Here is a 144,179-nt window from a genome sequence, read left to right on the forward strand (position 1 = left end):
CAAGCCTTGCTTGTTGCTCCGTGATGGATTTGCTCATTGTTCCATCCCTGAGCCTTCCTGATAACACACAACAGTGACGGTAGCAGGGGACAAAGGAGGAGAGGCATAGCTCCCAATGTTCTGTTGTTTGGGAAATGGTGGCTTTATCTAGAAGATCAATTTCCTCCCCTTGAGAGGCTGTTGGAGAATCAGGACAGAGCAAGCCCTGAGTGAAATATGACCCTTGGCATCTGCGCAGCAGACAGTGGATGCAGCTGGATCTCTGCACCCCAGTGTGTGTGTGTGTATATCATGTTCAATTGGCGGTGCACTCTGATAAATGCTTTTGTTAACCAAGTTGTGAATAAATCTAATCTGGGCTCCAGCAGGCAGTCCTTCCCCCAACAGAACAGCTGTAATTTATTTGGGAGCCCAAATTAATGGCACTGATAATGGGATGGGGTTGCTTGAAGGTTTTGCAAAGCTTGGTTCGATGAGCTCTTGTCAAGTAATAAGAGCTGTCATCTGAAAATACCTTGAACATTTTAATCCTTTGCACTTCCAGGGAAGCAAACTTTCAGGGTCTTCTACCATATGCTGGACATGTTCTGCCTATGTGTTGTCAAAGGCTTTCATGGCCGGGATCACCGGGTTGTTGTATGTTTTCTGGGCTGTATGACCATGTTCCAGAAGTATTCTCTCCTGATGTTTCGCCCACATCTATGGCAGGCATACCTCACAACCTCTGAGGATGCCTGCCATAGATGTGGGCGAAACGTCAGGAGAGAATACTTCTGGAACATGGCAATACAGCCCGGAAAACATACCACAACCCCAAGTTCTGACTGATAGTGTCTTCCAGCTCTATCAATATCCTTTCCAGGCCTGGAAACTAAGGAAGGCTGGAGAGAAGGACTCAAGCTGCCCAATGTGAGGAAGTAAATAAGTGCTGCAAACACTCAAGGACTGCCATTCAAAGGAATGTGGGGCTCCTTTTTGTCGTCATTGCCCTCCAAACATGAATGCAATAGCAGAAACCTATAGGATGAGGAGATACAAAGCTGTTTGTTAATTCCGTATTCATGGTAATGATGTTACATCATGCCCTTTTCTAGCCTCTCTGGTGTGCCTTCAGGATCCTTTCAGAGAAAAGAAACATCTCTTCCTGTTGAGGAATGTGAGTTACTTTGTCTGGCTGCCAGGCCTGGCTCGAAGCGCAAATGGGAAAAGTTGGAGTTGGGTAGAGCAAATATTTTCTGGCTAATGGGATGCACAGTTTCCCCTTTAGGCAGCTCCATGGGAGAGCTCTGTGCTCCTCAGCCATTGGCCCCATTTGCAATTAGCCTTTCCATTCAGCCCCACTGGGTGACCTTGCTCTTGGCCTCTCATTCAGGAAAGAGAGGCTGCAACATGATATCAGCAGACTGAAAACCAGGTGCCACTCTTTCTAACCCAGCTTGCCTCCCCTAGAGAAGCTGAAATGTGGAATGAAAGGCAGACTGAGTTGTGCGGGTCTCTGGCTTGGGGTATAATCAATCTGCCCTCCAGCTGATCAGGCTAATCTCCATGGGCTCTTGTGTTTCTGTCCCCTCTCCAGAGGAGAAGCGGCGCCGGGAGAGGGAGGACCAGATGTACCGGGAGCGCTTGCGCACCCTCTTCCTCATTGCGGTCATTATGAGCCTGCTGAACTCCCTGAGCACTGGTGGGGGCAACATCTCCTGGAACGACTTTGTAAACGAGATGCTGGCTAAAGGGGAAGTGCAGCGGGTTCAAGTGGTGCCAGAAAGTGACATCGTGGAGATCTACTTGCATCCTGGAGCAGTGGTCTTTGGGCGGCCTGTGAGTTTCATCCGCCTTTCCACCAAGAATAAATAATGCACTAAAAGGACACATTCTTTAAAAGGAGAGAATTGCCTGTAGTTCAAGCATCAATATCAGATAAAAATTACCAGGATTGAAGTAATACTAAAAATAGCTTTACCTGAAGCTACAAAGTAAAGGAGACAATATTCTTGGAGAAAACGTTTTACAGGAACTATGGCCATAGCAAAGATCCTCTTGTGAATCCCAAATGGGTTTATGCCTGCCCATGATAGGACAGAAAGAAGATTTTCTCCCGCGGCATTTAAAATACATGCAAGATGACCAAGAGGCAGTTCTTCAGGTAGCATGGACCCAAGTCCCTTGAACTCACTGATATTTATAACATTCATTTCAAAGTAACAAATAATTTCCTTTTAGCCTTTCTCTTTCTTTCTGAAACACACAGACTCAGAAGGCATAGTGGTGCAAATGTGCTGCCTGTTGACGGTTTGACTCCCCTTTGACTCACAGAAAACACACTTTTGTTTGTGCTTCAAGTAACATGAGATCTCGACAAATTGAGACGATTGGGAAGCTTAAGGTGTTCCCAATTCCTAACCCATTTCTCATCCCACCTCTTGGAATTCCCCCTTCTCCATAACAACAATTCCCCGGTTTTTGCTATTTTGTGTGGTTTTTCTTCCTACCTATGGCTATACAATTGCCTCTCTTCCTTCCAGAGGCTTGCCTTGATGTACAGAATGCAGGTCGCCAACATTGACAAGTTTGAGGAGAAGCTGCGAGCGGCCGAAGACGAGCTGAACATTGACCTGAAAGACAGGATCCCCGTTTCCTACAAGCGCACTGGCTTCTTTGGGAAGTAAGATAATTTGAATAGTTTCTTCCTTTAGCATTCCTTTAGCCATCTTAGTACTAAAGACTGTCTGTCCCACAACTTAATGGTATAACTGCCTTAGGTACTGTAAGGCTTCTTGAAAATCTTGTTTTCTGTCCCCAAAAGGTAGTACAGATACCGTGGAGAGAATACATTGGAGCCTAAGCAAACCCCCACAGTATTATCTCTGGCTTTTGAAAATCACCTCTGTACTTTTCCCCCATTAAAACAAGAGCCAAGCAACCAGCTGCCACTGTACATGGGCGGACACTGACTCATAGTAGCCCCATGCTGAGCAGAAACCATTTTAATAATAAACTCCCAAATGTCACTGTAGAAGCAAGTGCTCCCATTAAACACCTCGACTTTGTTATGCAGAGCCCGGCATCCTTTTGTCAGAAAGATTCCGCAAATGCTAAAGCTTTTAATGCGAATGTAAGGTCAAAGTGGGGACTGAAGGGAAGATGAGAGGAGGGCAGAAAGCAGCGCTTAAGAGACGTGGAAATGCTGCCTTGAAACTTGCTTTGTGCTTTCTACTGAACAATAACAAGAGCCAGCTCCATTTCTCCATCCTGCCTTTCCACTACAGCAATATATTTGTTCCTTGGTTAAAGCTGGTGGCAAAACTAATATCCTATTGGTGGAAACTTGTCTTTCCTGACAAGAACAAGATTGGAAAGAGGCACATAAGCCATTCCAGTGGTGACTTGGGCGGGGGGGGGGGGGGCATTTCTTGGTTTCACAGCAAGCTTTGCTCCTTATTCCCTTGGCCATGTCCTGTTGAGATGCAGTAGCAGCAACGACAACACATATCTTCCACTGGCTGCACTTGTGCTCCACGGGAATGCTATTCCTGGAGTTAATGGGAGCTACACATTAGTGCAGAGTGTTGGGCTCCCTTCAGTGCTCAAAATGAGCCCCCTAGGCCAATAGCATGCTGTATCCTCAACCCCACCCCCATGACCTGTGATTTAAATATATTATGTGTGTGCATGCACTAAAGCAGGTTCTTTGAAGATGGCTGTGCTTGAGGGACGCTGCAAATGCGGAGACCAGCTGCAAAGTCCTGACCCTGTGTTGCCTTTTTTCTCTTTGCAGTGCCCTCTATGCCTTGGGGATGGCCGCCGTGGGCATCGGCATCTTGTGGTACATCTTTCGTCTGGCCGGGATGGCAGGAAGGGAAGGGGGCTTCAGCGCCTTTGTAAGTCGCATTTGCCACTTGTGGGGATGTTTTTTGGGTGGGCCCAACCTCTTCCTTGCCCAGCAGCCGATGAGAATGAAGCTGCTCCAGCCACAATCCCCCGTCTGGCTGCCTCTTCCTCCCAGTGGATGGATCTGTGCTGTATTTGGTCTGTTTGCGTGGGGCGGCAGGTCCTCCTCTTTTCCCCTCAGCCAGGCAGCTCCTCTCTCGCTGTTTTCAAGACTCTCTAATGACTTGCAGCTGGGAATGGCATTTCTTTCCTCTTTGTCTCGCCAGCAAATCTCACATCCCTCACTTGCTTTCAGCAAAATAATTTTTGGGGCTTTTAAGCACTGCCTAAGCTTTTGGGTTGTGCACTGGCCTTTATGCCTCTGGTCACATGCAGCTTCTCAGCGACAGCCAAACCCCTGCCGCTCAGTCAGCTGAGGAACGGAGGACAAGTGTGGCCTGTTTGGGAAGACCTAGGAGACAAGGAGGCCCCTCGAATGGGCTCCAGCATCAGCTGTGAAGGTGGCTCAATTGGCTTATTCTCATGCTCATGGCTTTTTGGAAGCTGCCTTCACAGCTTACCTGTCCTTTACTGACTTTTGTGCCAATGCGCATTCCAAGCATGTGGCCTGCTGTCAGTGTAGTTGGAAAGCCAACATTAGGGGCTCTTCTCAGTGAGGGATAATGAGTGGTTATGTGATAGCCATGGAGTTAAATGGTCGCTTTGTCTGTCACTGAGGTTGAAGTGTAGCTAGCAGGCAGTATAGAGGCCCCTTTTCTGCTCTGTCCCTCTTCACCCTCTTCATTGAACAAACCTTTTGGTGGGGCAGCTGTTAAGAAAGATTGGGATACTAGGCAACTCTGTACATGTAATTGTGCAACTGTTGGGCTGCAGCGCATGAACCATAGTCAGAGGCTACCCTCCAGCTCCTTACTCACTCATCAAACAGATAGAGACAGCGGCCAAGTCATTCAAGGCCCAGTTCTTGTTACCTAAAGCAGGGAGGAGAGCAGAGGTGTGAAGGAAAGGGGGACCATAGTCGAGCCTTGTCAGGTACTCTATGGACAAGGGCAGTATGACTCAACGTCTGAACCATCCTTCCTCCAATTCGAAAGAGGGCTTGGCCTTTTTTGACAGAACTTTTGTCACCCTGACAGAACCAGCTGAAAATGGCTCGCTTCACCATTGTAGATGGCAAATCTGGGAAAGGGATCAGTTTCAAGGATGTTGCGGGGATGCACGAGGCCAAACTGGAGGTCAAGGAATTTGTGGATTATTTGAAGGTAAGGACTGCACATTTAGGGGCTGAGAATCAGTTGGGTAACTGTTTAATCCCAGTGATGGATATTCGTCTCTTGCTTAGGGATGCTGCAGGACCTTTGGGTAGGTTTCCAAGCATTCAGTGAGCACTTGCGATGCTTGGTGTCCTGTATCTAAGAGAAGACAGAGAGAGCATGCTTTGTATTTTCATATAAGTGGGGAAGAGCATCAGTGGAAATTGTAATGGTGCAGAGTGAGTGGGCCAGTGGGTCTTGCTTAGTTACTGTGAGGCCTTTTTAAAAATGAAACACAGATTGATTTCTGATTCCAGAGCCCAGAACGCTACTTGCAGCTTGGAGCTAAAGTACCCAGAGGTGCCCTCTTGCTTGGACCACCGGGCTGTGGCAAGACGTTGTTGGCAAAGGCTGTGGCTACCGAGGCCCAAGTCCCGTTCCTGGCAATGGCCGGCTCTGAATTTGTGGAGGTGATTGGAGGTAAGTTCCGGGAAACAAAGTCCCCTTAAGCAGTGGGGTGAAGTGGCCTCTTCACTGCCTTCATCAGCAGCTGCTTGAGGGATCCTTTTCAGCTGTGTTGGAGGAGACATTACGCAATAGGGCGGTGGTACTTCACCACCTGCATTCACCTGACCTGAGGCACTTGACCAAAAGGAAGGCAGCATAAGCAGGATTTCTGGTATTCGCTCATGGAGAATCACAGTAGCTGTGTCAGGGCAAAATGATCTATGAGAAGATGTGTCCCGCCACAGTCTCTCCTAAATTGACCTGAAGTCTTAGGAACCCTGTCTTTTGCACTGGCAGAATGCAGCTCTGTCTACCTGACTCTGTTAGTTCTTAGTGGACTTTGAAGGCTCCTATATCAGGAAACCCTGGGAACCAGAGCCAAAGATACATCTTTATTTGAGAAATGAGTTTTCTCTGTCCCTTTGCTTTTCCTTAGGCCTTGGAGCTGCTCGGGTGCGAAGCCTCTTCAAAGAAGCCCGGGCTCGGGGTCCATGCATTGTCTACATTGACGAAATTGACGCCGTGGGGAAGAAGCGCTCCACCAACATGTCAGGCTTCTCCAACACTGAGGAGGAGCAGACCCTGAACCAGTTGCTGGTTGAAATGGACGGTCAGTTTCTCAGTACTGCAAGTGGCTCAGTACTGACTCTTCTTGGCCCTTTGCAAAGGCTTGGAGATCAAGAGAAGCAGCTCATTCCTTGGTTGTTTTCTTGCTGCTTTAATTGCAAATCTCCCCCTTTCCCCAAAATCCACTTGCCTGAGACGTGCTGCTTTGTGAGCCCTTTTATGCTGAGACTAGAAAGTGTTGCGGCGGCAGAAGAAACAGAGCGGGGACCACGGGATTAGAAGGGATCAGCGGCCTTGCGCTCCCAGGGCTGGCTCCCAACAGGGTCTCCATGGTGAACGCAAGGAGGCATGTGGTGCTCAGGGGTGGATCTGCTGGGGGTTGGGTCTATTTTTGGGAGCACGGCTTCTTCCCACAAGCAAAGCAGCTAATGCTCAGCGTGCGCTAATCTTGCCATAGGAGCCGCTTAGCTCATGTGACGAGCCCCCAGCTCTGCTTTTGCCTTGTTTGCCTGCCTCTCTGCAAAGCGCAGGAACAAAACTGACTCACAGTCGGGCCTCCTCCTCCTCTCAAGTTGGTCTGAGCAGCTTCCCAGGAAGAGGAAAAAGCAAGACCCTGTATGTGTGGGATCTAGAGAGCCCAGCAAGAAGTCATGTGTTGTTGTTGCTGTTATTATTATTATTCTCTGGTCATTTCTGGCCACTTAAAGGCACTTTTGTGGCCAGTCCTAGGAGATTTTGCAGCTTTGATCCTTTGGGGGCTGGGAAGAGTGTCCACTTCGACCCACCTGCCCTAAAAGATGTGAAGCCTCCAAGAACTAATTAAAAACTTTTCTGTTTAGACAGGCCATTAGTGAAGAAAACTAAGCTGGAGTGATAAAAAAACACCATGATGCTTACAGATTGGAACAAAGTGCAGTATGATCTGACATGATGCCACAAGGGTGTGAATGTATAATATTATTGTTTTGTTTATTTTGTGATGTTTTATACTTATTACTGATGTATTTGGATTGTTGTTTACATGATTTTAATATGTTGTAAGCTGATTTGGGTCCCATGAAGGAGAAAAGTGGGATATAAATATAATAATAATAATAATAAATAAGTCCAATGTGTCTCCATTGCAGGGATGGGGACCACGGATCACGTCATAGTGCTGGCCTCCACCAACCGGGCAGATATCTTGGACAATGCCCTCATGCGGCCCGGGAGGCTTGACCGCCACATATTTATCGACCTGCCCACTCTTCAGGTACGAACTTGGCCCACTTCTCCCTTAGTTGGATCCTTAACTTTGGGATGTTTCTGTTTGGGAATAGAGGGCCAAAGAAAAGAGGTTATCATATGTTTCCTCAGTCAGCCAGTGTTCGATCTATCCATCTATCTATCTATCTATCTATCTATCTATCTATCTATCTATCTATCTATCTATCTTTTGGAATGGCTGAGAAGTGCTTCCATCTTTGGCAGACCTCTTCCTCTGTGGACTTCCCAGTCTTCCTCTGGCTGCTCCAGGTTTTTGCTTAAAATACCTGAAATGCCTGATACGATCTGGCGGCGGCAGAAAAGGGAACGATGCAGCTGCCATGAAGGAGGAAGGCGAAGGAAATCCTGGCAGCTGAGCCCCTTGCTTTAATCAGGAACGCCTGAACCAGCCGCATGAGTCACTCGCTGGCCCACAGCCAAGCTGAGCTAACCCCCTCCCCGCAATATGCCTCTGTCTTCCTTCAAGCTGATGGAGGGGAGGGGGAGACCTCTGTGAGGCCATATTCCGGTGATATAAATGTTGAGGAATAAATCAGGATCAATAGGAAAGAAGGATAGCAGTAGAACTGGCCTTTGTGGGGGGAAAGAGCCAGTGACTTCTTGCAAGGCTCCTTTACACCTGCCCTGCATTTGAAAAAAGCTCTAGGTGTATTTGGAAGAAGAGTTAAGCAAAATAGGCTCTGCCCTCTGGCGGCTTTGTTGTTTTTACTTGCTGTCAAGTCAACTTTCATTTGTAGTGACCCAATGAATGAAAAACCTCCAGAATCCCTCCTGCTTCTCACCTGCCCTGCAGTCTCATGGCAACCATGGTGTCTTCCGTGATGCATTGGCCTTCCTCTCTTCCTGCTGCCTCCCACTTCGCCAAACATTATCACCTTTCCCAGTGAATCATGTCATCTCACATGTTCAAAATATAACTGCTTCGGTTTAGCCGCTGTGTTTCTAATGAGAGTTCATGCTTGGTTTGTTCTCAGACCTGTCATTTGTCTTTTCACCCTTCCAGGATATCCATAGTCCTCTCCTCTAGCACCGCACTTAAAATGCATTGATTTTCTTCCTACTCAGCTTTTACATGCATGATTGGAAATGGCCCGAGTAATTCTAACTCAGGTAGCTGCCAATACATCCTTACTGATATATCATACAATCATAGAACCTTATGGGCCATTGAGTCCCAATAGAGAATACAACCTGTCCATATCCTTCCTAAATTGAGATGACCAGAACTGAATGCACTACTCCGGATGAGGCTGCAACAGCACAGAATACAGGGAGAGCGTTACTTCTCTCCAATAGGGGTTTGAACCCTGGTCTCCCAATATACAGTTCCACTAATCTTGTTTTTCAGGAGAGGCGAGAGATCTTCGAGCAGCACCTGAAGGGCCTGAAACTCTCCCAGACTGGAAGCTTTTACTCCCAGCGCTTGGCCGAGCTCACGCCAGGATTCAGTGGTATGTGAGGGGGGTGATTGTTTCTCCTCGTGTGTCACGCAATGCAGTTTCTGCCGCCTCACGTTTTTGTTATGCGTGGCTTCACAGCTTCGGTCTAGTGGGACAGAGCTACATTCTGCCAACTGCCCTCACTCAGAGAAAGGAGAGCCCAAGCCACTCTGGGTTGTGGTTGTCCTGTGTTCAATGTGACATGCAAACAACAAAATCCCAAATCAGGGAGAGCTAATGGCACACCGTTTGTGCCACTCAGATTTCAGTGGTGTTGCTGAGGAGGGGCTATTTAGTGGCTGGAAATCATTGTGGTGATTTAGAGCAGAGCTTCTCACACCTTTCCACTTGGGACCCTTTTCGGCCCAAGAAATGTTTACGTGATCCCAGATACAGGTATAAAAATCAGATATTTACTGATAACAAATCAGCATTTCCAAGGCTTGCTGTACAGGCAAGTTTCCCTCTTTATGAAGTATAGCTGAAGCACTGCCTACAGAATCCACTGTAAATGCTGCACAACAAGATTCCTGTAAATGTCTAAAACAGCCACTTTTTCGGGACCCCAGCATTGAGCTAAGCCCTTTTGGGGTCAAGGCCCACAGTTTAAAAAACACTGATTTAGAGGAAGCTGTCTTTCAAATAACAGATCCATTCAGTCTTGGTTTGAATGAAGGGAAAGGACCAGTCCTGCCTGCTTTCTGAGCCCCCATGTCTGTCTGGAAGCACAGAACGGAGCTGCTGGGCCCCAGGCGCTGGGCTTCCTGTTTGTGCAAAGACCTGGAGGATCCCACACGCTCTTCCTTCCTTCCCTCCCTCCCTTCTTCCCTCCGTTGGGCCCCTCTTTGCCTCTTCCAGGGCTCCTTTGAGCAGCCTCCACACGCCACCCACGCACACAAATGCAAAACAGATGTGCCTTCTCCTCCCCACAAAAAAAAGTGTGTGGTTGTGGTCAAAGAGACCCATGGGCCAGGCCTCGTCCAGCCCAGGTGACCCTCGCCCTCCTGCTCAGCCAGAAAGCTCTGCCTGGTTAACCCATCCCTCTCCTTTGCAGAGGAATCCCGCACAAACAGCAACAAGAATAACATCCTGAGGCCGCCACATACCCTGCTTTATGCAGGAGGAGTCCTCTGTTTGAAGGACTATCCAGTCCGGATCTTGGATCTTGGGTCTGTAGTTTTAAAAAGAGCAAAGGAGACCCTGCTGTGTCTGGTATAAGGCATCTCAACAATACTGCTAGAAGGAATAGAAAGGGCTGCGCAAGTGTGGGCTTTATATAGGCCCCTTGTTTTTAAGTTGTAACTTCCTGGATGTCATTGTTGACTTCTGGAAGCCTCCTCAGAGTGCTAATTTTACTGGGTGTACGCACCTCTAATAGAAACCAGGAACAGGTTTTTGGAGGTTGCTGTTGTCTTCTTGCAACAACGAAATAACCGGAGCTTAAGACAGAACAAGGTAGAACTGATCCATTTGGGAGTCTATGCAGATTCATCCTAGATTCATGTATTTTGGGCATATAATTTCTTAAAGCAATGTCTGTGGATGACATGGTTTGCTTTCTCCTGGCCTAGTTGGTCTTACTTGCCAAAGTCACCTGGAATCACTGCCTCATCTAGAAGTCCCTCGTCCCCTGAGCACAGTTCAGTGTGCCATTGAGAGTGCTTTGTCTATGGTATACTGAAGTTGAGACTGTGTGCCTCCTGTTTTTCCATCCGTAGGAGCCGACATAGCCAACATCTGCAACGAAGCAGCCCTCCATGCTGCCAGGGAGGGTCATAAGTCCATCCATACATTCAATTTTGAGTACGCTGTGGAGAGAGTCATTGCAGGTGAGACTTATAGAATCAGAATCATAGAGTTGGAAGAGACCTCACGGGCCATCCAGTTGAACCCCCTGTAAGAAGCAGGAAAATCTCATTCACTTCTTTTCCTGGTGCATTGTTGGGTTTGCCTTCTTGCATCCTGACTGCATGGTGAGAGTTTTGTCATGGAAGGAAGCATTCAGTGGATAACCGTTGTGACCTACTAGAGCAAAGCGATTGGGGTTTGGTCTGTTTAGCTACAGAATGGATAACGATGAAATTCCATGTCCTGGCAATATTATCTGTTGTGGAATTCAATTCAATATCCCAATGGGAGCAGAGAGAGTCATATCTTATTTCCCTCCTGCTTTTTCCTAGGAACTGCCAAAAAGAGTAAAATCCTGTCACAGGAGGAACGGAGAGTCGTGGCGTTTCATGAGTCGGGTCATGCGCTAGTGGGCTGGCTCCTGGAGCACACTGAGGCCGTTATGAAGGTAAGCCACATGTTCTCTTTTTCAGAGAGAGAAAGCGGGATATGGAGGAGGAGGTGTCTGCTGCCTCTCCTGAGCCTGGCTCTGGCAACCTGATGCCATCAGTCCCTGCTCTCCTCTCTTTCCTGCCACAGGTTTCCATCGCCCCTCGCACCAACGCTGCCTTGGGCTTTGCCCAGATCCTGCCAAAGGACCAGTACCTCTTCACCAAGGACCAGCTGTTTGAGCGGATGTGCATGGCCCTGGGAGGGAGGGTTTCAGAAGCCATCACTTTCAACAAAGTCACAACAGGTGAAGGAGACCTTTGGGGAGGTGTCAGCTCCTTAAACCAGGGGAGGAGCATAATTGTTTCACCTCTGCAGCATCTTGGGTTCCTGCTTCCTTTTCGCTAGCATTGTCTCTTCTTAACTGTACAGCAAAGACTATAAGTCTATAAAGCAGGATGATGATGATGATGATAATAATAATAATTATTATTATATCATCCGAAAATACATCACACAGTCCTAAGCACTTGGGAAGTGTTCGACTTGTGATTTTGTAATACGAAATCCAGCATCTAGATATCATTTGCTGTGTCATACTATGTCTTTGTGTCAATAATAATAATAATATAGTCGTAGTAGTTAAAGGTAAAGGTTTCTTCTTGACATGACAAGTCTGATCATGTCCGACTCTGGGGGTTGGTGCTCATCTCCATTTCGAAGCCAAGAGAGCCAGCGTTGTCCATAGATGCCTCCAAGGTCATGTGGCCGGCATGACTGCATGGAGCGCTGTTACCATCCCGCCAGAGCCTATTGATCTACTTACATTTGCATGTTTTCAGACTGCTAGGTTGGCAGAAGCTGGGGCTAATGATGGGAGCTCATCCAGTTCCCCGAATTCGAACCACCAACCTTTCGGCCAGCAAGTTCACCACTGGGTAGTCGTAGTTGTAGAAATAATGTCTACAACTGCTACAGAGGAGAGAAGGCCTTGACACTTCAGGTTTTCCTTCCATTACACATCTCCTTCCTACTGCTTCTCACTTCAGGGGCCCAGGATGACCTTAGGAAGGTAACCAAGATCGCCTATTCGATGGTGAAACAATACGGGATGGTGCCCAACGTTGGGTACCTCTCCTTCCCGGATCCAGAAAGCACCCCAGGGATTGGACGGCGCCCCTTCAGCCACGGACTCCAGCAAATCATGGACCATGTAAGTCCCCATTTGGGCCTCAAAAACACCACGCTTCCTCCTTTCCTGGTTGCCAGGGTTCCTCTTTGTTAACCCTCTGTGTGGCTGTAATCGTTGACTCAAAACGCATCTGCCGTGGGGTCATCGCCCCTCAGAGCAGCCTTTGTTGAACCTTGTCAGCAAGAAGCCAAGGAGATTAGAGGAGGGGTTTTTGCAAGTGTCCAGGATTTGTGCAATTGAAAGGAGGCAAGCAGCCGGTCGGTCCCTGGAGCCCGGCTGGAGACCGTCCCATGACTTTCCTGTATATTTTTGTTGCTCATCTGCTGCTTGCATCTGCACTGTGTTTCTTGGCCGCTTTCTTCCTGACCTTAGATGTTTCCTGGCCCCAGAATTAAAGAAATCTGATGTGTTTGCTCCATGGAGCGATTCCACAGAAGAAACAACAACAACTGTTTTTATATCTTGCCTTTTCCCCTAAAGCCAGGACTCAAGGCAGCTTACAAGTTAAAACAAGGACAGTATAGGTAAAATATCCAAAAAGGCAACATTAGAATGAAAATAGGCTATTAACCACTCCAAAAACAGTTTTAATTTCGCTGACTTGAAGAAAACCTGCTCCTTGCCTTTCTAAGGCAAGTCAAAGCTAGGCCTGGTCACTTTCTAGCCATGTGCCCACCACAAAAAGGCAACTACAATAGAGTCTCACTTATCCAAGACTTGCTTATCCAACGTTCTGGATTATCCAAGGCATTTTTGTAGTCAATATTTTCAATATATCATATTTTGGTGCTAAATTTGTAAATACAGTAATTACAACATAACATTACTGCGTTTTGAACTACTTTTTCTGTCATATTTGTTGTATAACATGTTTTGGGTGCTTAATTTGTAAAATCATAACCTAATTTGATGTTTAATAGGCTTTTCCTTAATCCCTCCTTATTATCCAAGATATTCGCTTATCCAAGGTTCTGCCGGTCGATTTAGCTTGGATAAGTGAGACTCTACTGTACTTAGATTTAGTGCTATCTAGCCCTTTGGTAAATATAATCGAGGTATTTTTTTAAAAGCCACCTAACCTTGCCGTCTTTCACTATAGAGCTCTGAGGCTGAAACTTAGAATCTTCATTGGAATAAAAACAATAAACCAATCTTCAATGTCTATATGTTTCCCAAGGTGTTCTTTTGGCTTCTGTTTCCTTCGTAGGAAGCAAAGATTTTGGTGGCCCAAGCCTACAGACACACTGAAAAGCTTCTGCTGGACAACCGGGACAAACTCAGGATGGTGAGGCTTCTTTTCCCTTTAACATCAAGCAGCAGGAAAGTTAAGGTTAGAAGGAAGGGACTGAATGGATGGAGAGAGTCCAGAGTCACATCCATCTCCCTGCTAAGTTGATGAGGATCAAGGGCTGGCTGGAATGATTCTAGAAGTCATTTTGCTATAATTTCCTTTCTATAAGTTTACTGCTATTGTTGTGTATTACTTTGATTTTTTATGTGTTTGTATTATTTTGGGCATTGAATTATTGCCTCTTTTTCTGTGTTTAAACTGCCCCGAGTCCCTTCTGGGAGAGAGGGCAGTCCAGAAATAAAATTTTATTATTAATATTATATTATTTTAACTTAGGTCAATGTTGGGCTTGTCCCCATGTGAGCTGCCTGAGTCCCTTCAGGGAGATGGAGGCAGGATACAAAAATAAAATAAAATAATTATTATTATTATTATTATTGACACAACGACATAGTATGACACAGCAAACAAGATAGATATGCTGGATTTCGTATCACAAAATCACAAGTCGAACACTTCCCAAGTGTTTAGGACTGCGTGATTTATTATTATATTATTATTATTATTATTATTATTATTGTGTCAGGAGCGACTTGAGAACCTGCAAGTCGCTTCTGGTGTGAGAGAATTGGCCATCTGCAAGGATGTTGCCCAGGGGACGTCCTGATGTTTTTACTATCCTTGTGGGAGGCTTCTCCCCTGTCCCCGCATGGAGCTGGAGCTGATAGCGGAAGCTCATCCGTGCTCTCCTGGGGTTGGATTCGAACCTGGCAGTCTTCAGGTCAGCAACCCAACTTTTATTATTATTATTATTATTATTATTATTATTATTTATTTGAAACACAACAAGACTCCACAGCAGACACTCTGCTGGCTGTTGTCTTGGATCACACATTGGACACTTCTCAAGTGTCTAGGACTGTGTGATGTATCGGCAAATAATGTGTGCAGATCACAGTAAGGTGGCCTTCTGCAGCTGGCAGATGGTAATTTTGTCAGCACTGATTGTGTTCAAGTGCAGGCCAAGGTGTTTATTATTATTATTATTATTATTATTACTACTACTACTGCTGCTATTATTTTGTATTACTTTGATTTTTGGTGTGTTTGTATTATTTTGGCCATTGAATGTTTGCCCTTTTTTTTCTATGTGTAAACCGCCCTGCGTCCCTTCTGGGAGAGACGGTGGTCTAGAAATCAAGTTTTCTTATTATATTATTATTATTTTCTTTAGTTTCTGGCACCAAAGAGCACAGTGCATTGCATGGCATTTTCTTCTTTTAGCCTACAGAAGAAAAGGCTGCTTGGCCTCCTGTATCCCACTCCCCTCTTCCGTCCTCCTGACTTTGGCCTGTCGGACCCTCTTTTGCTTCTCCTCACCTTCTGCCCCCTTTTCCCCCCATCTAGCTGGCGGATGCCCTCCTGGAGAAGGAAGTCATCAACTACGAGGACATTGAGGCCTTAATCGGGCCTCCTCCACACGGTCCTAAGAAAATGATCAGCCCTCAGAGCTGGATCGAAGCAGAGAAGGATAAACAGGATGTGGGAGAGGAGGAGCCCCCCCAGCGGCCCCGGGGACAAGAGGAGGAGGAGGAGGAACCCAACCTCAGACTGGTTTGAAACTAGAAGGCAAGAAGAGCACTGCCTTCCTGGATGATGGCTGTCCTGTTCAGGTCTCCTCATCAGGCCTGGTCAAGATGCACATGAGTTATGGGTCCCTCCCTCTCTTTATGCGCCATTGTCATTTCTCTGGATTGGCAGATGAGGCTCCTGGGAGAGAGAGTGCATTGGCAGCCCTTGATCCATGGTGGGCCTTCCTTGGCTGCAGGCCTCTGCTTTGTGTTGCCGGCCACAATTTGGCTGATGTTTTTGTACCAGGGCTCCAGCCTTTCTTTCAATTTTAAGGAATAAAAACTCTGTGAAGCCTCAGAGGTCCTATCCGCTGTCTGACCACAACCCGGACAGTCCTGCTACCGTGTGGCTTCTGGCTCCGAGGCTTAACTAGGAGAGGGAAGAGAAACTGCTTCATTATAGAAGCCTTCAGACTGATCCTGCGTCTGGGGCTGAGAGGTGGGATCCACAATGAACAGCTCTGTTTGTGTATCTCGGAGAGAGAGAGAGAATCTGCTGCTACTACGTGCATTATCTTCCTCGATCCCTGCCCCCCTTTTAAGGAGGATTATTTCCAGGCGGATTACTGTCTGTATCCCTGAACGACCCTTGTCCAGATTCTCCTGCCAACATGCAATTTGTAATTCTCAGGGCTTCCTCTTCCAAAGCCCTCCCTTGCGCTGGGATTGTGATTGCGTGCGCTTCCTCACTCCCCACTCACGTTCCCTCCCTCCTCCTCCTCTGAACTCCCGACTGTTGTTCTGGAGAGGAGCCAGGCCTCTCCATGGCCCTCCTCAGCGGTCTGCGCCTACCACCTAGCGGCCTCTCAAGACGCCTACAAGCAAATTGTTGACTAAATACCGAATACCTAGATCAGTGGTTCCCAAACTTATTTGGCCTGGGACATGGCTTAGAGCGGTGAGTGTGGCTCCTGCTCAAGGAGGCGGGGCTGAGCCTCTCCCCTAGTCCAAGATGCAAGGCTGGGAGGGGGAGAGGGAGGTGGGTGGGGCCACAAATGGACGGTCAGGACCAAAATGGGTGGGGTTACGAGCTCTGAGGTAGGGCTGAGCTTCTATCCCTGTCCTGTGGCGCCTGCCAGGACAAGGGGTTGGGGCTAGAGGGGGCGGGGCCTCTATACCCCGCCCCCGTGTTCTAACAAGCGCCTCAGGGGAGGTATACAGAGGCTCTTGGGAGGAGGCCCCGCCCCTAGCCCCGCCCTTTAGTCCTAAAAGGCCTCTCAGGAGAGACATAGAGGCTCAGCCCTGTCTAGGACTCTTGGGAAGAGGCCCCGCCCCCACCCCAGCCCCGCCCTTTAGTCCTAAAAGGCCTCAGGAGAGGTATAGAGGCTCAGCCCTGTCTTGGGCTCTTGGAAAGAGGCCCCGCCCCCTTCCCTAACTCCGCCCTCTGTGTCCCAACAAGCACTTCGGGAGAGGTATAGATTCTCAGCCCTGTCTCGGGCTTTTGGGAAGAAGCCACGCCCACTCCTCTAGCTCCTCCCCATCTCCTAATAGGTGCCATCACCGCCCCCCTGGATCTCTGCAGCGCCCACCAGGGGGCGGTAGCGCCCACTTTGGGAATCACTGACCTAGATCCTGAATTATTGTGTGTGTAACTTCCAAGCCATCCCTATCCTCCCAGGCCTATTAGTACTGAGTCCGCTTTAACAAAGGAATGACAAATGCTTTGAATGTGGCCACATGGTTTGGGAGGAAATTCAGGATCATGGAAGTGATTGAATCGGTACAGGAAGCCAGTTTGATGGCATTAGCTTCCTTCCGTCTTAGATGGCTTGTTGTGAAGAAAATAAAGATCTAAAACATGCTGGTGGTCAATTCGAATTCTGTCCAAAGGGGTGTTTACTGGGATGCTCTACCTTGCTTCCATTGCTGTGCTCCTTGAAGCCCTTTCTGAGTTATGGGGACCTTATAGTGAACCTCTCACTAAGTTTCCTTGGCAAGATGTGTTCAGAGGAGACTGGCTATTGCCTTCGTCTATGGCTGAGATAGTGTGATTCTTCCATGGTTACTCGGTGGGTTTCTGTGGCTGAGATTTGACTGCTACAAAAAATTGTTTTTATTGTTTTATCGCTGTTATTGTATTTTTATGTCGGGCATGGCCCCATGTAAGCCACTCCGAGTCCCTCCGGGGAGATGGGGCGGGGTATAAAAATAAAGTTATTATTATTATTATTATTATTATTACAACTCCCACGCTACAAAGTCTAGATTACGACCATAAGGGTGATTGATGTACATGGCATTTAATGATATATGTACCCTATTCTTCTCAGAGTTTACCATGAAAACATAAACAACAGTTTACCATGAAAACATAAACAACAAAGCCAATGGTTTTTTTAAGGCAATGAAAGGCAAGTGTAACTGATACCATTAATAATCTTATCCTAGTGAGGAATTTATTCCTCATCGTACACATCTCCATCCTCTTCCCCAGCCTGTACAGTAGAGTCTCACTTATCCAACACTCGCTTATCCAACGTTCTGGATTATCCAAGTCATTTTTGTAGTCAATGTTTTCAATATATCGTGATATTTTGGTGCTAAATTCGTAAATACAGTAATTACAACATAACATTACTGCATATTGAACTACTTTTTCTGTCAAATTTGTTGTATAACATGATGTTTTGGTGCTTAATTTGTAAAATCATAACCTAATTTGATGTTTAATAGGCTTTTCCTTAATCTCTCGTTATTATCCAAGATATTCGCTTATCCAAGGTTCTGCCGGCCCGTTTAGCTTGGATAAGTGAGACTTACAGATAAGTATTTATAAAGCCAGAACTGCAGCACATTGCATTTGGGAAAACATTAACAACCAACACATCTTGAAATAATTTCACTTGTCATAATGCCAACAGCCTGAGCCCTATTGCAAATGTTTTGCTGCAAAATTCAAATTTAATAATGTACGAACATACTCTCTTGTTTCAGATGTTACGCTGCAGTGTCTTTAACCCTGTTAAGAGGAGTTCCTACCCCCCCCCCCCCCCGTTGTGCAACGGGTTAAACCCTTGTGCTGGCAAGACTGCTGGGCTAAAGGAGGTTCGAATCCAGGAAGCGGGGTGAGCTCCCGTCTGTCAGCTCCAGCTTCCCATACGGGAACATTAGAAAAGCCTCCCACAGGATGGTAAAACATCCAGGCATCTGCTGAACAAGGTCCTTGCAGACAGCCAATTCTCTCACACCAGAAGCGACTTGCAGTTTCTCAAGTCACTTCTGACATGGGAAAAAAAACCTCTTAAGGTTGCATGTATTTAGTCGGCCAGAATTCAGAAAAAGAAGAAGAAGAAGAATAAATAAGAATAATAAATAATAATAATAAACGATGAAGGAGGCAAACAATTGGGGGAGGTCGAAGGCTTTCATGGCCGGGATCACAGGGTTGTTGTATGTCTTTCGGGCTGTGTGGCCATGTTCCAGAAGAATTCTCTCCTGACGTTTCGCCCACATCTATGGCAGGCATCCTCACAACCTCTGAGGATGCCTGCCATAGATGTGGGCGAAACGTCAGGAGAGAATGCTTCTGGAACATGGCCACACAGCCCGAAAGACATACAACAACCCCAATTGGGGGAGGGTTTGGACCTATATATTCAGTCATCCCTATCCCTGTGGCCAATGGTAAGGGATGATGGGAGATACTATTGGGAGATTAAAACCTTTCCACTTGGACATCTTGACTTCCTGCCTTCACATGACAGGCCATGGGGATTGCTTGTTTATGTGATATCTTCGGGCAGAATTGTGGGAGTTGAATAAAAATAGAGGAAGCAGCAGCCTGCGGCTCCTTTAAAACCGCCGCCATCTTTGTTGATGGCAAGGCGTTGCTTTCCGTTGAGCAGCTGACGCCGCCAAAGGCATTGATTTGGAAACTTCCGGTTCTGGCTCACGTATGGCATTGCACATATCCCGGCATCCCTTGCGGCGCTTCTTTCTTTTTCCGGCCGGCCATTTTCCCTCCCGGGAGGTGAGTTATCGTGTCGCGGAGGGGGACGGGGCCTTATCTGCCGCCATCCTCCGCCTGTAACGGGGCGGATGGCTTTTCAGGCGAGCGGGGGGATTCTGGAGGGCCTCGCGGGTGCGGAGGAAGGCTTCTTTGGGGCGGGGAGGGCGAGGCCGAGCGGGAGGCGGCCCTGGAAATGAGCGGCCCCTCTGAGGCGCCGACAAGGCCTGGGCTGCTTTTGATTTGATTGATAGTTCTGTTCTGTAGGCTTTGGATGGAAGAAATCCATACAATATAATTATAGTGTTTTCTGGATGTCTGTATTTTATTCGTATCTTGGTTCAAAACCAAACAAGCCTTGCTTCATACAGCAGTAATTGTTGCAACCCTTAGCCACCTTTATTTAGGAGCAACTAGGCATGCCTCTACACTGTAGAATTAATACAGTTTGACATCACTTTTAACACCTCTTGACACATTGCTATGAAATCATGTGCTTTGTAGTGAATCTACACAAAGCATGGGCCAACTTAGACCCTCCAGGCCGTATCTATTTACAGTAGAGTCTCTCTTATCCAACATTCTGGATTATCCAACGCATTTTTGTAGTCAATGTTTTCAATACATCGTGATATTTTGTTGCTAAATTCATAAATACAGTAATTTCTACATAGCATTACTGTGCATTGAACTACTTTTTCTGTCAAATTTGTAGTTAAACATGATGTTTTGGTGCGTAATTTGTAAAATCATAACCTAATTTGATGTTTAATAGGCTTTTCCTTAATCTCTCCTTATTATCCAACATATTCACTTATCCAACGTTCTGCCGCCCCATTTACGTTGGATAAGCGAGACTCTACTGTATTATTTATTTATTTACAACATTTTTACCCCACCTTTCTCACCCGAGGGGACTCAAGGCAGCTTACAACAACTGGCAAAACTCAATGCCCAGAACCAATTCAATAAAAGTCAACAACACATTTAAATCAATTTACAATACATAATAAAAAACATCATACAAAGCTTAAAACATATAAATACTTAGGTCCATTCGTCCAGAAACCTTGCATATAAACCTTAGTTCAGACCATGTCGAATCATAGTGCTTACTCGTTAAAGTTGTTTTTACTCGTTTTAGGATGTTTTTAAGATGTTTTTAAATTGTTAGATTTTAGCCTGTTCTTGTAAGCCGCCCCGAGCCCTAGGGGAGTGGCGGCATATAAGTTTGAATAATAAATAAATGCTTGCGCACATAGCCATGTTATCTATACTGTACAATGAATGCAGCTTGGCTCCTTGCAAAACTACAGCTCCCAGGATTCCACAACTGGGAGCCATGCGGGCCAAACTGCATTAATATTTTTTAGGAAAGCATAACCTTTTAGAGATCATAACCTTTTAGAAAATGGTTTTCATAACCTTTCGGAGAATTGCCAAAACCCTGTTTGAGTAGAATCTTCTCAAGTGGTGGCGGGGTACAAATGAAGATTTATTATTATTACAACCAAATGTAATGATGCAAGGCAATTGGCTTCAGTTGTTAGACTGAAGAATCTGTTGTCTCTGATCTGTGAGGAAATAGAGATTATGCCGGTGCATACAATTAGTAGTTCTTCAGAGGTGTTTTTCAGTGCCCAAAATATATTTACTCTCCCATAAAACAACTTGTTTTATATTATGCACTCAAGAGACAAAATAAAGTAGACTTTGGGGAAAAAATTAACATTTGGTTTTCTCACAACGTTCATGTGTTCAGCAGAATTTTATACAACAGTTTCAGTGGTCTGTGCCCCAATTGTTCTTCCCAATTAGAAGAGACCTATAAAATTAGTGAGGACCTGGTTAGATGCAGAGTTGGCAGAGAAGTTGGTCTTAATTGGATTCAACTGTGTATTTAGTTAGTTCTCATGGTTGTGATCATGAGATTACCATTGAAAAACAAAATATGCTGCAGGATGTCCCATAAAAACAAAGGTTTTGCAGTTTAATAAACTTTTGTATTATGATAGAACCAATGAGGAAGTGACATTTATAGCCCAGGAACAAAAATCGTGTTACATAGTGTTATTGGTTGACAAAAGTAAAATTATGCACCTTTTAAATAAGCATCTTGCAATTTCAAAATCCTCATTATAGATAGCTAGGTAAGCAAGCATGTTAGAATTATTATTGTTGTTGTTGTTGTTATCCTGCTTTTATGTTGCTTGAAGTAGTATCGCACATAGGGAAGATTATAGAGTATTCTGTTTATTGAGGAGATCCCAGCGTAAATAGACAGTACTTCCACCTTATTCTGTTACTATATTATATTTGTTTTGGTACATGGCTATGCCCAGATTAGGTTCTTTATCTTGATAAAAATTGAATTTTTTTCCCATTAAGCTGACATGTTTTGTAGGCCTGAGAGAACAGATTTGAATCTCTGCCGCATAGCATCAAACATACAATTTATTCATTTTTAGAGAAATCAAGGCGTTTTTAATATGCCAGAAAGTGCTTTTGTATCTTTAACCAGCTCCTTGTAATTTCCAGGGACGTAAGCAGCCATGGCGCCCAGCCGAAATGGCATGATATTGAAGCCCCACTTCCACAAAGACTGGCAAAGACGGGTGGCCACTTGGTTTAACCAGCCGGCCAGGAAGATCCGCAGGTGAGGCCTTGTGCACAGGTTCTGTCTGGACAACATGAAAGGAGAACAAGGGTCAGGCTTTGCCATTGAGGGGTCCTTTGGGGACCTAGTTTGTGTGGATCTGTTCCAGCCAGATGATGAAAATTCTCCGGAATCTCTGTACTCCATTGATGATCCCTTGAACCCATATCTGCTGATGGCTGTGGTAATGGTTTAAATGGCTGCCAATGGGAGGGTAGTTAGTTTTTCATGCAAAGGGTAATGTCTTACACTGCCTTGTCTTGGCATGTTCTCTAAATCCAAGTAAGATTTTTGACATCCTCATCTTTCTCAACTCAGGAGGAAGGCACGGCAGGCAAAGGCCCGTCGGATCGCTCCCCGTCCAGTATCTGGACCAATCAGACCCATCGTGAGGTGCCCCACCGTCCGGTATCATACAAAAGTTCGGGCTGGTAGAGGATTCAGCTTGGAGGAATTGAGGGTAAGTCAAAAAACAGTAGGAAAAGTTTAAAAGCACAGGAAACAGTTGCCCACAGGAGGTGGGATGAGATATCCTGGTGCATGAAATAGCTTTGAAACTGAGGCTGAAGAATCGGATGTCCTTTCTGTAGTGGATGAATTGCTGTATAGTTTATTGGGTTTGTTAGAAAGCAAATCAGCTTCCTTAAATAGTAGGTATCTTGCTTTTGTTACACAGATGTGAAACTTTTGGATCTCAGAGTGTTTTGGCTTTCAGTGTCTAACCGGCCTTCCCAGGATAGGTCATGATAAGGGGTTGCAAAAGGTGGAGTCTTGAGCATCAGAAAAACTACAATTTCTTCCTCTTCAATGAACATTCCCGAGGAAGCTAGCGGTGTTCTCTTCTTGTTCCCATTTATGTAAGAATAATGTGTAGGCAGCAGAAAACCCAAATCTTCCACTTGATTCTGTTATTATATGGGTCTTTGGATGTGGGTGAACCACAGCTCTTTTTGTGTGTCTTGGAAAATATATACATGCAAATATACTTTGACTTTTTATTATATACATAAATGTAGATTTATTTTTCTCCCAATTTTGACTGTGATGCAAAATGATTCTCGTTGCTTATTGGACAGATATTGTATTAGACAAATATTGAACCTCCAGATGTTTTAGCCAAACCATTATTTAGCAGTCAATCTGTGTTTGTGTGTATCCCAAGGTGACGATCCACAAGGTTAAAAGAAGATAAAGTTGGTCTTAATTGTGGAGACAGAGTTTTAACGGCCATTTTACATGTATTCATTATATTTTAACCTGTTTTCAATCACACTGTAATATTTAATTGTTTTTTAACTTTTGTATTGCGCCTTTTAAACTTAACTAAAGTGTGGTATTGTGACTAAAGTCTTCACTTGAAGAAAAGTGGGGTATAAATAAAGTTAATAATTAGTTGTGCAAATGCGCTTCCATCCACCATTGAAATGTGGGCCTCAAGGATTAGAGTTGAGCCCAAGGGTTCACCCAAATCCACCCTGAGACTTCACGGGAGTCTATCCCCATCCAGGACACCATCGTGATACGTTTCTGTAGAGTCCCTGCAGTCAGATGATGACACTGTCTCTGGACTATCTGTAGTGTCCATGATGACCATGTCTTGAACCCTTTTCCAGCTGATGACTGCTGTGGCCGCAGAGGAGGGGTTGGGTGGCCTTGCGTGACAATTGCATGAGGCTTTGTAAAGTTTTCAACCCCTTCTCCGTAGATGGCAGGCATCAACAAGAAGTTTGCCCGGACGATCGGGATCGCAGTGGACCCCCGGCGTCGCAACAGGTCCACAGAGGCCCTGCAGGCCAATGTCCAGCGGCTGAAGGAGTACCGCTCCAAACTCATCCTGTTCCCCAGGAAGCCTTCTGCACCTAAGAAAGGAGACAGTCCAGTAAGTACTGAGGGAAATTAACAAACATTGAGGCCTCAGGCTGAGAAGAAGCAGCAGCTCTGCTGGGCTGAAGGAAGAGTGGGGTGATAAAACAGTGCTCAGAAGCACTGGACTCACGCATCTAATCTGATCTGTTCCTTTGAGTAAATTCTGGAAGATTGGCCCAACACTTCCATGCTAGGATTTATTTTTGTGCAAAGGTGGATTAAATGCTCCTTTACTCATCTAAATGGCTTTTTTCTTTATTTCCAACCCAGGCAGAAGAGCTCAAGATGGCCACCCAGCTCTCCGGACCAGTTATGCCCATCAAGAATGTAAGTAATCTTTTCCAAGGCTTTTCCCTGGCACTTAGTAAGGAGACCCTTCCTGATTATAGATGGAATGTCTTGATACCCTGCATAGTGAAATTCAAAACTGAGTCTCTAAGCTGTTTTGGGTCTCTCTTTTCAGAGGGAAAAAGCAGGATAATAATAACATAATAACAACAACCCTAATAATGATAAAAGTAATTGAGTTTATAGGTTATGACAGTTAACATAATACCATCCTGAATACATCCAGTCTTGTCTGATTTCAGAAGCTAAGTAGGGTTAGACATGGTTTGTTTGGAGGGAATATACTATAGATCTCCAGATTGGAATCAAGAAAAAGGCTGCTGCAAATCAGAGTTGGTAGTACAATAATAATAAATAATAATAAAACTTTATACCCCGCCACCATCTCCCCAAAGGGACTCGGGGCAGCTTACATGGGGTAGAGCCCAAACAACATAATTGGATAAAAACACCATACATGCAATTCACAATATAACAAGTTAAAAACAAAATACAATATAAAGCAGAGGTATTATAATAGTTAATAGTATCAGGTTATACAAGGTTTATGGGCTCCCAAGGACCTTACTCTATGCCCACTTTTATAGTTTTGTTCGTAAATGAAGTCCTTTTCTGACTTAAGTAAAGTTTGTGTTTAATTTACTTCATGGCTTTGCTGCCAGGGCTTTGTTTGTAAGGTTTAATCAGAGGCACTTCGTTGCTATTGCCTTTCTCTGAGGTTGGAGAGTGAGTTTCCCAATGTTATTTTAGTCCCAACACTCGGTGTATTGCACTAGCTGACTAGTGGAGCTAAAGTATGAGTGACCATGGGTCCCTTGCCTTTCCTTCCCAGGTCCACAAGAAAGAGAAGGCCCGGGTCATCACCGAGGAGGAGAAGAACTTCAAGGCCTTTGCCAGCCTGCGCATGGCCAGGGCCAACGCACGGCTCTTCGGCATCCGGGCCAAACGGGCCAAAGAAGCTGCTGAGCAGGAAGTGGAGAAGAAGAAATAAAAATAATAATAAACTGTTTGCTCGGGGCCTCTCAATAAAAGTGGATGGATCTGAAATTGCAACATGGTGCCGTCTTGTGTCTAAACATGGGAAAGGGAGACGTGAGCTGGGAACTGAACTGAGGAAGAGCAAAAAGATGTCAGTCCAGTTAGAGGTTTGAATGCCTTTCTATGGGTGGTGTTTGTATTTGAGTGAGTGGCAGCATTGGCTCAAAAGGCTCTAGTGTGAACAGGAATCTATCAGTAATTGAGAAGGAGCAGAGGTTTTCCAGTTCTAAGAAGCAAGCGGCGAGGTTGGGAACCACTATTCTATGACTTTTAAAGGTGTAACTTTATTGGGTTACATTTTTCTTTCTTGAGATCAGTTGTAGCTGCTGAACAGACACACTCGTACTAAAAGTGAGCTGTTTTTCCCCTGCAGCTTGGCTTTGGACAACAACTGCCAAGGAAAGTACAGTTTTGATTATAGGAATGTCTTGTCCAATTCTGTGATTATAGGAATTTCTTGTCCAATTCTGTGTTGTACTGCCTTTTCACCTTAGCTGCATCATAATAAATGATATTTGGCTTAACACATGCATGTGCAAACTGGCCTTCCAGGTGTTTTGGACTTCAGCTCCCACCTTATAGGAATTGGGGGAGCTGAAGACCAAAACACCCATAGAGCCAAAGTTTTGCTCTTAAAGCTGAGTCAGATTGTGAAATTGCCCAAAGCTGCACCTGTTCAGCCCTATAGATCTTAGCATCTCCAATTGTTGCAGTACCTCATCAGAATGACCCTGCAGGTGTTCACATACACTTACTGTGTGCCTTCAAGTCATTTCCAAACTTTGGCAACCCTAAGGCAGAACGCACCATGGGATGTTCTTGGCAGTTTTGGTTCAGAGTGCCTTCCTTTGAGGCTGAGAGTATGACTCCAAAGGTCATCCAGTGGATTTCCATTAAAGGGCCAAGACTTCCACCTTAGGCCCCTTCTACACTCATATAATCCAGATTTTCAAAGCAGATAATCTGGATTTTGTATGGCAATGTATAAGGGGCCTTAGTCTCCAAAAGCACCCAAATCTTAAAACCATAATACTGACTCACTAATACATTGCAAAATAATGTAATATTCAGTGCAGAGTCAAGTCATTCTCAGTTCAGAAGCATGATGGCATGCCAGACCTGCGTTTGAAAAACAAGTTTTGGTTTTCTGCGACAATATGAGGTTGTACTGATAATGGTCCTGTGGGTAGAAATTTTGTGGATTCCCAAATGAGGATGTTGTAGTTTGTGCCAGAATTGCCATTAAGAAAAGAAGAGGTCAATTGGGCCATGCATTTTCCTGTAATAGACTCATGACGAGGCAAAAGCAGGAGAAACTTCAACCTCCTGAGTTTCTCGGTCCCAACATTTCGGGATCTAATATACGGTTGGTTCCTTAAGTAAAATGGGAGAAACCTTTTGGGAAATGTACAGCCTGGTGAAAGTTTGTGCTTCTTTTACTACGTTAAATGATACAATGGGCCCTTGGGGTTTGCTGTGGTTTGCATCCACGATTCCTTATAGATCCCAAAATCCATGTCTCCTCGAGTCCTGTTGTATGCAAAATCAAAGCTGGCTGTTGTTTTTTTGGAAAATATTTTCAACTGGATAGTGGAATCTATGATGAAGAGAGCCAGCTGTAATAACTTAAGTGTGCTGAACCTCTCTCTCCCGAATCCAGTCCTTTCGAGAACGGAGTTGCAGAAAAAAGGATTTCCACACGATGGCAGCAATCCCTCAAGGTAAAACTTCCTGAAAGGAACAAAAGATAGTGGTGTGCATTTGTATGGAGTCGCTGTTCATTTTGTTTAGTTTCATTCATTTTGTATCGGTTTTGTATTTGTCCCTGTTTCCGAAAACGGGGCGCCTATATGAATAGAATTTTCGTCTTGCTTGCGAACCCCGTCTCTGTTTTTGGGCTAGAGGGGTGAAAATCGCCACACATGGAGGGCATTTTGACCTCTTTTAGCCCACCAACTTCCCCTGAGTACTATTGTTATTAATATTAATATTGTTACTAACGCCCATTGGTACACATCAGATGTCATGGGGAAGCAGACCTCTCTCAGACCCAGCTTAGGGTCCCAGAGTAGCTATTGTTATTAATATTATTAACACCCATTGGTACACATCAGATGACATGGGGAAGTACTCTCAGACTCAGCTTAGGGTCCCAGAGTAACTATTATTGTTAATATTATTACTATTAATATTAATATTAATGCCCCTTGGTACACATCAGATGTCATGGAGAAGCACTACTCTCTCAGAACCAGCTTGGGGTTCCAGAATAACTATTATTATTAATATTATTACTATTATTACTAATATTATTATTAACACCCCTTGGTATGCATCAGATGTCATGGGGAAGCAGACCTCTCTCAGACTCAGCTTAGGGTCCCTGTTATGATTGAGCCTCATGGCTCTGTTACTGGCAGACGTGGGCGTAAGACTCCTCGAGAGTCAGATACTCTCGAGGAGCGAGAAAGAAAGAGACTGCGAGATATCTTTGCAGCACCATCTGACGAAGAGTCTTTTGAGGGGTTTACGGAGAGAATGGAGGAGGGGCAGGTTAGCTCGGAGGAGGATGAGATGGATTGGACTCGGGTGAGGGAGGAATTGGGTGCCACTGGCAATGATGGGATGGAAGATGAATGGGGACCTTCAGGATTAGACCCATGGACAAGCTGGAGGGATGGGACGGGATCCACAGCTGGGGATGCTGTGGGGCGTAGTCAGAGGTGTTCCAGCTCTGATGAGGAAAGTGATGAGGAAACGCCCGGGTTAAGGAGGGCAGCTGATAGTGATGAGGATTTGTAACTGGCATAAAATGAGGCTTGGGAGCAATTGCAAATTGCGTTGGGCAAGGTAATCTGGACGAACGCTTGGGATCTGTGTGGGACGCTTTCCTGAAGACTGGTGTGTTTTCGTGTGCTGATACGTAAGTTGTTTTGGAATTTGGGGTCAGACGGCGGGAGGAATTGTGTGGGCTTTTGTTTGTGCAAACTTGTGCTTAATCTCATTAGCTTTGACCTTCCGTCGTCTTCTTGACGGACGCCATCTCCTGCTTTGGATTTCGGACTGAACTGACCACGGCTTGACTTTCCCCTACTCGGACTTGGTGAATCTGCAAACGTCTGCTTCTGGCTTGAACTACGGAAAGGAACTGGGTCTACTCTACTGCTTCAATCCTCGGCTGTTCTGTGTGTATTGGAAATCTTGCCTGCTGTGTGGAGGAGTGACTCAAGTTACTCAAAGCACAGTGCTGGCAGCAGAGAGGAATCTGCTGCCAATTAATTGCATTCTTTTGAACACTTTGTTCCCCGGCTTCTGTTTCGTTTATCCCCAGGCTGAAGCAAGCTGTTTTGTTTTTACCCGGATTAAACTCCGGTTTAATCCGGTTTATCTTTTGAACGTTTTTCCTTGCCCCTTTTTGCTTTTAAAGGCTAATACTGCCTGGCCCTTGTATTTTACGGGCATTTTGAGTTCTGTTATCCAATAAACTCTGTTATCTTTGATCTTGTGGCGTTCTGTCTTTGACAGTCCCAGAGTAACTACTGTTATTAATATTATTATTATTATTATTATTAACACCCATTGGTACACATCAGATGACATGGGGAAGTACTCCTCTCTCAGACTCAGCTTAGGGTCCCAGAGTAACTATTATTATTATTATTATTATTACTATTATTATTATTAACACCCCTTGGTATGCATCAGATGTCATGGGGAAGCACTCCTCTCTCAGACCCAGCTTAGGGTCCCAGAGTAACTATTGTTATTAATATTATTAACACCCATTAGTACACACCAGCTGTCATGGAGAAGTACTCCTCTCAGACTCAGCATAGGGTCCCAGAGTAACTATTACTATTATTATTATTATTATTATTATTATTATTATTATTATTATTATTAATACCCCTTGGTACGCATCAGATGACATGGGGAAGCAGATCTCTCTCAGACCCAGCTTAGGATCCCAGAGTAACTACTGTTATTAATATTAATATTATTATTAACACTCATTGGCACACATCAGATATCATGCAGAAGCAGCCCTCTGTCAGTACCTGCTTATTGTTATGTGACCTAAACTAAAGGAAAACGAAAGCAAGCACGATGACTGTGTGGCTTTCGTTTTCGTGTCGCCTCTCGTTTCCTACGAAAATGTCGTCATTTTGCGTCGACACGAAACAAATGCACGAAGGAAACATATCTCTGAGCACTAAATCAATGATTAGGGCAGGCACGGGTCAACTTTGGCCCTCCAGGCATTTTGGACTCCAACTCCCACCATTCCTAACAGCCTACCGGCTGTTAGGAATGGTGGGAGTTGAAGTCCAAAACGCCTGGAGGGCCAAAGTTGACCCGTGCCTGCCTTGATGTCTCTGCATCGCTGTCTCTTTCTGAAAACATCAAACCACCTTACAGATGGACCTTGGTGTCCATCTCTCTCTGGCCAATTTCAATTTCCTTTGGCAACCGGAACCGCTTTGGGAAGGCCTTTGGGAGGCCTGGTCTTCGTGGACGATGGATCATTGTGTCTGGTGGAGGAAACGGCAAAGGAGACACTGCGTTCCGGCGCCTTCGTTCTCCGGGAAACCAGCCAGGGCTACACACTGTTCTCATTACAGGGAGGAAATGCCGCCCTCCAAGATTCTCTCATTCTCTCGTTCTGGATGCTGGGCTTTCGGCCTCCAAAGCAGATGGCGAGGGACCATTGGATAGTATTGACAATTGGGTGAGAAAATAATCCTGGTAAGAAAACTATCCTTCTGAACACAGAGTCACAGAGTTGGAAGGCATCCCTGCGGAGAAGAGATGTTGGATGTTTATTTTATTATGTTATTATATCATAACCGCTACCACCAGTGTAAAGATGTTTATAATGCGGCCACCAGATGTAAAGGTGATTGTCCACGCTTGCCACCACTATGGGAAGATATAGCCACTAGCTACTTAGAGAGGGGACCTTTTAAATTTTGTTTTTCTTGTTTGTTTTTGATGGTAATATATATGACAGAAGCTGAGATGTTTGAAAGAACAATAGCACATTTATTCTGGCACAAAGCTTAATGGTTACAGTAACTTTCTCTTTAGAAGCACTTTGGTTAACAGTTGCAAGGCTAGAATGAGGTGCTTCAAACTTCTTAAAATGTCACTTCTTTCTTTACTGCTCTAAACTGCAGTCACCCTGTGAGTTACAATCACAGATTATCTGTTCCTCATCAGAAGACAGACTACCTTAAAATAACTCACCAAACTTATTTTAAATTGACTCAAAAATAAGCACTTGAGTCTCCCTGATCCCTTCAACTGAGGATCAGTCTTCCTTGTGCCTCATCAGGGCACAGACTAACTGCTTCTTTTTCTAACCTGCACCAAAAAGGCCGTTGGCTCCGCCCCCTTCTCCATGGCACCCAACTCATGAGTGCAGAGTAACTGAAATATTGACCCTTTTAAAACGCAATTAAACATGACATCTGTAAACTAAAAAAATCACACTCCCCAAAGGCCATCTAGTCGGGTCCCCTTTTGCAGTGTCTCCTCGAGGAGTCTGCAACCAAAAATATTTGCAACTAAACAGCAATATTCAGCCGCACTGACGAAACCCTGTGTATGCCATGCCTGCCTTCCCTTTGGCTCCCAGGCCCTTGTCGAAACGCTCATTTAATTAACCAAACGCCTGACTTTTGACTCCACGGATTAATTAGCGTGGCTCCGAGGCACCGCTCCACGGAGATGGAAGCCAATGAGGGTCTTTCTCCTCCTCTTCCATTGACCCCCTTGGCCTCCATTATCCCAGAAAGCAAGACTTGAAGCCAATTCTTGTAAAAACGACACTGCCGTTTTGCTTTCCAAGGATTTTTGGGCAGCACGAGACTGCAAATGTTGTGTGCGCCCGAGCAGCGACGTATCCGAAAGAGGTTGTTTTTCTGTGCACAAAATAAGGATGATAATAATCCTAATTGTACTACCTTTTTATTTATTTATTTACAACATTTATACCCCGCCCTTCTTACCCGAGGGGACTCAGGGCGGCTTACAAAAATTGGCAAAATTTAATGCCCAAAATGCAATCATAAAAACAAAACAATATAAACAAATCCATTAAAGGCATTGTTAAAACACATGATAAAAACCTTAAAATGTATACAGTAGAGTTTCACTTATCCAAGCTAAATGGGCCGGCAGAACGTTGGATAAGCGAATATGTTGGATAATAAGGAGAGATTAAGAAGAAGCCTATTAAACATCAAATTAGGTTATGATTTTACAAATGAAGCACCAAAACATCATGTTAGACAACAAATTTGACAGAAAAAGTAGTTCAATAGGCAGTAATGCTATGTAGTAATGACTGTATTTACGAATTTAGCACCAAAATATCACGATGTATTGAAATCATTCACTACAAAAATCAGTTGGATAATCCAGAATGTTGGATAAGCAAGTGTTGGATAAGTGAGACTCTACTGTATATAATTAATTCCATTCTTTTTCACATTTGGAGCTGACTATAGAGCAGGTATGGGCCAACTTGGGCCCTCCAGGTGTTTTGGACTCCAATTCCTACATAGGTTGGATGGCCATCTGTCAGGAGGGCTTTGATTGTGTCTTCCTGGGTGGCCTTTGGGGACCCCTTTCAACTCTAGGATTCTATGATGCCCCAGAGTCTGGCGGAGCCTCATTCCATAGAGATTTTCAAACATAGGCTGGATGTCCATCTGTCGGGAAGGCTTTAATTGTGTCTTCCTGGATGGTTGGACTAGACGTCCTTTGGGGGGTCTAGGATTTTGTGATGCCCCGGAGTCTGGTGGAGTCTACATCTGTAGAGAGTTTCCAACAGAGACTGGATGGCCATCTGTCAGGAGGGCTTTGATTGTGCCTTCCTGGGTGGGACTAGATGTCCTTTGGGGGGTCCCTTCCAACTCTAAGATGCCTCGGAGTCTGGCGCAGTCTCGTTCCGCAGAGATTTTCAAACCGAGGCTGGATGACCATCTGTTGGGAAGGCTTTGATTGTGTCTACCTGGATGTTTAGACTAGATGACCTTTTGGGGTCCCTTCTAACTAGCATTCTGTGCTGCCATAGAGTCTGATGGAGTCTATAGTATGTACAGATTTTCAAACAGAGGCTGGATGGCCATCTGTCAGGAGGGCTTTGATTGTATCTTCCTGGGCTGGGTGGTCTTTGGGGTCTCCCTTCCAACTCTAGGATTTTATGACATCCTAGAGTCTCATCGAATCTCCTTCCATAGAGATTTTCAAACAGAGACTGGATGGCCATCTGTCGGGAGGGTTTTGATTGTGTCTTCCTGGACGGTTGGACTAGATGACCTTTGCGAGTCCCTTCCAATTCTAGGATTCTATGATACCGCAGAGTCTTGTGATCTTGGGAACAACAACAGCCATCCCGCAGACTGACAACCATCATATTCCGCCTCTTCTTTTATTATTATGATTTCCCTTCTTTTTTAGAGAACGTTGCCTTTTTGTACACTCGATGCAAAGTGGAGGGGAATTAGTGAGGCGCCGTGAGTCACCCACTCGCTCGGCAGATAAATGATACTCAGCCATGAGCGGCTGGAATTTGTCAGCGGTGGGATCGGACTGTCAATTCGAAACGACGCTTCCAAAAATTAACAGAATTCGATGTCTTGTATATTTATTTTTTGGAAAAAAAAATTCAATCTGCCCACTGTTCTCGCTGCCAAAGTCAAAAGCGAGCATTTGGTGACACGGAGAGAGTTAACTCTTTGTCACCAAACAGGCCTTAGATCAGGAATGGGCAAACTTGGGCCCTCCAGGTGTTTTGGACTACAACTCCCACAACTCCTACCGGCTGTTAGGAATTGTGGGAGTTGTAGTCCAAAACACCTGGAGGGCCCAAGTTTGCCCATTCCTGATCTAAGGCCTGTTTTAGGTGCATATTATCATCATCATCATTATCATCATTACATTATTATTCAGTGATTACTATTAAATTACTATGGATTAGAATTATTTATTGCATTATAATTTATTATTTTGTTATATTATTACATTATTAATATTATTATTATGTTATTATTAGTAAAGCTAAAGGTTTTGGGGGTTGGTGGTAATCTCCATTTCTGAGCCAAAGAGCCGGCGTTTCCTTAGACACCTTCAAAGTCATGACTGCATGGAGCACCATTACCTTCCAGTCGAAGCAGTACCTATTGATCTACTCACATTTGCATGCTTTCGAACTGCTAGGTTGGCAGAAGCTGGGGCTAACAGCGGGAGCTCACCCCGCTCCCCGGATTCAAACTGCCAACCTTTCGGTCAGCAGGTCAGCGGTTTAACCCACTGCGCCACTGTGGGCTCCTTATTATTAAATCATTATCACTATTATTCTCATTATTTTATTTTATTATGTTACATAGTTATATGATTAAATCATCATCATTATTATTTTATTTTATTTTGTTATATAGTTATATTTTTAAAATCATTATTATTATTATTTAATTTGTTACATACCGTATATAAGCCGACCCGAATATAAGCCGAGGCACCTAATTTTACAAGAAAACTGGGAAAACATTGACTCCAGTATAAGCCGAGGGTGGGAAATGCAGCAGCTACTGGTCAAATTCAAAAATAAAAATAGATATTAATAAAATTGCATTATTAGAGGCATCAATAGGTTAAATGTTTTTGAATATTTATATAAAACTGTAATTTAAGATAATAAGACTTTAGTAAGATAAGACTGTCCAACTCTGAATACCTATATACTCAAGTATAAGCTGACCTGAATATAAGCCAACCAGGACCCTCACTCTAGTATAAGCCGAGGGGAGCTTTTTCAGTCCTAAAAAAAGGGCTGAAAAACTAGGCTTATACTTGAGGGAGGGAGGGAGAGAGAGAGAGAGAGAGAGAGAGAGAGAGAGATCAAAACCAACCTAAACACCTATTATTATTATTATTATTATTATTATTATTATTATTATTATTATTATTACAGTAGAATCTCACTTATCCAACACTCGCTTATCCAACGTTCTGGATTATCCAACGCATTTTTGTAGTCAATGTCTTCAATATATCATGATATTTTGGTGCGAAATTCGTAAATACAGTAATTACTACGTAGCATTACTGCGTATTGAACTACTTTTTCTGCCAGATTTGTTGTATAACATGATGTTTTGGTGCTTAATTTGTAAAATCATAACTTAATTTGATACTTAATAGGCTTCTCCTTAATCCCTTCTTATTATCCAACATATTTGCTTATCCAACGTTCTGCCGGCCCGTTTATGTTGGATAAGTGAGACTCTACTGTATTATTATTATTATTATTATTATTATTATTATTATTATTATTATTATTAAATTAATATTACATTGGGTTGCTGTGAATTTTCCAGGCTGTGTGGCCATGTTCCAGAAGGATTCTCTCCTTACGTTTCGCCCACATCTACGGCAGGCATCCTTAGAAAACAGAGGAATTCCAGACAGGAAACAATCAGGGCCAGCTGACACCTCTCAACAAAGGATTCCCCCAGGCAGGAAGTAGCCAGGACATGAAGCTTGCAAGGCCATTAATGCTAATCAAGGCGATTAATTACAACATTCACACCAGCCTCCAACAGACAAGAGTTCTTTCTCCCACCCTGGACCTTCCATAGATATATAAACCTCCCTTGCTTAGTTTGCTCACAATCTCTGAAGATGCCTGCCATAGATGCAGGCGAAACGTCAGGAGAGAATGCTTCTGGTACATGGCCAGACAGCCCGGAAAACTCACCGCAACTCAGTGATTCAGGCCATGAAAGCCTTTGACAAAACAGTTTGAAAGCATAGACACAACCAAGGCAACAGCAGCTGAAGCCTCTTCTCCAAAGTGCTGAGTTGTGTCCCGGCTTGAAAAATAAGCCTCCAGGAGGGCGGACAATCAATCCCGCATTGATTTCCTTTCTGCTAATTGCAGCCATTAGTTTCAATTAACCTGCCTGATAGCTCTCCGGGGACAAAAGGTTGCCGGGACCGCCTTGGTCTGTACGTACTAAAGGGAAACAGCCCCTGGCATTTGGAAGCCAGTGGTGGGCGCATAGTGCGCATAGTAGGTAGGCCTTTTTAGTGAAGGGTTTATTCACAGAGTATTGGGGGGCTGGACTAGGATGAAATAGTCCAAAATTAGGATTGTTGTTGTTGTGTGCCTTCAAGCCGTTTAGGAGAGAGGCCAGGTCAATGACCTTGGAGGGCCTTAGTTTGGGGACCCTGATCTAGACGATCTCAAGACCATAGGTAAGGAAAGAGACCTCCAAAGACCATCCAGATGTTCTCATAAGACCATAGGTAAGGAAAGGGACCCTCAAAGGCCATCTAGATGATCTCACCAGGCCATAGGTAAGCAAAGAGACCTCCAAAGACCATCTATATGGTCTCATAAGACCATAGATAAGGAAAGGGACCCTCAAAGACATCTAGATGGTTTCATAAGGCCACGAGAAGACCATAGATAAGGAAAGTGACCCTCAAATACCATCTAGATGATCTCATAAGGCCATCAGAAGACCATAGATAAGGAAAGGGACCCTCAAAGACCATCTAGATGATCTCATAAGACCATAATTAAGCACAGAGACCTCCAAAGACTATCTAGACAATCTCATAAAACCATAAGTAAGGAAAGGGACCGTCAAAGGCCATCTAGACTGTCTCCTAGGACCATAGGTAAGGAAAGTGACCTCCCAAAGCCATCTAGATGATCTCATAAGACCATAGGTAAGGAAAAGGACCCTCAAAGACAATCTAGATTGTCTCATAAGACCATAGGTAAGAAAAGGGACCCTCAAAGGCCATCTAGACTGTCTCCTAGGACCATAGGTAAGGAAAGTGACCTCCCAAAGCCATCTAGATGGTCTCATAAGGCCGTAGCTAAGCAAAGAGACCCTCAAAGACTATCTAGACGATCTCATAAGGCCATAAGTAAGCAAAGAGACCTCCAAAGACCGTCTAGACTTAAATCTAAAGTTTAGGACAGGGACCTTGGAGGGCCACACCTGGCCCACAGGCCTTACTTTGGGGGGCCCTGGTATGGAGGAAGAAGAGAGTGGGAGCAAAAGAGCTCTGCTTGTAAACAACACCATCCTTCTTCATTTCCTCTCTTGCTACATGTCTTTGAGTCATTGCCAACCCAAAGGCGAACAAAACTCTCACAGGGATCTCTGGGCCAAACATCCACAGGAAAGGGTTGTCATTGTTGACTTCCTTTGGGGCTGAGAGAGTGTGACTCACCCGAGGGCACATTACCATTAGGTATATGGATAACTAACCTCTATGCATGGCTGACTAAGGCAATTCAAGCTGACATTTGGGTCAGTTCAGGAGAAGTTTGCCGCAGACGTCCTTTGAGGCCGAGAGAGTGTGACTCACCCAAGGTATTCATTCCAAAGCTTGGCCTTGAACACTGAAAGCAAAAGCTAAGCAAGTGCAATTTGTTATGATATATTTTTTCCTGTTAGCAGTAGCCTTGACTCAAGCTGCTTTGAAATGATGTTTTATAACACAAAATAAATGCATATTTCCAAGGACTTCGGCATCGAAAGGAGTCAAGCGAGTTGAGGGTACAGTTGTAATGGATTTCACAACACAAACAAAGTTAAAAGCGTGGCATGATACTAGATTTCCTTTGACCAGAATCTGGCCACTTGGAGAGCCTCTGGTGTCGCTGTGAGAAGATCCTCCATTGTGAATGTGGCAGGGCTCAGACCACATTGTAGTCAGTGGTCTGTGGTTTGCTCTACTCCACACTTGCATGTTGTGGACTCCACTTTGTGGCCCCATTTCTTGCATTTCGTGGTGCCAGAGCGCAGTCTGTTCAGCGCCTTCCGGTCTTCTGTGTGCCCAGGAGGGAGTTTCTCATCCGGTCTCATCCACTGATTGAGTTTCCGAGTTTTATCCTGCCACTTTTGGACTCTTGCTTGCTGATATGTTATTGCAAGTGTCTCTGTAAATCTTAGGAAGCTATATGCTGTATAACAAAATCAACTAATAAACAAAACATACCATCAATTAAAAAAAAAACCTCATTAAACAGCAACATCAAACAATAATGAGACAATGTTATGTTCTTATATGTTTTTAGTAATTTCAATGGTTCTATTTTAAGTTATGTTAATTTGACCGACATACTATTTTATTTTATTTTTTGTATTTTTTAACTGTTACTTGCTGTAAACCGCCCTGAGTCCCTTCCGGGAGACGGGATGGGATACAAATAAAATTATTATTATTATTATTGACACAACGGCATAGTATGACACAGCAAACAAGATAGATATGCTGGATTATTATTGTTATTATTACCGTGTTTCCCCGAAAATAAGACAGTGCCTTATATTAATTTTTGCTCCCAAAGATGTGCTAGGTCTTATTTTCAGGGGATGTCTTATTTTTCCATGAAGAAGAATTTTCTTTTATTGTTGAACCAAAAAAAAATGGGCATTTATTATATACTGTACAGTAGACATCATCACAAACCAGCCTAACAAGACAAACTGTGAATCCTATCAAGAATTTCTTGTTACTACCATTATTTCCATGTACAAAAATTTATGGTACATATATTTACCAATCCTGCATGCTCTGGTGTTCTGTTCGTTGGGCATGCTTCCAAACACAAACTTTGCTAGGTCTTACTTTCAGGGGAGGCCTTATATTTAGCAATTCAGCAAAATCTCTACTAGGTCTTATTTTCTGGGGATGTCTTATTTTCGGGGAAACAGGGTATTATTATTATTATTATTATTATTATTATTATTATTATTATTATTATTATTTTCCTCAGGAAAAGGCAATGATTTACAGTATCATATTCTGCTGACAGGTCTATGAAGCAGCTCCTTTAATCTGCTTCCTTTCAAAACAAATCAATCAAGAGATAAAAGTGGGATAACAACAACAACAACAGTAATAATAATAAACAAGCCCTGAATGGATGGAGCAGGGAACTGTTTCTCGTATTTGATGTAGAGGATTGTCTTCTCATCCATTTCCATTGACTCTCCACATTTTGACCCTAAGAATTGTGCTACTAACCGGCTGATTTTCCACCAAAATGTAGCTTCATGGCAGGTTTGGACATGCAAGGAATCAATCGAACATGCAAAGATAGTTCCAGCCTGCATTGAAAGCCCTTGCAAATGCATGTCCCCTTCTTCCCTATGGAGATCTCACACCAATTCTTGGAAATGTACACTACCTAGGAGCGGAGTAGTGCAAACAGATCCCAAACTAAATCGTGGTGTACGTTCTCTTATTGCAATTATGTTATTGAACAAGCCTTGTTCTGCAAACAGCCAGGCGAAGAGCGAGAGAGTGACCCTCGTGGCCCTTTTGGTTTTGCAGGAAGGTTTTTCTCGGCTTGAGGCAGATGGTGCCGCAATGGAACCGATTCTGAAGAACGTGGGGTTCGGAGAGGAGGGGAGACTCCCGCCTTGGGCCGCATTGTGCATTGAGCATCAACACAGATGCGCAGAGATAAAAGGATGAGCCCAGGCCGAGCTGACTAATCGTGCAATTGGAAGGGAGAAAGTATTTGTGCCGAGACGCAAAGACACATACGCAGAGACAGAAATGTTCAAACTGGAAAGAGTTCAGGGATGATACGGTTTCATCAGAAGAGTTCAAGGATCAAGGAGAAGGGAGTTAGGAAAAGGCAATGATATCTCCATAGGAGGATGGTGCCAAGCTCATACAGCAGGATCAAAACAAAGCTTTCTTCTTGGTTCCTTCTGAAGATCCCAAACTATTGGTCTCCAGCCAAAACAAAATGCCTTTTGGAAAGAAAATCCACTCTTGACGTCTGGAAATACAAGACATAAAGTTGATGCAGATAGACTTGTGGGTTCAAATCCCCACTGCGTTGTGCCATGTTATCTTATGGATTTCTAGATTTTGGGATAGAACCCATCACTGCATTTACACTATGCAATTACAGTAGAGTCTCAGTTATCCAAGCTAAACGGGCCAGCAGAAGCTTGGATAAGCGAATATGTTGGATAATAAGGAGGGATTAAGGAAAAGTCTATTAAACATCAAATTAGGTTATGATTTTACAAATTAAGCACCAAAACATCATGCTTTACAACAAATTTGACATAAAAAGCAGTTCAATACACAGTAATGTCATGTTGTAATTACTGTATTTACGAATTTAGCACCAAAATATCACGATATATTGAAAACATTGACTACAAAATTGGCTTGGATAATCCAGAAACTTAGATAAGCGAGGCTTGGATAAGTGAGACTCTACTGTAATTCAGTTTGACACTGAAGGGACCATAAGCCAGAAAATAGTAAACTTTTGCCTACGTCTTATTTATTTTATTTACAGCATTTATAATAATAATACAGTAGAGTCTCGCTTATCCAATGTAAACGGGCCGGCAGAACGTTGGATAAGCGAATATGTTGGATAATAAGGAGAGATTAAGGAAAAGCCTATTAAACATCAAATTAGGTTATGATTTTACAAATTAAGCACCTAAACATCATGTTATACAACAAATTTGACAGAAAAAGTAGTTCAATACACACTAATGCTATGTAGTAATTACTGTATTTACAAATTTAGCACCAAAATATCATGATGTATAGAAAACATTGACTACAAATTGCATTGGATAATCCAGAATGTTGGATAAGTGAGTGTTGGATAAGTGAGACTCTACTGTAATAATAATAATAATAATAATAATAATAATAATAATAATAATAATAAAAACTTTATTTATACCCCGCCACCATCTCCCCGTGGGGACTCGGGGTGGCTCACAATGTTACAAACGTAACAGTGCAAATACATTAACAATACACACAGTTTAAAACACAAGAAGATGATAAAACAAGTTAAAACAAAGATTTAAACAACAGTAATAATATCAATAGTAATAATATCAAACAACCACCAATGCAATTCAGTCAATTCAGTTATATTCCGCCCTTCTCACCCCGAAGGGGACTCAGGGCGGATCACATTACACATATAGGCAAACATTCAATGCCTTTTAACATAGAACAAAGATAAGACAAACATGGCTCCGAGCGGGCCTCGAACTCATGACCTCCTGGTCAGAGTGATTCATTGCAGTGATTCATTGTAGCTTTGCCTCTGCATATGCCCCTCCCTTCTTGTGAGCTGGTGCCTTTCTCCAGAAAGTTCCAAGACCAAAAGTTAGCTTGAAATCAACAAGTGAGGTCACAGGTATCACTTATGCCAAGTGGGTGTGGAAGGTGAGGAAGACCCTCAGTCATTGGTCAATTTTAGATAAGTCAAAGGTATAAATTTGCTGCAACATGCTTTTGCGACAGCTATTTGCATGGTACAACCCTCTGGGGTATGTACGGCTGTCGTCTTCTCACAGCTGTGGGGAAAATAAACTTTGCTTTTTGCATCATTCACAAGACTGGGTTTTCTGCCTGATTTCCCTCCTGAGGCAAGACCCTTTGAAGGTAATTGTCTTACAACACCACTTTAATGGCCATGGCTCAATGCTATGGAATCATGGGGCTTGTAGTTTTGGTGCCAGGATCCCCGGTGGTGCAATGGGCTAAACCAGTGTGATCGAGGTGACCTCCCCTCCAGGACTTTGTAAAAGATAGTTCAAAAATCAAGACTTTATGTTCTATATTCCATATATTTATAGTAGAAGGTGATTGAGACTTTTTACTGGAGTTTACTGTGGATTATCCCTGCATTCTGAGGCAAGAGATAACAACTTCATGAATTGTAAAATCATGCTGCAAAAACTCCACTTCTATGAATTTCCATATTGGGTTCCCCAGATGTTATGAACTTCGTTCTTATCAGATATTTTCAATTGTTTATATCATTCATGATTCCCCTTTATGCAATGTAACCCACCTTTATGGATTCTCCCTTATTTCCTCGAAATCTACCTATCTGCCTATATGTATTTATACTCTTTGGGATCCCCGGAAAATATGTGTTTTTCCCAGCTGGGTTTATGTTCCAACTTTATTTTAATTTTCACTTTATCCCATATATTTGTCAAATCATCAAATCAAATGGGAAATATTATGACCCCAACGTGAACCTCGGCCCCATGACCCAGACCTCCCTTCCCAAAAAAACAAAAGGATGATCTGCCACCGTTTAATCCAATCTCATTCCGATCGCATGGACAATATAGGGTTTAGAGTCACCAAATTCCTAAAGGTGACTCGCCCCCAAGGCAAACATTGTCATATCCCAGGCCAGGACGCCGCTGGAAGGCACCCTGTGGGGCCCGTCAATGACGGCTCATCACCACCCATCACCACTTCCCGTCTGACACCCCAAGGCATATCTAAAATCTGTGAACGTGACAGGACCCCGGACACCCTTGATGGGTGCCATTAATTCCTTTAGAAATCGGCTGGGCCAGAATTAATCTGATATTTCCTGTCCGGTCACCTCATTGTTTCAACAGCTCCCGCCTCCTCCTCTCTGATTGGCCCGAGGGGGGACAAAAAACGGCTCCCCATTGGGCCAGCAGAGCAAGGCGGGAAACGAAAGCCCGCCTCGTTCAACCTCTCAGCCTATCCGCGATCAGATGGGCAGGGAAGCGGGGCGGGAAATTCAAGGGGCTGTCAGACCAAAACATTGTATAAATATGACTTTATTTGAAACATATGTTACGCTAGTAGATTGAATGATCGCTATTAGCGTCCTTTTCAGCTGAATTGCTCAATAAAAACTCCTTGGCGGATTTTCCTTCAACTTGGCGGACCTTCTTCATTTCAGGCTTCAGGTTGTATTGCGGCTTATATTCTCCTTTTGGCTTCGCCAAGGTCCGTTCCCTCAGGACCGGGTCGGGTCTCTCTTTAAGGGCCCGATCCCCCAAAGTGCGGTCGACAACACCAGGGGTCCCCAAACTAAGGCCCGGGGGCCGGATGCGGCCCTCCGAGGTCATTTACCTGGCCCCCGCCCTCAGTTTTATAATATAATATATTGTAAATACATATAATATTGATAATAATATTATAATGTAATACAATATAACACTAATAATAATACCATATAATAATATTAATTATATATTCTATATTACATATAATATTACTAATAATATTACGGCATAGTGGTATAGTTCAATATAGTAATATATAATGCTAATATTGTGCTATGCTAATAATATAATATATTGTATGTACATATAATTTGTAAGCCACTCTGAGTCCCCTTTGGGGTGAGAAGGGTGTGATACAAATGTAGTAAATAAATGCAGTAAATAAATAAATAATAAATTTTAGACTTAGGCTCACCCAAAGTCTGAAATGACTTGAAGGCACATAACAACAACAACAACAACAACCCTAATTAACTTGACTATCTCATTGGCCAGAAGCAGGACCACACTTCCCATTGAAATCCTGATAAATGTATGTTGGTTAAAATTGTTTTTATTTTAAAATATTGTATTGTTCTTTCATTGTTGTTGTTCTTGTTGTTGTTGTTGTTTTTGCATTACAAATAAGACATATGCAGTGTGCATCGGAATTTGTTTGTATTTTTTTTCAAATGATAATCCGGCCCCTCAACAGTCTGAAGGATTGTGGACTGGCCCTCGGCTTAAAAAGTTTGAGGACCCCTGGGCTAAACCCTTGTGTCAGCAGGACTGTTGACCAAACGGTCAGCGGTTTGAATCCAGGGAGCCGGGTGAGCTCCTATCCGTCAGCTCCAGCTGACAGCTCTGTTTCATAAATATCAAGTAGACAGAACACATCATAAAGAACAAAAATAACTTTCTGGCCTTGCATCGCACATTTTAGTGCAAATACTAAGACACAAATACAGTAGAGTCTCACTTATCCAACATAAACGGGCCAGCAGAATGTTGGATAAGCAAATATGTTGGATAATGAGGAATTAAGGAAAAGCCTATTAAACATCAAATTAGGTTATGATTTTACAAATTAAGCAGCAAAAATATCATGTTATACAACAAATTTGACAGAAAGAGTAGTTCAGTACGTAGTAATGCTATGTAGTAATTACTGTATTTACAAATTTAGCACCAAAATATCACAATGTATTGAAAACATTGACTACAAAAACATTGACCACTAAAAGGCAGACTGTGTTGGATAATCCAAAATGTTGGATAAGTGAGACTCTACTGTAGTGTTCAATTTATCAGGTATTGCAGAATGTCAAATGCAAAACATCCGGGAGTCCCCTGGATAATGTCCTTACAGACGGCCAATTCTCTCACACTAGAAGCGACTTGCAGTTTCTCAAGTTGCTCCTGACTCCGAAAAGCAAAAAGGTTTGGGTGCCTCACCAAACTGAAAATCCCACAATTACTTTGTTCCATTAGAGCTAAACCGATATCGAAGTGCATTAATTCCATGCATGCTGTAACATTGCCTTGTTTTCTTTGGAAATGTTATTTTCTCTACTTTGGGGCAATTGGGAAACTAAAGCTTCCTCTGTCCTTTTGAGAGGCTTGGCTTCACATTATACTTTTAAGACATACTGTATATACTCAAGTATAAGCCTAGATTTCAGTCCTTTTTTAGGACTGAAAAAAAACCTCCTCCGCTTATACTCGGGTGAGGGTCCTGGTGGGCTTATATTCAGGTCGGCTTATACTCAAGTATATGTGGTATATTTATTTATTTTTCTATTATTATTATTGGTATTGTTACATTTACTATTTTACTTTATTATTATTATTATTATTATTATTATTACATTTATTATTTTACTCTATGATTGTTGTTACTTTTACATTTATTTTACTCTATTTTTATTAATAATACATTTATTATTTTACTGCATTTATTATTATTATTATTATTATGACATGTATTATTTCACTCTATTATTATTAAAAGGATACATAAGCACATTTACATTGAAGAAGATGAAAATAATGATTTAATCAGAGTTGAACAGTCATATCTTAAATTACAGTTTGATGTAAAGATTCAAAAACATTGAAACTACTGAGGCCTCAATTAATGTAATTTTATTAGTATCTTGGCTTATACTGGAGTCAATGTTTTCCCAGTTTTTTTATGGTAAAATTAGGTGCCTCGGCTTATATTCGGGTCGGTTTATACTTGAGTATATACGGTAATTGCAATTTAAACTTAGAGGAGCCTCGGCTGCTGATAAACACCACTGGACAAACACTTCACTGGAGATTTGTGCTACTTTTTTGGAAGGTTTTCAAATGGAGTTTGGACTCCGTTTACATGTTGGAGTAGGTGGCCAATCCAGTGTTATGATGTTATAAGAGGCTCAGACATTTACAACCAAGGTTGCGGAGAGTCTCCATCCATCAGAGATACCTCGGTCTCACCAGCTTTGCCCAGCCAAGGATGAATGGAGGCAATAACGGAGGAAGAAGGCTAATGAAAAGCATCCATCTGCTCGCAGGAGCCCATGGGGTTGGCTTGAGAGCTAGAGCATTGCTGGCCATTGGTCAGTCTGGCTGGAGGCAGAATGTGGAGCAACTGGTCTGGTGCAAAAGTGGTGTTTACATCATTGAAAGCAGCAGTTGGGAGCGGAAGGCCCAGAGCTTGGTTCTCCCCAGTGCATCTCTTCACCCAGTTCAAGGTTCTGATTGGCTACCAGTATCAACTGGGATTGACCCATTGGCAAGATGGAGAGGAAGCAGGCGGTGAGAGTGCAATTGACCAATTTCTCCTTTCGAATTACCGAATTACCTATATACTCAACGATAAGCCGAGTTTTTCAGCCCTTATTTATGAGCTGAAAAAGCCTCTCCCGGCTTATAACGGGGTCAAGGTCAAGCTGGTGGAGCCTGGAGGCTGTTGCTTGCAATATATGATATACTTATCTCTCATCTTACCCTCCCTTATCAGTGTTTACTTTTCCAAAGCCTCCCTCACTCTTAACCAAGGGAATGTTTTGAAAAGGGAAAGAAGCCCTTGCAAGTCAGGAAGATATATATATATATATATATATATATATATATATATATATATATATATATACACACACACACACACATACACACACACACACACATACACACACACCCATTACTCTTATAAAAGCATTTTCCGCTGAAATATTTGTTAATCTCTGCTACAGATATATAGGCATTTCCCCCTGCAAGCCTTTGCAATCCCTATGTGCCTAAATATTTTTATCTATCTATCTATATACATTAATTTTATATATGACTTTCCCCCTCATATGTTTGCAAGTCTTTGCAAATCCTATAAACGTATAGATATCTAGAGATTTCCATGTACCTGTATATCTGTATCTATGTGTATACATTCTTTTATATATGAATTTTCGCCTCATATGTTTGCAAGTCTTTGCAAATCCTATAAACATATAGATATCTAGAGATTTCCATGTACCTGTATATCTGTATCTATGTGTATACATTATTTTATACATGAATTTTCGCCTCACGTGTTTGCAAGTCTTTGCAAATCCTATACAGATATAATTATCTATATAGAGAGAGATGTCTAGGTAGATAGATATGAATATATATATATATTGCAGGGGAAATGCACATACACACACATAGAGATTTCTAGATATAAACATAAATATATAGGGCTTGCAAATATTGCAGGGGAAATGCACACACACACACACACACACACATAGAGATTTCTAGATAGATATAAACACAAATCTATAGGGCTTGCAAATATTGCTGGAGGGAAATGCACATATATAGAGAGAGGATTTGCAAACGTTTCAGGGGAAACACATATGTGAAATTAGTATATATAATTATAGATCTATATCTAGCTCTGCATTGTTTATGTAGGCATTGAATGTTTGCCTGTTACTATGTTGGAAGCTGCATTTTCCACCCTTGGCTTATACTCGAGTCAATAAGTTTCCCCAGGTTTTTGTGGTATATTATATTCGGGTCGGTTTATACTTGAGTATATACGGTATATACTGCCTGTAATTTCTCGGCTCCCTGCTTTTTGCCAGGAGAGCGACCCATTGAGGAACCCCACAGTGCCAATGGGGCCTTTCCCACAAAGCCATGCCACCCTTAAGGGGCCACATTGCGCCTCGACGGAGAAGACACGAAGGCAGTACTGCTGTCCTATTTCTGCCAGCAGCTCGGAGGGGATTAGCTCCCACAGTGCCCTACATTAAACATGCTCATCCTGTACATTTGCATTGCAAAATACCTTGGAAAAAATGGCTAATTCCGTCCTTTTCACAGATCCAACAAATCGTTTTGTGCCCTTCTTGGAAACAGGGCGGATTATGAGACATGTCAGGAGATGTGTGTGTGTGCAAATGCAAGGTTGGCATTGCGCACAGAGATGCAGCAGGTGGCTACAGTGTACCGCTTCATTGGGAGGTTTGTGCCAAGTTCAATCCACTGCAGCAAAAATGGCCAAGATTCCAATGGCATTAGGAAAATATTATTATTATTGACACAAACACATAGTATGACGCAGCAAACGAGATCTATATGCTGGATTTAGTGTCACAAAATCACAAGTCAAACACTTCCCAATGTTTAGGACTGTGTGATGTATTTTCAGATGATGCAGCAGAAATATACAATGCCAGAAAACCACACTGTTGTTGTTGTTGTTGTTATTATTATTTGTATTTTTATCCCACTGCTCCTCACAGCTTGAGGAGAGGTACAACATAGTTTTTTTGTGTGTCAGGAGTGACTTGAGAAACTGCAAGTTGCTTCTGGTGAGAGAGAATTGGTCTGCAAGGACGTTGCCCATGAGACGCCTGAACGTTTGATGGTTTACCATCCTGTGGGAGGCTTCTTTCATGTCCCTGCATGGGGAGCTAGAGCTGATAGATGGGAGCTCACCCTGCATGCCAGATTCGACCTTTCGGTCAGCAGTTCATCCACCATAAGGGTTTAACCCATTGCGCCACTGGGAGCTCCACAACATAGTTAAAATATTTGTGTTAAAACAGGGCCATAAAAATAACAGAAATGTTGACATTTTGTGGACGACGCAAACCACTTTACCTGAAGCAGGATGTGTGCATTCTTACTGCAGAACTGTCAACATTAAACTGCCACCATCAGTAGTGCAAAAACAAGAGGTTACATCTGCTGGCATTCCTTGGTTCAAAGTTACTAACCAGCCGCTTGGGATGGCCAAAGGCTCAGACAGCATTTATAGTGGGGTGGGCCTTGCCAATGGTTGTTCAACTCATGCAGCCTTTGTGTCGAAGTGATGATCTACCTGGAAGCAACCAAACCACATTTTGCTTCTATCCTTTCTGGAGATGTCTGCTCTTTCAAGGCGAAGAAAGGGATGCTCTGTCAGAGGAGAGCTTGTAAAAGTGACTTTGGGAAAGCCTCAACTTCCTGAATGTCTAATCAGTGGGGCAGTGAGGAGGGGGGAAATGAAAGGGGGGACAGAAGAAACCAAATTGTGCTCCAGTTGCAAGTGCATTGTTTCCAAGCCATGCCCAAAAGCAAAGGGTTGATTTGGGGGTCTCCAAACAGTCTCTATTCCAAGCCTTATCACCCTAAAAGAAGTGGCAGAAGGGGGAGGCTGGGCCTCAACTTTGTCCCTAGATGTGAAGGGGGCAAAACTGGGGGGCCACTTGGAGTGGGTCAGAAGTAGCCACCTTCTTTTTCTCCAATTGCAAACTCTATTTCCAAGCCATGCATAAAATAATAAAAAGAAGAACTTTATTTTTGTATCCCGCCCCATCTCCTGAGGGGACTCGGCTTGCATGGGGACCAAGCCCAACAATATACAATAAAACAATATAAAATGCATTAAAATCACAACAAATTAATACATCAGTAACTATAAAACACAACATCACAAAATAAAAGAGTAGCCAATGGCCAAGGGCGACATAATGTGGGGAAGGAAGAGAAATTGGAGAGCTAATGAGTCGAGTTCTCTGCCAACTGCAAGCACCGTTTCCAAGCTGTGCGTAAAACCCGACGCTTTTAAAGGGACTGAAGTAAAGGGGAGGGGGTCTCCAGAAGTGGTCCTGCCCCCAGATTTCCTTCCTCCCCTGCTCCCTTAAAATGGGGCAGAGGAAAAACAGGGGGCAACTTTACCTATATGGCAGAAAGGGAGGAAATTGGGGAGCGGAATATACCGGCGGCTTCTCTCCACTTTTGTTTCCAAGCCGTGCGTAAAAGCAAGAGGGGCGGATTTGGGGGTCTCAAGGAGGAATATTGCTCCCCATTTCCCATCCCTTAAAGAGGGGAGAGCAGGGAAGACTGGGACTCATATGGGGAAAAGACAGGGGGGATTATTATTTTGGGGTGTAGGTCGCAGAACAAGCCTGCTCCTCTCCACTCCCAAGCGCCCTGTTTCCAAGCCGTGCGTAAAAGCAAAAGGGGCGGATTTGGGGGTCTCCAAGAGGGATTCTGCCCCCCATTTCCCTTCTCTTAAAGAGAGGCAGAGCAGGGAAGAGGGAGACTATGGGGAAGGGATAGGGGTAAAGTATTATTTTTGGGTGTATGTCGCAGAACAAGCCTCCTCCTCTCCAGTCCCAAGCGCCCTGTTTCTCAGCTGTGCGTAAAAGCAGAAGGGGCGGATTTGGGGGGCTCCAGGAGGGATTCTGTCCCACATTTCCCTTCCCTTAAAGAGGGGCAGAGCAGGGCAGGGGGAGACTAGGACCCATATGGGGAAAGAACAGGGGAAAATATTATTTTGGGGTGGAGGGCGCAGGACAAAACTGCTCCTCTCCACTCCCAAGCGCCTTGTTTCCAAGCCGTGCGTAAAAGCAGAAGGGTTGGATTTGGGGGTCTCCAGGAGGGATTTTGCCCATTTCCCATCCCTTAAAGAGGGGAAGAGTAAGGAAGGGGGAGACTGGGACCCAGATTCGCCTATATGGGGAAAGGATAGGGGTAAAGTATTATTTTGGGGGGGGGGGGGTGGAGGGCGACGGACAAGGCTGCTCCTCTCCACTCCCAAGCGCCTTGTTTCCAAGCCGTGCGTAAAAGCAGAAGGGGCTGGATTTGGGGGTCTCCAGGAGGAATATTGCTCCCCATTTCCCATCCCTTAAAGAGGGGAGAGCAGGGAAGACTGGGACCCATATGGGGAAAGGACAGAGGATTATTTTGGGGTGGAGGGCGCAGGACAAGGCTGGGGAAGGAAGAGAAATTGGAGAGCGAATGAGCCCAGTTCTCTGCCAAGTGCAAGCACCCTGTTTCCAAGCTGTGTGTAAAACCCGACGCGGAGGAAAAGGGACTGAATTAAAGGGGAGGGGTCCTGCCACCAGCCTTCTTACCTCCCCTCCTCCTTTAAAATGGGGCAGAGGAAAAACAGGGGGGCAACTTTACCTATGTGGCAGAAAGGGAGGAAATTGGGGAGCGGAATATGCCGGCTTCTTGTTTTTTTCACTTTTGTTTCCAAGCCGTGCGTAAAAGCAGAAAGGGCTGGGTTTGGGGGTCTCTAGAAGGAATTCTGGACCCAGGCCTCACTCGTTCCTTCTCTCCCCATTGAAAGGGGGCAGAGGAGCCCCTCCTCCCCCTCCCTTTGGGTCCTCCACGCACTTTCCGGGCTGGCACCGAAGCAGTTAAGCTCTGCGCCTCCGCCAAGTCTGGCTCTCTTTCCCTCTCCTCCTCGCCTTCCTTCCTTTGGCTTCTTCGGAAGCAGCAGCAGCAGAAGGAGAAGAGCGGCTCCGTCGGTCCCGGCTCGGGCGGCAGGGCAAGGGGGGCGGCATAGGTGAGTCTTGGGGGCAGCGAGCCGTGGAGGGGCGAGGAAATCCCTTGGCACCACACGGAGGAAGAGGTGCCTATCTATCCAGAAGAGGTGCCCTATAGGAACCCCATAGGAGGGAGGGAGTATCCTTCACCCTTAAAGCCACAGCCCTTGGGAACCAATGGGTTTAATTTGCACGTGGGAACCGAAGTTCTGCAGGTGAGGACCAGAGATGGAAAGCCAAGGAGGTTCACACTCCTAGGAAAGACTCCCCATTGATTCCAGAATGCCTCCTCTAACTTAAAGGCACCCAATCCTATTAGTCTTGGGTGCTCAGCAGGGTCAGCCCTGGTTAGGGCTCAGAGGGGAAGCCACCAAGGCCGTATTTCAAATGAACCTTATGTGCCAATCCATGTGGGGAAAGGAAGCCTTTGCCAGGCATGTTGCTTTCCTCTGCCAGTGGAGTGAGAAAACCTTCCTTTTTCAAGCTGCTTTCCTTGTCTCTTATGTTAAGTGTCTCCACATCCCAGATTCCCTCTCATCCTGGAAGCTAAGCAGGATCAGCCCCGGTTGGTACTTGGATGGGAGACGGCCAATTCATATCAGACGATATCTCTAGGGTAGGTAGGTAGGTAAAGGTTTTCTCCTGACGTTAAGTCCAGTCGTGACCGATTCTGGGGGTTGGTGCTCATCTCCATTTCTAAGCCGAAGAGCCGGCATTGTCCATAGACACCTCCAAGGTCATGTGGTCATTGGCACGACTCCATGAAGCGCCGTTACCTTTCCGCCGGAGCGGTACCTATTGATCTACTCACATTGGCATGTTTTCGAACTGCTAGGTTGGCAGGAGCTGGGGCTAACAGCGGGTGCTCATTCCGCTCCCGGGATTTGAACCTGGGACCTTTCGGTCCGCAGTCTCTAGGGTAGGAAATGACAAAGCCACTTGGCTCAGAAAACCCTCCAAAATCCTTGAGGTCACCAATTTTTTTTAATTTATCATGTCAGAAGCAAGAACATACTTTAATACCATTTATGTGTTCCTGCCAACCTAGCAGTTTTAAAACATGCAAATGTGAGTAGATAAATAGGTGCCGCTCCGGCGGGAAGGTAACGGCGCTCCATGCAGTCATGCCAGTGGCCACATGACCTTGGAGGTGTCTACGGACAATGCCGGCTCTTCAGCTTAGAAATGGAGATGAGCACCAACCCACAGAGTCGGACATGACTGGACTTAACGCCAGGGGAAAAACTTCACCTTTTATGTGTTTTAAATGCAATTTTTTATCCTTGTATTGTTGTTTTAATTGATTGGTTTTAACTGTTATAATACTCTTGTTTCATACTGTATTACTGTTTTATCTTTTATATATTGTGGTTTGTATTATGTTGCTTTTATTTTGTCCTTATGTTGTTTGGGCCTCTGCCCTATGTAAGCTGCCCCGAGTCCCTGCGGGGAGATGGTGGCGAGGTATAAATAAAGTTTTTATTATTATTATTATTATTATTATTATTATTATTATTATTTTGCTTCTGGTGTGAAGAGACCTTGATGAAGGCATGCCCAGATGTCTTACCATCCTGCTGAGAGGCTTCTCTCATGTCCCTGCAAGCTAGAGCTGACAGGTGGGAGCTCACATCATCTCGCGGATTCGAACCGGCAACCTTCAGGTCAGCAACCCAACCTTCAGGTCAGCAGTCCTGCCAGCACAAGAGTTTAACTCATTGCACCACTCTATTATCATATCCCAGGAACACATGGTGGTGCAATGGGTTAAACCCTTGTGCCAGCAGGACTGCTGACCTGAAGGTTTGGAGGTCAGCAACCCAACCTTCAGGCCAGCAGTTCAGCTGGCACAAGGGTTTAACCCATTGTGCCGCTCTATTATCATATCCCAGTAACCCACGGTGCTGCAATGGGTTAAACCCTTGTGCCTGCAGGACTGCTGACCTGAAAGTGTGGATGAGCTCCCCCTGTCAGCTCCAGCTCTGCATGCAGAGACATGAGAGACATGGTAAAAACATCAAAACATCTGGGCAAAGTCCCCTGGGCAACATCCTTGCAGACAACCGATTGTCACACACCAGAAGCAACTTGCAGTTTCTCAAGTCACTCCTGACACACACAAAATAATAATAATAATAACAATAATTTTATTTTTATACCCCTGAAAGGAATAACAAAAGCCTATGCAGAGGCTGTTTGAGTAGACCAGAGAGCCAGAAAATGTTACCCATGTCCTGATGATGCCAGTGATCGTTTCTATGCGTTTGCACCACTGTCTTTCTCCTGTGCCTGCAGGCATCCAGGTTTCTTTTTTTCGGTGTGTGCATTTTGTCATCTCTGTGATGCGTACAAATCGATGACGGGGAGCGTTTTGCCTCCCTGTGCCAGTGAGTGAGTCGCTGTCTCTTCGGGAGAGAGTCACCAAGGAGGTTCCGTGTGCGAGTGAACGACAGTTGCCAGGAACGCATGTGCCACCGCCTCCCCTTCGCTTCTTGAAGTGTTCTCGGGGAGAGAAAGAAAACAACGGTGGTTGGCACATTGTTCTGGACGGAGATGCGTCTGGACAAAAGATGTCCAGGAATGCGCGAGGATATGCTTACGACTTGCCATTGCTTATCAGTTTCCATCCCTAAATGCTTCTTTGGCATTGCTTTTGATGCTTCTCTTTCAGACATGGGCATAGTTGGGCCCTCTGAGTGTTTCTAAGCCGAAGAGCCGGCGTTGTCCATAGACACCTCCAAGGTCATGTGGTCGGCATGACTGTATTTTATTTATTTACAGTATTTATATTCCGCCCTTCTTTCTCACCCCGAAGGGGACTCAGGGTGGATCACATTACACATATAAGGCAAACATTCAGTGCCTTAACATAGAACAAAGACAAGACAAACACGGGGCTCCGAGCTGGCCTCGAACTCAGAGTGATTTGTTGCAGCTGGCTGCAGCTGGTTGCTCAACAGCCTGCACCACAGCCCGGCTCTATGGAATGCCGTTTCCTTCCCGCCGGAGTGGTACCTATTGATCCACTCACATTTGCATGTTTTTGAACTGCTAGGTTGGCAGAAGCTGGGGCTAACAGCGGGTGCTCACTCCGCTCCCCGGATTTGAACCTGCGACCTTTCGGTCTGCAAGTTCAGCAGCTCAGTGCTTTAACACACTGTGCCACCGGAGGCTCTGTAATTCCCAATTTAAAAAGTTTCAGGTTTGAATATGAATTATTTTTGTAAAAATTTGGTCATTTTTTTTATACACTTCGTACCGGAATTTTTTTTACCCTTTTGCACTCCCACCACATGTGGATGAAAGTGCCGAACTTCTTTCCACATTTCCAACACTTCTCATCCTTGAGTGAAGTTCTTCAATTTGTCCTCCATTCCAAGCTTGTGGGGTATTTTGATGTGTGAGGATGTAACACTCTCCATGGTTGTGACTCAGCTGGAACCTCAGATTGACTCTGATGGGGATTATGGGATTCAGGTTCAAAATCAGATTCAGTGTCCCTGTTATAGAAGATGAGGAACAGAGAGTTTTTCCCACAGCAGGGAATGATGTTGTTGATACTGAAAATTGCCAGGTGCAAATGGACTCAGAAAAGGAGGACAGTTCTCAGTCTGATAGCAAGCAGGCTGACGCTAACGAGCAGGCTGACCTTGATGAAACAGAATCTTTAGATCGAGCTAATCTTTAGATCAAGCTGGCCATTTGGAATTCAGGATTCGAAGGAGTGTGAAAATAGCAAACAAGAAGGTCAGAGGCCAAAGAAACGCCTTCATGCTTGGCAAAGGGTATTAAAGCAGTGTGTTTGGAGACAAACCTTTGTCAAAGCAACTTTCATTCAACCAAGAATCAAGCTCTCGTTTTCGTGGATTATCTTGCAGCCTTTGTGTTTATGTTCTTGGGACTTTGTCATGCTCTAATGGGACTTTGTTTATTCCTCGTGATTTCTGGATTTATTCTCTATGGCTTTATTTTGTAACAATCTTTTGCTTTTAAAGAACTTTTTATCTTCTATCTTCTAATAAACCCTTATTTATGGAATGCCTTGCCAGTTGAAATTCGAACTACCCGAGACCTACTTGCTTTTCGGAAAGCCTGTAAAACCTTTCTCTTCCGACAAGCCTTCGAAGGGTGAAAACTTGGGGCTGTGCCCGTTCTTATTGTTATCTAAAGCTACTGTATTGTTTGATCTATTTTGTAAACCGCTCCGAGCCAAATTGGGAGTAGCGGTATATAAGTCCAATAAATAAATAAACTACAAAAGACTCCAACCTGTGTGCAGTCTGGTGTATATAGCAAGGTGAAGCGACACTAACAGTCTCGGGCCCCTTCCTTTCCCCCTCAGCCGCTTAAGTGTACGGTTCTTTGTAAACATTAGGAAGAACTTCATAATGGAAAGAGCTGTTCAGTGATGAAGCAGACTTCCAAAGAGGGTTATGGATTCTCTTTCTTTGGCTATCTCTCTATCAGGAGTGAATATGGTTTCCATTGGGTGGGAGGCTTACTTGGTTGATGTTTGAGGGCCATCCTTGAGCAAAGTCCTTCAATTTGTTCTCCATTCCAAGCTTGTGGGGTATTTTGATGTATGAGGATCCAACGCTCTCCGTTGTTGTGACCCAGCTGGAACCTCAGAGTGACTCTGATGGGGATGATGGGATTCAGGTTCAAAATCAGGTTCAGAATGTCCCTGTTGTAGAAGATGAGGAACAGAGAGTTTTTCCCACAGCAGGGAATGATGTTGTTGATACTGAAACTAGCCAGGTGCAAATGGACTTGGAAAAGGAGGACAGTTCTCAGTCCGATAATGAGGCTCAGCAAACTAACGAGCAGGCTGACCTTGACGAAACAAGTTCCTTAGATCGAGCTGACCGTTTGGAATTCAGGGTTCAGAGGAGTGTGAGAATAGCAAACAAGAAGGAGGTCATAGGCCAGAGAAATGCTTTCATGCTTTGCAAAGGGTATTAAAGCAGTGTGTTTGGAGACTAACCTTTGTCAAAGCAACTTTTGTTTAACCAACAAGCAAGTTCTCATTTTCGTGTATTATCTTGCAGCCTTTGTGTTCATGTTCTTGGGACTTTGTCATGCTCTAATGGGACTTTGTTTATTCCTTGTGATTTCTTGGATTATTCTCTAAGGCTTTGTTTTGCAATGATCTTTTGGAACGTTACTTTTGCTTTTAAAGAACTTTTTATCTTCTATCTTCTAATAAACTACAAAAGACTTCAACCTGTGTACAGTTTGGTGTATATAGCAAGGTGAAGCTAACCTGAGGTGCGACATCCATTCACCCTGCCTGTGTTTCTTTCTCCTTCTCCACAGGACCCTCTCCATGGCGAGAAAGCCCTCATCCTTGTACCAAGAGTCCAGTTGATGCCCGGCTGCTGGATTTGGCATCCTTGGCTAGACCCGGCACCGTTCGGAACCTAGGCCTCCATCTCTTCCAGCCTGGAACCATCCGGAAAAGGATCTTCATTCCTTGGCGGAGAGATCCGCGGAGACATCTAAGAGATCGGGGAGACATCTGCACTCGGGATCGGTCTGTGCCAAAGAGGAGGAGGAGGACGACGACGACGACCACAGGCTGCTGCCTCGCTTTAATTTGCAAGGAGACAAGCGCCTCTTAATTAGCTCGCCTTGGCAGCTGTCCGGAGGAACCAAGGAAACAAGTGGCAGCTTAACAAGCGAAGGAAGGAGACGGCGGCGTCGCGGCTCTTCCTCTCCGATGCCAGTCGAGCCTCGGACGTCCCTCCAGTGACCGCTTCCGAGCCTTCCTTTGCGAAGCCTGACGAGGAGGATGACCGACATGTCGGACCCGGCCAACCTGGGGGTGGTCTCGGCCACCTGCGTCTCCAAAGTGGAGCTGAGGGTCAGCTGCAAGCACCTCCTGGACCGAGACACCCTCAACAAGTCGGACCCCTGCGTGGTGCTCCTCATGCAGTCCCAAGGGCAGTGGATGGAGGTAGGCGGTCAAGCGGGCATCTCGCTTGCCGGGAGGGGAGGATTGGGCTCGGTGTCGTGGTCAGGACTGGGAATCGGACAGGCGTGGGCCAACCTGGGTATTCTCTCCAAGTGTTTTGGACTCCGATTCCCACCATTCCTAACAATCCCAGGCTTAAGATGAAAGAATCCCTCTTTCTCTCTCCTGTGTGACTCAGTGTGAGCATCAGTCCTGCGGGTGTTTTGGACTCCAACTCTCACCATTCCTAACAGCCTCAGGCCCCTTCTTTTCCCCCCAGCCACTGCCTGAAGGGACAGAGAGTTTCAGACAGGAAACAATCAGGGCCAGCTATCACCTTCCAACCAAAGATGCTCCCAGGGAGGAAGCTGGCCCTGATTGTTTCATGTCTGGAATCTTGCCTGGATTTTGCTGAAATGAGGGCCAGATCACACCTCCCAACAAAGGATTGCCCAGGCAAGATACCGCCAGGCTTTGAAGCTGCAAGGCTATTCAATGCCAATCCTTTGTTGGGCTATGTTAGCTGGCCCTGATTGTTTCATACCTGGAATCATGCCTGGATTTTGCCAGAATGAGGGCCAGCTCACACCTCCCAACAAAAGATTCCCTCAGGCAAGAAGCTGCCAGGCTTTGAAGCTGCAAGGCTATCCAATGCTAATCTTTATTGGGAAGTGTTAACTGGCCCTGATTATTTCATGCCTGTAATCATGCTTGGATTTTGCTGGAATGAGGGCCAGCTCACACCTCCCGACAAAGGATTTCCTCAGGCAGGAAGCCGCCAGGCTTTGAATCTGCAAGGCCATTAAATGCTAATCAAGCTGGCCAATTGCAACATTAACACTTGCCTGAAACAGACAAGAGCTCTTTCTCCCAACTTGGACTTTCCACAGATATATAAACCCCACTTACCTCTCTTCCAACAGACCTCACAACCTCTCAGGATGCCTACCATAGGTGTGGGCCTGGCCCCAAAGGTGAGCAGGCCCAGACTAAAGCCGAGAGGAGGCGTGGGGTGCACACACATGCAAACACGCATGTGCGCGCACCCGGAAGCACCTCAACTGCGCCCCCTACAGAATGGTGCTACTGGAAAGTGCCTAATTCGCCTCGCGGTTGAACCGCCTCTGGTTCTGATTCTGACTCAAATCCACATCTGGGTTTCTGAAGATAAGCCTAAAGTTGGAGCTAAGAGCAGGAGCGGGTTGGACGGCCCCACTGACATGGGACTCATCCTCCAGCCGAGAAAGGCGCTAACCATTAGGCAGAGTGGGCGAGGCGGTTGCCTCAGGGAACAGATTGTGAATGTCAGGAAAAGCCAGCAACCTGTTAGTTGTTTACTGGGTTGTCAGTTGTGTTTTTAACCGCCAGGGATGGGGAAGAAAGGCGGGCGAGATTTCCTGTGTCACTTCCTTGGCTGTGGGTCGTATCGCCGCTTTGCCGACTCCGGGGATGCTCTTCTCTTTTAGGAAATCCTCCAAAGCCCGAAGCATTTCCTTTAAAATATAGTCGTAGGGAAGCGAGTATAATCCAAAGACCTTTGAAAATGGTGATTTTGTAGCGTTCAAATTGAGTTTGCAAGGAGGGAGAGCCGTGCAGGAGTCGATAAAGCATCATTTTCCGAGCTCGTGTTATAGTCGTATTAGGCACAAAGGACGCCTTCGTGCTTTTGAAACGGTCCTCTATTCTTCGCCGGAAAAAAAGTGTTTCAAAAACCAGCAGGTGGGAAATGATAGGAGAAAGAAAGGCTACGAGAGACTTAAAATCATGCTGCTTGATGCAATGGAGAGGAATACTGAAGATTCAGGTGGTGAATCCGCTCCCGGTTCTAGTCCGAACTTTAAAGGTCCAACATGCGGCCACAACCTTAACTCTGCCATAGGGATGTTCAATGAGATCCATTTTAATGGTGAAATTTCAGCACCAAGGATGGCTACTTTGACATGCAATGCTGTGCTGCTGTGAGTTTTCCAGAAGCATGTTCCAGAAGCATTCTCTCCTGACGTTTCACCCACATCTATGGCAGGCATCCCCAGAGGTTGTGAGGTCTGTTGGAAACTAGGCAAGTGGGCTTTATATACCTGTGGAATGATGTCCAGGGTGGGAGAAAGGACTTGCACCTGCCAACCATTGTTGGCAGGTGTTAGCTGGCCCTGATTGTTTCATGCCTGGAATCATGCCTGGATTTTACTGGAATGAGAGCCAGCTCACACCTCCCGACAAAGGATTTCCCCAGGCAGGAAGCTGCCAGGCTTTGAAGCTACAAGGCTATTCAATGCCAATCCTTTGCTGGGAGATGTTAGCTGGCCCTGATTGTTTCATGTCTGAAATTCCTCTGTTTTTAGTGTTATACTATATTTGCTGTCCTGATTTTAGAGTTTTTAAAATACAAGAAACAAATAGGGCCAGCTAACACCTCCCAACAAAAGATTTTCACCGCTGCCCTGCCTTTGGGGACAGGTTCATACGTGGATTTGTCTGAGTCGGCGGCTAATGTCTGTTTCCTCCTTTTGCCCGAAGTCAGATTGCTGAGTAACTGTCACCCCATTAAAGAAATCTCAGCCAATTAATCATATGTTGGAGTTAATTAATCAATTAGCCTAGCAATTCCAAACTGCATACATTTGCCTTTGGGTTTGTATTTTTTAACGAAACCATATATCTCCAGCAAACTGGAGACTGATGTGAGCTATTGTGCTCCAACCAGAGCTTGGAAAAGTTACTTTTTTTGACACACAATCCCCTCCACAGGAGCCAATATCAAGATCCTTTCTTCCTCCCTCCTTTTTTCCTTCTCTCCTTCGTTCCTTCCTTCCTTCCTTCCTTCCTTCCTTCCTTCCTTCCTTCCTTCCTTCCTTCCTTCCTTCCTTCCTGGCTAATCCTTTGTTAGGAGGTGTTAGCTGGCCCTGATTGTTTCCTGTCTGGAATTCCCTATTTTTTAGTGTTTTTCTTTATTTACTGTCCTGATTTTAGAGTTTTTTAAATACTGGGAGCCAAATTGTGTTCATTTTCATGGTTTCTGCCTTTCTATTGATATTGTCCACATGACTGTGGATTTCAATGGCTTGTTGAGAGTTGTTAGCTGGCCCTGATTCCAGCTAAATCCAGGCATGTTTCCAGGCATGAAACAATCAGGGCCAGCTAACACAGCCAGGCTTTGAAGCCATTCAATGCTAACCAAAGTGACGAATTTCACTGTCCACACTTGCCTCCAACAGACAAGAGTCCTTTCTCCCACCCTGGACATTATTCCATAGATATATCAACCCCACTTGCCTAGTTTACAACAGACCTCACAACTTCTGAAGATGCCTGCCATTGATGTGGGTGAAACATCAGAAGAGAATGCTTCTGAAACATGGCTGTACAGCCTGGAACACTCACAGCATCCCAGTGATTCCAGACATGAAAGCCTTCGACAACATATTAAACCTCACTTGTTTAGTTTCCAACAGAGCTGACAACCTCTGAGGATGCCTGCCATGGATGTGGGCAAAACGCCAGAAGAGAATGCTTCTGGAACATGGACAGACAGCCTGAAACACTCACAGCAACCCAGTGATTCCGGCCATGAAAACCTTCGACAACATATTAAACCTCACTTGCTTAGTTTCCAACTGAGCTGACAACCTCTGAGGATGCCTGCCATAGATGTGGGCGAAACGTCAGGAGAGAATGCTTCTAGAACATGGCTGTACATCCTGGAACACTCACAGCAACCCAGTGATTCCAGACATGAAAGTCTTTGACAACATTTTAAACCTCACTTGCCTCGTTTCCAACAGAGCTGACAACCTCTGAGGATACCTGCCATGGATGTGGGCGAAACGTCAGGAGAGAATGCTTCTGGAAAATGGCCGTACAGCCCGGAAAACTCACAGCAACCCTTTGAGTCTTTGCATTCACCACTTTAATTGTCCTAGCCCAGTGTGGTGGAGTTATAATCCTGCAAGGCCTTTGCTCTTGTCCATAAAAGTGCCTGGTGCCTTTGCAAGCTGCAGAACTAGACATCCCACAGGCAGCTAAAGTGATGTCAAACGGCATCAGATCTGCAGTGTAGACGCATTCCTAAGCCACTGATGACGATAATTATTCTGGGAACGGCATCAAATCTGCAGTGTAGATATACATTCCCAAGCCATTGATTCTGGGAGTTGGAATTTGGAAGGGAAAAAGAGGTCTGTTTCCTAAGCCGGATGAATCTTGATCTTGCATGAAATGGGAGGCAGAGTTGTGTTTTTTGTGTGCGTGCAGCCACCGCCGAGTGATCCAGAAAGCTCTCACAATCCTCATTCATCATGCAAATTGCAAAGGGAGACGGCATTAGAGGGAAGAATGCTATCACCCCGAAACACACACCCAAGGCTCAAAAGCCTTCCGGTCCCCAAGGCCGGGAGAGGAAGCTTTTGTCCCCAGGCTTTTCCTCTGTCTCCACCGTCCATTGGAACCATTAGCCTGCGTATTCTTCTCTTGCTTGAACACTCTCACCTTAAAACGTGTTCTTTAACTATCACTATTCACTTTTCCAAATAATCACCCGACAATTGGATACATTTCAGCCAACGATGAAAAAGTTTTCTGAAACCGTCACAGAAGACGTCAACACTCTGTTTCCGCAACCGACGTCTCGCATCATACACAGATCTTCCGATAGCCAAGCAAAGCAATAATGTGATCAACATGTTTTTGTGAAATGACTATTATGCTTGGAATTTCTCTCTGAGTGATATGACGATCGTCCTGAATCAATTTGTCAACCTTTTGCTTGTGAAACTTGGTGGTTGCTGTCACAGGACGTCCAACTCTTTGTTGGTCACACAAGTCAGATGTTCCCACCTCAACATCTTTAAACTTACTCGCCCAATGATGCACAGGACCCACATCAACACAACCTCCATAAACAGCTTGCATTCTCAAGCTTCTACTTCTAATGTCACGAATTCAGTGCACATTGTTTAAGTCGCATTGACCGACTGTCTGTGCAGGGTTCCATACTTTGCACTTTAACAACACAACCGTTCAATGCTAAGGCTTCCCTGTCTGCGCAGGGTTCCATGCTTCGCACTTTAACAACACAACCGTTCAATGCTAAGGCTTCCCCGTCTGCGCAGGGTTCCATGCTTCGCACTTTAACAACACAACCGTTCAATGCTAAGGCTTCCCCGTCTGCGCAGGGTTCCATACTTGGCACTTTAACAACACAACCGTTCAATGCTAAGGCTTCCCCGTCTGCGCAGGGTTCCATGCTTCGCACTTTAACAACTCAACCGTTCAATGCTAAGGCTTCCCTGTCTGCGCAGGGTTCCATGCTTCGCACTTTAACAACACAACCGTTCAATGCTAAGGCTTCCCCGTCTGCGCAGGGTTCCATGCTTCGCACTTTAACAACACAACCGTTCAATGCTAAGGCTTCTCCGTCTGCGCAGAGTTCCATACTTCGCCCTTTAACAACTCAACCGTTCAATGCTAAGGCTTCCCCGTCCATACTTCGCACTTTAACAACACAACCGTTCAATGCTAAGGCTTCCCCGTCTGTGCAGGGTTCCATACTTCACCCTTTAACAACACAACCGTTCAATGCTAAGGCTTCCCCGTCTGTGCAGGGTTCCATACTTCACCCTTTAACAACACAACCGTTCAATGCTAAGGCTTCCCCGTCTGTGCAGGGTTTTATACTTCGCACTTTAACAACACAGCCGTTCAATGCTAAGGCTTCTCCGTCTGCGCAGAGTTCCATACTTCGCCCTTTAACAACTCAACCGTTCAATGCTAAGGCTTCCCCGTCTGCGCAGGGTTCCATACTTGGCACTTTAACAACTCAACCGTTCAATGCTAAGGCTTCCCCGTCTGCGCAGGGTTCCATACTTGGCACTTTAACAACTCAACCGTTCAATGCTAAGGCTTCTCCGTCTGCGCAGAGTTCCATACTTCGCCCTTTAACAACTCAACCGTTCAATGCTAAGGCTTCCCCGTCTGCGCAGGGTTCCACACTTCACCCTTTAACAACACAAACGTTCAATGCTAAGGCTTCCCCGTCTGCGCAGGGTTTTATACTTCGCATTTTAACAACACAACCGTTCAATGCTAAGGCTTCCCCGTCTGCGCAGGGTTCCATACTTCACCCTTTAACAACACAACCGTCCAATGCTAAGGCTTCCCCATCTGCCCAAGTTGGGTCATGCCTGGTCTAGATGCATCCCAAGTCACTGTCTCTATCCAATTGAGTTTTGTGGTTCTGATCAATCATTTTTGGAGTATTTCGTCCTCAAATCTGCTTCTCCGACAGGCCTTTTGTTCGTTCGGGATCCTGCTCCGTTAACAACATGGTCAGCAATTAAAGGCAGCTTTTTCAGGACCGAGCTTTCCAAGATCAAAGCAGAAGGACCGGCTTGTGCCAATTACATTTATCCAGAAAGGACCAAGTGGGTGGGCTTTGGTTTCGCTCAAGGCTTGGGAAAAATTTTTGCTCCCCATTATATATAACCATACTTTTATTTATTTTTGATAGCTCTACTTTCCCTATAGCTCTGGGCTTATTTCACTCTGTCTGCAAAATATTTTCTCCCCACCATCCTTTTAATTCTGCATCATCCCAGTCTGGGGAAGAGATCAAGACGAGGCAAAAAATAAAATAAAATATGACATTTTAGACGTCCTAATAGCGGTATTGTATAATCCCGGAGCAGACGGGTTGAATTCTTCTCTCTTTCTTTCATCTCACGGCACCTGTTCTGCAAACATAAACATAAACATCCTATATCTAAAAAATACGGATCCCAGGCTTTGAACCGGATTATATGAGTCTCCACTGCCACATAATCTGGGATAAGGAGATCGGATCCCGGGACATAAGTATGATCTGCTTTGAACTGAATTATATGAGTAGAAATATAATAGAAAGATAGAAATAGCCAAGTAGACCTCCTCCAGTTGGTTTTTGGACTACATCTCCCATCATCCCCCACCAGTGACTCTTCTACTGTGACTGATGGGATTGACAGTCCATCAAGATCCATTATTTGTAAACCAAAGGTAGAAATAGCCAAGTAGCCCTCCAGTTGCTGTTTGGACTACAGCTCCCATCATTCCTCACTACTGGCTTTGCTGCTGGGACCTGTAGTCCAATAAAATCCACATTTTGTAAGCCAAAGGTATAAATACCCAATTAGCCCTCCAGTTTTTGGACTACATCTCCCATCATGCCCCATTTGTGGCCATTCTACTGTGGCCACTAGTGGGGGATGATGGGAGCTGTGGTCCAAACACCAACGGGAGGACTACTTGAATATTTCTACCTTTGGCTCACAAGGTGTGGATCTTATTGGACTACAGGTCCCAGCAGCAATGCCGGTAGTGAGGAATGATGGGAGATGTAGTCCAAACACCAAGTGGATGGCTCCTTGGCTATTTCTACCTTTGGTTTACAAGTAATGGATCTTGATGGAGTGTCAATCCCATCAACCACTGTAGAATAGTCACTAGTTGGGGATAATGGGAGATGTAGTCCAAAAACTAACTAGAGAACTACTTGTATATTTCCACCTTTTGTTTACAAGTAATGGATCTTGATGGACTGTCAATCCCATCAGCCGCAGTAGTGTGGGATGATGGGTGATGTAGTTCAAACACCAACTGAAGGGCTACTTGTATATTTTTACCTTTGGTTAACAAATAATGGATCTTGGTGGACTGTCAATCCCATCAGCCACAGTAGTGTGGGATGATGGGTGATGTAGTTCAAACACCAACACTTGTATATTTTTACCTTTGGTTAACAAGTAATGGATCTTGGTGGACTGTCAAGCCCATCAGCCACAGTAGTGTGGGATGATGGGTGATGTAGTTCAAACACCAACTGAAGGGCTACTTGTATATTTTTACCTTTGGTTAACAAGTAATGGATCTTGGTGGACTGTCGATCCCATCAGCCACAATAGAATAGCAACTGATGGAGAATGATGGGAGATGTAGTTATCAAACCAACTGGAGGTCTACTTGTATATTTCTATCAGTGGATCTTACTGGACTGCAAGTCCTAGCAGCAAAGCCAGTAGTGAGGAATGATGGGAGCTGTAGTCCAAAATCAAACCGTGGACTATTTGTATGTTTCCACCTTTGGTTTATAAGCGGTGGATCTACTGTGGCTGATGGGATCTATAGTCCATCAAGATCAATTACTTGTTGGACTATAGATCCTAGCAACCCCACCAGTTAATAATGATGGGAGCTGTAGTCCAAAACTTAGCAGCGGATATTTCCAATATTTCCACCTTTGGTTTGCAAGCCTTGTCTCCTGGTGTCTGCCTTTTCCAAGGCGATCAGACCTGACAGTTATTGCATCTAATTAATAAATCCCTGCTCATTAAGAAGGAAGCGGGGATTTTGGTGATTTTTCATGAGATAAAGGAGCTTTAGGGGATCGCTGACATGTATGTCTGTGCGAGAGAAAGAAAGAGAAAAAGAAAGAAAAGAAAGAAAGAAAGAAAGTGCATGCATTTCTCCAGCTGGGCTCATTGAAACGCAAATGGCACTGAGATTTCGGCAGAAAAGCAAAGGCAGCACAATCAATATGGAAAGCAAAACTATCCGCCTGGGGTGCATCCAGACTGCGGAATTAATGCAGTTTGGCACCACTTTTAAATCCCACAGCTCAATGCTACGGAGTCCTGGGAGCTGCAGTTTGCCAGAGAAGGCTGTTGGAGTTAATGTGGTATCAAACTGCAATAACTCAGCAGTGCAGATACACGCCACAACAAGCAACTTCGTGTCAAGACTCCAGAGGCCAAGACTATGGTAGTGTTTTCCTATGATGCTTCATAATAAAACACTATACCGTATCTACTCAAGTATAAGTCGACCCGAATATAAGCCGAGGCACCTAATTTTGCCACAAAAAACTGGGGAAACGTATTGACTCGAGTATAAGCCGAGGGTGGAAAATGCAGCAGCTACGGGTCAATTTCAAAATGAAAATAGATCCCAATGAAATTATTTTGAGGCATCAGTAGGTTAAAAGTATTTCAATATTTACTGTATTTCAAAGAACAGTAAACTAACTCTGTAAGTGGAAAAGTAGGGTCAACAAAAACAATATGGTATTAACAATAACATAATAATAATCACACAGTCCTAGACACTTGGGAAGTGTTCGACTTGTGATTTTGTGATACGAAATCTAGCATATCTATCTTGTTTGCTGTGTCATAATAAAATAATAATAATAATAATAATAATGTAACAGGCAAACATTCAATGCCTACATAAACAATGCAGAGCTAGACATAGATCTATAATTTCACATATGTAAAACGTTTGCAAATCCTCTCTTTCTATATATGCGCATTTCTCTCCTGCAATATTTGCAAGCCCTATATATTTATGTTTATATCTATCTAGAAATCTCTATTTGTGTATGTGTGCGTGCATTTCCTCTGCAATATTTGTAAGCCATACATATCTATATTCATATATATCAATCTAGACATCTTTCTCTATATACAGTAATTCTTTAGACTTGACCTCTATATTCCTGGCCATTAACCCAACATAGTCTTGGCCTCTGTAGTCTTGATCATTGACCTGACATGAAGCTAATTCTATAGCCTTGACCTTCCATTGAGTGGCCAATGGAAGAGAAGCCAACATCAACCCAACATGAAGCTAATTCTGTAGTCTTCACTTCTATAGTCTTGACCATCAACCTAGCATGAAGCTAATTCTTTAGACTTGACTTCTATAGTCCTGGCCATCAACCCAACATAGTCTTGGCCTCTGCAGTCTTGATCATCAACCTGAAATGAAGCTAATTCCCAGTGACTTTCCATTGGGTGGCCAATGGAAGAGAAGCCAACATCAACCCAATTCTGTAGTCTTCACTTCTATAGTCTTGACCATCAACCTAACATGAAGCTAATTCTTTAGACTTGATCTCTATAGTCCTGACCATCAACCCAACATAGTCTTGGCCTCATTGACCTGACATGAAGCTAATTCTGTAGCCTTGACCTTCCATTGAGTGGCCAATGGAAGAGAAGCCAACATCAACCCAACAAGAAGCTAATTCTGTAGTCTTGACTTCTATAGTCTTGACCATCAACCCAACATGAAGATGATTCTTTCTATTGGGTGGCCAATGGAAAGGAAGCCAACATCAACCTGACATGAAGCTAATTCTGTAGTCTTCACTTCTATAGTCTTGACCATCAACCTAACATGAAGCTAATTCTTGACCTCTATAGTCCTGACCATCAACCCAACATAGTCTTGGCCTCTGTAGTCTTGACCATTGACCTGACATGAAGCTAATTCTATAGCCTTGACTTTCCATTGAGTGGCCAATGGAAGAGAAGTCAACATCAACCCAACATGAAGCTCATTCTGTAGTCTTGACTTCTATAGTCATGACCATCAACCCAACATGAAGTTACCTCCTTCCATTAGCCCTACATGAAGCTAATTTTATAATCTTGACCTCTATAGTCTTGACCATCAACCCAACATAGTCTTGGCCTCTGTAGTCTTGACCATCAACCTGACATGGGCCAATTCTACAGACTTGACCTTCTGTTGGGTGGCCAATGGAAAGGAAGCCAACATCAACCCTACATGAAGCTAATTCTATAGTCTTGACCATCAACCCAGCAAGAAACTAATTCTATAGTCTTGACCATCAACCTGAGAGTAAGTTAATTCTTGATAGGCCTGACCATCAACCCGATATGAAGCTAATTTTTAGTCTTGACCTTCCACTGAGTGGCCAATGGAAAGGAAGCCAACACCAACCTGATGTTGATGTTTGTAGTCCAAAACACCTGGAGGACAGAACATCAACCTGAAGTCCAACCAACCTTTGGTCCTCCACATGTTTTGGACTCCCTTCCCCAGAAGTCTTAGCCAGTATGCAGAGGGATTTTGGGAGTTGTAGTACAAAAACACCCAGAGGATTGTCAAGGTTCTCCCTCTTCTTCTCACAGGTGGACCGGTCGGAGGTCATCAGAAGCAACCTGAACCCGGTCTTCGCCAAGGTCTTCATGGTGGACTATTACTTCGAGGAGGTGCAGAAACTACGCTTTGAGGTTTATGACATCCACGGCCACGGAGGGATCGGGACCCACGACGATGACTTCCTGGGCGGGATGGAGTGCACTGTGGGGCAGGTAAGGAATGGGAACATGTCCCTTTGGACAACAACTCCCAGCATCCCCAATGACTGCCATATCTTGGCTGTTGAAGTTTCTAAGAAGCCACATCTCCTTCCAAGGTTAGGGAACTGTGGGCCACAAAGCCATGTTCTGAAGCCCTAGGTCTATTGAATATGTGAACAGATGCTAGGAGTTGTAGTCCAACAATATGCATGCTTCAATGTTGCAGATCCTGGGAGTTCTAGTCTCCAAAAAGCTGTGTATCAACTGGTCAGGATGAATAGATTTTAAGGGAACTTCATACCCAAAAGGCATGTTTCCAAGCTCTGATTCAATCAGATATGCAGATAGAGGGATGCTGGGAGTTGTAGTCCATAACTAGCGTGCTTCAATGCTGCAGATCCTGGGAGTTGTAGTCTCCAAAAGCCATATTTTTCAAAGCTATATGTCTACGGGCTATAGGTTTCAGGGTACTTAATGCCCAAAAGCTCTAGGTTAGGCATGGGCAAACTTAGACCCTCCAAGTATGTGCCCAGACCTCAGTGGAGGTGGATGCATGTACGTGTTTGGACTTCAATGTTAGCAGTATGTGCCCAGACCTCAGTGGAGGTGGATGCATGTACGTGTTTGGACTTCAATGTTAGCAGTATGTGCCCAGACCTCAGTGGAGGTGGATGCATGTACGGGTTAGGACTTCAATGTTAGCAGTATGTGCCCAGACCTCAGTGGAGGTGGATACATGTACGTGTTTGGACTTCAATGTTAGCAGTATGTGCCCAGACCTCAGTGGAGGTGGATGCATGTACGGGTTAGGACTTCAATGTTAGCAGTATGTGCCCAGACCTCAGTGGAGGTGGATACATGTACGTGTTTGGACTTCAATGTTAGCAGTATGTGCCCAGACCTCAGTGGAGGTGCATGCATGTACGGGTTTGGACTTCAATGTTAGCAGTATGTGCCCAGACCTCAGTGGAGGTGGATGCATGTACGGGTTAGGACTTCAATGTTAGCAGTATGTGCCCAGACCTCAGTGGAGGTGGATACATGTACGTGTTTGGACTTCAATGTTAGCAGTATGTGCCCAGACCTCAGTGGAGGTGCATGCATGTACGGGTTTGGACTTCAATGTTAGCAGTATGTGCCCAGACCTCAGTGGAGGTGGATACATGTATGTGTTTGGACTTCAATGTTAGTACTATGTGTCCAGACCTCAGTGGAGGTGGATGCATGTATGTGTTTGGACTTCAATGTTAGTAGTATGTGCCCAGACCTCAGTGGAGGTGAATGAATGCATGTGTTTGGACTTCAATGTTAGCACTATGTGCCCAGACCTCAGTGGAGGTGGATACATGTATGTGTTTGGATTTCAATGTTAGCAGTATGTGCCCAGACCTCAGTGGAGGTGGATTCTTGTATGCCTTTGAACTTCAATGTTAGCAGTATGTGTCCAGATCTCAGTGGAGGTGGATGCATGTATGTGTTTGGATTTCAATGTTAGCAGTATGTGCCCAGACCTCAGTGGAGGTGAATGAATGCATGTGTTTGGACTTCAATGTTAGCGGTATGTGCCCAGACTTCAGTGGAGGTGGATTCTTGTATGCGTTTGGACTTCAATGTTAGCAGTATGTGCCCAGACCTCAGTGGAGGTGGATTCTTGTATGCATTTGAACTTCAATGTTAGCAGTATGTGTCCAGATCTCAGTGGAGGTGGATGCATGTATGTGTTTGGATTTCAATGTTAGCAGTATGTGTCCAGATCTCAGTGGAGGTGGATGCATGTATGTGTTTGGATTTCAATGTTAGCAGTATGTGCCCAGACCTCAGTGGAGGTGGATACATGTATGTGTTTGGACTTCAATGGTGGGAGTTGAAGTCCAAAAAACTTGGAGGGTCGAAGTCTGCCCATGCCTGCTCTAAGTCTACCCAAACTACCCAAAATGCCATTTCTGGCATTCTCAAAAAAAGCCAGCACTCCAAACTTTATAAGCTTGGTTACCTTGAGGATTCTGGGATTGGCAGTCCCAAAAGGTCTAAGTGACCTAGAAACCCTCTCTTTTTTCTTCGGAGGGGAAACCGAGGAAGGCAAATCAAGGCAGCTCTGCGAGGAGCAATTTGGGAGCCATTAGGAAGGCGGCTGTTCCCTGCCAAGCCTTCTGCGGCTTCGTGCTCCTCCGCAGCAATTTCCCTCCCAATCGTTGCACGATGATGCTCCTTGCTCTCTCTTCCGGTGGGCAAGTAATTGCCCAGTGATTGCCAGCCTCCCGCGGAGACGCTTTCGAATGCGGAAAAATACGGATAAGCCGCATCTCCCAGGAAGGAATAGCTGCTGAATCCGACATGTCATCACGTCCCTTTTTTTGTTGTTGTTGAATAGAGATATCTGGTGACTCTTTCGTGACTCTAATGCTGGTTACATTTTGGACGACAAATTCCAGAAACCCGCAATTTTCACATTGTGATTGTGAGAGAAAAGCAGGACACAAACCATTGTCACCATCATCACTGCTCACACCCAGGCAACTGTCAATCATGAGTTTACATTTCTATTGCTACTACAGTAGAGTCTCACTTATCCAAGCTAAACAGGCCGGCAGAAGCTTGGATAAGCTAATATATTGGATAATAAGGAGGGATTAAGGAAACGCCTATTAAACGTCAAATTACATTATGCTTTTACAAATTAAGCACCAAAAAATCTATATATATAAAAGAGTGATGGCATCACGGCGACCCACAAAACAACAAAACTACAGGCCCCCCAACCTCGAAATTTGACAACACAATCCATCATCCACGCCTCTAGGTTGATACAACAAAAAGAAAAGAAAAATAAAGTCCTAATTACAGGGAGAGGAATAATTGCTTTTATCCAATTGCTGCCAGTTAGAAGGCTAAGCTCCTCCAACTTGGTCTCCTAGCAACCCAATAAAAAAAATAAAAAACACTAAAAATTAATACAATAAAATACTATAATAACAGAAAATAATTAAAAATAATACAAGAAAATAATAAAATATAATAAATAAAAATATAACTTACAATAAAATTAATTAAAAAAAATGCAAATAACGTCAAATAAAAATTACACAACAATTTTTAACCAATACCACCACCACTTTGCCACAGCAACGCGTGGCCGGGCACAGCTAGTCATGTTATACAACAAATTTGACAGAAAAAGTCGTTCAATATGCAGTAATGCTACGTAGTAATTACTGTATTTACGAATTTAGCACCAAAATATCACGATGTATTGAAAACATTGACTGCTAAAATGAGTTGGATAATCCAGAACCTTGGATAAGCGAGTGTTGGATAAGTGAGACTCTACTGTATATGTCAATTCTGTATCTGTGTTTGTAGCAAAATGTTTATATTTTTGTGTTATTATCTATATCATTTATAGTATATCTTGTATGTTAATATGTTTTGACTTTGTTGTATTGTTGTTATTATTATTATTATTATTATTATTATTATTATTATTATTATTATTAGCGACATTTATATACCGCCCTTCACAACCCCGTATTGTACTATACGACTCTATTGCAATATTATTAGTAATATTATTATATATACATACAATATATTATATTATTAGTACAGCACAATATAAGCACAATATACTGTAACTACTGTAGTATTATTGTTGTTATTATGGCAGAAAAAGCGGAATGGATTCTAGTCGAGAAAGGCAGAGCTTTAGGAAAAGTTTGGCTTTTCAAGCCATTTTGAGTCTCCTTGTGGAGAGAATAAGCAGGGTATAAACAAAAACAACAACAACAACAGGCTTTTGGACTACAACTCTCTCTCTCTCACACACACACAGACACCGATTTCCTTGGCAGCCCAATCCATACCAAAAACAGTGGAAGCCAATGTCCACTTCGGCTTTTGTTCAAGACTCAGAAGGAGCTCTCCAAGGTGGAATTTCAGCACCCTGGAAAGCTCCTTTCAAATGCTTGATGTAAGACAGCCTTCAATGTCTTCTCCTTCTTTGCCTCGTAGATTGTGGCCCAGAAGCGGGTGAGCAAACCTCTGTGCCTGAAGTACGGAAAGTACGCTGGAAAGTCCACCATCACCGTAAGTATGTTGGCCCTTCCCCTTCCCAGAAGTGGCCACGGACAGAGACCATCCTGGTGGTCCCTGACCCTCTCCTCTGCTCCAAACAGGTCACCTCGGAAGAGATTTCCGGAGACAACGGCTTCGTGGAGCTCTTCCTCCGGGCCAAGAAGCTGGATGACAAGGTAGCCCTGGGACAAGCACAGTGGGGCAAGGGTCAAAGGTGGCGCTGGTGCCCATGGGAGTTGGGTGGCCAGTGGAAAGGAATCTAACACTAACCCTACATGGAGTTACTTCTATAGTCTTGGCCTCTATAGTCTTGACCATTGTGGAGATGTCAGGCAGAGGGGAATTTATTTCTTCTTTCTTCTTTTATTCTTTCTTATTCTTATTCACATTAGATGGTAGCGTTACTTAGTTTTGAATATAGGTGACAGAGACTTGGATATTGAAGAACAAAAACAAGTTTATTTCAGGCACAGAGCTTAGTGGTTACAGTAACTTCTTTATAGGCACTTTGATAATGGTTGCAAAGATATTAACTGATCACTTTGGATCCAACTGGGATTGCTTCCCCTTACTACTCAGACTCTACAAATAAACCTAAACAAGTCACCTAACTTGCTTAATTTGACACCACTAGAGATCTGAGTTTCCCTGGTTTCCCTAACCTGGAACCAGTGTCTTCCCTGTGACTAAAATCACAGACTAAACTGTTTTTTAAAACATTCCCTCCTTTTCTTCCAAACGGCGGTTGGCTCTGCCCTCGTTGCTATGGTAACCTGCCTCAGAATGCTGAGCTGGTTACCATCCCCCACACACTGATAACTAATACTTACCCTTTTAAACATAGTTAAACATGACTTTTAAAACGAAATTAAACATGACATCTATAAATCAAAATAAAAACACACTTCTTTACAACCATCAACCCGACATGAGCCTAATTCTGTAGTTTTGACTTCTGTAGTCTTGAATACTGTAGTCTTGGCCTCTATAGTCTTGACCATCAATCTGACATGGGCAAATCATATAGTCTTGACCTTTTATTGGGTGGCCAATGGGAAGGAAGTCAATGTCAACCCAACCATGAAGCAAATTCTATAGTCTTGACCTTTTATTGGGTGGCCAATGGGAAGGAAGTCAATGTCAACCCAACCATGAAGCAAATCCTATAGTCTTGACCTTTTATTGGGTGGCCAATGGGAAGGAAGTCAATGTCAACCCAACCATGAAGCAAATCCTATAGTCTTGACCTTTTATTGGTTGGCCAATGGGAAGGAAGTCAATGTCAACCCAACCATCAAGCAAATTCTATAGGCTTGACCATCAACCCAACATAGTTTTAGCCTCTATAGTCTTGGCCTCTATAGTCTTAACCATCAACCCGACATGAGGCTAATTCCTTCCGTTGGGTGGCCAATAGAAAGGATGTCAACATCAACCCTACATGAAGCAAATTCTATAGTCTTGACTTCTATAGTCTTGACCTTCTATTGAGTGGTCAATGGAAAGGAAGCCAACATCAACCTGATATGAGGCAATTTTTTTTAGTCTTGACTTCTATAGTCTTGATCATCAACCCAACATAGTTTTGGCCTCCATAGTCTTGGCATCTATAGCCTTGGTCTCTATAGTCTTGACCATCGACCCAACATAAAGCTAATTCCTTCCGTTGGGTGGGCAATGGAAACGAAGTCAGCATCAACCCTCCATGAAGCTAATTCTATAGTCTTGACCATCAACCAGACATGAAGCTAATTCTTCAGTCTTGACCTCTATAGTCTTGACCATCAACCCGACATAATCTTGGCCTCTGTAGTCTTGACCTCTATAGTCTTGACCATCCACCTGACTTAGGCTAATCCTATAGTCTTGACCTTCCGTTGGGTGGCTAATGAAAAGGAAGCCAACATCAACCCGACATGAAGCTAATTGTATAGTCTTGACGATCAACTCAGCAAAAAACTAATTCCATAGTCTTGACCATCAAACTGACGTGAAGCTAATTCTTTATAGGGGTGACCATCAACCCGACATGAAGCTCATTTTTAGTCTTGACCTCTATAGTCTTGACCATCAACCTGACATGGGCTAATTCTCTAGTCTTGGCCTTCCATTGGGTCAGCAATGGAAAGGAAGCCAACATCAACAGTACATGAAGCTAATTATATAGTCTTGACTTCCATAGTCTTGACCATCAACTCAATATGAAAATAATTTGTTAGTCTTGACCTCTATAGTCTTGACCATCAACCTGACATGGGCTAATTCTCTAGTCTTGGCCTTCCATTGGGTCGGCAATGGAAAGGAAGCCAACATCAACAGTACATGAAGCTAATTATATAGTCTTGACTTCCATAGTCTTGACCATCAACTCAATATGAAAATAATTTGTTAGTCTTGACCTCTATAGTCTTGACCATCAACCTGACATGGGCTAATTCTCTAGTCTTGGCCTTCCATTGGGTCAGCAATGGAAAGGAAGCCAACATCAACAGTACATGAAGCTAATTATATAGTCTTGACTTCCATAGTCTTGACCATCAACTCAATATGAAAATAATTTGTTAGTCTTGACCTCTATAGTCTTGACCATCAACCTGACATGGGCTAATTCTCTAGTCTTGGCCTTCCATTGGGTCGGCAATGGAAAGGAAGCCAACATCAACAGTACATGAAGCTAATTATATAGTCTTGACTTCCATAGTCTTGACCATCAACTCAATATGAAAATAATTTGTTAGTCTTGACCTCTATAGTCTTGACCATCAACCCAACATGAAGCTAAGTCTATAGTCTTGACCTCTATCCTACTACTTCTAAAGTTTCGACCTCTCATTTCTCCCTTCTGTCCCCCAATAGCCCATCCCAGGCAGCCCCTGATTGCCCAAAAATGGTTGCCATGTTTGTATGTGTTCTGGGTTCGAGTCTGAACTTTTAAGGAGCCTTGCCCAAGGAATATCCATGGCTCTCTATTCAAGTCTGGGAATGGTGTTCAACACCTTGGATAGAGCTTTCAAGTTCAAGACCTGAACCCAGATCGGATAACCACCACATTGTCATGGGGACAAGAAGTTTCAACCTTACGTTTTGATCTCTCCCAACTCTGTGATTCCCCACAGGATCTCTTCAGCAAGTCAGATCCCTTTCTAGAGATCTACCGGATCAACGACGATGGGAGCGAGCAGCTGGTCCACCGCACGGAGGTGAGCGTCTCTCCAAATGGTTCAAAAAAGAGGACGAATTCTCCAATCCCAGTGGGAAAAGTAAAATAAGGAAAGAGCATTACTGCAAATCCTTGCTGGTTATGGCAAGTTCCTAGTCCTCATGGTGGCTCTGATTAAGGCTTCCACGTGGGACACCATCTTTTTCTATATAGGATCCAAATATACATCCCATATAGAGAAAGAATTGGCTGTCTACAGAGACGTTGCCCAGGGGACTCCCGGATGTGTTACCATCCTGCTGGGAGGCTTCTCTTATGTCCTTGAAAGCTAGAGCTGACAGGTGGGAGCTCACCCCATCTCAAGGATTTGAACAAGCAACCTTTACATCAAACTTCGAGTCAGCAGTCCAGCCGGCACAAGGGTTTAACCCATTGCACCACTCTATTATCATATCCCAGTAACCCACGGTGGTGCAATGGGTTGAGCCCTTGTGCCGGCAGGACTGCTGACCTGAAGGTTTGGAGGTCAGCAACCCAACCTTCAGGCCAGCAGTGCCACTGTGTTTCCTCGAGGAAAGGTAATAAAGGAGAAAGAAATGAAAGGGATATATATATATATACATATAGACCCGAAAAGGCTGCAATTGGAAGCCAATTTGAATAGATTCGGGAGCCGCAATGCGAAGAGGAGGAAAGCAAGCAAAGTTATTATGAAAAACGATTGTGCCGCTTCTCCTGGAAGAGTCTGGCTCCTCGTTGTTGTTGTTTTTTTAATACCTAGGAACACTTTGAGACCGTTAGCAATAAGGGAAAGAGCACAAAGCAGCCATGCGCAAATAGAAATATAATAAAAACAGCAACAGGTAGGTTAAGAAAGCAATCAACTGGGGGGAAACACAGAGATTTCTTTCATAATGGGAAATGCTCTGTCTCTGGAGAAAGAAACAGAAAAAGAAAGAAAGAAAGAAAGAAAGAAAGAAAGAAAGAAAGAAAGAAAGAAAGAAAAAGGAAAGGAAAGGAAAGGAAAAGAAAAGAAAAGAAAAGAAAAGAAAAGAAAAGAAAAGAAAAGAAAAGAAAAGAAAAGAAAAGAAAAGAAAAGAAAAGAAAAGAAAGAACTCTGTTGTGGCCAGACACTCAAATGATGATGATGATGATGGTGGTGGTGGTGGTGGTGGTGGTGATACAATGTGTTGTCGAAGGCTTTCATGGCCAGAATCAGTGGGTTGCTATGAGTTTTCCAGGCTGTCTGGCTATGTTCCAGAAGCATTCTCTCCTGACGTTTCGCCCACATCTATGGCAGGCATCCTCAGAGGTTGTGAGGTCTGTTGGAAACTAGGCAAGTGGGGTTTATATCCCTGTGGAATGATGTCCAAAGGTGCCATTGACCAGCTAGATTAGCGTTGAATAGCCTTGCAGCTTCAAAGCCTGGCTGCTTCCTGCCTGTGGAATCCTTTGTTAGGAGGTGTTACCTGGCCCTGATTGTTAGTGTTGTTCTTTATTTACTGTCCTGATTTTAGAGGGTTTTTTTTTTTAAAAAAATACTGGTTGTCAGATTTGGTTCATTTTCAATTGGCCACCTTGATTAGCATTGAGTAGCCTTGCCGCTTCAAAGCCTGGCTGCTTCCTGCCTGGGAGAATCCTCTGTTGGGAGGTGTTACAACACTCAGAAAAGAGCGGAATTGCAGACAGAAAACAATCAGGGCCAGCTAACACCTCCCAACAAAGGATTTGTTTATAACCCGCTCTATCTCCCCAAAGGGACTAAAGACCTTCTAAAATAATAATAATAATAATAATAATAATAATAATAATAATAATAATTTATATTACATGTAATATTACTAATAATATTGCAATGTAGTAATATCTAGTGCTTATATTGTGCTATGGTAATAATATAATATATTATATTATATGTCCAGGATGGGAGAAAGAATTCTTGTCCATTGGAGGCATGGGTGAATGTTGCCATTGGCCACCTTGATTAGCGTTGAATAGCCTTGCTGCTTCAAAGCCTGACTGATTCCTGCCTGGGGAAATCCTCTGTTGGTCGATGAATCAACCTGGATACAGCATATTTGAGAACACCTAAATGCTGGACCACCCTAACAACCACCATGTCAGACAACACAGAGAAGCCACTGAAATCCATAAAAAGCAAGTGGACAGGGTCAACAGAAAGGAGGAAAGCATGAAAAAGAACACAATCTGGGTACCAGCATTTTTTAAAAAAACCCTCTAAAATCAGGACAGTAAATAAAAAGGAACACTTAGAAGACAGGAATTCCAGACAAGAAACAATCAGGGCCAGCTAACACCGCCCAACAAAGGATTCCCCCAGGAAGGAAGCAGCCAGGCATTGAAGCTGCAAGGCCATTCAATACTAATCAAGGTGAACAATGGCAACATTGTTCACAGTCAAAATCACTGGCTTGCTGTGAGTTTTCCAGGCTGTCTGGCCATTTGCCAGAAGCATTCTCTCCTAACGTTTTGCCTGCATTTATGGCAGGCAGAAGTCTAGGAGGGGATCTTTTGATGGGACATGTTAGCTGGCCCTGATCTCAGTTAAATCCAGTCATGATTCCAGGCATGAAATATTCAGGGCCAGCTAACACCACCCAACAAAGGATTCCCCCAGGCAGGAAGCAGCCAGGCATTGAAGCTGCAAGGCCATTCGATACTAATCAAGGTGAATAATGGCAACATTCACATTTGCCTTAAACAGGCAAGAGTTCTTTCTCCCACGGACAATAGACCTCACAACCTCTGAGGATGCCTGCCATAGATGTGGGTGAAACGTCAGGAGAGAATGCTTCTGGAACATGGCCAGACAGCCCGGAAAATTCACAGAAACCCAGTGATTCCAGCCATGAAAGCCTTCGACAACACATTGTATCATCACCACCACCATCGTCATCATCGATGACGATTAATACATTTTATTTCTTACCTGCCCCTCCTCAAGTCAGGGTAAAATATCATTATTAAAATGCATCACATAAAACCATTAAAGTGCATCTATTAAAAGACACAGACATAAGGTTTTGGAAAAACATTAGAATCATCCAATCCAGTAAAATGCCAATATAAATTCATAGCGTTAAACTGACTGGGTTGATATGACTTTGCTGCCGGTCGGTGGGAGAATAAACGACCTGGCAGTTAAAGCGGTACCAAACTGCATCAATTCTGCAGAGTAGACGCACCCAAAATATCTTTTCCCCTCTTTTCCCTGCCTGTTTTTTTTACAGTTTGTCAAGAACAACCTGAGCCCAGTTTGGGAGCCCTTCAAGGTTTCTCTGAACTCCCTTTGCAGCTGCGAAGAGAAGCGGAAGCTGAGGGTAAGGATGTGGATTTGTGAATTCACTCTGGATTTTAGTCCGAACTTTAGAAGGCACTGAATATTTTAAAGGTGCAATAAATTAGATAGATCACATTGTGGGGGTTTGACTGGATGACCTTTAGGGTCCCTTTCAACTCCATGGTTCTATGGCAGTGATGGCCAACCTATGACACGCGTGCCAGCACTGACACGGCTAGCCATTTTTGCTGACACGCAGATTGATTGGATGACTAATGTCTTTTGTGGCCAAATTTGGTGTGATTTGGTCCAGTGGTTTTGTTGTTTACTCCATGGGAATTATGCACATTACATTTATATATATATATACATACACATCATTCTATTATTATTTTCTTACCCTGTTTCCCCTAAAATAAGACATCACCAAAAAATAAGACCTAGTAGAGGTTTTGCTGAATTGCTAAATATAAGGCCTCCCCCGAAAGTAAGACCTAGCAAAGTTTTTGTTTGGAAGCATGCCCGGCGCCCACCAAACAAAACACCATAGCATGCAGGATTGGTAAATGTACATACCAGTTGTATATGGAAATAATGGTAGTAACAAGAAATTCTTGACAGAAGTCACAGTTTGTCTGGTTTGGTTATGTTGGTTTGTGATGACAATTACTATAGAATAAATGTTCATTTTTTTTATTCAACAATAAATGTGAATTCTTCTTCATGGAAAAATAAGACATCCCCTGAAAATAAGACCTAGCACATCTTTGGGAGTAAAAAATAATATAAGACACTGTCTTATTTTCGGGGAAACACGGTATTATTTTAGTATATTATTATATTATTACTATTATATTATTATTATATTATTCATTATGATTACATTGAAACTACAACCGAAAGAAATCAGCGTGGAAACTGCAAGAGGTACCATAGATTGTTGTACATGGAAATAATGGTAGTAAATAGTTTTTGATTTATTAAATACAGTTATATATGACAATTATATATTTTTGTTATTTAAACTATATATATTGTGAAATTATAGGTCAGATTGCAGGGCTGGACTAGATGACCCTTTGGATCCCTTCCATCTCCATGGTTCCCTTGGGTTCCATATTCTGGTGGCCTTAAATCTCTTTGTGAATCTGCTCTGAATTTTAGTCTGAAATTTGGTAGGCGTTTTCAAGACATTGGCTTTATTTGGCGTCCTTATAGTGCCATAAATAGTATCCGTCAGATTGCAGGGTTAGATTATATGATCCTTGGGGGGGTCTCTTCCAGTTCTATGAATCTATGGTCTTTTAAAGCTCTTGAAGTGTGACATATAAATCCCTTCTTGTCCTGGACTAAAACTCCCAAACGTTCTGGACGGAGGGATTTGGGGAGTTGTAGTCCACCGCAAAATCCTTTCTTCTCGCTTCTCTCCGCATTGCAGTGCATTGTCTTCGACTACGATTCTCGCGGCAAACATGACTTCATCGGAGAGTTTTACACCACTTTTGAGGAGATGCAGAAAGCCATGGGGGGAAACAAGGTGGGTGCCTTCTTCATATTGCAATCTCTACATTTGCATAGCCCGGCCAAGGAAACCCATCCTCTCAGCCTCAGAGGAAAGCAATGGCAAATCTCACTCTCAAGGAACCGTACTAAGATAACTCCAAGACAGGATCACCATATCTCACTCCAGGTCTGTCCTATCTTCAGGAATTTGGGTTTGATGTTTAACCAGATGGAAATGGCCTCCTACCCAAGTATTAGCCAGCTTTGGTCCTGCTTTAGTCTCATAAGACCATCGGTAAGGAAAGAGACCCTCAAAGGCCATCTAGATTATCTCATAAGGCCATCCCAAGACCATAGATAAGGAAAGGGACCTCAAAGACCATCCAGATGGTTTCATAAGGCCATCAGAAGACCATAGGTAAGGAAAGGGACCTCAAAGACTATCTAGATGGTTTCATAAGACCATTGGTAAGGAAAGGGACCTCAAAGACTATCTAGATGGTCTCATAAGGCTGTAGCTAAGTAAAGAGACCTTCAAAGACCATCTAGATGATCTCATCAGGCCATCAGAAGACCATAGATAAGGAAAGCGACCCTCAAAGGTCATCTAGATGGTTTCATAAGACCATAGGTAAGGAAAGGGGTCCCCAAAAGCCATCAAGACAATCTCATAAAACCATAGGTAAGGAAAATGACCCACAAAAGCCATCTAGATGGTCTCATAAGGCTGTAGCTAAGTAAAGAGACCTTCAAAGACCATCTAGATGATCTCATAAGACCATAGGTAAGCGAAGAGACCTCCAAAGACCAAGTAGACTTAGGTCAACCCTAAGTCTAAAGTTTAGGACAGGGGCCAGGTCAATGACCTTGGAGGGCCACATCCGGCCCATGGGTCTTAGCTTGGGGACCCCTGGGTTAGGCCTTTGGTGGGGCCCTTCAACCCTTTAAGACCAATGTAAAAGATGGAGATCCACCAAAAATAAAAGCAACGGGGAAGAAACACTTGCTCGTCTTGGCATTCGTCCATTTCTCCTCTCCCTTTTTCTCCAACCAACAGATCCAATGGGACTGTATAAACCCAAAGTACAAGATCAAGAAGCGGAACTACAAGAACTCAGGCGTGGTCATCCTCCTGGACCTCAAGGTGAGACTTCAGAAGTCCAAGGAGGGCAACATCCGTGATGCCATCTTAGTAGGCTGGTCATCTTTTCAAGAAGGTTAGAAAGGAGTCCAGCCAGACCACTGACTTACTGTTTCTTTGGAAGATCCACAGGGTCTACTCCTTCCTGGATTACATCATGGGCGGATGCCAGATCCACTTCACGGTGAGTCTTGCTCCACCGACAAAGTGTCCCCGTTTCAGACCCATTTCATGGAGAGTAGCTCAACCAAGACTCGGATCTATCTCCAGATGCATTTCTGGATCCATTTCATAGAGATCAGCCCCACCAACTAAATGACCCTGTTTCAGATCCATCTTCAGGTCCATTTCATGGAGAATTCTTTACTCAACAATCTAGACCCACTTCAGATCCATTTCCAGGTCTATTTCATGGAGAGTAGCTCAAGCAACAAAATAGACCGATTTCAGATCCGTTTCTAGATTTGGTTCATGTAGAGTAGCTCAACCAATAAAATATACCCAATTTAGACCCATTTCTAGATTATTTCATGAAGAGCCAACAAAATATCTGATCCATTTCTAGATTCATTTCATGTAGAGTAGGTCAACCAACAAAATAGACCCATTTCTGATCCATTTCTAGATTCATTTCATGTAGAGTAGGTCAACCAATAAAACAGACCCATTTGAAGCCCATTCCCAGATCTATTTCTAGATCAATTTCATGGAGAATAGCTCAACCAACAAAATAGACCAGTTTGAGACCATTTCCAGATCCATTTCATGAAGAGTGGCTCAACCAACAAAATAGAACCCATTTGAGATCCATTTCTAGATCTATTTAATGGAGAGTAGGTCAACCAACAAAACAGACCCATTTCAGACTCGTTTCCAGATCAATTTCTAGATCTATCTCATGGAGAGTAGCTCAACCAACAAAATAGACCCATTTCTGATCCATTTCTAGATTAATTTCATGTAGAGTAGCTCAACCAACCAATTTCAGATCAATTTCGGACCCATTTCCAGATCCATTTCATGCAGAGTAGCTCAAGCAACAAAATAGACCCATTTCCAATCCATTTCCAGGTCCATTTTTAGACCAATTTGAAGAAGATTAGCCCAACCAACAAAACAAACCCATTTCAGACCCATTTCCAGGTCTACTTCATGGAAAGTAGCTCAAGCAACATAATGGTCCCATATCAAACCAGATCCATTTCATGGAGAATAACGCAAGCAACAAAACAGACCCATTTCAGATTAATTTCTAGATCCATTTCCAAGTCCATTTCATGGCCATATCAAACCTATTTCCAGATCCATTTCATGGAGAATAGCGCAAGCAACAAAACAGACCCATTTCAGATCCATTTCCAAGTCCATTTCATGGAAAGTAGCTCAAGGAACATAATAGCCCCATATTGGAGAGTAGCTCACCCAACAAAATAGACCCTTTCCAGATCCATCTCCAGATGCATTTCATGGAGAGTCCCTTTCCCGACCCAACGACCCATTTCAGGCCCATTTTGGACCCCACGTCCTGGCCTGAGCCTCCCCTTTCCATGGGTCATTTGTCCTCCACTTTGGGGAGGATGCGCTCCAAGCAAGAGGGAAGGACCAACCAAGCTCAGCCCCCTCTTTCCTGTCACTGCAGTTTTGCACAGAGAGAGAGAGAAAGAGATATTTTTCTCTCCAAATCGCCTTCGAAAACAACCAGCACCCGGTTCTTGCATTTGGAAAGAGCGCGGCTCCTTCCGGGAGTGAGTCAGATCCCAAGGAACATTTGAAGGAACAGATTGCGGCAATGCAAACTGGGAACGGCCCCAGGAATTATTTGAGAGATGCCATATTTTGGGGAAGGAAGGGGAGGGAAGGAAGGGGGGAGACAGGCCTGTTGCTGAGTTTAAGGGGAGGGTGAAATCAAATCCTTGCTTAGCCATGGGCAAACTTGGACCAGTCACACTCTCTCAGCCTCGGAAAATCCCGTAAAAGCGTCAACACGGAGTTAGGAGTAGAAGACAGTTGAGGCTTCAGTCTGTCTGAGTGCAGAAGCCAGTGTTAGGAGTTAGAAGACAGTTGAGGCTTGAGTCTGTTAGAGTTCAGATGCCAGTGTTAGAAGCTGGAAGACCGTTGAGGCTTGAATCTGTTAGAGTGTAGTAGCCAGTGTTAGGAGATAGATGACAGTTGAGGCTTGAGTCTGTTTGAGTGCAGAAGCCAGTGTTAGGAGTTAGAAGACAGTTGAGGTTTGAGTCTCTTTGAGTGCAGAAGCCAGTGTTAGGTGTTAGAAGTCAGTTGAGGCTTGAGTCTGTTTGAGTGCAGAGGCCAGTGTTAGAAGCTGGAAGACAGTTGAGGCTTGAATCTTTTTGAGTGTAGCAGCCAGTGTTAGGAGATAGAAGCCAGTTGAGGCTTGAGTTTGTTTGAGTGCAGAAGCCAGTGTTAGGAGCTGGAAGACAGTCGAGGCTTGAGTCTGTTTGAGTGCAGAAGCCAGTGTTAGGAGATAGAAAACAGTTGAGGCTTGAGTCTGTTTGAGTGCAGACGCCAGTGTTAGGAGATAGGAGACAGTTGAGGCTTGAGTCTGTTTGAGTGCAGAAGCCAGTGTTAGGAGTTAGAAGACAGTTGAGGCTTGAGTTTGTTTGGGTGCAGAAGCCAGTGTTAGGAGCTAGAAGACAGTTGAGGCTTGTGTCTGAGTGCAGAAGCCAGTGTTAGGAGTTAGAAGACAGTTGAGGCTTGAGTCTGTTTGAGTGCAGAAGTCAGTGTTAGGAGCTGGAAGACAGTTGAGGCTTGAGTCTGTTTGAGTGTAGAACCAGTCCTTCTTTGAGGGAGGAATCTCAGGGCAAAAGTGCTGCCTTGAAAAGTCACTATGGTATCTAATTGCCCCACATTGACCTCATTAGGTGGCAATCGACTTCACGGCGTCCAACGGAGACCCCCGAAACAGCTGCTCCCTCCACTACATCAACCCTTACCAGCCCAACGAGTACCTCAAGGCCTTGGTGGCCGTCGGGGAGATTTGCCAGGATTACGACAGGTGAGACCGGGTGGATCGTGGCCCTCCACCTTGCCTCTGGAGGAGACCTCTGCCACCTCTTGTCCATTATTTCTGGGCTTTGGATCAGGGATTTCAGGGGTGGGTTCCCTTTGCTAAGATCAGGACCACTTTCTTGGGTAACTCCTGAGACCTCAAATCCTCTTTTTATGCAGCGACAAGAAGTTCTCTGCCTTAGGCTTCGGAGCCAGGATCCCCCCCAACTATGAGGTAAGTCAAAGACAAGAGGTGGGTGACCCGGTTGGAAGGGACTTGCAAATCTACAAATCCCAGGAGCCCCATAGTGCTATAAAAGAGTACACTATGATGCCATATTTGCGGGGAAATATGGTCCCAGACTTGCCATGGATACAAGAAACTTATTATTTTCAATGGGAGGTATTGATAAGGTATAATTTGTATACAAGGCCCTAAAGTGAATATGGGAAATAATAATAATAATAATAATAATAATAATAATAATAATAATAATAATAATAATAATAATAATAATAATAAACCAGTGCAGTGGTCCCGGTGGTGATCGGCTCACTGGGTGCCGTGCCAAAAGATCTCAGCCGGCATTTGGAAACAATAGACATTGACAAAATCACGATCTGCCAACTGCAAAAGGCCACCCTACTGGGATCTGCACGCATCATCCAAAAATACATCACACAGTCCTAGACACTTGGGAAGTGTTCGACTTGTGATTTTGTGATACGAAATCCAGCATATATCTATCTTGTTTGCTGTGTCATAATAAAATAATAATAATAATAATAATAATAATAATAATAATGATAATAATAATACAAAATCCAGCATATATATCTCGTTTGCTGTGTCATACTGTGTCTTTGTGTCAATAATAATAATAATAATAATTGCACCACTGTTATCTCTTGATTGAGACACAACGTGGCTTCACAACATTTGGTGGATAAGTGAAACCTCCTATATACACGTTGCAGATATGGGAGCCTTTAGGAGTGTAATTGGAATCTATCTATACTGTAGAATTAATGCAGATTTGCACTCCTTTCACTGCCATGGCTCCATGCGATGGAATCCTGGGAGTTGTAGTTTTTCAAGATCCTTCACCTTCTCTAGCAAAGTATGCAAACTTCAGCTTCTTGGATTCCATAACATGAAGCCGCAGCCGTTAAAGTGGAGTCGAACTGCGTAATTTGGCAATGTAGACACACCTCTTCTGAATCTCAGAGTGTTGCAGGAAATTGTTCAGGTTTCCCCGCCTGCCTGTCTCTGTATCTCATCTCTATTTTCCTTGCAAAATGGCATAAACAATCATGACAACTTGACAACTTGGAAGGCTCCGGAATAGAATAGCAGAGCCCTCTCTCTCCACTTTGACGTCTTTGCCGGGTTTTTTCCCCCTCGGATCAGAGGACCCCCCGTTGCTTCCTCAAATTGGCTCACATTTCTCTGGATATCTGGGCAGGCAGCTGAAGGAAATGACAAGATGAGCAAGACAGGAGTGTTAATCCAGGTTTTGGCTTCCATCATGAGCCTTCGAGACATTTCCTACCTACAAAGACCCTATCTACTAAGCATGGGATGGGACCAAGCTAAGGTCCACATCAGACAACAGATCCTGGACACAGAGCGACAATCTGATTTAGCTTGCTCTCCAGTCTTTAACATTAGTGCAGACAACAGATACAACATCGCTCCCATGGCTTATTTAACAAACCTGGAGGTGCCTAATCATCGTAAAGCCTGGCCATATTGAAACAATCGAGCACGTGCTCCTCCAGAGTATGTTTTATAGAGATATTAGAATCAATTTCATTGATTCCTTGGCTTTTAAAACATCCAGGCCGCACTGAAAGATACTACGCCTCTCTGCTGCTCTCAGACTCCTGTTCTGCAATAACCTATAGTGTCGCCAGGTTCTGTGCGGCAGCAATTGCCATCAGACGGACGATAACTGAACCCACAGGGCCTGTAGCCAGTAGACATGTCCAAAAAATTGTTTTGAATCGTATATCGGAATTATTTCAGATTGTTCTCGCTTTTTGATACGCATTCCGAGACATTGTCTCACAGCGCAACCAGCAATGTAATTCGAACCATTGTTGGCCCATTCTCTAATTGTTTCTTAATGTTTCATTAATTTTCCTCCCCAATTTTTTTAAATATATATTTAAAAATATTTTAATTTTTTTTTGTTTCTGCAACCTATCTTGAATTGCAGCTTAGCGCAGCCTAACATGGCTGCCGCTCCCCGGCCAATCAGAAGCTTCCATGATGGATGCAAAGATGGGGGCTAACGTCCTCTGCGTCCACATGGAAGATTGCCATACAAGCCCAGTGTGTAGCGATTGCGCATGCGCGTCTGCCATTTTAGAAACATTTAGAATCATTATGAATTTTCGGAAATATCCGAAATTTTGGGGTGAAAAAATCAGAAATGCTTTCTATATCGAAGCGCCAGCGCCCCCTACTTTAGAAACGAGAATTGAAACATTTTTTTCATCGATCAGACATGCCTAGTAGCCAGAGCAATCTGTTATAACTGAAATACTGCAAATGCTCCCTCTATCCCCCTCCAGAGCCTCTTAGTGGACCGATATTTACTATTAGCGGACCCTGCTAATAATCTGCTTTTAATTTGTTTTTATTATAGCATGCTTTTAACTTGTTCTTTTGTCTGACTTTTATGGGAACTGTGATTCCCCTTTTCGGGCACCTGTGCCCATTTCCATATATTCTGGTCATAGACCGCAATAAATTGCTGAACTGAACCTACAAAGACCCTAAAACGAGATTTTTCTCTTCCAAGAGATTTGGCAATGCTTGAAGTGAGAGTCTGAGACTCTCCCGAGATTGCAATGACCAAATGGGAATTCAAACCCAAGTCTCCAGAGCTGTAGTCCAGGGCTCAAACCATTGAATATATGGAACTTTCATAAGTGTGGACATCACCAATTACCATTGGATGTATATGGATCTCTTCCCCGAAGCTGTAGCCCAGAAAGTTACTTTTTAATATGTCAATTACTTCTGTGACTTGCAACGGTGTTGCAAAAAATAATGTATCCTCATTGCAGTGTTGAAAAAAAGATTCATACTTATTGCAATGCTTCAAAAGTAACTTGTTACACTATTCGTTTTTTGTATCCACCGAGAAGAAGAAACTAAGACTAGAATTCACTCCAAAGATGAATGAGAAAGCTCAAACATTAATTGAACAAAAAAAAGAAGAAGATATTTTGCACATTTTCCATTTGTTTCCACACATTTCGTGTTGCACCTCAGCGCTGGTTCACCTTGCTCTTAACACACACTCCACCACAGCAGACTTGAGTTTTTTTTTTCAGTTTATTGATAAAAGATAGCAAAGTCGTAATAAAAAGCAGTAAAGAAAGCAATAATCCAAATGCAAAGGCAATCTGCAGAATAAAGTTCAAAGTCTCTGTAGAATATAGTTCAAAGTTTCTAATATAGCAAATCAGTCCTGAAAAACAAGGCAGCATGAACTCCAAAATACAATCCAAAACACAGGATCTAGGCATGAACAAAAGTAAGAATCCTTTTCCATGAGCAGAGACAAGGCAGGAACTAAGCTTCCCAAAATCAACGTTGCTTCGTCTGAAATCTTTCCCTGTTTCTCCCTCTTTAACCATGCTTACAGGCTAAGAAAGCATTCCTCTGACCTTGAGTTCCCACATATTTACCAGTTATTCTCAGAGAATGCCTGGAACGATGAACCTTGTATCTCTAGCTAAGGAAGACTCCTCTGACTCACTGCCCGAGCCACCTGGGATTTGTTGATGTTCTGAATCCTGTGAAAGGTCACCCTTATCACTGACTTCTGCTTCCCTGCTAGCCTGCAGCCTTTCTGACAATTCAGAGCCTTCAACATTTCCTTGGTCAACTTGCATAAACCCAAATCCCCCTTCATCGTCAGACTGAACCACAACATTTGGGGACTTTTGTGTGAAAATTGCATGAAGGGTTTTGTTTTGTCTTGCAAAATAGAATCGGATCTAAGGCTGCAAAATGGCTTGCGTTTGCTTTCCTTCAGTGAAACAACAGGACTTCCATTCTAGTCCATTCTGTTTCTTTCCTTCCTTTCCTTTTCCTTCCTTCCTTCCTTCCTTCCTTCCTCTTCTGCAATGCACCGTTCTTTTCATTCCTGCTCCAAAATTCAAAACCACACAGAGGCTGATCGTCATTTCAACACAATGAGGCGCTTTTTATATCCAAGGACAAGGGCCCTTGTGAACATTTCTTAGAAGGCATTCTCTCAAACACCTCTGAAAATGCCCTTTGCTAGAACCTTGGAAGAATAAATATTCAGCACATGAATAACACATTGCTATTCCCACAGTGCCATCATGTTGTGCCATTATTATTATTTGGCAACCCTATCATAGAAATGGGAACTATTGTGCCTGTGGTATCTCTGCATTGCTCATAATTCATTCGTGCCAACCTCTTGGTCACGTTTTGTTGTCTTTTCTGCTCAGGTCTCCCATGATTTTGCCATTAATTTCAACCCAGACGACGATGAGTGTGAAGGTAAGGAAGGGGTCAACGGAAAGATGACAGGTAGAAGACAGTTGAGGCTTGAGTCTGTTAGTGCAGAAGCCAATGTTAGGAGATAGAAGTCAGTTGAGGCTTGAGTCTGTTAGTGCACAGAAGCCAGTGTTAGGAGATAGAAAACAGTTGAGGCTTGAGTCTGTTTGATTGCAGAAGCCAGTGTTAGGGAAATAGAGGACAGTTGGGGCTTGAGTCTGTTAGAGTGCAGAAGCCAGTGTTAGGAGATAGAAAACAGTTGAGGCTTGAGTCTGTTTGATGGCAGAAGCCAGTGTTAAGAGTTAGAAGTCAGTTGAGGCTTGAGTCTGTTAGAGCACAGAAGCCAGTGTTAGGGAGATAGAAGACAGTTGAGGCTTGAGTCTGTTAGAGCGCAGAAGCCAGTGTTAGGAGATATAAAACAGTTGAGGCTTGAGTCTGTTTGATTGCAGAAGCCAGTGTTAAAAGTTAGAAGTCAGTTGAGGCTTGAGTCTGTTAGAGCACAGAAGCCAGTGTTAGGAGATAGAAGACAGTTGAGGCTTGAGTCTGTTAGTGCAGAAGCCAGTGTTAGGAGATAGAAGACAGTTGGGGCTTGAGTCTGTTAGAGCACAGAAGCCAGTGTTAGGGAGATAGAAGACAGTTGAGGCTTGAGTCTGTTAGTGCAGAAGCCAGTGTTAAGAGTTAGAAGACAGTTGGGGCTTGAGTCTGTTAGAGCACAGAAGCCAGTGTTAGGAGATAGAAGACAGTTGAGGCTTGAGTCTGTTAGTGCAGAAGCCAGTGTTAGAAGATAGAAGACAGTTGGGGCTTGAGTCTGTTAGAGCACAGAAGCCAGTGTTAGGGAGATAGAAGACAGTTGAGGCTTGAGTCTGTTAGTGCAGAAGCCAGTGTTAAGAGTTAGAAGACAGTTGGGGCTTGAGTCTGTTAGAGCACAGAAGCCAGTGTTAGGAGATATATGACAGCTGAGGCTTGAGTCTGTTTTAGTGAAGAAGCCAGTGTTAGCAGTTTTTCACGTAGATGAAATGCGGAGGCATTTTTATTTAACACATTCCCCTTCCTCTCTCCTCCTTAGGCATCCAAGGCGTGGTGGAGTCGTACCAGAACTGCTTGCCCAAGATCCAGCTCTACGGCCCCACCAACGTGGCCCCCATCATCTCCAAAGTGGCCCAAGTGGCTGCCGAGGAGGAGAAGACCAAGGAGGCCTCGGTGAGTTGGAGTCCAAAACACCTGGAGGGCCGAAGTTCGCTCATGCCTGTTTTAAATGCATCTCCACTGTAGAATAAATGGGAAATGTAGCATTTCAAGACCGCCCGCCCCCCCTCGTGCCCCTTGCCAATTTGGGCATGTAAGGACGCATTAGCGGCTGTCACTAATTGATAGCTCAGCAGCAAAGCTTTCAGGCAGCTAACAAGCAAAGTGCTGACACGGTCCCCGAAGGAGGAGAGAAAGCCCGGGATTGTCCCTCATTGCGTCCCTGAGTCCTTGGCTGATGTAAATAATGGAGGAGAACCTCGAAAGGCTCCCGTAGCCCATCTGGGGAGTTTCAGCATCTGCGGAGGGAGCTTCTACACTGTAGTTTTAATGCAGTTTGATCCCACTTTAACTACTATGGGATCCCAGGAGCTGTAGTTTAATGAGGCACCAGCACTCTTTCCAGGGAGAGAAGGTGAAAGACTTTGCAAAACAACAACTTGCGTGATTCCATAGCAGCAAAGTCCTGGGATTCTGGGATATGGAGTCCAAAATATTCAGGACCAATGATGGAGATCCTGGCCAATGTTCAGGGATTGTGATACATGGAGTCTAAAACAGTCAGAACCAATTGTGAGGATCCTGGCCAATGTTCAGGGATAATGGGATATGGAGTCCAAAATTGTTCAGGGATAATGGGATATGGAGTCCAAAATATTCAGAGGGTCAATGTTCAGGGATAATGGGATATGGAGTCTAAAATATTCAGAGGGTCAATGTTCAGGGATAATGGGATATGGAGTCCAAAACATTCAGAGGGTCAATGTTCAGGGATAATGGCATATGGAGTCCAAAATATTCAGATGTGATGATGAGGATCTTGGTCAGTGTTCAGGGATTATGGGATATGGAGTCAAAACATTCAGATGCGATGATGAGGATCTTGGTCAGTGTTCAGGGATTATGGGATATGGAGTCAAAACATTCAGAGGGTCAATGTTCCGGGATTATGGGATATGCAGTCCAAAATATTCAGGACCAGCTATGGAGATCCTGGCCAATGTTCGGACATTATGGGATATGCAGTCCAAAATATTCAGGACCAACTATGGAGATCCTGGCCAATGTTCAGACATTATGGGATATGAAGTCCAAAACATTCAGACCAATGATGGGGATCCTGTTCGATGCTGGGGGTCAATGTTCAGGGATTATATGATATGGAGTCCAAAACATTCAGAGTGTCAATGTTCTGGAATAATGGGATATGAAGTCCAAAATATTCAGGACAAACAATGGAGATCATGGCCAATGTCCAGGGATTGTGGAATATGTAGTCCTAAATATTCCAAACCAACGATGGAGATCCTGCCCAATGTTCAGGGATTATGTGATATGGAGTCCAAAACATTCAGAGGGTCAATGTTCAGGAATAATGGGATATGAAGTCCAAAATATTCAGAACCAACGATGGAGATCCTGCCCAATGTTCAGGGATTCTGGGATATGGAGTCCGGACATCTCCCTTTCTGTCTTTCTTGCAGCAATATTTCATCCTGCTGATCCTGACGGACGGCGTGGTGACCGACATGGCCGACACGCGAGAGGCCATCGTCCGGGCCTCCTACTTGCCCATGTCCATCATCATCGTCGGGGTGGGCAACGCCGACTTCACCGACATGCAGATCCTGGACGGGGACGATGGGGTCTTGCGGTCCCCCAAAGGCGAGCCCGTCCTGCGCGACATCGTGCAGTTCGTCCCGTTCCGCGATTTCAAAAATGTAAGTCGTGCAGAAACACACCAATATGAACCACTCTATGCTATGGAACCATGGGAGTTATAGTTTTACTAGGTTTCAAACTTTCTCTGCCAAAGTGCATCTACACTGTGGGACGAATGAAGTTCAACACCACTTTGACTATCATGGCTCAATGCGACGGGATCCTGGGAGTTATAGTTTTGCAAGTACGTTTGCCTTTTTCTTCCCAAGGATGCAAACTACAACTCCCATGATTCCATAGCAGTAAAAAGTGATACTAAACTGCCAAGGCTCCATGCTATGGAACCATGGGAGTTATAGTTTTTCAAGATTTCAAAGCCTTTCTACATCTACACTATGGAACAAATGAAGTTTGACACCACTTTGATTACAGTGACTCAATGCAATGAGATCCTGGGAATTATAGTTTTGCAAGTACTGTATATACTCGAGTATAAGCCCTTTTTTTAGGACTGAAAAAGCCCCCGTTGGCTTATACTCAGGTGAGGATCCTGGTTGGCTTATATTTGGGTCAGCTTATACTCGGGAATATATGGTACATTTATTTTTTTCTCTATTATTATTGGTATTGTTACATTTATTATTTTTCTCTATTATTATTACATTTATTATTGTACTCTATTATTGTTGCTACTATTACATTTATTTTACTCTATTTTTATAATCATTATTAATACCTTTATTATTTCACTCTGATCTTATTATTATTATTACATTTATTGTTTTACTCTATTCATTATTACATGTATTATTTCCCTGTATTTATTTTATTATGACACAGCAAACAAGATAGATATGCTGGATTTCATATCACAAAATCACAAGTCAAACACTTCCCAATTGTCTAGGACTGTGTGATGTATTTTATTATTATTATTATTATTATTATTATTATTATTATTATTATTATTATTATTTTATTACATGTATTATTTTACTCTATTATTATTATTATTATTATTATTATTATTATTATTATTATTAAAAGCATACATAAGCACATTTACATTGAAGAAGATGAGAATAATGATTTGATCAGAGTTGGACAGTCTTATCTTAAATTTGAGCTTGATGTAAATATTCAAAAACATTTAACCTACTGATGCCTCAATTAATGTAATTTTTGGTATCTATTTTTATTTTTGAAATTTACCACTCTCGGCTTATACTTTTATTTATTTTTTATTTTATTTTTATTTTTTATTTTTTAATCTATATATATAAAAGAGTAATGGCATCACGGCGACCCACAAAACAACAAAACTACAGGCCCCCCAACCTCAAAATTTGACAACACAACCCATCATCCACGCCTCTAGGTTGATACAACAAAAAGAAAAGAAAAATAAAGTCCTAATTAGAGAGAGAGGAATAATTGCTTTTATCCAATTGCTGCCAGTTAGAAGGCTAAGCTCCTCCAACTTGGTCTCCTAGCAACCCCCCTCAAAAAAAAACACTAAAAAATTAATACAATAAAATACTATAATAACAGAAAATAACTAAAAATAATACAAGAAAATAATAAAATATAATAAATAAAAATATAACTTACAATAAAATTAATTAAAAAATGCAAATAACGTCAAATAAAAATTACACAACAATTTTTAACCAATACCACCACCATTTTGCCACAGCAATGCATGGCCGGGGCACAGCTAGTTATGTTATATAGTAGTAAATACAGCGAAAGCGAGGAAAACAATTGTGTAGGGATAATACTTGAGTCAATGATTTCCCAGTTTTTTTGTGGTAAAATTAGATGCCTCGGCTTATATTCGGGTCGGCTTATACTCGAGTATTTACGGTACATTTGCCTTTTCTTCCCAATGATGCAAGCTACAACTCCCATGATTCCAACGCAGTAAAAAAGTGGTACCAAACTGCATTAACTCTACAGTGTAGATGCACCTAACATCCAAACCACTGTGCCAAGCTGGCTCCCAATTTCCAAAACAGTTTATTTTTTTTTTTGAACTTTTATTTAATCAATGCTGGGTAACTTTGTGGGATTTTCAATGCCGTGGGGATTATAAATCCCATGCAGAATCCATGGGTGTCCTTTGGGGTCATAAATCCCATGCAAAATCCAGTGAGGTTCAAGGCAAGAAACCAACTTTGCTCTTGCCTTGCACGCTTTCAGGCAGGCGCATAGGCGCACCGCACTGCACACCGGAGAAGAAAACCCATTGCTGGGTATTTCTGGCAGCCAAGGCGGCCATTGATGAGGCTTAATTGGCTTTGACTGTCAGTAATGTTGGCCTCCGGAGACAAGCTGTCGAGACTCAGTTAACCCTTCGGATCTGAGCATCAGGAGGAGCACAAAAGGCCGGGCGGGAGGAGAAGAAGAACGAGAAAATCCGAGGCAAGAAAAAGAAAAAAAGGACAAAGACATCTCCTTGCTCTGGTGGCATTCTTGGCGATTTTTCAAAAACGAAGACTCAAAGGGATGTTGTTGTTTTTTTTTTGTTTAGTTTGGGAGCAGAGCTTTATTTTGGCCTGACTTATTATCTACTTATGATGATGATAACAACAACAACAACTTGCCCTTGGATAACTCCTTTGTTGTCTTGTCTAACATCCTTTAACAGACACCATTAAGCATATCAAGCCAGGGGATGCTGGGAGTTGTTGTCACTTAAACCACCACTTCTCCAAGCCTTAACCATGCCTGACTCTGTTTCGCTTCCAAGAAGAGATGGGATCTGGTGCCTTGAAGTTATTTACATCTCTACTTATGATAAATATAATGATAATATAATAATAATAATAACAACAACAACAACAACTTGCCCTTGGATAGCTCCTTTGTTGTCTTGACACTATTAAGCATACCAAGCTTCTTCTTCTTCTTCTTCTTCTTATTATTATTATTATTATTATTATTATTATTATTATTATTATTTTATTATGACACAGCAAACAAGATATATACGCTGAATTTCATATCACAAAATCACAAGTCAAACACTCCTCAAGTGTTTAGAATAACAACAACAACAACAACAACAACAACACGCTTGTCCTTGCTGTTGCATTTCTCCCTTTTGTGAGCTTCATTATTATTATTATTATTATTATTATTATTATTATTATTATTATTATTATTATTATTATGGGGATGCTGGGAGTGGTTGTCACTAAAAACCAGCACTTCTCCAAACCTTCACCATAAATATAATAATAATAACAACAACAACTACTACTACTACTTCTACTACTACTACTACTACTTACCCTTGGATAGCTCCTTTGTTGTCTTGACACCATTAAGCATACCAAGCCAGGGGATGCTGGGTGTTGTTGTCACTAAAAACCAGCACTTCTCCAAGCCTTCACCATAAATATAATAATAATAATAATAACAACTACTACTACTACTACTACTTCTACTACTACTACTACTTACCCTTGGATAGCTCCTTTTTTGTCTTGACACCATTAAGCATACCAAGCCAGGGGATGCTGGGTGTTGTTGTCACTAAAAACCAGCACTTCTCCAAGCCTTCACCATAAATATAATAATAATAATAATAACAACAACAACTACTACTACTACTTCTACTACTACTACTACTACTTACCCTTGGATAGCTCCTTTTTTGTCTTGACACCATTAAACATACCAAGCCAGGGGATGCTGGGAGTTGTTGTCACTAAACACCGACACTTATCCATCCTTCACCATAAATATAAATATAATAATAATAATAACTACTACTACTACTACTTGCCCTTGGATAGCTCCTTTGTTGTCTTGACACCATTAAGCATACCAAGCCAGGGGATGCTGGGAGTTGTTGTCACTAAACACCAACACTTCTCCAAGCCTTCACCATAAATATAATAATAATAATAATAACAACAACAACAACTACTACTACTACTACTTCTACTACTACTACTACTACTACTACTACTACTACTACTTACCCTTGGTAGCTCCTTTGTTGTCTTGACACCATTAAGCATACCAAGCCAGGGGATGCTGGGAGTTGTTGTCACTAAAAACTACCCCTTAACCACGTCTCACCCTGCTTTGCTTCCAAAGTGAGATGGGACCCGGTGCCTTGTTATTTACATCTCTCGTTGCTCTTGGATCACTCCTTTGTGGTCATGACTCCTGTCCCTTAGAGCCCCCCGAAACCATCAGGGGATGTTGGGAGTTCTTCTCCAAGGGTCAAGACCCAAACTGACACCCTTTTCTTCTGCTTTCTTTGCCTTCCAGGCCTCTCCGACGGCGCTGGCCAAATGCGTCCTGGCCGAGGTGCCCAAGCAAGTGGTGGAGTATTACAGCTACAAGGCCTTGCCGCCCCGCAGCCAGAAAGGAGGGGGCAGCACCCCGGATTCCACCCTGAACTCGCCCCAGTGACCAGGGTCCAGCCCGGTTTGGGACCCTCCGCCACCGCCGTGTTGTCTGTCTTCCCGTCATCCGCCAAGTCATGATCCCCAGAGGGAAAGAGAGCGCCAGATGCTGCCGGACACGCAAGACGATGGAGCAATGAGTGCCAGAATCCCCAGAGGAAACCAGGAGCAAGGGGTTGGCAGCTCTTAGTGGACCTCAAGACCTTTCGGAAGTGCCACACATCCAAACACACACCGCACCTGCAACTAGTGTCAAGCTGGGAGGTGTATTTACAGCCCAAATGGGTGCATTGGCTCCCTTGGTCTGGAAGACAGGGATCGCAGGTAAAGAGAAGGAGGAGAACATCGAGCCATGCTTATTCTCATGTACACGCATATTGATGTGGTATTTAGCCAGACACACAAACACACATAGCAGCCACAAATGGGACTACCTGCCCTGCACTTTGCCATTTATTTACTTGTACTGCCCAAGCTACGGGTTGGACTAGATGGCCCTTAGGTGTCCCATTCATCCATCTACATACATAGCAGTCACAAATGGGACTACTTTCCCTGCACTTTGCCATTTATTTACTTGATCTGCGTAAGATGCAGGTAGGACTAGATGGCCCTTAGGTGTCCCATTCATCCATCTACATACATAGCAGTCACAAATGGGACTACTTTCCCTGCACTTTGCCATTTATTTACTTGTACTGCCCAAGCTACGGGTTGGACTAGATGGCCCTTAGGTGTCCCATTCATCCATCTACATACATAGCAGTCACAAATGGGACTACTTTCCCTGTACTTTGCCATTTATTTACTTGATCTGCGTAAGATGCAGGTAGGACTAGATGGCCCTTAGGTGTCCCATTCATCCATCTACATACATAGCAGTCACAAATGGGACTATTTTCCCTGTACTTTGCCATTTATTTACTTGATCTGCGTAAGATGCAGGTAGGACTAGATGGCCCTTAGGTGTCCCATTCATCCATCTACATACATAGCAGTCACAAATGGGACTACTTTCCCTGTACTTTGCCATTTATTTACTTGATCTGCGTAAGATGCAGGTAGGACTAGATGGCCCTTAGGTGTCCCATTCATCCATCTACACACATAGCAGTCACAAATGGGACTACTTTCCCTGTACTTTGCCATTTATTTACTTGATCTGCGTAAGATGCAGGTAGGACTAGATGGCCCTTAGGTGTCCCATTCATCCATCTACATACATAGCAGTCACAAATGGGACTACTTTCCCTGTACTTTGCCATTTATTTACTTGATCTGCGTAAGATGCAGGTAGGACTAGATGGCCCTTAGGTGTCCCATTCATCCATCTACATACATAGCAGTCACAAATGGGACTACTTTCCCTGTACTTTGCCATTTATTTACTTGATCTGCGTAAGATGCAGGTAGGACTAGATGGCCCTTAGGTGTCCCATTCATCCATCTACACACATAGCAGTCACAAATGGGACTACTTTCCCTGCACTTTGCCATTTATTTACTTGTACTGCCCAAGCTGCGGGTTGGACTAGATGACCCTTAGGTGTCCCATTCCTCTATCATAGCAGCCACAAATGGGACTACTTTCCCTGCACTTTGGCATTTATTTACTTGTACTGTGGCTCCTGCCCAAGCTGTGGGTGGGACTGGATGACCCTTAGGTGTCCCATTCATCTATCTATATGCATAACAGTCACAAATGGGACTACTTTCCCTGTACTTTGGCATTTATTTACTTGTACTGTGGCTCCTGCCCAAGCTGCGGGTTGGACAAGATGGCCTTTGGGGGACCCATTCATCCATCTACATACAAACACACATAGCAGCCACAAATGGGACTACTTTCCCTGCACTTTACCATTTATTTACTTGTACTGCCCAAGCTTTGGTTGGACCGGATGACCCTTAGGTGTCCCATTCATCCATCTATACACAAACACACATAGCAGCCACACATGGAACCACTTTTCCTGCAGTTTGACCTTTATTTACTTGTACTGCCCAAGCTGCGGGTTGGACTGGATGACCCTTAGGTGTCCCATTCATCCATCTATACACAAACACACATAGCAGTCACAAATGGGACTACTTTCCCTGCACTTTGCCATTTACTTACTTGTACTGCCCAAGCTGCGGGCAGTATGGCCATGTTCCAGAAGTATTCTCTCCTGACGTTTCACCCACATCTATGGCAGGCATCCTCAGAGGTTGTGAGATCTGTTGGAAACTGGGCAACCACTGAGGATGCCTGCCATATATGTGGGCGAAACGTCAGGAGAGAATACTTCTGGAACATGGCCATACTGCCCGGAAAACACACAACAACCCTGTGATCCTGGCCATGAATGCCTTCGACAACACAATTTACCAGTTACTTTATTTATATCCCCAAAACTATAAATATATTTCTACAACTCTTATGATGTGGATGGAGGGAAACATGGAGGTGATGAGCACACAAACATGTACATATACTATGCTACACACAAACCCAGCTCCATGATTTGCGCAACAATTCGTAGTGGGTTCTGTCCGGAGGGGGAGTTTTCTTGGAATTGGCTCTCAGGACTTCTCTGTGGCTGTGTAAACTCTCCAATCACTCCTTCTTCCAATGGAGAGAAATGTCCTCCTTCTCATACTAGAATCACCCCATGGATTGACCTGGGGAGCCGTGGCATCGCCTGCACACGAGGAATGGGTGCTAGGTCCGGACAGTGAGCTTGGAGGGTCCCGGTTTCATTGCTGCCACTCTCCCCTCCTCGTCCAGCTCCGGCCTTCTCTTCAACGTGGTCCACGGTCGTCTTTCGGTGTCGTCGTCCGCCTTCGGTTTGCATGACCAACCTCTTGTTCTTGATGTACGAAAGTGGGAGACGCCCAATAAAAGGAGATGTTCTGTTTCCACGGGCTCTGGGCCTTTTTGATCGGAAAGGGTTCAACTCAGAGCCGGCAGGGTTTGGGTTGGCACTATCTGAATATACAAGGGTTGAACGAAAATTAATGCCTCCACCTTCATTACTTGGGTCTGGATGGGAATAATTTAATAAATCAACTCAAAAATCAGAACAGTAAATAAGAAGCAACACTCTGAAAACAGAGAAGTTCCAGACATGGGAACCAAGGGCAGCTAATGACTCTGAACAAAGGTTGCCCCCAGGCAGGAAAAGCCAGGAGACGAAGCTTTTCAATGCTTAATAATAATAATAATAATAATAATAATAATAATAATAATAGTCTTCAAAGACTCTGGCAGAAACCAGTGCAGGTGGTCCCAGTGGTGATAGGCACACTGGGTGCCTTGCCAAAAGGTCTCAGCCGGCATTTGGAAACAATAGACATTGACAAAATTATGATCTGCCAACTGCAAAAGGCCACCCTACTGGGATCTGCACGCATCATCCGAAAATACATCACACAGTCCTAGACACTTGGGAAGTGTTCGACTTGTGATTTTGTGAAACGAAATCCAGCATGTCTATCTTGTTTGCTGTGTCATAATAAAATAATAATAATAATAATAATAATAATAATAATAATAATAATAATAATAATAATAATAATAATAATAATGACAGTTGCATTGATGAAAAACAACAGGAAAAACTCAGCCGCTACCAGGACCTCAAGATTGAACTTCAGAGACTCTGGCAGAAACCAGTGCAGGTGGTCCCGGTGGTGATTGGCACATTGGGTGCCGTGCCAAAAGATCTCAGCCGGCATTTGGAAACAACAAACATTGACAAAATTACTATCTGCCAACTGCAAACGGCCACCCTACTGGGATCTGCACACATCATCCGAAAATACATCACACAGTCCTAGACACTTGGGAAGTGTTCGACTTGTGATTTTGTGATACGAAATCCAGCATATCTATCTCGTTTGCTGTGTCATAAAATAATAATAATTCATTTATATACTGCTCCATCTTCTCAAAAGGACTCAGGGCAGTTTCCAGCACATAAATATTTTCACTTTCATTATGTGTATAGATTCTAGTTGCATCAACTTTTGCTATCTATGCTCCTGATGCCCGTGTGTATTATTCCGCAATGCCTTTGGTTGCACAACTGCTGCCATGGTTTAGGTCTCCAAAGTTGTGGTTGGACGCCTAACTAAACCTCGCTTTGCCGTTTCCATCAAAATCCTGCTTCTAGAATATGTGACGCCATGGGTTTGCGCATTCAATGGCGCTTCGGACCAGCATTGGTGCCAATTAAACATCAAAAGCCAAAACTTGGTAAAAGGGGAAAGAATGTGCGAAAGAAATCCCGCCGGCAACCCATGGGCAGCCGCCTTCTGATCTCCCTTTTGCGCCGTTCACCAAAGCAGACAAAAGAGCCGTTTGCGATGGATGAGGCGCTTTGAAAGAGCCTGAAACGCCACTCAGAAGAGGGTCTTGCTTTCAAAAAAATGTTTCAAACGCTATGTAGAAATTTGCAAAAGTTGGCCCACACATTCATCTCACCAGAGATGCCACCAGAACATGTGCAAGAAGGATCAGCACATTGCCATCCCAAAAGAGACCCATCCCATGCCCATTCCAGGAAGGTCATCCAATCCAACCCCTTTCTTCTAGGCAGGAGGATACTATTCGAACCCTCCTGAGAGATGCCCATCTGTTCTCTGCTTAGTCAGCGTTGGAATGTGATTGACCATGGATCTGGGAGCTGTAGTTCGCCCTTATCCAAACAGCACTAAACTCAACTGACAACAGATCTGGACCAGACTTGGCACACAGACCCAACATGGCCAACTGTGCATACAGGCAGGGTTTGGGGATGATTTCCCTTGGATCTGGGAGTTGTAGTTCACTCTTATCCAGAGAGCACTAAACCCAACTGACGATGGATCTGAACCAAACTTGGCTCACAGACCTAATATGGCCAACTGTGAATACAGGTGAGGCTGGGGGTGATTGATCTTATTGCTGGGAGATGTAGTTCACCCTTATCCAGAGAGCACTAAACTCAACTAAAGACGGATCTGGACCAAACTAGGCACACAGACCTAACATGGCCAACTGTGAATACAGGCAGGGTTTGGAGGTGATTGCCCTTGGCATATGGGAATTGTAGTTCACTCTTATCCAGAGAGTACTCAACCCAACCGACGATGGATCTGAACCAAACTTGGCTCACAGACCTAATATGGCCAACTGTGCATACAAGCAGAGTTGGGGGAGATTGCCCTTAGCATATGGGAGTTGTACTTAATCCTTATCCAGAGAGCACTAAACCCAACCAACAATGGATCTGGACCAAACATGGCCAATTGTGCATACAGGCAGGTTTTGGAGTGATTGCCCTTGGTACATGGGAATTGTAGTTTACCCTTATCCAGAGAGTACTGAACGCAGCCAATGTCGGATCTGGACCAAATTTGGCTCACAGACCCAACAGACATGGCCAACTGTGCATACAGGTGAGGCTTGGGGGTGATTGACCTTAGAGCTGGGAGTTGTAGTTCACACTTATCCAGAGAGCAGTAAACCTAACTGATGACGGATCTGGACCAAACTTGGAACACAGACCCAACATGGCCAACTGTGAATACAGGCAGGGTTTGGGAGTGATTGCCCTTGGCATATGGGAGTTGTAGTTCACCCTTATCAAAAGAGTACTCAACCCAACCGACGATGGATCTGAACCAAACTTGGCTCACAGACCCAACATGGCCAACCTTCATACAGGCGGGGTTTGGGGATAATTTCCCTTGGATCTGGGAGTTGTAGTTCACTCTTATCCAGAGAGTACTCAACTCAACCGACGATGGATCTGAACCAAACTTGGCTCACAGACCCAACATGGCCAACCTTCATACAGGCGGGGTTTGGGGATAATTTCCCTTGGATCTGGGAGTTGTAGTTCACTCTTATCCAGAGAGTACTCAACTCAACCGACGATGGATCTGAACCAAACTTGGCTCACAGACCTAATATGGCCAACTGTGCATACAAGCAGAGTTGGGGGAGATTGCCCTTGGCATATGGGAGTTGTAGTTCACCCTTATCCAGAGAGCACTAAACTCAACTAATGACGGATCTGGACCAAACTAGGCACACAGACCTAACATGGCCAACTTTGAATACAGGCAGGGTTTGGAGGTGATTGCCCTTGGCATATGGAATTTGTAGTTCACTCTTATCCAGAGAGTACTCAACCCAACCGACGATGGATCTGGACCAAACTTGGCACACAGACCCAACATGGCCAACTGTGAATACAGGCAGGGTTTGGAGGTGATTGCCCTTGGCATATGAGAGTTCTAGTTTACCCTTATCCAGAGAGCGCTAAACCCAACCAACGACAGATCTGAACCAAACTTGGCTCACAGACCCAACATGGCCAACTGTGAATACAGGCAGGGTTTGGGGATGATTTCCCTTGGATCTGGGAGTTGTAGTTCACCCTTATCCAGAGAGCATTGAACCCAACCGACAATGGATCTGAACCAAACTTGGCTCACAGATCCAACATGGCCAACTGTGAATACGGGCAGGGTATGGGGTGATTACCCTTGGATCTGGGAGTTGTAGTTCACCCTTATCCAGAGAGCACTAAACCCAACCAACAACAGATCTGAACCAAACTTGGCTCACAGACCCAACATGGCCAACTGTGACTACAGGCAGGGTTTGGGGGTGATTGCCCTTGGCATATGGGAATTGTAGTTTAACCCTTATCCATCCAGAGAGTACTGAACGCAGCCGATGTCAGACTGTGTATAATGGTGGCGTTTGGGGTGATCGCCCTTGGACCTGGGAGTTATAGTTCACCCTTATCCACAAAACACAAAACACAACCGATGATGGATCTTGACCAAACTTGGCACACAGACCCAACATGCCCAACTGTGCATATAGGCAGGGTTTGGGGGTGATTGGCCCACGATTTTGGAAATTGTAGTCCACTTACATCTTTATGCATTTTCTAATGAAAACATTCATTAAAAAAATAACAGGAAAGAGTGGCTTTTTTCTAGGAAATAGAGCTACGAATTACCAAATTGATATTACCTAACACCGCAAAACAAACAAATAACCCAGGCTAGTAATAACATAATGTTCACCCCGTGCTTTGCTTTTGCAACCCTGAACTGAATGCACCACAATGATAGCTTTGGTCAAGACACATAAACATGCCTAAGATAATGATAGGGTTTCGGAAAGGTGATTCATGCCTATGATAAAGCCATTAAAGCAGCGGAGAGCGTTTCTGCTGTCAGAGGTCCTTAGCTAGTGGTAGATAAAATGCAAAGTGAAGGGCGATATCCATATGGAGATGTGTCTCTTAATGGCAAGGCGTTTTGCAAGGTGCAAGCCATGCCCATCGGTGTGGGTGTTCATTCTGCGGAGACCTTCCCCGGGCATCAAAGAATGCCTTTTGATTTGCCCTGATTGCTTCGTTCCTTCCTATTATCCATCTCCTTTGATAAAGTTCTCCGGTGAATATTTCCGCCCATTACGGTCTAATCCAATCACCGTTCCAGCCTGATTAAAAGGCCACTCGCGCCATGGCCCTTGTGCCAAATCAGGGGCGCATTAATGCTCCAAAGAGAGGCATCATCAAGGCCTTTGGTGCCTCATCATAACAAAATATCTCCTGGAAAATACAGAGGTTTCTGTCTGCAAAAGAGAAGGTTTTGTGCCGTATCTGTTTGGATAGTTTCTTTTAGGACTCATTACATTCGGCACATTGTGCTCCAGGGCAACACGCAGAGCAAGAAGAAGAACAGAGCATAGTGTTATTGAAGGCTTACATGTCCAGAATCACTGGGTTGCTATGAGTCTGAATGTCCATGTTCCAGAAGCATTCTCTCCTGACGTTTCGCCCACATCTATGGCAGGCATCCTCAGAGGTTGTGAGGTCTGTTGGAAACTAGGAAAGTCGGGTTTATATATTTGAGGAAAGTCCAGGGTGGGAGAAAGAATTCTTGTCTGGGTTGTTGTGCATATTTTGGACTGTCTGGCCATGTCCCAGAAGCATTCTCTCCTGACGTTTCGCCCACATCTACGGCAGGCATCCTCCGAGGTTGTGAGGTCTGTTGGAAACTAGGCAAGTGGGTTTTATATATTTGTGCAAAGTCCAGGATGGGAGAAAGAACTCTTGTCTGGATTGTTGTGCATATTCCGGGCTGTCTGGCCATGTTCCAGAAGCATTCTCTCCTGACGTTTCGCCCACATCTATGGCAGGCATCCTCAGAGGTTGTGAGGTATGGAGAAACTAAGCAAGGAAGTTTTATATATTTGTGGAAAGTCCAGGGTGGGAGAAAGAATTCTTGTCTGGGTTGTTGTGCATATTTCGGGCTTATGGCCATGTTCCAGAAGCATTCTCTCCTGACGTTTCGCCCACATCTATGGCAGGCATCTTCAGAGGTTGTGAGGTCTGTTGGAAACTATGCAAGTGGGGTTTATATATCTGTGGAATGATGTCCAGGGAGAAAGGACTATTGTCTGCCTGAGGCAGTTGTGAATGTTGCCATTGGCCACCTTGATTATCATTGAATGGCCTTGCAGCTTCAAAGCCTGGTTGCTTCCTGCCTGGGGGAATCCTTTGTTGGGAGGTGTTACAAGACTCAGTTTGCATAGTTTCCAACAGATCTCACTACCTCTGAGGATGCCTGCCACAGATGTGGGTGAAACGTCAGGAGAGAATGCTTCTGGAACATGGCCAGACAGCCCAGAAAACACACAACGACCCAACAATTGGACAGTTTGACCAATGATGGGCAACCTTTTGCGCTTGGTGTGTCAAAATTCACCAAAAAACTTAGCATGACTTGGGTGGTGTGTCACTTTGAGAAAAAAAAAAAACATAATTTCACAATATATATAGTTTAAACAACAAAAATATATAATTGTAATATATAACTGTATTTAATAAATCAAAAACTATTTACTACCATTATTTCCATGTACAACAATCTATGGCACCTCCTGCAATTTCCACGCTGATTTCTCTCTATTGTAGTTTCAATATAGTCATGAATATAATAATAATATAATAGTAATAATATAATAATATACTACAACAATAATAGAATAATAATAGAATGATTATCTATATGTATAAATGAGTGATGGCATCACGGCGACCCACAAAACAACAAAACTACAGGCCCCCCAACCTCGAAATTTGACAACACAACCCATCATCCACGCCACTAGGTTGATACAACAAAAAGAAAAGAAAAATAAAGTCCTAATTAGAGGGAGAGCAATAATTGTTTTTTATCCAATTGCTGCCAGTTTAGAGGGCTAATCTCTGCCCACTCAGTCTCCTAGCAACCAACTCAGCCAAGGGACAGCCAGGGTTCAGTTAGGGGACAGGCAGATTTAGGCCTCACTTAGGCTTCTTCCACAGATTATCTAAACATTTACCCTTTACCTTAACTACCACCAATACCTCAATACTTTATTTCCCATACCACCATACTTTGCCACAGCAATGCGTGGCCGGGCACAGCTAATATATATATATATATATATATATATATATATATATATATATATATATATATATATTGTGCATAATTCCCATGGAGTAAACAAGAAAACCACTGGACCAAATCACACCAAATTTGGCCACAAAAGACATAGTCATCCAATCAATCTGCATGCGGCAGCGTGTCAGCAAAAATGGCTAGGCGTGTCAGTGCTGACACGCGTGTCATAGGTTGGCCATCACTGGTTTAGACTCAAGTCCAATACTGATATCGTTCCGTCTTTTATGCATCATCTCAATATCCCATTTATTTATTTATTTATTTATTTATTTCATTTATATACCGCTTTTCTCACCCCTGGGGGACTCAAAGCGGTTCACATCAAATAAATGGCAAAAATTCAATGCCTCACATACGATTAAAAACAGTATTATCACACATCTAAAACAAAAACATAGGACTATAAATTAAACCATTAAAACTATAAACCATCGAACATAAACATATTACGCAATATTTACATAAAGTTCATGATGAAGGTTTGGGAATTAGGTATTTTCAATATGCTAACAGCAGGTTATCTTTGCCACCTGAGTCAGAAGTGTTTCAATAATATTTGGGAACATTTTTGCTTTTTTGGGAAATATTTGCTTTTCATCTAAACTGATCAATATTTTCTTTCTATATTATATCTTATCTTTGTTCTCAATGTGTATAGAAGAAAGTCTTTGGTATTCGCACCGAAGGAGGCAGGATTCGACCCCTTCCGCCCACAACCCAAAAAAGATAGGTTTTCGCTCCAAAGCCGCTGCTCCATTCAACGGCGGCGGCAGAGACAAAATGATGATTATTTCTGACTGTCGGGATAATTGCTCAAATTGCTCTGACAATAAATGGGGCTTGAAGGGAGAGGCATTGGTGCTGACAGCAACAAGGCTGGATAGAGAAGCACCTGCGGAGCCAAAGAGATAAGGATGCGCATGGATGCATGAGCCCATGCATGCTATTGCACATCTTTTGGATCGTAGTTGCAGATGGGGACACATCGGAGCGGGAGAGCAAACACTGCAAAGGACAGGGTCAGGATCCAGAATGACTTCAGCAGATGAAAAATTGGGAACGAAACTCAAAAAAGGGAGAAATGCAACAGCATCCAGTTGTTATTATTATTATTGTTGACACAAAGACACAATAAGACGCAGCAAACAAGATACCGTATATACTCGAGTATAAGCCGACCTGAATCTAATCCTTTATCCACCCAGCGTTCTTGTTGTAGTTCTTATTATTTTTTCTTTCCAGAACTTTGTTGTTGCAGTTTTCTCTGGCTTTATGGTTACTGTGTCTGTTGTTTTGTTCAGACTCTGGTAGAACCATCTTTGGTCTGATTGAAACAGTTGATTTTGTCTGTACTGGATGATTCTGGCTTCATACCTTTCAATTTTTCTGGCTGTTGCTGTAATTTGTTCTTTCATGATTTCCAAAGCTTCTTCCAATGCTATAATTCTATTTGCTCAAAGTCCAGACTCTACAATTGCTGGAAGTGGGTCAGACTAGATGACCTTTTGGGCCCCTTCCAATTCTATCATTCTGTTTGCTCGAAGTCTTGACTCTACAATAGCTGGCAATGGGTCTGACTAGATCTATTTTTTCATTTTATATACTCAAGAGTCCTGACTCTGCAATCAATAGCAATGGGTCAGACTAGATGTCCTTTGGGGACTCCTTCCAGTGCTATAATCCTATTTGCTCAAAGTCCTGACTCTACAATTTATGGCAGTAGGTTTGACTAGATGACCTTTTGGGCCCCTTCCAATGCTATAATTCTATTTGCTCAAAGTCCCGACTCTACAATTGCTGGAAGTGGGTCAGACTAGATGACCTTTTGGGTCCATCCCTATTCTATAATCCTATTTGCTCAAAGTCCCAACTCTACAAATGCTGGACGTGGGTCTGACTAGATGACCTTTGGGGATCCCTTTTGTAATTCTATTTGAGCAAAGTCCTGACTCTAATCGCTAGAAGTGGGACCGACTAGATGATCTTTTGGGCCCCTTCCAATTCTATAATTCTATTTTCTCAAAGTTTGTACTCTACAATTGCTGGTAATGTGTCTGACTAGATGACCTTTGGGGACCCCTTCCAATTATATAATTTTATTTCCCCAAAGTCCTGACTACAATTTCTGGCAGTGGGTCAGATTAGATGACCTTTTAGGCCCATTCTTATTTTTTAATTTTATATACTCAAATTCCTGGCTCTGCTCTCACTGGCAGTGGGTCAGACTAGATGCCCTTTGGGGACCCTTTCCATTTTTGCAACTCTATTTTCTCAAAGTCCCAAGCCTACAATAACTGGCAACGGGTCAGACTAGACAGCCTTTGGGTCTCCCTTCCAGCTCGACAATTCTATTCATCCTGCATCATATCCAGCCTGCTCTCCACTCACAAATACAGACACTCATGTTCCCATCTGTTGCTCCATGCAAACCTATCCGCCCCGCTCTCCATCTAGTTCCTAAAGTTAGGAACAGTCTGTTGCCGAAAGACTCCCATCATCATCATTGTAACCATCATCATCATCATCATCATCATCATCATCATCATCTTTGCTGTCCCTTTTGCTTCCTTTCCATGCAGACGCTCACAAGCGCACTCTCCAGCCCCGCCTGGATCAATCTGGTGCAGATTTCTTATTTATAGCTCCTGATTCATCTCCGTATAAAGAGGGATAATAGACGTCACCATAGTAACTCCTGGGCCTGATGAGTTTCACGTCCCTCCGAGGGAAGCAGATGTTTCTTGCAGAAGGGAAGGGGGCGAACCGGAGACTCCCCGAGGGGCAGGGGAAGAGCAAAGGCCTCCGGTTCTGAAATTGGCGGACTCCCATCCAAGTCCCAACCAAGGCTGACCCTGCTTAGCCTCCGAAATTAAGCTATGAGTATCTGCGCCTTCACTTAGGGTCTCCCCATGGATTTCTTAGAGGTGGTTTCTCCAGTTGCTCCCTCCGAGATATCACATTGGTGGTCTCCCATCCAGGCACCGACCAGGGTTGACCCTGCTTAGCTTGCAAGTTCAACATAATAATAATAATAATAATAATAATAATAATAATAATAATAATAATAATCATAATCATCATCATCATCATCATCATCATCATCATCATCATATCCTCAGCTGCTGTAAGAAAATCGCACAGACAGACTACAAACAGAGGCACAACTCTGTGGCCCAAATGATCCATTGGAACTTATGCCTCAAGCAAAGAACTGGTGGGATCACAAACCTGCAAAAGTATTGGAAAATGAGCATGCAAAGATACGGTGGGACTTCCGAATCCAGACTGACAAAGTTCTGGAACACAACACATCAGACATCACAGTTGTGGAAAAGAACAAGGTTTGGATCATTGATGTTGCCATCCCAGGTGACAGTCGCATAGATGAAAAACAACAGGAAAAACTCAGCCGCTCTCAGGACCTCAAGATTGAATTTCAAAGACTGGCAGAAACCAGTGCAGGTGGTCCCGGTGGTGATGGGCACACTGGGTGCCGTGCCAAAAGATCTCAGCCGGCATTTGGAAACAATAGACATTGACAAAATCACGATCTGTCAATTGCAAAAGGCCACCCTGCTGGGATCTGCGCGCATCATAATACATCACACAGTCCTAAAACGCTTGGAAAGTGTTCGACTTGTGATTTTGTGATATGAAATCCAGCATGTCTATCTTGTTTGCTGTGTCATACAATAAAATAATAATAATAATAATAATAATAATAATAATAATAATAATAATAATAATATGTGCATCTGTGTCTTCCAAGTCTCCTGTTGACATATGACATCCCCATCAATTTCATAGAGGAAATGTTACGTAAGGCAACTCTGATTCCTTGGCGGACTCCCATCCGAGTCTCAACTAAGGATGAGCCTGCTTAGCCTCCAAGATCAAGCTATGAGTATCTGCGCCTTCGCTTACGGTCTCCCCATAGATTTCTTAGAGGTGGTTTTGCCAGTTACTCCTTCTGAGATATCACATTGGTGGTCTCCTATCCAGGCACTGACCAGGGTTGACCCTGCTTAGCTTGCAAGTTCAACATAATAATAATAATAATAAATTATGTGTGTCTATGTCTTCCAAGTCTCCTGCTGACATATGACATCCCCATCAATTTCATAGAGGAAATGTTACGTACGGCAACTCTGATTCCTTGGCGGACTCCCATCCGAGTCTCAATCAAGGCTGAGCCTGCTTAGCCTACAAGACCAAACCTTCGCTTACGGTCTCCCATGGATTTCTTAAAGATGGTTTCTCCAGTTGCTGCCTCCGAGATATCACATTGGTTGTCTCCCATCCAGGCACCGACCAGGGTTGACCTTGCTTAGCTTGCAAGTTCAACATAATAGTAATAATAATAATAATAATAATAATAATAGTAATAATAATAATAAATGTATGACTGTCTTCCAAGTCTCCTATTGACGTATGACGTCCCCATCAATTTCATAGAGGGAAGGAATACACAGCAGCCTTCGCACTGGAGCTTCACACATGAGGCCTTCAAGCTGGGACTTCTCTCACCGAAGCTTCTCACACAGAGGCTGCTCTCTCAAGCTGAGGCCTCCCTCACATTGAGGCCTCTCTCACGCTGAGGTCTTTCACGCTGGGCTTCTTTCTCATGCAGATAAACAGCTTCGGTCTCTCAGAGCCTCTTCTCACACCAAACTTACACAGGAGCTTCACACAGTAACTTTATATGCAGCAGCCTTCTCACACTGAGGCCTCTCTCACAGACTGAGGCCATCACACACTGAGGCCTCTCTCACGCCAAGGCCTCTCTCACGCCGAGGCCTCCCTCACTCCGAGACCTCCCTCACGCCGAGACCTCCCTCACGCCGAGTCCTCCCGCACACCGAGACCTCCCACACGACCGAGGCATCTCTCACGCCGAGGCCTCCCTCACTCTGAGGCTTCCCTCACACCGAGACCTCCCACATGCCGAGGCCTCTCTCACGCCGAGGCCTCTCTCACTCCGAGACCTCCCTCATGCCGAGTCCTCCCACACGCCGAGGCATCTCTCACGCCGAGGCCTCCCTCACTCTGAGGCTTCCCTCACACCGAGACCTCCCACATGCCAAGGCCTCTCTCATGCCGAGGCCTCTCTCACACCAAGGCCTTTCAAGCTGGGCTTCTTTCTCATGCAGATGAACAGCTTCGCTCTCTCAGAGCCTCCTCTCACACCGAAGTTTCACACAGGAGCTTCACACAGTATTTTATATGCAGCAGCCTTCTCACACTGAGGCCTCACAGACTGAGCGCTTCTCACACTGAGGCCTCTCTCACAGACTGAGCCCTTCACACACTGAGGCCTCTCTCACGCTGAGGCCTCCCTCACTCCGAGGCCTCCCTCACTCTGAGGCTTCCCTCACACTGAGACCTCTCTCACGCCGAAGCCTCTCTCACACCGAGGCCTTTCACGCTGGGCTTCTGTCTCATGCAGATAAACAGCTTCACTCTTTCAGAGCCTCCTCTCACACCAAACTTACACAGGAGCTTCACACAGGAGCTTTATATGGAGCAGCCTTCTCACACTGAGGAGCAGCCTTCTCACAGACTGAGGCCTACTAAGCTACAGGCACACCTGCTTATATTGAACTGCAGCTTTTGCTGAGACATGGCACTCATTTTAACCCTTTCAGTGCTTGACCACATTTTTGCAATTGCAGTTAATTTTTAATGTTTCTGACATCTTCCTCTGCAATATCACATTGGTGGTCTCCCACTTAGGCACCAACCAGGGTCGACCCTGCTTAGCTAAGGTCAAGTTATGTGTGTCTCCCGTTGACTTATGCATTTCCGAGAGATTTCTTAGGGAAAGAATACACTCGGAGGGGATTTTGCAAGCCTCTTGCTCTGAGATATCGCACGCAGCAACCAGGATATGTTTGTGGTCTCCCATCCAAATACTGACCGAGGCCAACCCTGCTTAGCATCCAAATCCAAGCTATGCCTGTCTGTGTCTTCAAGGAGGGTTGTGATGAGGATTCTCTCCCTGTGAAATATTGCACGAGTGGTCTCGTCTCCGAGTACCCTACTTAGCCTGTAAGATTAAAACAGGTCCAAACCAGTTCAATGGCAAAGTTCCTTTCTCTGGATGGCCATCTGTTGGGAGGGTTTGGATGGCGCCTTCCTTATTGGCAGAAGGGGGCTGGACTGGATGGCCTTTGGGGGTCCCTTCAAGCTTTATGATTCTATGGATGCCGCCCTGTAACCAGCAGTGCATTGTGAGTACAGCCGCTGCACATGCCAGCCGTGTTTGAAGAAATGCAAACAAACCGATGCTAATTGCCGGGCGAGATGAAGCAGGCGGGAGTGGAAATAATGGCAGGGCGTGCGGGGAGGCACATGCACCCCACTTCCAGAAACTCTCCCCCAAAAGCCATTCCTTCCTTCCACAAGAAACAACTCTGCTGAGCGAAGTGCAACACAAGTCCCAGGAACTGTGCCATCATCCACTTCTCATGTGCTTTTGGGTTGTTTACAATAGTTAGCCAAGCTATTCTGGGTTTTTCTTGGCACGTTTTGTTTATAAAGGGTTTGCAATAGCCTTACTCTGAGGCTGAGAGAGTGTGACTGACCCAAAGCTCCCAGGAGACAAACCAGGGTCATCTTGCTCCAAACTTTGAGGATGGATTGCGAAGGTTTGGAGGTTGGTCTGGATGGCCTTTGGGGTCCCGTCCAACTCTAGGATTCGATCAAGCGGCCCCGGCTTTCCTGAGATGCCCTGATGATATCCGCTGCCAGCAGAACTCAAGAGGTACTTAGCTGGCCGGAGAGATGCTGTGCTGCCAAAGAAGAGGGTTCTCCCCGGGGAGGAGGCACTAAGCACTTTGCCTCCCGTAAATAAACGCAGGGATGTTTAATTCAATCCCGGGGAATGAATCTTTAACGCCGGCAGAAGCACTTTGTCACCATGACTTTTTCATGACGCCTTGGACGGGGACTGCAGAGCCCAAGCCCATCGGGGTCCGTGCAAAAGCCCTGCCGCATCCATGCGCAGACATAGGCACCCATTGCAGCATCCGGGCTGGGCTCCTCCCTTGGAAATGGGACCCAAGCCCTCCCGGCTGGACTACAAGTCCCATTGCAGTCCAAGGCAATGACCCATTCAAACTCAATTTGGACTCTTTGCAGTCCAAGGCAATGACCCATCCAAGCTCAGTTTTGGATTATGGGTCCAATTGCACCCAAAGACTATAACCTATTAAAGCTCGGTTTGGATTCTAGGTCCCATGGTAATCCAAGGCAATCACCTATCGAAGCTCAATTTGGACTAGGTTCCATTGCAATCCAAGGAAGTGGCCCATCCAAGTTCAGTTTTGGACTATAAGTCCCATTGCAATCCAAAGAAATGGCCCATCCAAGATTAGTTTGGATTCTGGGTCTCATTGCATTTCAAGGCAACAACCCATCCAAGCTCAGTTTTGGACTCTAGGTCCCATTGCAATCCAAGGCAATGACCCTCCAAGCTCAGTTTTGGACTCTAGGTCCCATTGCATTCCAAGGAAATGGCCCATCCAAGATTAGTTTGGATTCTGGATCTCATTGCATTTCAAGGCAACAACCCGTCCAAGCTCAGTTTTGGACTCTAGTTTCCATTATGATCCAAGGCAATAACCCATCTTACCTCAGTCTTGGACTCTAGGACCCATTGCAATCCAAGGCAATGACACATCCAAGCTCAGTTTGGACTCTAGGTCCCATTGCAATCCAAGGCAATAACCCATCTTACTTCAGTCTTGGACTCTAGGACCCATTGCAAGCCAAGATAATGACCCACCCAAGTTCAATTATGACTCTAAATCCTATTGCAGTCCAAGGCAATGAACCATCCAAGCTCAATTTGGACTCTAGGTCCCATTGCAGTCTAAGGCAATGAACCATCCAAACATAATTATGACTCTAAATCCTATTGCAATCCAAGATAATGACCCACCCAAGCTCAATTGTGACTCTATATCCCATTGAAGTCCAAGGCAATGAACCATCCAAGCATAATTATGACTCTAAGTCCCATTGCAATCCAAGGAAATTGCCCATCCAAGCTCGGTTTGGACTCTAGGACCCATTGCAGTCCAAGGCAACGACCCATCCAGGCTCAATTGTAACTCTAGATCCCATTGCAATCCAAGATAATGACCTTTCCAAGCTCAGTTTGGACCCTAGGTCCCATTGTGATCCAAAGAAATGGCCCCTCCAAGCTCAATTTGGACTCTAGGACCTATTGTAGTCCAAGGCAATGACCCACCAAGCTCAATTTGGACTCTTGGTCCCATTACAATCCAAGGCAATGCTGGGATATGCAATCCATGGAAGCCCACACGATTTGTTTCCCGGTCTGAAGATCATTGCAGAGACCAAACGCTTCCTTCCACGTCCAAGGCCCATCTCTCGCGGAGTGGCCTTGGGGAGCCTTCTCTTTCTGACTGGCGAAACTAAAACCCGTCTCCCCAAATCCGACAGGTGAGAAGCGGCCTTTGTTTTGCTGCCGCTCTTAATCCTGCAAAGAAGGATCAAAGCAATGGGCCACCTCGCTGGGATTTCAGAAGACCTCCAAATCCTCCTCTCCATCCCTTGTTTCCAATTCCCTGTTTTTTGGAGCTCTCTTTCCCATCCAAACTGCAAATGGAGACAGGTAAAAACCAGGCACAAATTCCATTTCCCCCCTGAGTTGTTCCAGCTCTATATTCTCCCATTTTCCGTCCACCTACACCTCCATTTCCAGGAGACAATCTTCCCTGTGATTCATCCAACAGTTTCCCTTAAAACACACAAAGAAATATCGCTCTGCGGCTTCTTCTTCACACATCACCCTCCGCAAAACATTTCCTTTGTTCTTTCGCTTCTCTCTCTGTTCAAACCAGTTCTCCAGCAGCAGGACAGCAACAGTTGCAAACCAATTCCTTCTCTCAATCCACGGAACAATTCGATGGACCATAGAGGTCATCTAGTCCAACCTCTTGGCAATACAAACACGGTCCATTTATTTATTTATGTCATGGTTCTCAAAGATACCATATGTGTGTCAACCAGAAAATCAAATGAAGCCGATTGGTTGAGTTTGCAAGGACCTGGGAATCGGTTTGCAACTGTTGCTGTCCTGCTGCTGGAGAACTGGTTTGAACAGAGAGAGAAGCAAAAGAATAAAGGAAATGTTTCGCGGAGGGTGATGTGTGAAGAAGAAGCTGCAGAGCGATATTTCTTTGTGTGTTTCAAGGGAAACTGTTGGGTGAATCACAGGGAAGTTTGTCTCCTGGAAATGGAGGTGTAGGTGGAAGGAAAATTGGAAAATAGAGAGCCAACCTCTTGCCAATGCAAACACGGCCCATTTATTTATTTATGAAAATGGTTTGCAAAGATACTATATGTGTATTAAATGGAAAATCAAATGAAGCCGATTGGTTGAGTTTGCAAGGACCTGGGAGTCGGTTTGCAACTGTTGTGTCCTGCTGCTGGAGAACCGGTTTGAACAGAGAGAGAAGCAAAAGAATAAAGGAAATGGTTTGCGGAGGGTGATGTGTGAAGAAGAAGCTGCAGAGCGATATTTCTTTGTGTGTTTCAAGGGAAACTGTTGGGTGAATCACAGGGAAAATAAAATGAAGCCGATTTATTGAGTTTGCAAGGACCTGGGAATCGGTTTGCAACGGTTGCTGTCCTGCTGCTGGAGAACCGGTTTATTTATTTATTTATTTATTTATTTATTTATTTATACACAACATTTTTATCCCATCCTTCTCACCCGAAGGGACTCAGGGCGGAGTACACAATTAGCAACAATTCCATGCCTACACACATTTAAAACAAAGCAATGAATAAAATCCAATTACAACACTTAAAACAATATAAAAATACAAAACATATAGTTAAAGTCCATTCATCCAATATCCTCGTACTGTGGCTGTAAGTCAGTCCGGGTCGTCTTTATCATTTAATCATAGAAAGCTTAGGCACATAGCAGGTTTCTGTGTGTGTGTGTGTGTGTGTGTGTGTCTACTGAGTACTGGCTGGAAAGAAGATGGCTCTGTACTCAGAGAGGCCTGACTATTTCTGAGGCCTTGCTTGCTGCTGATCTTCACTGAAGCAGATTTATGGACTAAGAAAGGACTGCTTATGATTTCTTTGAGCAATCAGAGGGACTATTGTAAATACCACTGTTCTGTTGCTCTCTTGGATTGAGTAAAAGTTATTTGTTCTGCAAAGATGAATGAGCATCATTATGCAGGGTGACTCTGGGTTCATGGGCACATGTAATAGTTTCTAGCTATCATCCACAATCCCCAACAATTTCTTGTGTCATCCGGTCTCAGCTTGATTGAGGTTCCGGGTTTTAGCCTGCCACTTTTGGACTCTTGCTTGCTGAGGTGTTCCTGTAAGTCCCTCTGTAGATCCTAGGAAGCTATTTCTTGATTTAAGCGGCTGAGGGGGGAAAGGAAATGGTGGGAGTTGCAGTCCAAAACACCTGGAGAGAAGGCCAAAGTTTGTCCACACCTGATGTAGTTGCACCTCCAACATTATTACAGTAGAGTCTCACTTATCCAACGTTCTGGATTATCCAACGCATTTTTGTAGTCAATGTTTTCAATGCATTGTGATATTTTGGTGCTAAATTCGTAAATACAGTACAGTAGAGTCTCACTTATCCAAGCCTCTGGATAATCCAAGCCATTTTTGTAGACAATGTTTTCAATATATCATGATATTTTGGTGCTAAATTCGTAAATACAGTAATGACTACATAGCATTGATGTGTAATGAACTACTTTTTCTGTCAAATTTGTTGTATAACATGATGTTTTGGAGCTTAATTTGTAAAATCATAACCTATTTTGATGTTTAATAGGCTTTTTCTTAATCTCTCCTTATTATATTCGCTTATCCAACGTTCTGCCGTCCCGTTTATGTTGGATAAGTGAGACGCTACTGTACTCTGAAAAACTTCATATATTTTTTTCCAAATCAAACACCATCGCAGATATATTTTGGGATAGTCAATTTAATGTGACTCGAGTCATAACACAAAACATTAGGAAGTCAGACAAAAATCAATTATAGGTGGTGATGTTTTTTTTTTTAAACCTCCATACATTAAAATCCAAAATGCCAACCACAGTACGGCCAAAGCTATAGCAATGTTTCTAAATTTGAAAGGCACAGAGGTAAAAATAGCCGCTTCGTAAGGAACATACGGGAACGCATCTGCTGGGAAAGAGTTCCTTCCTTTTCAGACCTCGAGAATCTGACAATCGTGAGGCTCCGAAATCTCCTTCTTGTGTGACAACCAAAAAAAGGCCCAGGATGGCATCTGGTTCATGATATATGTTTGCATAAGGCAGGCTATACATACGGGGTGAATTGATTAGCACCCCCCAGGCAGGAAGCAGCCAGGCTTCCTGCCTGGGGGGGGGGGGGGGAGGTGCTAATAAATTTATTTATTTTATTATTATTTATTTACAGTATTTATATTCCGCCCTTCTCAGGGACTCAGGGCGGATCACATTGTACACATATAAGGCAAACATTCAATCTATATATATAAAAGGGTAAAGTTGTTTGCGCCGTGACTATAACAACACAACTAAATGCCCCAGAAATATGAAACTTGGCAACACAACGCAAAAGCCTTGCCTCAAGGTTCATACAACACAACCGAACCCCCAAAATGGAACCGGGACCCGCAAAATCCCAAAAACTGCTCTAATAAGAAAACTGAACAATATAATCTCTAAAGTCAGGACAATAAATACAAATCAACACTCACAGGATGGGAGAATTCCAAACAGGAGAATTCCAGACAGAAAACAATCAGACCCAGTTAACACCTCCCAACAAAGAATTCCCTCAACCAGGAAACAGCCAGGCCTCGAACCTGCAAGGCCATTCAATGCTAATCGAGGTAACTAATTCCAACATTCATACTTCCTGCACTCAGACTATTCATTGCTATTCAACCTGGCCAACCAACAATACCACAAGGTAGAAAGCGGCCAGGCTTCCAAGCAGCAAGACTATTCACTCCTGTTCAACCAGCCCAACCAGAATATGCCCTACATGGATAACCCTCAGGTTTGTAAGCCATCAGGCCATTCCATCCCATTCAACCAGCCCAAGCAAGGAGGCCCCTATAGAGAAACTGCTCAGGCTTAGAAGCACAAAGGCTATTCAGTGCAATTCCAATTGGCCACAGCAATGTGTGGCAGGGCACAGCTCGTCTATATATATAAAAGAGTGATGGCATCACGGCGACCCACAAAACAACAAAACTACAGGCCCCCCAACCTCGAAATTTGACAACACAACCCATCATCCATGCCTCTAGGTTGATACAACAAAAAGAAAAGAAAAATAAAGCCCTAATTAGAGAGAGAGGAATAATTGCTTTTATCCAATTGCTGCCAGTTAGAAGGCTAAGCTCCTCCAACTTGGTCTCCTAGCAACCCAATAAAAAATAATAAAAAACACTAAAAAAAATTGATACAATAAAATACTATAATAACAGAAAATAACTAAAAATAATACAAGAAAATAATAAAATATAATAAATAAAAATATAACTTACAATAAAATTAATTAAAAAATGCAAATAACGTCAAATAAAAATTACACAACAATTTTTAACCAATACCACCACCACTTTGCCACAGCAACGCGTGGCTGGGAACAGCTAGTGCCATATAACATAGAACAGAGACAGAGACAGACGCAGAGGCAATTTTAAACCTTCTCCAGCTTCCTGAGGGTATGCTTGATTCCGGCCACAGGGGGAGCAACTGCTTCATCATCCACTGCAATGGCAACTTCCTCATTCCAACGACGGCTGGATGATTTTTATGGTGTCGTAAATTAGCCTCCCCACATATAAGTGGTACCTAAATTTCCTACTTGATAGATGCAACTATCTTTCGGGTTGCTTAGGTCAGCAACGAGCAGGGGCTATATATATATATTTTTAGGGCTGGCCTCGAACTCATGACCTCTTGGTCAGAGCGATTTATTGCAGCTGGCTCCCACAAGGATGGTAAAAACATCAAAAACATCTGGGCGTCCCCTGGGCAACGTCCTTGCAGACGGCCAATTCTCTCACTCCAGAAGCGACTCAAGTTGCTCCTGACATGAAAAAAAAATTGCAGCTGGCTGCTAACCAGCCTGCGCCACAGCCCGGCCCCATTGATTGGCACTGAATGGCCTTGCAGCTTCAAATCCTGGCTGCTTCCTGCCTGGGGGAATTCTTTGTTGGGGGGTGTTGGCTGGCCCTGATTCCAACGAAATCCAGGCATGAAACAATCATGGCCAGCTAACACTTGCCAGCAAAGGATTCCCCCCAGGCAAGAAGCAGCTAGGCTTTGAAGCTGCAAGGCCATTCAATGCTAATCAAGGTGGCCAATTGCAACATTCACACTTGCCTCAAACAGACAAGGCATTATTCCACAGATATATCAACTCCACTTGCTTAGACCTCACAACCTCTGAGGATGCCTGCCATAGATGTGGGTGAAACGTCAGGAGAGAATGCTTCTGGAACATGGCCAGACAGTCTGGAAAACTTACAGCAATCTAGTGATTCCGGCCATGAAAACCTTCGACAACACATTCGATATTAATTTGATTGTTTTGCTGGTTGCTTGAGAGGTCTGGTTGCTTGAGTCCCGACTGAGAGCCTATTGTATTAGTGCAAACAGTAATGGGCTTATAGTAAAGGTAAAGATAAATGTTTTTCCTGACGTTAAGTCCAGTCGTGTTTGACTCTGGGGTTGGTGTTCATCTCCATTTCTAAGCCGAAGAGCCGGCGTTGTCTGTAGACACCTCCAAGGTCATGTGGCCGGCATGACTGCATGGAGCGCTGTTACCTTCCCACCGGAGCAGTACCTATTGATCTACTCACATTTGGCCCGGGATGTGGTGCAGGCTGGAGAGCAAGCCAGCTGCAACCAGCTGCAATGAATCACTCTGACCAGGAGGTCATGAGTTCGAGGCCCGCTCGGAGCCTATGTTTGTCTTGACTTTGTTCTATGTTAAAAGACATTGAATGTTTGCCTATATGTGTAATGTGATCCGCCCTGAGTCCGCTTCGGGGTGAGAAAGAAGGGCAGAATATAAATGCTGTAAATAAATAAATTTGCATGTTTTCGAACTGCTAGGTTGGCAGAAGCTGGGGCTAACAGCGGGTGCTCACTCCGCTCCCCTGATTCGAACCTGCGACCACATAATTCACATCCTTGGAATGGCAGGATATTCTGTGTTTGTGTTCTGGACCCTAATCCTTCTCCAAACTCTTCAAACATGTTACCTATCCCTTTACCTGGATGGGCCTTTGCTGCCTCCCTGTGGCCCCAGGGAAGCCTCGCCCGGCATCTGCAAAGCTACCTCTGTGATTCCAGCTTTTTAAAATCCCCAATTAATTCCTCTTTCCGCCTCCTCCACCTTCCCACCCAGAGCCATTGGATGAGCCTGTATCCGTGTTTGCAAATGGCTCTGCGACAAAAGAATAATCCCACACTCGGCGGAGCGCAAAATGATCTCCAAAGAGAGGGAAATAATTTCCTTTCTGCAGAAGCGGCCTCCTCCGAATGGCTCTTTCCAACACAAGGCCGTTGTCAACAAGTGCCTTTCGAGAGACAGATGCTCTCTAATTTTAAAATATATATTTTATTGATATTATCTTATATTTCATGTTGTGAGTATATTGCACATTTAATACAGGCGTTCATACCTACACATCATTTATCTCTTATCACATTTCTCCATCCTCTTCCCTTCTATATTGTCTACTCACATATCTAATATATCATCATTTCTATTCATTCTTTTATTCCCCTTCCCTCCAACCATAAGCACAACTTTTCCCATTTCTCTACAATAGTTACATTGGCTTCGCCTCTTTTTATCCAATCTGAATATAATTGTCCATTGCTCTTTAATTTTATTTTCCTTCTTATCCTCAGAGGTGACATTTGCAATAATTTCTGATTGGACCTAGTCAAACAAATAATTATTCCAATTCACCATATTCCACTTTTTTTCGTCTCTCCAACCCCAAGCTATTACTGCCCCATCAACATTAATTCCATGTTTACTTGAAGTGATATTCTGAATAATTCCTCTATTTTCCCCGTTATTTTTTCCCCAAAATGTTTTTACCCTTGGACATTCCCACCACATGTGCCTACTCCACAATGCCAACATTTTGAATTTTTATCCCTGATCATATTTGCTAATTGTGCTGGAATACGATACCATTTCCATATGAATTTCCTTTCCATTTCTTTGTACTTCTCGATTTAAATTTTTGTGGCCTCTCTTTTTAAGTTCTCTATTGCTTGTCTTGTAAGGACCCCGAGAGACAGATGCTCTTGAGCTGCATTTCGACTCCTTTAAGGTTCCCAAAACCAGAAGACAGAGGAAACCAAGCCAGAGATAGTACGGGATTGCTCCCCAAATAATAATAATAATAATAATAATAATAATAATAATAATAATAATAACTTTATTTTTATACCCCACCTCCATCTCCCCGAAGGGACTCGGGGCGGCTTACATGGGGCCAGGGCCAGGTGAATACAAACAATATGAAAAACACAACAATATAAAAACAAATCAATAAAACTTATTAACAGTAAAACATACTTGGATACAACCTAAGTCCATAAATCATACTTCTCTATTAAAGTCCAAACAGCAACCTTCTCGACTGAAGTCCAAATACCTACTGAATACAAAATGGAGTCCTGAGTCTGAACATGCTCAGTACAATCACATGTCTCTAACCCCTCCCACACCAAAGAGGTCCGTTAAACTGGCAAATCAACATACACATAGAATGCATGTGAGCAAACAGATACATTCACCAGTAAGAATTCTTTCCCCTACAATGATATTACCAAATTTCCTAACCTTGTGTTGCCCCAAATGATTCGGCACAGCCGCTAAATCCCGGTTTCCATCCGTCCCCGGCGACCCAGTTTGCCTTGAGTCAAAGGAGGTCAGTGGAAACTCTATCCAAACGGCTCCTCGTGGTGTGCCGAAATAATAATAACAACACACACCAATGGCCCAGAGGAGCTTAGCGCAAATACCCCTGTTCTCGGCATGGCAAGAGGAGCTGATGGACGGGGTCTCCGAGGCCCATTTCTGATCTTTTTGCTGCCAGCTGCAATGGCTTGAAAAGCAAGTTCAGAAAAAGGAGATCAGAAAAGCCGCTTGTCAAAGAGCGGGACCCTAGGGAGGTTTCCGTCTACATCTGGAGCACATGGCGCCAAACGTGTTCCCTTTCATCATGGAGAAACTGGCCGCTTGGACATGTGTCCTGGGGCCGCTTGAAAGGGACGCAGACCCATCCGCCCTCCGAAAGCCAGGAGGGACATTTCAGGCCCTTCCATCTCTCCCTCCTTTCCAGTGTTGACCAGTTTCAGAATCAAAATACAAGCAGTTTAGCCAAAGAGACAAGTCCATCCTCCTGGTTGGTATCATTTGTTGTATCTTTTGACTGCAAAAAACTGTTCTTTTTTTTCGTGTCAGGAGCAACTGGGGTTGCTTCTGGAGTGAGAGAATTGGCCGTCTGCAAGGATGTTGCCCAGGGTGTTTTGACGTTTTTCCCATCCTTGTGGGAGGCTTCTCTCATGTCTCCGCATGGAGCTGGAGCTGATAGAGGGAGCTCATCCGCGCTCTCCCTGGGTGGGATTCAAACCTGGCAGCCTTCAGGTCAGCAACCCAACCTTCAAGTCACAAGGCTTTTATCCCCTAGGCCACCAGAGGCTCCTTTTAGGCAAGTGTGAATGTTGCAATAAATCACCCTGATCAGTATTTAAAATCAGGGCCAGCTGATACCTCCCAACAGAGGATTCCCCCCAGGCAGGAATCAGCCAGGCTTTGAAGCTGCAAGGCTTTTCAATGCTAATCATGGTGATTAACTGCAACACTGTCTTCCAAAAGACAAGAGTTCTTTCTCCCATCCTAGACCTTCCAGATATATATATATATATATATATATATATATATATATATATATACATACATACATACATACATACATACATACACACACACACACACACATACACACACATACCCCACTTGCCTATAGTTTCCAACAGACCTCACAAATCACAACCTCTGAGGATGCCCGCCACAGATGTGGGCGAAACGCCAGGAGAGAATGCCTCTGGAACATGGCCAGACAGCCTGGAAAACCCACCGCAACCCAATGAATTAATTAATTTGCTGTATTTAGAAGACCAAAACAAGGTCTCTTAAGTTTTGCCTGTCACCTTGCCCCTTACAAGAAGCATCTAATGAGCAGGTGTCACAAGGCTATTTATCTATATAATAAAAGAACCAATTTTTTAAAAAAACGCACATTAAAATGCAATAGCCAAGACTGCATTTCCAAAAGGCTATTCTTTAGGGGGAAAGGGCCAGGATCTTGGCTGGAAAGGCAAAGCCGGCTTCCTTCTCTATTTCAACCTGGCGCATCCCTTCTCACCGAATTCAAACATAGCCTTTAACCCCATTTCCTTTTTCACTAATGCAAGCTGATTCCTTCCTTCTAGACAGCTGTTAACGTTTGGCCGTGATGCTAACAAGGACTGCAAGACCCATCTGACTGTGGTGTCCGTTCAAGTCTTTGCAGGATGAGAAGGTCCGGAGTTGTATCTGGATCCTGACCCTACTTGGCTCAGGAGGAAGCAAAACAGAGATTGTTATGAATTGAAATAAGTAACAGTGTTATCTTGGCTATGGTAACATTCATGTGCTATTTTAGAGACTTCTTGAAGTTCAGTCACAAAACCCATAATGCATCCAACGCTCCTGTTGACATTGGTCAATATGTTGCACATTCAAATTGTTTTCACTCTGACACAGAACAAGAAAAAGTTACTTTTGGGGAGGACAACATAATGTTCTGGGAGCTCCAAACTCTTCCCTGTCCTCTAAAGTTGCAACTTTGACATATTTTGCACTTTGGCCCAGATCCGTGAATTCAACTCATGTTTTTAACACTTTATTTTGTACGTTGACCTTTTATGATTGTTTTTATCGACGTTGATGTTTTATTGTTGAGTAATTTGCTTTTGCTTTTATATTGTTGTGTCTGGGCAAGGCCCCATGTAAGCCGCCCTGAGTCCCTTCGGGGAGATGGGGCGGGGTATAAGAATAAAGTTATTATTATTATAAAGTTATAACTGCCTTTGTTACCTGGTGCAGAGGAAAAACACATGTCCCTTTCCAGGTGTTAATGGACAAGTGGGCCTCTATTCAGGCAATGCTGTGTTTCCGAAAGTGAGAACCAAATAGAAGGCAGCAGAACTGTGGAAAGCATGAAAAAGGGATCCAATCTCTATCCTACTGGTTAGAGAATAAAGGTAAAGGTAAAGGTTTCCCCTGACATTAAGTCCAGTCGTGACCGACTCTGGGGGTTTCTGCTCATCTCCATTTCTAAGCCGAAGAGCCGGCATTGTCCATAGACATCTCCAGATCACGTGGCCGGCATGACTGCATGGAGCGCTGTTACCTTCCCACCGGAGCAGCACCTATTGATCTACTCACATTGGCATGTTTTCGAACTGCTAGGTTGGCAGGAGCTGGGGCTAACAGCGGGTGCTCATTCCGCTCCTGGGATTCGAACCTGGGACCACTGAATTGGTGAGCTTTCCCTTTGTGTTGACTTTCTCTCCAAGACTTGCTCCAATGGGTGTGCTCTCCAGATTGTGCTATAAGAAAAAAAATGGGTTCCCAAGGGCTTGAACTAACAAGTGTCCACCAATGGAATCATAACAATGTATTAAATGTCATTAAACATTGCATTGTGTACAACAAATGAATATAATTTTCAGATAAATGGTTACAAATGACAATCACACTGTTGCATTCACAGTATGGTGAATGATAGTTACATTCACAATGTAGTAAACTGTCTTGTTTCCTTTCTTGTTTCTTCATAAAAGATGTTACCCAGTCTACTTTTACAACCTCTCCGTTTTAATCCATGTTTTTATTAGTTCTTGTCATTTGTTTTTATTGGCTAATGTTTAAATGTTTAAATTTTTATAATTGTGCATGTCTTTTGTTGTGTTTTATATTGCTATTGTTTTTATTCGGGCTTGGCCCCATGTAAGCCGCCCTGAGTCCCCTTTGGGGAGATAGAGGCGGGGTATAAAAATAAAGTTATTATTATAATATTATTATTATTACTTGCAGACTCTACCACCAGACGAAGACTATAAGTAGTCTGGATCAGGGGTCTACTCGTCTTTTATGAAGAAACAAGAAAGTAAACAAGATGGTTTGCTCCATTGTGAATGTAACTACCATTCTTCATACTGTGAATGCAACAGTGTGATTGTCATTTGTAACCATTTATCTGAAATTTATATTCATTTATTATTGTAGCCTCTCCAGATTGTGGCCAGAACGACCCTCCTCGGTTCCTCAATGGTGCCTGGAGAAGTCCTCCTTCCAAGGAGGCTACATAAGGCCCTGCTCCGTGGAGGCCAGAGCTTCTCAAAGGTCTCCCAGGTGTTTCCTGCATCAGCCATGTTCCTCATCGGCCCCTTGGGTTGCCTTGTGTTGCTCCTCCACCCAAGAAGCCCTTCTGCCTTTGAGAACGAGAGATGGAACGACACGGAGCTGCTCTTGAACGAAAGCCGGTCACTTCCGTTGCCCAGAGAAGGAGACGTGGAAAGGCGGTGGGACCTCACGCTGCAAGGTTGGGAAGAAGTGACCCAAACTGTTAGGACAGTGTGGAGACAACCTTCTGAGGTTGACCATCCCTGGAGGTGGGCACCATGCCTCAATGGCAATGCTCTTCATCCTCAATGTAGGAACTGGGTGATGAAGGTCAGTATTGTTTGCACCCTGGGGTTGTTGGTTGCAGTGGCCAACGGGACCGTCATTGTCGTGGTGGCCTCCTCGGTGTCCGGATGGAGCAACAGTAGCCGCTTGGCCCTGCTCTCCTTGGCTTTGGCCGATGCGGCCTTGGCTGTGCTGGTGGTGCCCCTCAACCTCTACTTGGGCTTGACCACAGGTAAAGAACGGTCAGCGGAAGGTGGACAAGAGGCCACTTCTTACTGCCGTCCGGTGGCCTTTGTCAACTCCGCCATCTTCAGCACCTCCTTATACTCCTTGGCCGGAGTCTCCCTCGAACGTTACGTCGCCGTCTTCTTTCCGCTCCACTACGGCCGCCTCTTGAGCCGCAAGAGGGTGGCTTGGCTCATTGCCACGGCCTGGTTGGTACCGGTCATCATCTTGGCACCATTGGCCGTACCAGGACCTTGGGCCGTTCTCCAAGTCCGCTTCTCCTCAGCAGCCTTGTTGTGCGAACCCGACTACGGCTCCAACATGGCTTACTCCTTGTTGATTCTGGGCACCATCTTCTGCCCGGCCGCCGGACTCATCACCTTCGCCAACCTGCGGCTCTGGATGGCGGCTCGGTCACAACGTCAACGAAGCAAAGTCATAACTTTGGCGGAGAAAGGATCGGGGCCCAAGAAGCTCTGCTCGCTCCAGATGGACACTGCGGCTCGGATTCTCTTGCCCGTGGTCATTGCCTTCTACATCTGCTGGACTCCCTGCATCGCCATTATATTATACAACTGTGAGTAAATTGGGGCAAAAAGTCTGGTGCCTTGTTAGGGAAGGGATAGCAAAAAACATTGCCCTCAAATGACTGCAGAGCAAAAGAAGTTACAGTAGAGTCTGACTTATCCAAGCCATGTTTATCTAATATTGTTGCTACTGTTACATTTATTTTACTTTATTATTATTATTATTTATTAATACATTTACTATTTCACGCTGATCTTATTATTATTACATTTATTATTTTACTCTATTTATTATGTATTAATACATGTATTATTTTCCTGTATTTATTATTACAGCAGTCTCACTTATCCAAGCCATGCTTATCTAATATTGTTGCTACTGTTACATTTATTTTACTTTATTATTATTATTATTATTATTATTATTATTATTATTATTATTATTATTATTATTATTATTATTTATTAATACATTTACTATTTCATGCTGATCTTATTATTATTACATTTATTATTTTACTCTATTTATTATGTATTAATACATGTATTATTTTCCTGTATTTATTATTACAGCAGTCTCACTTATCCAAGCCATGCTTATCTAATATTGTTGCTACTGTTACATTTATTTTACTTTATTATTATTATTATTATTATTATTATTATTATTATTATTATTATTATTATTATTTATTAATACATTTACTATTTCATGCTGATCTTATTATTATTACATTTATTATTTTACTCTATTTATTATGTATTAATACATGTATTATTTTCCTGTATTTATTATTACAGTCGAATCTCACTTATCCAAGCCACGCTTATCTAATATTGTTGCTACTATTACATTTATTTTACTCTATTTTTATTATTATTATTAATACATTTGCTATTTCACTCGAACTGTGGGTTGAGTTAGGTCTTAATGGTACTGGTATATGATCTTCAGCCTAGATTTTAAATTTTGTCAATGATTCAATTTTATAATGGTTCATATTACTATTGAAGTTTTTAGCCCAGATTTTAAATTTTGTCAATGATTTAGTTTTATAGGAGTTTTATTAATTTAGAAGTATATAACCTCTCGGATTTCATATGGATGTACGGGACTGGGTGCCCTTGATATGAGCTGGTCATTGACCGTAATAAAAGTTTACTTACTTACTTACTATTTCACTCTGATCTTATTATTATTGCATTTATTATTTTACTCTATTTATTATGTATTAATACATGTATTATTTTCCTGTATTTATTATTACAGTAGCGTCTCACTTATCCAAGCCTCTGGATTATCCAAGCCATTTTTGTAGTCAATGTTTTCAATACATTGTGATATTTTGGTGCTAAATTCGTAAATACAGTAATTACAACATAACATTACTGCTTATAACAGAACTGCTTTTTCTGTCAAATTTGTTGTAAAACATGATGTTTTGGTGCTTAATTTGTATAATCACAACCTAATTTGATGTTTAATAGGCTTTTCCTTAATCCCTCCTTATTATCCAAGATATTCGCTTATCCAACATTCTGCCGGCCCATTTAGCTTGGATAAGTGAGACTCTACTGAACCTAGCATTCCAAGCAGCAAGCCTATTTATTTATTTATTTATTTACTTACAGTATTTATATCCCACCCTTCTTTCTCACCCCGAAGGGGACTCAGGGCGGATTACAATGAACACGTATATGGCAAACATTCAATGCCAACAGACAAACAACATATATAGACAGACACAGAGGCATTTAACTTTTTTTTTCCAGCTTCACGATTCCGGCCACAGGGGGAGCTGTTGCTTCACCGTCCACTAGTGGCTGTACTTCCTCATTCCATTCCTCGTGTTTTGCTGGCAGTTTTTCTGATGTTGTAAATTAGTTAAATTAGCCTCCCCGCATAAAGCGTACCTAAATTTCCCTAATTGACAGATGCAACTGTCTTTCGGGGCTGCATAAGTCAACAGCAAGCCAGGCTATTTAATGATCGGGGGCTTAACCCAACCCGGGCTTATTATTTACAGCAGGGGTCCCCAAACTAAGGCCTGGGGGCCGGATGCAGCCCTCCGAGGTCATTTACCTGGCCCCCGCCCTCAGTTTTAAAATATAATATATTGTATATACATACAATATTGATAATATTATAATGTAATACAATATAACACTAATAATAATACCATATAATAATATTAATTATATATTCTATATTACATATAATATTACTAATAATATTACAGTATAGTGGTATAGTTCAGTATAGTAATATATAATGCTAATGTTGTGCTATGCTAATAATATAATATATTGTGTGTACATATAATTTGTAAGCCACTCTGAGTCCCCTTTGGGGTGAGAAGAGTGTGATACAAATGTAGTAAATAAATGCAGTAAATAAATAAATAATAAATAAATAAATTTTAGACTTAGGCTCGCCCAAAGTCTGAAATGACTTGAAGGCAAACAACAACAACAACAACAACAACCCTAATTAACTTGACTATCTCATTGGCCAGAAGCAGGACCACACTTCCCATTGAAATCCTGATAAATGTATGTTGGTTAAAATTGTTTTTATTTTTAAATATTGTATTGTTCTTTCATTGTTCTTGTTCTTGTTGTTGTTGTTGTTTTTTTGTACTACAAATAAGACATATGCAGTGTGCATCGGAATTTGTTTGTATTTTTTTCAAATGCTAATCCGGCCCCTCAACAGTCTGAAGGATTGTGGACCGGCCCTCGGATTAAAAAGTTTGAGGACCCCTGATTTACAGCATTATTTATTTACAGCATGTATATTCCGCCCTTCTTTCTCAGGGCGGATCACATTACACATATAGGCAAACATTCAATGCCTTTTAACATAGAACAAAGAGAAATAAACATAGGCTCCGAACGGTCTCGAACTCATGACCTCCTGGTCAGAGTGATTCATTGCAGTTAATTGCGGCTGGCTTGCTCTCCCGCCTGCGCCACAGCCCGGGCTTTGAACTTATGACCTCTCGGTCAGTAGTGATTTATTGCAGCTGGTTACTAGCCAGCTGCGCCACAGCCCGGCCCTATTCCATTGCATTCCAGCTCACCAAACAAGGATTCCCATAAGAAGAAAACAGCCATTGCTATTCCACCTGGCCAACAAAGCATTCCCATAAGCCACAGCAATGCGTGGCCGGGCACAGCTAGTGATTCTATGATTTAAGACAGGGATCCCCAAACTTTTGAAGCCGAGGGCCGGTCCACAATCCTTCAGACTGTTGAGGGGCCGAATTATCATTTGGAGAAAAAAAAAATACAAACAAATTCCTATGCATATTGCCCATGTCTTATTTGTAGTGCAACAACAACAACAACGAAAGAACACTACAATATTTAAAAATGAAAACAATTTTAACCAACATAAACCTATCAGCATTTCAATGGGAAGTGTGGGCCTGCTACTGGCCAATGAGATAGTCAAGTGAATTAGGATTGTTGCTGTTGTTGTTGTGTGCCTTCAAGTCATGTCAGACTTTGGCCGAGCCTAAGTCTAAAATTAATTATTTATTTACTGCATTTATTTACTACATTTATCTCCCACCCTTCTCACCTCGAAAGGGACTCAGAGCAGCTGTATGTACATCTATATATATAAAAGAGTGATGGCATCACGGCGACCCACAAAACAACAAAACTACAGTCCCCCCAACCTTGAAATTTGACAACACAACCCATCATTCACGCCTCTAGGTTGATACAACAAAAAGAAAAGAAAAATAAAGTCCTAATTAGAGAGAGAGGAATAATTGCTTTTATCCAATTGCTGCCAGTTAGAAGGCTAAGCTCCTCCAACTTGGTCTCCTAGCAACCAATAAAAAATAATAAAAAACACTAAAAATTAATACAATAAAATACTATAATAACAGAAAATAACTAAAAATAATACAAGAAAATAATAAAATATAATAAATAAAAATATAACTTACAATAAAATTAATAAAAAAATGCAAATAACGTCAAATAAAAATTACACAACAATTTTTAACCAATACCACCACCACTTTGCCAGAGCAACGCGTGGCTGGGCACAGCTAGTACAATATATTATATTATTAACATAGCACAATATTAGCATTATATATTGTAATACGATATAATACTAATAATACAATATAATAATATTAATTATATATTATATTTTACATGTAATATTACTAATAATATTACAATATATTGATACTGTACAATATAGTAATTTATTGCCAGTATTGTACTATGCTAATATAATATGTATGTAATATTGTATGTAAATTTAATTTGTAAGCCACTTCGGGGTGAGAAGGGTGGCATATAAATGTAGCAAATAAATAATAAATAAATACATATACAGTAGAGTCTCACTTATCCAACATAAACAGGCCGGCAGAATGTTGGATAAGCGAATATGTTGGATAATAAGGAGGGATTAAGGAAAGGCCTATTAAACATCAAATTAGGTTATGATTTTACAAATTAAGCACAAAAACATCATGTTTTACAACAAATTTGGCAGAAAATGTAGTTCAATACACAGTAATGCTATGTAGTAATTACTGTATTTATGAATTTAGCACCAAAATATCACGATATATTGAAAACAATGACTACAAAAATGCGTTGGATAATCCAGAATGTTGGGTAAGCGAGTGTTGGATAAGTGAGACTCTACTGTATTACTATATTGAACTATACCACTATACTATTATATAATATGTAATATATAACATATAATTAATATATTATCTGGTATTATTATTAGTATTATATTGTATAGCATAATATTATTATCAATATTATATGTATATACAATCTATATATATAAAAGAGTGATGGCATCACGGCAACCCACAAAACAACAAAACTACAGGCCCCCCAACCTCGAAATTTGACAACACAACCCATCATCCACGCCTCTAGGTTGCTACAAGAAAAAGAAAAGAAAAATAAAGTCCTAATTAGAGAGAGAGGAAGAATTGCTTTTATCCAATTGCTGCCAGTTAGAAGGCTAAGCTCCGCCCACTTGGTCTCCTAGCAACCCAATAAAAATAATAAAAAACGCTAAAAAAATAATACAATAAAATACTATAATAACACAAAATAACTAAAAATAATACAAGAAAATAATAAAATATAATAAATAAAAAGACGACTTACAATAAAATTAATTTAAAAAATCCAAATGACACAACAATTTTTAACCAATACCACCACCACTTTGCCACAGCAACGCGTGGCCGGGCACAGCTAGTATATTATATTATTAAAACTGATATAAAAATATTATATTATAAAACTGAGGGCGGGGGCCAGGTAAATGACCTTGGAGGGCCGCATCCGGCCCCCGGGCCTTAGTTTGGGGACCCCTGATTTAAGACCTTGGCCAGACGGAACGGACCTAATGCCTTTCTTCCGTCTTTCTTTCCGCAGCGGTCACCCACAAGCGGGTCCACGAATGGGCCGAGTTCGTGGCCTTGTGGCTCCCCATCGGCAGCGGCCTCCTCAACTGCTTTGTCTACTTCTGGGTCAACCGCAGCTTCCGGCAGAAGCTCCAGAAGGTTGGACAAACACTGTGCCACCCTTGTTGCAAGGCCCAGCGGGACCAGTGGCCACGTCGGTTGCCCACGTTGAGTGCCCTTGTGGATGTCCAGAAGTCCCCGAGTCCATTTCCCGGCTTCTCTTCTTCTTCCAAGGGCCTCAGGCGCTGCCAAGAACGGGGCGGCACAACGAAACTCCAGCAGCAAAGACCGGGTGCCTCCTGATCTTCCGTGGTTTTTGGTGGATCGCTATCACGAGCTTGTGGTGCAATCAGTCACAAAGGGTACTTTTGGAGACGGAGAGGATCTTTGTTACGATCGCAACCCATTCCTATGCCTTTCTGGTCATTTTATCCAAAGCGTCTCCCTTTTCCCACTCATTCCATTTGTAAATACAAAAGTTTTAATGACTTTGAGAATAGAGAATCGGGTGGAAGAATCGGCACAATGATAGTGCCGCGGATCCACTTTCACTGCCACGGTCGCATCCCAAAGGAATCATAGGTCTTGCATTTAAAAATGATCAACCAGAGGGATGTACTTTCCTCCCACTTTATTCCATTTGTAAATACAAAAGTTTTAATGACTCTGAGAATAGAGAATCGGGTGGAAGAATCGGCACAATTATAGTGCCGCGGATCCGCTTTCACCACCATAGTTGCATCCCACGGAATCATAGGACTTGCACTTAAAAGTTCTCAACCAGAGAGACCTAGTTTTCCCCGCAAACTACAAATCCCAGGACTCCGTGGGAGCTAAAGTGGAATCATAACACTATAACAGTCCGGAAGGAGTCTTCCTTTCCATGTCCGATTTCACCAACCCACTCCCTTTTCCATGCACGTTTCTAAAATATTCTTGGTCTGATGTTGCATGGAGAGCAATATATTAAGAATTAGGAGAGCGTTTCCAGCGTCCGTTCAGAAAAACAAGCTGGATTGCCCATAAGTTCACAATGGATTGCCAATAACTTATTTAATCTGGCTGTTCCTCCCCTTCTTTCACTTGTAATATTTCCGCCTTCTCCCGGTCTGGGCTTCGTTCCCATTTGGAGAAGCAAAACCGTTTTTTAAAAATGCTATCCAAAACTTTTTAACATTTGCTATTGTGTCCAAATCCCATTTTTTCTATTTTCTCTCTCTCTCTCTCTCCCTTGCCAATGCACTTTCCCCCTTTTCCATCCTGCGTAAAATGTGAATATTATTATTATTTTTAAAGTGAACTGATTAAAGAAAAATAAAGATGTCTTTTGAAATAATTTTGCGCTTGGGATCTCTTTGGAACTGGGTCCGAAAGGCATCCATCGGATCACAGAATCCTAGAACTGGAAGGGGCACCCGAAGGACATCAAGACCAACCCTCTTCTGCTACAAAAGAAAGCAACATCAAAACCCTCCCAGCAGATGGCCATCCAGTCTTTCTTTTAAAACCTCCACTAGAATTGGTAGGGGTACCCAAAGGCCATCGAGACCAATCCCATTCTGCCAGGCAGGGAGACACAATCAAAGCCCTCCTGACAGATGGCCATCTAGACTCTCTTTAAATACTTTCAGAGAAGGAAACACTATTATATTCTAAATGCTAGAATTGGGAGGAATCCCAAGAGCCATATACTTTGACCCCTTGTTTACATGCAGGAGGACACAATCAAAACTCTCCCGACAGATGGCCATCTAGACTCTCTTTAAATACTTTTAGAGAAGGAAACACTATTACATTCTGAATTCTAAAGTTGGGAGGAATCCCAAGAACCATATATTTCGACTCCTGGTTTACATACAGGAGGACACAATCAAAACTCTCCCGACAGATGGCCATCTAGACTCTCTTTAAATACTTTTAGAGAAGGAAACACTATTACATTCTGAATTCTAAAGTTGGGAGGAATCCCAAGAACCATATATTTCGACTCCTTGTTTATATGCAGGAAGACACAATCAAAGCCCTCCCGACAGATGGCCATCCAGCCTCTGATTAAATACCTTTAGAGAAGGAAACACTATTACTTTCTGAATGCTGGAGTTGGGAGGAATCTCAAGAGCCATATATTTTGATCCCTTGTTTACATACAGGAAGACACAATCAAAGCCCTCCCGACAGATGGCCATCCAGCCTCTGATTAAATACCTTTAGAGAAGGAAACACTATTACTTTCTGAATGCTGGAGTTGGGAGGAATCCCAAGAACCATATACTTTGACTCCTTGTTTACATGCAGGAGGACACAATCAAAACTCTCCCGACAGATGGCCATCCAGCCTCTGATTAATGGAAATTTAACTTTGAAGGAAAATAGTCTCTTGTTGAATCACTCTTATCAATAAAGTCTTCCTAAGATTGAGTCAGGATCCCTTTTCATTGACTCCTTGGGCATAAATTATTGGAAAATCCTTTTGACAACCATGGTGCTGGTCAGATACGCCAACAATTGGTGAGATCTAGTATGAATAATTTGTAGTTTTCAAGGGTTCCCCATCTCGCTGTGGGTCAGTCCATGGCCCACCGAAAACGCTGGCCTTGGCTTCCCAATTCCTCCTGGAATTTCGTATTGAAGCGGTCACTCAACGGTGCAGAGAAGTGGTTCTTCCAGTCTCCGGCGATGCCTGAAAAGGGCACAAGGACGGGTCAGACCAGACGGGCATCTGCTTGGGCATTTCTTGAGCCTCCCCAACCCATTGTCTCACCTTTCCGCATGAACTGGCCCTTGCTGGGGTCCAGGATCTCCTTGGGGATCAGGGTGGTGTTCACCATGGCGTTCTCGCGCATGGAAGCGAAGCTGCAATGCGTCCGGACGGCTTCGGCCAGCTCTGGTTTCACGGAGATGCCCAGGAAAGCGCACAGTCGCTCCACACAGCCCTCCAAGTCCTGTGATGGAGAAGAAAGAAAAACAAAGTTAGTGAGTCCATGTACTGAGAGGCAGATGGGGACTCATAGAAGTCTGCAGGGCAACAAAGTTATAGAATCATAAAGTTGGAAGGGATCCACAAAGGCTATCCAGTCCAACCCCTTCTGCCAGGCAGGAGGACACAATCTCATTGGCTTTTTTAGACACTGCATCACAATGTTCATTTTAAGATGTTTTAAATAATTGTTGTATTATGTTATTCTGTAACTAGCTGTGCCCGGCCACGCGTTGCTGTGGCAAAGTGGTGGTGGTATCGGTTAAAACTTGTTGTGGAATTTTTATTTGACGTTATTTGTATTTTTTTAAATTAATTTTACTGTCACTTATCTTTTTTATTTATTATATTTTATTATTTTGTTGTATTATTTTTAGTCATTTTGTTACAGTATTTTATTGTATTAATTATTTTAGTGTTTTTCATATTTTTTATTGTATTATTTGTATTTATTTTTTATCATTATTTTATTAACACTGGGCTGAGTGGGTTGCTAGGAGACCAAGTGGGCGGAGCTTAGCCTTGTAACTGGCAGCAATTGGATAAAAACTATGATTCCTCTCCCTCTAATTAGGAATTTATTTTTCTTTTCTTTTTGTTGTATCAACCTAGAGGCATGGATGAGGGGTTGTGATGTCAAATTTCGAGGTTGTGGGGTGTTTACTTTTGTTGTTTTCTCCGCTGCCGTGATGCCATCACTCTTTTATATATATAGATTTGTTTCATGTTCATGAGTTCGAAGCCCGGGTCAGGTTAAGCCTCCGACCATTAATAGCCCCGGCTTGCTGTTGACCTATGCAGCCCCGAAAGACAGTTGCACCTGTCAATTAGGGAAAATTTAGGGACGCTTTATGCGGGAGGCTAATTTACAACACCATAAAACTGCCAGCAAAGCACGAGGAATGGAATGAGGAAGTACAGCCACTACTGGACGGTGAAGCAACAGCTCCCCCTGTGGCCGGAATCGTGAAGCTGGAAAAATGTTAAAAATGCCTCTGAGTCTGTCTAAGGTATGTTGTTTGTCTGTTGGCATTGAATGTTTGCCATATATGTCTTCATTGTAATCCGCCCTGAGTCCCCTTCGGGGTGAGAAAGAAGGGCGGAATATAAATACTGTAAATAAAAATAAAAAATAAAATGTTTTAATTGTTTTATATTGCTATTGTTTTTATTCGGGCTTGGCCTCATGTAAGCCACCCTGAGTCCCCTTTGGGGAGATAGAGGCAGGGTATAAAAAGAAAGTTGTTATTATTATTATTATTATTATTATTATTATTATTATTATTATTATTATTATTATTATACATCAAGCCAATGGTTTTAGGGCTTGTCCCCAAGTGAGCTGCCACGAGTCCCTTCGGGGAGATCAAGGCAGGTTATAAGAAATCATTATTATTATTATTATTATTATTATTATTATTATTATTATTATTATTTTATTGACACAACGACATTGTATGACACAGCAAACGAGATCTATATGCTGGATTTCGTATCACAAAATCACAAATCGGACTCTTCCCAAGTGTCCCAAGTGTCTAGGGCTGTGTGATGTATTTTCGGATGATGTGCGCAAATCCCAGTAGGGTGACCTTTTGCAGTTGGGGTTGTTATTATTATTATTATTATTATTATTATTATTATTATTATTATTATTATTATTATTATGTTGACTCATGTTAAGATTGTGTTAGAATCACAGAGTTGGAAGAGACTCCGAAGGCCATCCAGTCCAAGCTCTTCTGCAAGGCAGGACGACACCATCAAAGCCCTCCCGACAGATGGCCATCCGGACTCTGCTTCGAAACCTCCAAAGAAGGAGCATATTCCATTGCTGAGCTGCTCTTAACCTCAGGAAATTCTTCCTAATGTTTAGGCATTATTATTATTATCATTATCATTATTATTACTATGACTTTACTCGATCTAGACACTAGACTCCTCTTGATGCAGCCTAGAATCGCATTGGCCTTTTTAGCCGCCGCATCACACTGTTGGCTCACGTCCCACTTGTGGTCCACTAAGGCTCTCGAGTCTCATCCAAGTCTTAGAGTGTAAAGGAAGACTCTTAGTCCCTAATAATAATAATAATAATAATAATAATAATAATAATAATAATAATAATACTTTACTCAATCTAGACACTAGACTCCTCTTATTGGCTCATGTTCCGCTTGTGGTCCACTAAGACTCCTAATAATAATAATAATAATAATAATAATAATAATAATAATAATAATAATAACAAGACTTTAATCGATCTAGACACTAGACTCCTCTTGATGCAGCCTAGAATCGCATTGGTCTTTTTAGCTGCCGCATCACACTGTTGGCTCATGTTCCACTTGTGGCCCACTAAGGCTCCTGAGTCTTGTCCAAGTCTTAGACTGTAAAGGAAGACCCTTAGTCCATAATAGTAATAATAACAATACTATTAATACTATGACTTTACTCGATCTAGACACTAGACTCCTCTCAACGCAGCCTAGAATCGCATTGGCCTTTTTAGCCGCCGCATCACACTGTTGGCTCACGTCCCACTTGTGGTCCACTAAGGCTCTCGAGTCTCATCCAAGTCTTAGAGTGTAAAGGAAGACTCTTAGTCCCTAATAATAATAATAATGATAATAATAATAATAATACTTTACTCAATCTAGACACTAGACTCCTCTTATTGGCTCATGTTCCGCTTGTGGTCCACTAAGACTCCTAATAATAATAATAATAATAATAATAATAATAATAATAATAACAACAAGACTTTAATCGATCTAGACACTAGACTCCTCTTGATGCAGCCTAGAATCGCATTGGTCTTTTTAGCTGCCGCATCACACCGTTGGCTCATGTTCCACTTGTGGCCCACTAAGGCTCCTGAGTCTTGTCCAAGTCTTAGACTGTAAAGGAAGACCCTTAGTCCATAATAGTAATAATAACAATACTATTAATACTATGACTTTACTCGATCTAGACACTAGACTCCTCTCGACGCAGCCTAGAATCGCATTGGCCTTTTTAGCTGCCGCATCACACCATTGGCACCCCAAGCACAACACTCCAACTCCTCCCTTAAATCTACCCACTCACCTGGTGCAGCTCCTCGTAGGTGAAATAGGAAATGTTGGATTCCTCCTGGCAGCTCAGCCAGCCCTTGACGTGTTCGAACCACGATCCGTAGTGCACTGGGGGGAGAGACGGGAGGGATAAAGAGCGAGGCGCACCTTTTACCCCACACCAGGCTCCCACGCTGGGAATGCGCTGGCACCCGTCCCTCCCATCATTGTGCGGCTCTTGTTATTCACTCGAGCAGAAATGTTCCAAGGACACGAAGCGCCACCGTGACTCAAGAGCCATCGCTAATGCAGAGCGCGGGAGCAAAGGGCCCCCATTAGACACAAAGGAGGAGAGAAGCATCAGGGGCATCTACACGGTAGAATAGAGGCCACTTGGCATGACTTGGAGCTGTCACGGCTCAAGGATATGGCACCCTGGGAGTTGTCGTTTACCAAGGTCTACATGTTTTCCTGGGTGCATTCACACCATGGAATGAATGTCATTTGGCACTAATAGAATGGCCATGGCTCAATGCTATGGGACCTTGAGAGTTGTAGTTTCCTAAGGTCTACATGTTTTCCTGGGTGCATTCACACCATGGAATGAATGTCATTTGGCACTAATAGAATGGCCATGGCTCAATGCTATGGGACCTTGAGAGTTGTCGTTTCCCAAGGTCTACATGTTTTCCTGGGTGCATTCACACCATGGAATGAATGTCATTTGGCACTAATAGAATGGCCATGGCTCAATGCTATGGGACCTTGAGAGTTGTAGTTTCCTGAGGTCTATATCCTTCTGTGGGTGCATCCACACTGTGGAATGAATGCCATTTGGCACCACCTGAATGGCCATGACTCAATGTTATGGGACCCTGGGAGTTGTAGTTTCCCAAGGCCTATATTCTTCCCTTGAATAGCCATGACTCAAGGCTATAGAACCTTGGGAGTTGTAGTTTCCCAAGGTCTACATCTTTCTCTGGATGCATTTACACCGTAGAATGAATGCCATTTAGTACTACTTGAATAGCTATGACTCAATGCAATGGACCCTGGGAGTTGTAGTTTCCCAAGGTCTACATCTTTCCCTGAGTGCATCCACAACATGAAATGAATGCCATTTGGAACCACTTGAATAGCTATGACTCAATGTTATGGGATCCTGGGAGCTGTAGTTTCCCAAGGCCTATATTCTTCCCTGTAGAATGAAGGCCATTTGGCACCACTTGAATAGCTATGACTCAAGGCTATAGGACCTTGGGAGTTATAGTTTCCCAAGGTCTACATCCTTCCCTGAATGCATGAAATGAATGCGATTTGGCACCACTTGAATAGCTATGACTCAAGGCTATAGGACCTTGGGAGTTATAGTTTCCCATGGTCTACATCCTTTCCTGAATGCATGAAATGAATGACATTTGGCACCACTTAAATGGCCATGACTCAATGCTATGGGACCTTGGGAGATGTAGTTTCCCAAGGTCTATATTCTTCCCTGTAGAATGAATGCCATTTGGCACCACTTGAATGGCCATAACTCAATGTTATGGAACCCTAGGAGCTGTAGTTTCCCAAGGTCTACATCCTTCCCTGAGCGCATTCACACTATGGAATGAATGCCATTTGGAACCACTTGAATGGCTATGACTCAATACTATGTAACCTGGGAGTTGTAGTTTCCCAAGACCTATATTCTTCCCTGGGTACATTCACACTGTAGAATGAATGCCATTTGGAACCACTTGAATGGCCATGACTCAATGCTATAAGACCCTGGAAGTAGTAGTTTCCCAAGGTCTATGGGACCTTGAGAGTTGTAGTTTCCCAGGGTCTACATCCTTCCCTGAGTGCTTTTACAACGTGGAATGAATGCCATTTGGCAACACTTAAATGGCCATGGCTCAATGTTATCGGACTCCAGGAGTTGTAGTTTTCCAAGGGCCTTAGCCTTGCCCTGCAGGGAAAAAATGTAGCATGACCTCCACTTTAACTGCCATGGCTCAATGCTATGGGATCCTGGGAGTTGTAGTTTAGCCCTCGTTGGCAGATAAGGCCAGAGACCTTGGCAAACTACGACTCCCAGGAACTCAAAGCATTGGTGACAAATAGAATCATAGGGTGCATTTAAACTGTGGAATGAATACTGCTTACAGCCACCACGGCTCAATGTTATGGGACCCTGGGACTTGTAGTTTTCCAAGGTCCAGAATCAGAATCCCTAAGCCCTAAGCAATCTGTCCATTTCTTATGTTACCAAATCCTACAATACATTTTCGATTCCTTCCGCTTGGCATTTCAGGTGCGGACCTTAAAGGACATTGTTCAAACGTTGCTCCCTTTGCGTGTTGGCATGACAACCTAAAACGGATATTTTTGTGCTGGTTTTTAAAGAATGGAAAAACTGAGTGCATATGTGTGTGTTTTTAAAGCTGTCATCTTTTTTATTTTAAGAATGATTGCACCGAGCATTGCAAAATAGGGACAAATGGGAATATTTAGAATTTTTCTCCGAAAGAGGCGCTTGGAAGAAATGGAAAAAATTGCAAATTCCTAGGCACGAAACACCCTGAATTGCCTTGACTCCATGGCACGGAATCCTGGGATTTGCAGTTTGATGAGGAATCAGCACTCTCGGGCAGAGAAGGACCTTGGGAAACTACAATTCCCAGGATTCCATAGCACTGAGTCATAGAAGTGGTGTCAAACCGCATTAATCCGACAGTGTAGATGCACCGTTAGAACGGGAAGAATCTCCAAAGGGCATCTAGTCCAACCTCTTGCCATGCAAAACAAACCTTGACAAGTTGCTTTTTGATTATTATTGTTGTTGTTGTTATTTTATTATGACAGAGCAAACAAGATAGATATGCTGGATTTCATATCACAAAATCACAAGTCGAACACTTCCCAAGTGTCTAGGACTGTGTGATGTATTATTATTATTATTATTATTATTATTATTATTATTATTATTATTATTACATGCTGGATTTCATATCACAAAATCACAAGTCGAACACTTCCCAAGTGTCTAGGACTGTGTGATGTATTATTATTATTATTATTATTATTATTATTATTATTATTATTATTATTACATGCTGGATTTCATATCACAAAATCACAAGTCGAACACTTCCCAAGTGTCTAGGACTGTGTGATGTATTATTATTATTATTATTATTATTATTATTATTATTATTATTATTATTACATGCTGGATTTCATATCACAAAATCACAAGTCGAACACTTCCCAAGTGTCTAGGACTGTGTGATGTATTATTATTATTATTATTATTATTATTATTATTATTATTATTATTACATGCTGGATTTCATATCACAAAATCACAAGTCGAACACTTCCCAAGTGTCTAGGACTGTGTGATGTATGTTGTTTTTATTGTTGTTGTTGTTGTTATTATTATTATTATTATTATTATTATTATTATTTGCAAAACAGGATTATGGTCACTGTATTTGCTTTTTAGGAATTGTGATGGAACAGGAAAAACAGCCTTAATTATTGGGTTGCTGTGAGTTTTCTGGGCTGTCTGGCCATGTTCCAGAAGCATTCTCTCCTGACGTTTCGCCCACATGTCTGGCAGGCATCCTCAGAGGTTGTGAGGTCTTTGGGAAACTAGGCAATTGGGGTTTATATATCTATGGAATAATATCCAGTTGAGAGAAAGAACTCTTGTCTGCTTGAGGCAAGTGTGAATGTTGCAACTGGCCACCTTGATTAGCATTGAATGGCCTGGCAGCTTCAAGGCCCGGCTGCTTCCTGCATGGGGGAATCCTTTGTTAGGAGGTGTTAGCTGGCCCTGATTGTATCATGCCTGGATGTAGCTGGAATCAGGGCCAGCTAACACCTCCCAACAAAGGATCCCCCCCCCAAGGCCTCTTCCTGCCATAGATGCAGGCGAAACGTCAGGAGAGAATGCTTCTGGAACATGGCCATACAGCCTGGAAAACTCACAGCAACCCAGTGATTATTATTATTATTATTATTATTGACACAAAGACATAGTATGACACAGCAAACAAGATAGATATGCTGGATTTCATATCACAAAATCACAAGTCAAATACTTCCCAAGTGTTTAGGACTGTGTGATGTATTATTATCATCATCATCATCACTATTATTAAATTTATATTAATACTGCACTTTCCTCTCTTAAATAAGACTCACAACACTAAAAACAGTGCAAACCCTTTCCTCTATGGCAACTCCCATCATCCTCATGGGCATATTATTATTATTATTATTATTATTATTATTATTATTATTATTATTATTATTATTATTACTATTATCATTATTATTATTATTATAATTAAAAACACCCCGCTTTCTTTTCTTGAATGAGACTCAAAGCAGCTCACAACTATTTTGCCAAACTTATTTTGGCACAACTCCTTTGCGTAAAAGCATACCAGTGCCGTCCAAGAACTTCTGGACAAACTCCTCGAAGGAACCCGGATCGGGGAAAAAATTGGCCATCTGGCAGAAATGGTAATAGGAAACGGCCACGTCTTTGGGGTTTCTGGCCAGGTAGATCACCTGCGGAAAGAAAAGACGGAAGATATCGACATTGTTGCTTCCAACCTGACTTGAAGGGATAAAGTTCCCAAAGTTTTCTTCCTGCTCTGGAAGGAAAGAAAGATTTCTCTGCAGCGGTTGCAAAGTATTTGCAACCCAAGAAGCCTTTCCAAAGGGTCCTGAATTGAGGCTGTGGAGCATAAATCCCCATATAACCGTTGGGCCTCCAAGTGTTTGGAATTCAGCTCCCATAGCTCCTAACAGCTGGGATTTCTGGGAGTTGAAGTCGAAAAAATACCTGGAGGCCCAAAGGTTGGGAATCACTGCCATACAGGTAGCGTTACCTGTTTGTTGTGCAAGTTTCGTCTTGTTTTGAATGGCAACATGGCACATTTTCCTGGGCAAAAAAACGTGTGTAATGGAAAGAGCCTTACTGCAAATTTTAGCAGGGATGCATGGGCATTATTATTATTATTATTATTATTATTATTATTATTATTATTAGCTGTGCCCAGCCATGCATTGCTATGGCGTAGTCCTAAGTGGGGTTTTCTTTGTGGCATTCAAGGTGGCCTAGAAAGGATTCCCCCAGGTATGAAGCAGCCAGGCTTTGAAGCTGCAAGGATATTTAATCCTATTCAAGTTGGCCAACAATGGAGTCCCCTAGGTATGAAGCAGCCAGGCTTTGAAGCTGCAAGGCTATTCAATGGTAATCAAGTTGGCCAACGATGGGGTCCCCTAGGTATGAAGCAGCCAGGCTTTGAAGCTGCAAGGCTATTCAATGGTAATCAAGTTGGCCAACGATGGGGTCCCCTAGGTATGAAGCAGCCAGGCTTTGAAGCTGCAAGGCTATTCAATGGTAATCAAGTTGGCCAGCGATGGAATCCCCTAGGTACGAAGCAGCCAGGCTTTGAAGCTGCAAGGCTATTCAATGGTATTCAAGTTGGCCAACAATGGAGTCCCCTAGGTATGAAGCAGCCAGGCTTTGAAGCTGCAAGGCTATTCAATGGTATTCAAGTTGGCTAACAATGGAGTCCCCTAGGTATGAAGCAGCCAGGCTTTGAAGCTGCAAGGCTATTCAATGCTATTCAAGTTGGCCAATGATAGAATACCCTAGGTATGAAGCAGCCAGGCTTTGAAGCTGCAAGGCTATTCAATGGTAATCAAGTTGGCCAACGATGGAGTCCCCTAGGTATGAAGCAGCCAGGCTTTGAAGCTGCAAGGCTATTCAATGGTATTCAAGTTGGCCAACAATGGGGTCCCCTAGGTATGAAGCAGCCAGGCTTTGAAACTGCAAGGCTATTCAATGGTAATCAAGTTGGCCAAAGATAGAATACCCTAGGTATGAAGAAGCCAGGCTTTGAAGCTGCAAGGCTATTCAATGGTATTCAAGTTGGCCAACAATGGGGTCCCCTAGGTATGAAGCAGCCAGGCTTTGAAACTGCAAGGCTATTCAATGGTAATCAAGTTGGCCAAAGATAGAATACCCTAGGTATGAAGAAGCCAGGCTTTGAAGCTGCAAGGTCACTCCTTGGAAAGTGATGAGTATTGTGGCCAAATTTGGTGTGATTTGGCCCAGTGGTCTTATGCACATTACATTTATGCACATTACATCTATATATATATATATATATATATATATATATATATATATATATATATATAATTACAGTATCAATAATAGGTCTCTCCTGGGAATGCACAACCACATATACAATCGTGTTAGATGTACAAGTGCACTTTCATCACTTTGAACAGAACATGCTACTGGAAGTGTAAAACATAATTAAATGTGGGTTTTTCCTGCGTTCCTGCGCAAAAATAGATATTTCTGGATCTCTCCAAACTATCCTGCTTTTGGCACCCAAGACCTACTCATCATCCCACTGCTGCTCTTTTCTTTACGTTATACAAGAGAAAGAAAATAATATTCTTTGCATCCTTCCAACCGGGATCAAGAGGCCTGCCTCTGAATGAGCAGAAGCTCCCCATATCCCATTGTGACTGGTAATGATGGACAGCTTAATTAGCCACAAATTGGCTCAGCTCTCTAATTCGAGCCTATGTCTAATTAATTCTACGTAGCAAAGCCGCCGGTTAAGCTTACGATGCACCAGGCACGCAAACAGATTTTAGGTAGGGGATGGGGAACATTGTGCAATAATTGCATCCTTCAACGTGAGCAGGAGTAGACGGGGAAGGGACTGCTCACAGACTAAAATATTCATAGTTACTGCATATACTCGAGTATAAGCCTAGTTTTTCAGCCCTTTTTTTAAGACTGAAAAAGCCCCCCTCGGCTTATACACGGGTGAGGGTCCTGGTTGGCTTATATTTGGTTCAGCTTATACTCGAGAATATATGGCACATTTATTATTTTTCTCTATTCTTGTTACTACTATTACATTTATTTTACTCTATTTTTATTATTATTATTAATACATCTATTATTTTTCTCTATTATTGTTGCTACTACAGTAGAGTCTCACTTATCCAACATAAATGGGCTGGCAGAACGTTGGATAAGCGAATATGTTGGATAATAAGGAGGGATTAAGGAAAAGCCTATTAAATATCAAATTAGGTTATGATTTTACAAATTAAGCATCAAAACATCATGTTACACAACAAATTTGACAGAAAAAGTAGTTCAATACGCAGTAATGCTATGTAGTAATTACTGTATTTATGAATTTAGCACCAAAATATCACGATATATTGAAAACATCGACTACAAAAATGGGTTGGATAATCCAGAACGTTGGATAAGCGAGTGTTGGATAAGTGAGACTCTACTGTATTACATTTATTTTACTCTATTTTTATTATTATTATTAATACGTTTACTATTTCACTCTGATCTTATTATTATTATTGCATTTATTATTTTGTTCTATTTTTATTATTATTAATAATACATTTACTATTTCACTCTGATTTTATTATTATGATTGCATTTATTATTTCACTCTATTTATTATTACATGTACAGTAGAGTCTCGCTTATCCAACGTAAACGGGCCGGCGGAACGTTGGATAAGTGAATATGTTGGCTAATAAGGAGAGATTAAGGAAAAGCCTATTAAAAATCAAATTAGGTTATG

The 144,179-nt window shown here is 43.3% G+C and overlaps 5 protein-coding genes and 1 non-coding gene across 8 annotated transcripts in view; 5 read left to right on the top strand and 1 right to left on the bottom strand.

Annotated features, from left to right (window-relative positions):
- The window catches only part of spg7 (SPG7 matrix AAA peptidase subunit, paraplegin), a 24,071-nt gene extending 6,959 nt beyond the window's left edge, over positions 1-17,112 (top strand). For all 3 annotated transcript variants that reach the window (XM_062961521.1, XM_062961522.1, XM_062961523.1), the window contains 14 exons: positions 1,577-1,818; positions 2,523-2,662; positions 3,776-3,878; positions 5,025-5,150; positions 5,459-5,621; positions 6,085-6,258; positions 7,343-7,467; positions 8,830-8,932; positions 10,639-10,749; positions 11,101-11,216; positions 11,348-11,504; positions 12,247-12,410; positions 13,597-13,674; positions 15,088-17,112. In XM_062961521.1, the coding sequence (XP_062817591.1) occupies positions 1,577-1,818; positions 2,523-2,662; positions 3,776-3,878; positions 5,025-5,150; positions 5,459-5,621; positions 6,085-6,258; positions 7,343-7,467; positions 8,830-8,932; positions 10,639-10,749; positions 11,101-11,216; positions 11,348-11,504; positions 12,247-12,410; positions 13,597-13,674; positions 15,088-15,300 (2,015 nt within the window). In that variant the 3' untranslated portion in view covers positions 15,301-17,112. The remainder of the gene's footprint in view (positions 1-1,576; positions 1,819-2,522; positions 2,663-3,775; positions 3,879-5,024; positions 5,151-5,458; positions 5,622-6,084; positions 6,259-7,342; positions 7,468-8,829; positions 8,933-10,638; positions 10,750-11,100; positions 11,217-11,347; positions 11,505-12,246; positions 12,411-13,596; positions 13,675-15,087) is intronic.
- A 2,029-nt stretch (positions 17,113-19,141) lies between these two features.
- rpl13 (ribosomal protein L13) lies at positions 19,142-25,180 on the top strand. Its single transcript, XM_003227440.4, has 6 exons — positions 19,142-19,281; positions 21,796-21,913; positions 22,232-22,373; positions 23,619-23,792; positions 24,050-24,106; positions 24,960-25,180. The coding sequence occupies exons 2-6, from the start codon at positions 21,810-21,812 to the stop codon at positions 25,116-25,118; spliced, it is 636 nt and encodes a 211-aa protein (XP_003227488.1). The 5' UTR covers positions 19,142-19,281; positions 21,796-21,809; the 3' UTR covers positions 25,119-25,180.
- LOC134293700 (small nucleolar RNA MBII-202) lies at positions 22,028-22,106 on the top strand. The gene has a single exon (XR_010000661.1). It is a non-coding gene; the product is annotated as a small nucleolar RNA MBII-202 (small nucleolar RNA).
- Positions 25,181-49,634: 24,454 nt separating the features above from the next.
- On the top strand, positions 49,635-97,876 carry cpne7 (copine 7). Its single transcript, XM_016997421.2, has 16 exons — positions 49,635-49,840; positions 55,137-55,776; positions 66,744-66,926; positions 70,923-70,997; positions 71,087-71,161; positions 74,102-74,185; positions 77,397-77,486; positions 78,885-78,983; positions 80,007-80,093; positions 80,215-80,274; positions 82,970-83,103; positions 83,277-83,331; positions 87,597-87,648; positions 88,712-88,845; positions 90,375-90,611; positions 94,840-97,876. Exons 2-16 carry the CDS (start codon positions 55,612-55,614, stop codon positions 94,981-94,983), a joined length of 1,674 nt encoding a protein of 557 aa, XP_016852910.1. The 5' UTR covers positions 49,635-49,840; positions 55,137-55,611; the 3' UTR covers positions 94,984-97,876.
- Positions 97,877-123,752: 25,876 nt separating this feature from the next.
- Positions 123,753-131,007, top strand: LOC100552288 (melatonin receptor type 1B-B). Its single transcript, XM_003227446.4, has 2 exons — positions 123,753-125,076; positions 130,469-131,007. Exons 1-2 carry the CDS (start codon positions 123,915-123,917, stop codon positions 130,798-130,800), a joined length of 1,494 nt encoding a protein of 497 aa, XP_003227494.4. The 5' UTR covers positions 123,753-123,914; the 3' UTR covers positions 130,801-131,007.
- A 104-nt stretch (positions 131,008-131,111) lies between these two features.
- Positions 131,112-144,179, bottom strand: part of LOC100552487 (sulfotransferase 2B1) — a 17,637-nt gene continuing 4,569 nt past the window's right edge. Inside the window, exons 3-6 of the mRNA XM_062961671.1 lie at positions 140,970-141,096; positions 136,562-136,656; positions 133,259-133,439; positions 131,112-133,177 (exon numbers count right to left, since the gene is read on the bottom strand). Of these exons, the coding sequence (XP_062817741.1) occupies positions 133,062-133,177; positions 133,259-133,439; positions 136,562-136,656; positions 140,970-141,096 (519 nt within the window). The 3' untranslated portion in view covers positions 131,112-133,061. The remainder of the gene's footprint in view (positions 133,178-133,258; positions 133,440-136,561; positions 136,657-140,969; positions 141,097-144,179) is intronic.

This window comes from Anolis carolinensis, unplaced genomic scaffold (assembly GCF_035594765.1).
Source record: "Anolis carolinensis isolate JA03-04 unplaced genomic scaffold, rAnoCar3.1.pri scaffold_9, whole genome shotgun sequence".
In the NCBI taxonomy this organism is placed as follows: domain Eukaryota; kingdom Metazoa; phylum Chordata; class Lepidosauria; order Squamata; family Dactyloidae; genus Anolis; species Anolis carolinensis.

Bases quoted from the DNA above. Each gene is read 5' to 3' on its own strand.
- cpne7 (XM_016997421.2), top strand. From the start codon at position 55,612: ATGACCGACATGTCGGACCCGGCCAACCTGGGGGTGGTCTCGGCCACC. The intron at 71,162-74,101 runs GTAGCCCTGGGA...GATTCCCCACAG, and splicing joins CCAAGAAGCTGGATGACAAG to GATCTCTTCAGCAAGTCAGA. The intron at 88,846-90,374 runs GTGAGTTGGAGT...TCTTTCTTGCAG, and splicing joins AGAAGACCAAGGAGGCCTCG to CAATATTTCATCCTGCTGAT.
- rpl13 (XM_003227440.4), top strand. From the start codon at position 21,810: ATGGCGCCCAGCCGAAATGGCATGATATTGAAGCCCCACTTCCACAAA. The intron at 22,374-23,618 runs GTAAGTCAAAAA...CCTTCTCCGTAG, and splicing joins TCAGCTTGGAGGAATTGAGG to ATGGCAGGCATCAACAAGAA. The intron at 24,107-24,959 runs GTAAGTAATCTT...TTTCCTTCCCAG, and splicing joins CAGTTATGCCCATCAAGAAT to GTCCACAAGAAAGAGAAGGC.
- LOC100552288 (XM_003227446.4), top strand. From the start codon at position 123,915: ATGGTGCCTGGAGAAGTCCTCCTTCCAAGGAGGCTACATAAGGCCCTG. The intron at 125,077-130,468 runs GTGAGTAAATTG...TTCTTTCCGCAG, and splicing joins CGCCATTATATTATACAACT to CGGTCACCCACAAGCGGGTC.